Consider the following 144,179-nt stretch of genomic DNA (forward strand, 5'->3'; position numbering starts at 1 on the left):
CATCTGATCGGCAACAGCTTCATGTTTCAGCATGACAATGACCCCAAACACAATGCCACTGCAGTAAAAGCAGACCCGGATTGGAAAATAGACAACAGTCAAGGATAGGCCTCCCCAGAGCTCGTACCTCAACATTTTTGAAGCGGTGTGAGATCATCCTGACATAGAACAGGGCAAAATGCACCCAACATCCAAAGAAGAGCTTTGAATGTCCTTCAAGAAGCCTGGAGAACTATTCCTGAAGATGACTTAAAGAAATACGAGTAAGCTTGCTTAAGAGAGTTCAGGCTGTGTTAAAGAATAAAGGCAGTCCATACCAAATATTTCAAGCTCATCAGAATTGTGCCTTAGATATTGTATTTCCATGTATGTTTACATATATTTATATGAACTACTGAAATTTCTAAGCACTATATAAAGACATGAAGAGTGGCTTAAGACTTTTGCAAAGGTCTGTAAATAATAAATCAACATTTAAATTATCCTGCATCTTGCTGGTTTTCTGATATGCATCACTGCATGAGTTAGTGATGAAATACAAGTCACTAGACTACAGTTCAACAGTCATACACTTTGAGATTCCCCTGCGTTTCTCAATTTTCATTTTGAAGGATTGTTTTCAAAACACCTGCATCCTGACATTCACCTGCTGTTCAAACTGTCTGTTTGTGAGGGGCAGCCAATCAGAAAAAAACGGTATATCTGTAATAAGTTAAAACAGTTTATTGCAGAAAGAAAATGAACTGTAAGTTATGCTGTAACTCTAGTGGAGTCCACCAATAAAAAAAGCTGTAAAAGAGCAGAATAGCGCTCCTTTTGTATGTAACCTGGTAGTGTATCTTACTGGGATATAATTTAGCCTTTGTGATTTGCTCTTTTGTGTGAAAATTCAATAGTCTTTCTAACAGGAAACGATGCCACACATGTAAAGATGGACTTTAACCTGACACGCCATTACGCCAACTACAACTGAACAAAAATAATAATCAGAATTGTTCCTTTTATGTTGCTTCTAAAGATTTTTTCACGTGTCTCAGCACTAAATATATTACAGTAGTTAGCAACGCTTTGGTGTTTTTCCTTTTTTGGACATTGTATTTTGGGACAATAGCACACCTCTACAGCACACACTTCTTTATGCTTTAAGTACTCTGTTTTGGGGAAGTACACTTAATCGTATGCCCTTTCCAGTATAAACACATAACATACTCAAAACCTGCTTAGCATTACAATGTCGTATTGATTGGGGACTCAGCTTCAGCGTGCCTGACTCCTGTGGTTACTTGACATCTAAATGCAGTATTTTTGTCAGGTAATTTAAATAATCGGTGGAAACTGGTGGAATTTTTTTGCTAAACCTTAACTGACATACAAAATAAAACTTGACTTAAAGACACATCTAAATATCAGTGTAAAGATCTCTGGGAAACTGACTAAATCTGATGCATCCACTCTGATGTCACAATAAAGCTGCACACCTGCAGCGATTTTACACTGAATTGTAAAGGTTTTGCCATGTTTTCTGAAATTTCCTCCTGATTGTCCCAGGACTGGTGAGACTGAACAGACTCTTTGTTTAAGTCAGTCTGGTGCCAGACCACGGGTTACTGATTTTGATCCTCAGATAAAACAAAAGGCTCGAGCTAGCATGACTAGCACTTGGCTGTGATGCTCGACGAGCAGGCCGGCTCTCTGCTGCAGCTTTATGTAGTCTCCTCACTAAAAGCTTCACCCAGTTACTGGTCTCCAGACAGTTACGGGCTTACCTCTGCTCTTTGGACTTGGCTACTGCCTCATTGTCTACTGGCTTATGAAATTTTGAGTACTCAGCAGAGTGAACGGACAGTAACACACAGGGAGAATGAGTGTGCGCATCTATGGGAGCAAAGGAAATGAAGCACTCAGGAACCACTCAGTCAACCCATAGTCTGAGAGCAATCACAAGTGGGTGGTATGAGAGGAAAATTGTGTTTGAGGAATGAAGGACAAAGTTGCCAGAGAGTGTGTGTCTAACTGTGCATGTGTGTGTGCTCGGACGTATGTGTGTGTAAAGGAAGTACGCCACCTTGTGGACCAGGAGTGACAGGAACCTCCTGCTATTGTCTATCTGTGAGACAGAAAATGAAAGCACAGGTAGTCAAATGTTGATTTGTCCTTATATAATGTACTGTATTAAACATAGGCAATTTGCTGGTGAGGGATCAGGGGTGGATTTCCATTCTTTGGTCTACATATCTTTGTCTCAGGCTGCTTAAACAACAGCTAAACCTAAACTAAAATTACTTTAGCACTGCAATGCTATACTGCAAACAAGGCTAAAATAAGAATTCAGCTTGCACTGAAAATAAAGACGACACTGTCTGGGGACCAAATACACTTCGATCCATGAGAGAAAAGAAATGAAAACAGGACAGCAGTCGATCAGCAAAGCAAACTGTTTTCTTACTCTGACACGTAGGAAAATACTGTAGCGACCATCTTATTTATTCATTTTACTGGTGATGGCATGTCGCGCTGTTGCATTTTAAGATTTATGTTAAATGTTGAAGCGGTACATGTGGACAAATGGCGCTACAGTAAATAAAGATTTGACATGTTAAAATAGCATTTAACCTTTTTCATAGTGCTTGACTGTGTGCACGAAAGGCCAGTCACACAGGCCTAGAGACCGCTCCATGACCATGTGGCAACTGCTGGCTGTGAGGGAAAAATCTCCATTTTTCAACTGGTTGGTGACTGGTTCCTGGAGGTTGCTGGCTGTTGTTAAAACTGCACTCACAGGCCTAGAGGCCTAGAGACCAGTCAGTGACCCTCCTGGCAGCCATTGTCGCTAGATGAAATCAGACACAAAGAAGATGTTGCACCAAAAAAACCTTTTGGAATAGCTTTGGTCTCTAGCAGATTGATGAAGTTACCTGTAGGTTGCATGTTTGTATGTGAACACTCACAAACTACTCTTGGAGTTATAGTGAAACTATGAAAACCGGAAACAGAGATAGTTTGCTTTCAAAGTAAAAGTTGTGCCTTTTGAGGAGTGTTGGGTGCTGAGCTGAGGCACAACTTTTACTTGAAAGGTAAACCTTTTCAGTCTCTTTTGCACTTTTCACAGCTTGACTAAAGCTCGGAAAGTAGTTTGCAAGTTTTTGCAGAGAAGTTGGCGTCTTCCATGCAAACTACAGGTAACTGTGGTAACCTTACAGTGACCAAAACATTTACAAGGAGGTTTTAGGTGCAGCACCTTTTTTGCAAGTGATTTCACACAGTGACAGCCACCTACCTCCAGGAACCATTCACCAACCTTTTAGGGAATCTACAGTTTTTCTCTAGTGACCAGTGGCTATGTCACGTCCAATATAGTGGATAACTCTTGAGCTGCGTCGACATGACGTTCTGCGAGAAAACTGAGATACCTGAACTATTTTCATTTTTAAAAACTGGTTTTGTATCATTCAGTATTAATGGAGCCCTCGCAGATGTGCACGTTACTCATGCCATGTGCACCAATGCTGCTTCCATACCATCATGTTGATATCTGCTTGATCATTTTTTAATCTCTTTTTTTAAGGTATTCTAGTCTTAACCGTCATTTATGACTGTATTCACAAATTGTGCTTTAGAGGTGTTCCTGAGCCTCTGCAGTGATTTCACATGTAGAATAATGGTGCTACCTGAGGGGCTGAAGATAACGGTCATTCAGTATGGATTTTAAGGCTTATCCTTTGCTTGCATGGACCACTCCTGAATCCTTGAATGATATAATGTACTGTAAATAATTAAATAATTTGCCATTTTACATCCAGAAACTTTGCACTTTAAATACATGCCCACACATGCTTTCACAGAGTGTTGTCCCTCAATTATCTTTACATGTGAAAGAGTCAGCCTGCCTAGGACACTCTTTTTAAAACCAATTATGTTACTGAATTGCTTCTAATCAAGCTAATTAGTTGAGATGGCATCACACACATTTTTCAGTCTTTTTGTTTTCCCCTTAGAACTTTTTACTTACATTTTACTCAACATCGGATAACATTTTGGTGAATTCATTAGCAGACTGTTACCCGATGAGGCTTTGCAAAACACACAAATAACCTTTAAATGTGCAGCTAGAACACACTAACTGCGGGATGATTTCTTGAAGGATACCCATGAGCTTTTCAAGGTTAGCATGCCTATAAATCCATAACGCCCTCCCTTTAAGAGTTAATGAGAATCACAGTAAGAGTACAAAGATAGTGAAGGGACTATTCCTGCAAAAAACATAATCATACTTTACAGTCACATCCTTGAAGATAATGAACCTTTCATGTAATCTGCCTTATCTTAAATTATACTAAGAAAAAAGGATTAGAAAAAAGTTCGATAGAGATCCAACGTGACTCATTTTCTCTGTCCATTTTAGCCTGCATGTAAGCTTGAAGGGGGAAAGAATATCCTTGGGTTTGTCACTACAATACCTAAAAAACAGATGTATTTAAATTTTATATACAGACAAAAAGGACCTCTGGCTAAAAAGGGGCCTGCTGTTTGATGTAATTTAAATAAACTACTTTTACAGGATTACTTTTGTCATAGTAGCCATAAAGGCAGATGATAGTTTAATATTTAAAACAGGCTTTAAACAGTTGTTTCTAGAATTATTTTTTTTTTTTTACAACCTAATATAATTAAATATAAGAATTATGCAAGTGGCATTAGTATAAACTTTTAAGGGAACAATACATATTTTTGGAAATGTATGTAATTAAGGTAAACAGTTCAAACACTCTCGTGCAGGAATCTCATTTGTTGCAACTTATGCTAATTAGCATGCCAAAGCTAGCTCTAATACAATCCGAGTGTGGCTGGCAACGCTTTAAAAACGGTTCTTCCTTGGCTTAAGAGTTTTATAGCCTACATTAGTTCGTTTGTATTAAACTATATGAGACTTGCTGTGCAAAAGAAGCACATTAACAATATAAGTTACACAAAGTTAACATGGTGACGTAGCCAACCTGAGTACAGAGGTTCAAATCATGATGTTACTTTCAAGTACAGTTGGAAAAAACAAATATGAAGCGCTGAAAAATGCCAACTCCAAAGAATTAAATAACCCCAAGAATTAAATGAGCGGAGGGATGGCTGAACTCTAACTTATTATGAAATGTACAGCATTCTTATTAAGCAGCATGTAGTTATTATGTTAGGCAGCTGTTTTATTTTTCGTCCGAATGTACCTGAATGCAGCACCACAAATTCTTGACCGTAGTTTTTCCACAGGTTCGTAAGCTCGGGAGGAGACCCTCACAGCAGGCTACACAATGCGAAGGATGGCGGAGGAGATACAACCTGCCAAGGAGCAGAGGTGAGTTGTTTTTGTTTATTTCTTCCTTCTTCATGTTGGACATGCTACTTGTTTTTTCTTGTTCTTGTTTTGTTTCTTCTCAGCGTCAACGCTGTTCGTTTGTGTGACAACAAACACAACTTTGTTCTCTTCGTGTGAATCCGCATTAGTGTATTCACAGGTAGATTTAACAAATAGACCCATCCACACCAAACCTATAGGAAAACGGTGTCATGTTAATATACAGGCCACCCGCTTGCTGGCAAACATCCAAAGTGAATGTTTTTCGAGTCCGAATCTTCCTGTTAATTCTGGCTGATGTGTGACTTCCTATACAAAACTTTATTGTAAAAAAATACTTAAAAAAAAAAATCTTATCTTAGGGTGACCAAACGTTTTGCACTTGTTGACTTGTAAAACCCTATATGACTTTTTTTTTATTTTATTTCACCATTCATTAACACAGAGAAGGCATCGTTAAAATATGTTAAAGTTTTCTTTAAGCAAACAATATTATTAAAGTTCTTCATGACTGGGCCAAGTGTCCTCTTTTTCGAAATCTAAATATGGTCACCCTATCTTATCTGCGTCTGCCTTTGTCCTCCAAATATTAAAATCGGGCTGATTCAGAATGCATTAAGTGACAATGGGATTTCCCAAATTCATTGGCACATTTTGTTAAAGATATTTGACCATAAGGGACCCAAAATACACAGAACAAAGACATGTTTGGGCTTCTTTCTGGACATTGATTGCATGTTGTTGTCAAGTGCTGCATACCGGCAGCACTGATAACAAAAATATCATATAGCCAAAGGTCAGTTTATAGTTTGGTTTGCACATGCTTTATGTGTCCTGCGTGCCTGTTTTTGTGTATCCTTTCTGTCTGAGTCACAGCTCCTGGATATCAAGTTGGCTTCCCTCCTGGTGTCCCACCTCTCCTTCTCAGCTGAAAGATGCCGAGGAAAAAATCCTCAAGAGTGAGTGTGTCTGATGGAGCTGTTTCCAATCTGTATTTTATGTGTTTCATAAAGTCAGAGTTAAAACAGTTTCTCTATCCCTCCCCTATAATCTTTTCTGTCTGCCGCAGCTGTGAAGCGGCCTTTCTCCAGGCAGCACATTCGGATATCGAGCGGCAACTACCTGTGGACCTTAGCTTTCTCCACTCAGCAGCAGCAGTCAGCAGCCCTGTGTGTCCCACAGCCCCCAACCCAGCCCACCACTCCTTTGGTTTTGTTGCATGGCTTTGGAGGTGGTGTCGCCCTCTGGGCTCTCAACCTGGATTCTCTCTCCAGCAGCGGACCGGTGTACGCTCTAGACCTGCTGGGCTTTGGCAGGAGCAGCCGTCCCCAGTTCAGCACTGACCCCAGGGAGGCCGAGGATCAGTTTGTGGCAGCCCTGGAGGAGTGGAGGGAGAAGGTGGGGCTTCAGGAGATGGTGCTGCTGGGACACAACCTCGGAGGATACCTGTCTGCGGCCTACACACTGAAATACCCACACAGGTGCTTTTTGTGTGTTTGTGTGCGTGCATGTGCTTGCGTGTGTGCGGGTGAGAGGACACAGTGCCAGGTGGTTTTCTAGTTTAGCCATCTCTCATTTTTTTTGCACCACTTGCCAGATAAACAAGCCCATATATAAAAAAAGAAGTAAATGTGTGCAGTTTTAATTGAAATTCTACATTTTAGTTTGTACATTTGATCAGGTAACTGCATGTGTGTGTATGCAGGGTGAAGCATCTGCTGCTGGTGGAGCCGTGGGGATTCCCAGCACGCCCAGAGAACCCCAACCACAACTCCATCCCAATGTGGATCAGAGCAATTGGTGCCGTCATGAGCCCCTTCAACCCTCTGGCTGGTCTCAGACTGGCTGGACCTCTAGGTTAGCACACACAAACACACATTTGTACCTGAACAAACACATATTTGTTTCTCTTACGCATCTGTGTATTTGGAAAGTTTTTAACTTCTAAGTGACATATATTTATCAGCAGCAATGGGGTTGGCTTAAAATGTCCCAGTTATCTAATCCATGCCATACCACTGGTCTTTCATCGTTTCAAAATTAATCCCCCAGGAAAGAAAATCATTCCTATAAAAACAATATGCTTTTAAAAAATACAATAAGTATTTTAAATACTTCCATCCACCATCCACTTCCATCTTTATGCTTACATGAGCTCGGGTAATATTGGTAGAAGGCTACGGAGGTATTGCCAGATGTTCTTCTTGCCAGCAGTGTTTTCCAATTCTCGCAGGGAATTCTGAGACAGTTCCAGGCCAGATGAGATGTATAGTCTTAACTTTTGAGTTCTGGGTCTATCCAAGTATCTTCTGGCTGGGAACGCCCCGAAAACCTCCAAAGGAATTTGCGCAGGAGGCATCGTAATTTAAATACACATATACCTTCCTTCCTAACATCTCAGGTACGCCGCTATGAGCACAAGAAGCCCCACCCACCTGCTGTTATATATTGTTAAATATTCTGTCTGTGTGGGGCAGCCAATCAGAAGATAATTGGGCTAAAGAGAGAGGATCTAAAACTGCTTATTGATGAACTCGGATCAAAATGACATAAATATGGATTACTTTGAACCGTGAATAACGCAGTAATTACTCTGGAAGAGTCAAAGAACAACAAATATGAGGATAAAATTGGCAATAACTCCACCATAAATGCCTTTAATTAATTCTATGGCAACCCCCCCCCCTGCTCCTTCTGAGCCGGGGGAGCGGTATAGCACCGAACATCAAACGTCTGCTTAAGGTGTCTTTGTTCTATTCAAAGGTCTGAACTGTAACTAAATCTCCTTCTTTTTTTGTGCGTCTCTTTTAGGCCCGATGCTCGTCCAGACCATCAGGTCAGACTTCAAGCAGAAATACTCCTCTGTGTTCAGTGACTACACTGTGTGTGACTACATCTATCATCTAAATGCCCAGACTCCGAGGTGACGAACATTTTAAACTATCCATACACAAATATGTCCATTCTCAGAAGATCTTAGGAGCTTGTGCATTTTTCTTTTTTTAAATTTTTTCATTTCAGTGGCGAGACGGCCTTTAAGAACATGACCATTCCCTACGGCTGGGCTAAGAGGCCCATGCTAGACAGGATCGGCCAGATCCGGGCTGAAATTCCCATTTCTTTCATTTATGGATCCCGATCCAGTATTGACAGCCACTCTGGATATGCATTCAAGAAAACCAGGCCAGATGTGGAAATCCGAGTAGGTTCTCTATTTTACATTTTGCACCTTCAACTTTGTCAGTACAAGGTTCAAAAGACATTTTAAGCAAGATTTTAAGCATTTTTAGTGCATAAATCTGCCTGTATGTATGTCAAGTTACTTTTATTTGCCTTGTGGAACGGTGGCACCTTTATCTCAAAACTGTTTCACCTCCACTGTGTGTGGGCTTGTCAGGTGATCAGAGGAGCGGGCCATTATGTTTTCGCAGACCAGCCAGAGGACTTCAACCAGACGGTGCTTCAGATTCTCGCCAGGATGGAGGAGAAATGGAAAGGGGAAGGAGCAGAGCAGTGAGAAAACACACAGGAGAGCCAGAGAAGTGTTTTACTGTAAGACTCTTCATCAGTGCTGGATTGAGGATTCATCATTCCACGGTCTAATACTCCATAAGGCCCAGGGTCTGAAGTCAGACGGTGCCACAGGTTTATTTATCCTGCCTCGAGCATATACAGTTTTGTAAATAATTGTGAAATGCAGCCAGTGTTGCATTTGTTGCTAAATGTTTTTGAGATTGTGGGAAGAGGAGCTGGGTCTAACATTTTTCCTAGAACCTGTTGGGAAACTCTTATCTATAAAAATGAAGAAATGTCATCTCAAGAGAATTAGTTGTTTTCTGTATGGGTCTAGACAAAGTAAACAGACTGTTCCTTTTCTGACCCCTCACCCGCTCTGTGAGAGATATGAGGGAGAAGTAAGTGGGGCAAAGGGCTGGATGGGATTTTTAGGAAACCTTTTCACTTCTAAGAAGAGCCTCTATGACTGTGTGGAAAGTGGCCAGCAGATGGCAGTACAGTAACAGCCTGCGTGCACCAGCGCGCCTCTGTTTTGCACACTCGTGCCAGCGAATCCCACACAAAGTAGCCTCACATGCATATTGAGTTGAGTGACCTACTCAGGAGACCTGGACAGTGATGCTCTAAGAGCAGTACGGCACTCGGCTTGCTGCTAAGTCACAACTGCAGTGACAGAATAGGGTCAGAGATGTGTGCTGGACTAAAAATAGGACTTCTGTTCAAAGACGCATCAGCATGAGGGAAACATGTTACTGTGAGACATTAATTTTGTGAATGTGTGAGTGTGCAAAAATACTATTATCTGTCCTTTTGTTTGCTCTTTTTCCAGTCGTATTGTACACTCCATTAAATCCATTTTTAACCTTGTTTATTGTATAACTCAGTAAATTGGAGAAATTGAAGCTTCATCTTCTTTTGTAAATTTCCACAATAAAATAAACACGACACAATTCAAAACACACACATCAGCCGCAACATTAAAACCACTGACAGGCGCAGTGAACAACACTGATTATTTCAGTTTGCCTAGAAACCTTAGGTCCTGGCATATATTTGAATGTTACATGCACAGCCTGCCAAAACACTGCTGCAGACACAGCTATGGCAAAGAGATATTCTCCCCAGCAGGAAAATACACCCTGCTGCACCTTATGCACTGAGAAACAGCACAAAGTAAAATAAAATTGCACTGAGCTAAATTTATGGATTTTATTTATCAACTCGCCTTATATTGAAACATACAGATCCTACAGTGTAAGTGAAACAACCCCAATGATCCAACAATTTAAAATGAACAAGAGCTTGGCAACAGTGGGGAGGAAGAGTTCCATTTTAAGATGGGAGAAGGGAAGAGGAGAAGGAAAAAAAGAGCACAGCGATCAGAAAAAAATAAAAATTATGAGAGAGAAAAGTCATCATTTTGACAGGCAGACGATGGGATACCATATAAATGCACCGAAAGTGGAGTTCAAGTGCTTAGTGCATCATGGGAAGTCCCCAGGAAGCCTCAGTCTATAGCAGCCTGATTAATCATTCAGTTCAGTTCAGTTTTATTTATATAGCACCAAGTCACAACACCAGTCACTTCAGGCTGCTTTATATTGTAAGGTAAAGACCCTACAATAACACAGAGAAAGCCCACATAATGAGATGACCCTATGAGCAAGCACTTGGCAACAGTGGGAAAGAAAAACTCCCTTTTAACAGGAAGTAACCTGCAGCAGAACCAGGCTCAAGGAGGAGCAGCCATCTGCCACCACCGGTTATTATCAGATAATATGGTTCTGTGAGGTCTTTAAGATATGATGATGTCTGGTTATTCAAGACTTTTTATGGAAGGAGAAAGTCCTTGTTAGGACTCCTCACTCTTCAGGGAGGTTTTGGGACGACCTGATAACAAGGAAGTACACACATCGAATTTAGAAGCAAGAAATGCATTGACTAGTTTTCCGCATCACCCTGAGACAGAACGCTGCTAATTTGGGTGATATTTATCAGATGGAAAAGGCAGGTTCATAAAGGCTTGTTTAACACTGAAATTAAAGTACAAAGAATCAAGATGTCCCCCAAACTCCACAGATCTTATTAAGCATAAGCGAGGTTGTGCAAAGATGATTCATGGAGGCGCCATCTACCACCCCACAGAGGTCTGGTGTCAGGGTTGTTTTGGTGACCCTGTATCTCTGATTAGAAGCTAAATATAAAGTATAGCCTGAGTTTTGTTTACAAGAAAACTTTAATGCTGTAGCGGCATGCTGAAGGTGAAAGTTGGCACTGAAGGTTGCACTTCACTAAACCGAGCAGGAGATTATTTGAATGTTATTTCTGAGCTTTGAGCGCCGTGGCCTTTACCGATGTAACCCCTCTGTTAGCTCTGCCCGTCTCCATCATTACTAAGACATCAACCCGGCCCACCCGAACTGTCTCCTGGCAACAGGGTAGCCACGGAGACGGAGTCATTTAGATTGTGGACCTGCAGGAAGCGATGCTGTGGTTGGACGGAGTGATTATGGGTTGTTTGTTTTTCTTGAAGACGTCGGTTGGCTCATCATCAAAGAAGCGAGGACCGTTCAGCAAGGGCTCCACGTGCACTGCTTTTTTTGAGGACACACACACACACACACACACACACACACACACACACACACAGACCACTGTCCTCACTTGCTTAATAGACCTGGAGGCTTACTCATCGTGTCTCTGTCTCTCTCTGTCACCCACTCAGTCACATGGACATGAAATCATTTCATTACAAAAAAGGGAAACAAGTGAGAGAAGTGACAGGAGCTTTCATACTGGGTTTGGATATAATTGAAAGCCTGAGGGCCTGAAATAACTGCACATAAAAGGTGTGCGCCTACAGAAGCGCACACTGTGGCTCTGCTGCCGCCAGCCATCGGCTCTCGGTGTCGCTTTAATCAGCAGAAACACACACAGGCTGGAGCTGCCAAAGCATCAGGAAAATTGGTGTCTCATTTATTTACAAGACTGCAGTAATGTTGCATATTATTCGGACTATTTCCGGGTCACACAGCTGTAAGTTTGCTCAATGCTAGAACACTTTTCTGCCTACATTTCTTCTTTTATGTGGAGTTAATCCATCAGACAGTTTTCCAGGATGATTTTTTTAAAGTCCAAAACATCTGCTTAGCTAAATGCATCCATCACCACTTTGACAGACAATTAAGTTAATTTTTCATGTGGCAATCAAACAATGTAATTAGATGCATGCATCATTCACAGGCAGCTCCACTCCCCTCCGAACAATCCCAACAATAATAGTTTGCCCATCGGTGACTGATGATATTTACAGTCCGGGCGTTTATTTTTAGCCACAGAAGTAGCAGCCAGACAGACATTTGCACAACAGAAAAGATTGTGTGGAGTGAAATCAGTGTAGAATAAAAAAAAGTAATATCTTCCTTTCTTTCTATCTGTCTGTCTATCTAGGGAGTTGAAATATCAAAGATCTGAAGGGTGCTCTGATTTTTTTCCCAGAACTCCATAATGTTCTCAGCCTTTATGCAGCGAGAGCACTTCACAGCACATCGCGGCTCTCACGTTACACGGAAAGCGCCAGAGCTTAATGATCTCAGCACTTAAATTCTGACTGAGCGCTTCAGGAAAGACTAACAGAGCCAGAGCCCCGAGTTTGCCATCTGGTTGGTTGTTCTCTGCACGCGTGTGGCACAAAAGCTGGTGATGTGATGGCTTCTCTTCATCTCGCAGAAGGACTGAATGGAATCCAAAGAGGCATTAAAACTTTTTATATTAAGGATCATCAGCAGTGACATCACTGGGACTGCTGCTGAAGTAGCAGTGCTACTGATTCATAAAATCCTGTAGAGGTGGTAATTTATCTCTCTTCACTGAAACTATTGATCCTGCAGAACTAAATTTGGACTCGGAGCTACTTCCTGTCACCAAGCAGATTTCCACGCTCGTCCCAGCTGCTGGTTTACTTTGATTTTAAAGCACAGCTAAGCTTTCTTTACCCACATATATATATGCATAATTTGTGGTTATTATCATATATTAAATAATAATACTAAATTAAACATTGATTATTTATAACCCCATGTCAAAGCTGCAAACCTGTGTATGTTTATTTGGATCACTCTGCTTCTCTGTAACAGATTAAGGAGAGGGACATGATCACAATACACCCCTGACCTAACCTGCCACCCCCATGTGTGCAGATTGGTGGAGCAACAGTGGTACTCGTTTTAGGCCACTCCCCTGGTAAATAACAGCAAATCACATACTGCAGAGTCGCTTTCTTGGGTACATCTTGCTACAGTTAACAGGTTGGACTCTCCTTTTGGCTCAAGAACAGATTCAACAAGGTGCAGGAAACATTCATTAGATATTTAGGTCCATGTTGAAATGCTAGCATCAGGTCAAAGGTATGTGTCTAAGGATTGAGATCTGGTGACAGTGGAGGCCTTTAAGTACAGTGAACTCACTGTCATGTTCAGGAAACCAGTTTCAGATGATCTGAGCTTTCAGACATGGTGTGTTATCCTGCTGGAAACAGCCATTAGAACATGGTCAGCCACAATACTTGGGTAGGCTGTGGTTTATAAATGATGCTTAGCTGATACTAAAGGGCCCACAGTGTACCAAGAAAATATCCCCCACACCATTACACCACCATTAATAGCCTGAACCTTTGATGTGGGGTGGGATGGCTTTATGATTTCAAGTGATTTACTTCAAATGCTGACCCTACTTTCTAAATGTGGCAGCAGAACTTGAGACGCATCAGACCAGTCAGCGCTTTTCCAATCTTCTGGTGCCCAATTTTGGTGAACCAGTGGCCTCAGATTCCTGTTCTTAGCTGACAGGAGAGGAAGGCTGCACACCTTGAAGTTATTTGAGTTACTGCTGCTTTCCAATCAGCTTGAAGCAGTCTGCCCATTCTCCTCACCTCATTTTCACTGCTGCTCACTGGATATTTTCTGCAGTAGATCAGCAGTTTTTGAAATACTCAGACTGACCCGTATGGCATCAACAGCAAAACTATGTTCAAAGTCATCTTTTTTCACATTCTGATGTTCAGTTTGATGTTTAGCAATGACAATGTCAGTTTTATTTATATACATTTCATTAAACTCAATGCGTTTAACACAGAAGATAAAAACCTACGCTTGTTTAGAGTGTCTTTAGGCAGTGAAAAGAGCAAAATAAAACTTTGAAAAGTAGTAAAATAGAAGTTAACATAAACACTCATACTATTGAGTGTAGGCCTGTGAGATCAAAACTGGTTATTGAGTCATCTTGACCATGTCTACATGTCTAAATTGCTGGCATGCTGACACTGGCTTTAGATATTAGGTGAATTAAATATTTGCACTTATGACTGGTTGAACAGGTGTGGCTAACACAGTGGGAAGTAAGTGTATATACATTTTAAAATGCCCTTCACTTGCATAAGGGGACTGATTATGCCCAATTCCAGTTTCATATTTTTATACTTGATACCTATCCTGATACCTGGTTCAAACAAGCTTTCTTCTGATTGGCAGTTGGTGGGTGGGGCCTCTGTGAGATCAGCCTTTGCTTGTCACATCCACTTCCAAAGCAGCAATGGTCAAAATGCAGAACTTGAGGCTTTAAATGAGTCCACAGCCAACAGGTAACCCTGAGCAGCTACAGCCATCTTTTATACACAGTCTATAAATTTGCTTCCAAACATCATACCTAAAAATAAAGTGTTATATTTTTTAAAAATAGCTTGATTCTTAGCACAAGCTGCACTCTCTGGTGCACATGAGACATTATATATCTGTTTTATGCGCAGCTTAGTTCTCACCATGACTAATAAATTGGCCTGGGTTTGTAAAATGAGTGGAGTCCTACTTTAAAACTAAACAATGAGTGTTTATCATTCCTCTGAAGGTTCTTTATACCATGTGTGAAAACAGACCACAGGCTACTATTGTTAATTATGTTCAGACACAAAGGGCTTTCTTGCCAGAATTTCTGCCTTCGGGTTGAGAATTCTCTGTGGGTTTGGGTAACATCCAACAGGCTTTTGTCATAGTTAAGATCAATTAAAACAGCTTTCATAACCAACAGGATGTGGCTCAAGAGGAGGTCTGCCAGCCCCCCTGATGTCCTTGCAAACAGTAACATCTGCATTGTGAGCCCAACTCTGAGCGTCTTTGGACTACTCTTCCAACACTTAGAGCCTCATCTCTGCTTCCAATGTAGCTTCCCCCACATACATTTCCTGGATTTTCCCCTGATCCTGTTAGCGCCTCTATTTCTTGCTCATAAAATTTGAGTTTCACAGGTTTATTTGTTGTTAAATTGCGAGAATGCCCGTGGCACCTTCTGTGTAATATCTGTGATAGGTTTTCTTTTTCAGTAGCGTTTTCCTCCCGTTTCCCCTTTTCCATGCTGTCACGGCTAATGAAATTTGCCTTTAATTGATTCAGATTGAATTTTCCCCTCTCGCTCTCCCTCCTGCCTGTCCTGCCTGGCAGTCCTTGAATTTGCATGGTTGACATGAGCAAACAAAACTGCTAAACTATGAATACGCTTATCAAATGAACACACACAAACACGTTTACATGGTTAGTTTTGTGACGACTGTAACTGTATAAGACTATAAAATTGTGTAATGTAAGACATTCTCTAACCCCAACCTTTGGCTTAACTCTAACCTAAACCTCACTGCTCAGTGCTGCAGAAAACTGAAACTGGTCCCCACAAAGATAGCTGAGGAAGTATACACACACACACGTATACACAGACACAAACACATCACTCTCAATGTCAGATAAAAAAAGATGGCAAAACAGCATGTGTGTACTCAGAGATTAACTGCTTATATGTGTGTGTGTGTGTGCGTGTGTGTGTGTGTGTGTGTGTGTGTGTGTGTGTGTGTGCTGCTGGTTGGGAATAGTCACAAAGAAATTAAGTTTTAAAATAACAGAGGAGTGCAGTGTCTCAGCAGGCTGCACTTAGCCTAAGAGGTGTCCGTCTGGCTCACAGAAATTGTGTGCTGCGTTGTGCGTCTGTGCATGTGTGTGTACTGAGGGACTTTGTTTCTTGCAGCAGTTTTATCAGCCGCTCTGCTGACAGCTCGGTGGCAGGAGTTCAGCCTCACCATTCAGCTCCTCTGACAGTCAGATTAAATGTTGCGCTGACAGATACAGCTTTCAGTCTGCAGCTTAAGCCGCACAGAGACCGTACATCGTAAACACACGGCCATACCCAAACCCAACAACTCGTTTAGTAATCAATTGATGGTGTTAATGACTTACGGCTTCTTTTTTTTAACTGTTGTGTTTTGTTGTTGCTTTGACTCAAGACTTTACACACTTAGTTCCAGACTTTCAGCTTTAATTCAACATGTCTAACAAAACATTTACATTGTGATGGACATACTGTTCGCATGTGAAATGATGGTAAAAAGCCATAAAATAAAAAATCAACTTCAAGTAACATGTCTGGTCCCGCTGTCATGAAATAAAACAGGAACAAGCCTCCACTTGCTGTGAAACTGCTCTTTGGTGAATTGTCCAATTATTTTGAGCCTCTGAAAATGGAGACTGTGTACAATAACTGTAAATCCTTAAATTGTTAATGCAAAAATATTTGTAAAACCTCCTTAATTATAGCTGAAAGTGTGCATTTCAGACACTTCTTGAGTGTTCACATGTGCAGAAAGCTAACAAGAGAGTGTAGAAACAAACATATGAAGGTGGGAATGAGCTGTTGGCTGTGTCAGCTTGTGTGATGTATTACACCACTCAAACTACAGTTCATGTTAGAAGTTCAATGATGCATTTTTAATACTAATGAAACAATAAGCTGGAAGCGCCTCCATGTATTGCACCCCAGATGTGGAAGCAGTTATAACACCCCAGCAGTTATAGACCCACATCTGATGGTTATAAAGTCAATAATTACTCCCTTTTAGCTCTGTATTATTGAGAAATATCCATCTCTTTAGTAGCTGCATGCTCCACTAAGTTAACACTGTTCACAAGCTGGTGGCTAACTGAGTTTGACTGCTGTTTAGTGCTGGGCAGATAAAGTACAGTTGGCGCTTAGAGTGCTTGCTGCAGCCAAGAAATGACACTGTGAGCAGTAAAAGAAATGTGCTACAAAAAAAGAGGGGGATGTGTATATTCTGGCAATGCTATTCATCATTAGGAGCAGGCCCTTTCAGTCTTTTTTCCATTCTACATGTTTAGCATTTCAGCTTCAAGGATGGGGAATACTCTCATTACAAAGAGTCACAGTAAAGGTTATCACTAGATAATCTGTCTGCTGCTGTTAGTGTAGATAGTCCCTCTCTGCAAGTCAGCCTGGCTGATTCCCGATATACTCTTGAAAAACTCATTCAAGTTTGGCCTCTACATCATGATTATCATATTCTAGATGTTTAGTGATTTCAGTATATTAAAACAAACTAGTGAAGGAACTAACAGTGTTTGAATGTACAGAAAGACATTGAGAGAAATCAGATGGCAGTGATGTCTCTCGCTGCTGTGAGAACGATGTGGGTAGATGATAGGATCTGAATCCAGCACGTGCCTCGGTGCACACGTGACATCCTCACTCTGGCACACTCTCCTCGCCGATCCATTCACTCTTTAAAAAAACACCCATATGACATTTTTGTCACCTGCTCATTTGCGTGTGTGTTATCCTGCATGGCTGCTGTGGCAGCTTGTTCGTGTGTCGCTGTTGCTGTGCTTGGCATCACTGCGTGTATGAGTGTCTGTGTGTGTCTGAGCCTGTGGGTCGCACGGGTTCACGCATCGACCCAAAAGCTCATCTGGTCTGATCTGATTTCCTCACAGCTGGCTGATGTGGAACAGTAGCCCAGATGTTGCAGAGATTACAACTCCCTGCTGTGTTTGTGGAGGGGTTGTGACCGTTCAGGAAAATAAACACAATGGGACAATTTTTAGCGCACACAGGCCCACTCTGATGAATCAAGCCTCTGCCACAGAGATTATCCCTGTTCTTTCTGTTTCTAGATATCGGATAACAAGCAAAAAACATGTCGCATCAATTGTGCACGTCCTATGGTGTGGCACTTTAGGCTATATCACCTACCTAGGAGAAATTATGTGTGAAAAGTGGAACACGTGCTAAAACTGAACGATTAAACCACAGTCGACTTGGTTTGGCAGCTTTGGAGGCAAAAGTCATAAAAATAAGTAATACGTGAAGCAAGAGTCTCAGATGTTGTGCCATTCTTTTGAATGGTTTGCACAGCGCTGGCCAAACAATGGATTCACCATTCATTTTTATCCCATCTTTTGACCTTAATTAGCAAACAACATGTCTGCATAGTAGTTATTTAATACCTACTGTATTGTAAAAGATGAGCATGAAGCCAAAATGGAAGTGTCTAAAATATTAATTCTTCTGATGACCAGCAGGGGTCACCCATTCTTATAAAAAAAAAAGAAGAAGCAACGCTGTACAGAAGCATGAACTGTATCTAAAAGATGGAGATCATTCATTGGCTTTTTCAGTCTGCATTTTTGAAGCATCAATCTTAGCATTTTGGCTGGGTGCATGGTTATTTCTGGGACCCAGAAATGACCATATTTGGACAAGAGGGTGGCCGAGATAAGTTATCAACTAGGGCTAGTGAGCTTTGCTAACGAGCAAAAAATTTATAAAAAAAATGCAAGAATTTGACTGACTGAAACCCAGACTTCCTGGACCACCTATACTACAAAGCTAGCCATGTAATTTGTCAGATAATTTCATTTAAAATGCCCCATGGCAGAGAGATCCAAGTGAGTGACTGAAATAAAACAAATAAATAAAATTTCATATTCAATCCATGTAACTTTATGCCTCATCAGTAGCCAAGCCTTTATACCAGGCAGTAAACATAAGCTTTTAAGTTTTATTTGGTAATTTTTAACACGGGTTGTCTCCCTTTTGGAGTGAGACTCAAGTGGTCATTAGAAGAACTGCAGTTTTGCCACAACCTTGTTGGCTTCATCGTTCAGCATTGGAGGCTGATGCTTGTACAGAGGCCAAGTGGAAAATTTCCCTATTGTTTGCATGATTTATTGCACGTATACACACTTTGCTCAGGACTTTGTCAAATCTTTGTTTCAAGTCCTGCTTCACACAAGTGTTTATTTTTACTCGCCCACTGAGAGTATATTTGATAGGGATCACACTTGAGAAAATGCAGGAGGCTAGATATACAATGGATGAGTAGTATTCTTTTAATATTTAAAATTAAAGCCGGATAGTCAGCCTGAAAGAGTCTGCAGAGTCATTTGGAGGGCACAAGAAATCTCCACAGAGAGCCCTGTGTTCACTCTGTGATGAGAAAATGTCTGCCACATGGACCCAAGTGGATCCTCACATATATCATGTGAAAAAAACAATGTTTCACAGGACTTTATGCAGTCTGCTGAAAAACTAAGTCCGTCCATACTAGCCAGGTGCTGCTAATCAAATTTACTTGATTAACAGATCATCAGCAAGTGTGAGCATAATTATAAAAGCAGAGGTTTTAGCAGTTTGCAGGTCTGGAGAATTCAGGTGTATTAACACAATGCCACAGTCTTCCCAGGAGTGGATGCCCCAGCAAATTCACCCCAAGATCACACAGTGCAATGCTCAGAGGCAACAAACCCAAGAGCTACATCTCAGAGTCTGCAGGCTTCAGTTAGCATGTTAAATGTTAAAGTTGATGAGAATAAAATTAGAAAAAGACTGAAAATCATGGCTTGTTTGGCTGTGCATAGGCAACTTATTTTAAAAACTTTACTTCAGAAACTATATTCAACCATACTTGCTGAATCAGGTTTATAGTAACTGCCATTAGGCAATAAAGACATATCTATTAGACCTCATTAACCAAGGGGTGACATCACCATGGCTATTATCTATACAACCTGTGCTTTAAACCTCTGATACACTGATGGCAAAAGAGAAAACATTTACAACACTGGAGAAACAGACATGAGACTCCATTCACATCATTTTATTTTAATAGATCTCTATCATATACATACAGTACAATATGCTCAAGACAGATCTTATGGCACATATATTATTGTTGTACATTTTGCAGTCGCTGGTATTGCTGTGAGGTTACAGTAAAGTGACCATTTGAATCTGTTACTTAGGTAGATACAACAGGTGGCTTGACCTCAGTGGGTTAAGAGTAAGGTTGCTACAGCAAAAACACATGCACTGTCAAGTTATATATTCCGCTAGGGGTGGGTCACACATCCAGTTACACAGGCTGACACTTTAAGGGGCGGTGGTGTTGTTTTCCATTTAAACCCCTCGATTGTTGTTGTTGTCTTGGAATACGCTACAACAGTGGCTACTGTGATCCTGGACAACTACGGGATGAACATGGTTTGGGTTTGGCCCAGTATTACATTTTTTTCCCTTCCACCGGACATAAAAACAGGGCCACTTCACTTTAAAGAGCTGCCATTGCGCGTTTAATAATTTGATTATGTGGAGATGTTTGATCTCTTTAAACAGCTTTATAGCTCTGGGTTCGACCAAAACCCTGGATATCCAGTAGGAATGACGAATAATGGTGCGTTAGGATCTAGTATTCAGGTTTCTACCGCAATACAACGTTACCGTTAATACTACAGGTACAGAGTACTGCTAGGTATATTCACATATGTACAAACTCTGCCGTTCACTTGCAGAGACTTGACGAGCGAGTGTGCATTTCCTTTTCTGTAGAGCATGTTCGAGATAGAAAAATAAAACAGTGATAAGACTACAAAATATTGTGTGCCACCGTCATCATTTTCACCCTGTATTGGTCCTTGTTTCAGTGAAAACACTTAACTCTTTCAGTCAAAGCATTAAAAAAAAAAGATAAAATGTCCAAAATATAATTTAAAAATTATATTAAAAAACAGCATCAAAACACAACAAAAAGATGATATGTAACATGATACTTTAAAAAAATCTACAGCTTTCCCTTTCATCGGCTTACCAGAGTGCTGACGGTGTGAACGTTGTGCACATGCGGTATTTAAGAGTGTAAAAGTGTGAGCACCTTCGGTACCATCATTTAAACACACCTGCCGGTTAGGACGTCCCCCCCTTCCGTGTTTTGTTGAATCTGCTGAAAGTGCTTCACATACTTGGCATTGCACCCAGTGTCCTCCGTGGAGACTTATTGTCTCTAAATGTGCAATTTTTGGCATTTGGACCTTCTCCCAGTTATTCACCACTGCGTGTCAAAACAAAAGGGAAGAAATAGAAATGCAAAAACAATGCGCATTCATGTGGTGACATCACTGAAATGAAAGCAGAATAATAATGGTCGCAGGAATATGAGCGGAGGAGCGTGGAGGTGTGCTCTAGATGACCTGGCAGCAGCTGTGTGGGGTTGGCGTGCAGAGCAGACCCTCCTTGGGGCTCCGGTGAATGTTGACGGACAGAGTCTTGTCACTCAGAGGCATTTGCAGCACACGGTTCTTCATGTTCCTGTGGTTTTCCCGGGCCAGGTCCAGCTCTCCCAGCCTCAATCGGCCCGAGCAGGGTCCCTCCAGCAGCGGGTCTGCCAGTGCGTCTCCCAGCGGGGGCTGGTGGTACAGGTTGCCCCTGGGCGAGGGGCCACCCAGGAGCGAGACCTTATCTAAACTACCAGTGGATCCGCCCATGCACATTCTCCACATGGGACGGTCCTGGGCATCCCCACCAGCACTGCCGGCACTGCCAGCAGCAACACCTCCGCCACCTCCCCCTCCTCCCCCCGTCAAGTTGTGGAACTGAGAGCTTAGGCACAGGCTCATCAGCTTTAGGCTTTCCACCAGACCGCTGGCAGCCTTGGCTGTGCCTTTACCTTGGCCTGACCCTGATCCAGGACTGGCACAGTTGGAAGGACTGTCCTGTCCTGCCCCCGTTTTCTCTCCATCCTCTTTCCTCCCTCCTCTCTCAACCCCATGTTCATCTAGACTTGCTGTGTCAGGTTTATAGTGACTTTCTGTATCATCATCGCTAGTCTCTGAGCTAGGAGTGAACGTGGCAACTGGTGCCAATGCACCAACAGTTTTAGGTGAGGACATGAGTGTTGAAGGTGAAGGTATCCTAGAGTTCAGATTGAGGCTGAGGCTGGGTTTGGGCGGGCCAAGTCCCTGCAACTCCCTGCTGTCTTCCTCTTCCTCCTCATCCTCCTTATCTTCCTCGTGGATCTGGTTGAGAATTGGAGCACTCATACGAGATGTCAGCCGATTACCGGACAAGGATGACGATGAGGAGGAAGCTTTGCAACGAAGCACCACTTGAGAAGGCAGTGTACAGGGGGGCAAACATTTGTCTTCTGACCCATCTTCTTCCTCATCCTCTTCCACGCTGAAAAGGCTGGGACTACGAGGTTTTCCAGGACCCACTGAAGAAAGTGAGCCCAACCTAAGGGGGTTGGAGTGGGGCTTTGCCAGAGGTCTGAGCCCCCTCTCCTGGTTTTGTTGTGGCGCCTGCTGCTGCTGGCTGGATGCTGGAGTGTGATTTTCCTGCCGCTGGCTGACATCTAGCAGAGCTGTTTTAGGCCTGGGGCCTTTGTGGAGGCTCTCAGCACTACGGGCAGGGGACTGCGGCCCTCCAGGGTGGGAGATAGCTGGACCCCCTAAACCATCGCTGACATCCTGGTGAACATCCACTCTGGTGGGCCAAGACTGCCTGCAAATGGCCAAATACAATGTTGAGAAATAATAAATTACATACGATTCTTAAGTTATTTAAATGTTAGCAAAAAATGACATTTACTTTTTTTCAAGAGACAAAAAACCTGATAAATAAATGGAGTAAATACCTAGCTGTAATCAGCCAGAAAGGTTAGCATAAAAACTTATAGCAGCTAGCCTCGTTCTGTATAAAGCTAAAAATATAAAGCTAAATAAAACACTGAAGTTTACTAATAAACCCCTTTTATACCATATATAAGATATAAGAAGTACACAACTATATCTAAAGCTACCAATTTATCAAAAGTTAGCAATTTTTTATATTTATAATCTCCAAGCAAAGCTATCTGCTAACTGACTCCAGGCTCTGTGCATTAATCTATACTAAAACCATGTAAATGTAAAAAAGTGATACCATGTATAAAATGTTGATCTTCAGGTGTTTGTTAATGACTCTCTTCCACCTCGTCTTACTGACTATTTTACGTATTTTGACAGTTTACACCAAGCTAAGCTAACTAGCTGCTAGCTATGGTTCATTGATTTGTTCTGAGACTCAAAGAAAATTTCCCAAAATACTGAATTATTTATTTCTCTAACAGTAACAGCCACATTATTTTCTCCATTTATCCTACATTAGAATAAGAGTGGTAAATGACCATACTGTTAATATTTAATTCTGTTTGAGTGGTTGAATTTAAGTTCAGTGCTATATTGCTAGGAATTTATGAGAGATGGTTGAAGGCACTTTAGGAAATATGATGCTCCTCTCCAACTCTGACTGGCCTTAAAATTGTAATGCAAGACAATAGAGCTAAATATGTTGAATCCACAAAACAAGCAGTGAAATTATTCTTTATTCTACTTTTTTCTTCTAATCTCATTTACTTAATATTTTCATACAATTATATACAATTTATATTGTATATAAATTGTATATAATTGTATAAATAAACCTCTTTATTTTAGAGGTTTAGTGTAACTTCATAGTTAAATCTTCAATGTTAGATTCAGTCTCTCAGAAGAGAAAATAAAAAGACGCTGCTTTTGTTCTGTTGCAGGATATTTCTGGTAGCACATCCCTCACAGTGTTGCTGATCTGCAGCCTCTCTTCTATTCTCAGTGTGTCCTTCAATCCCTGCTGAAAAAAAAGGGCTCCGTCTGTCCATCCTCTGTCAGACTTGTTTTGCGTAAACTGACAGTACGCAGCACTGCAGAGGCAGCATTCTGTCTGTCTCAGGAAATGTTTGTGTATGTGCGCTGGGGTGTGTGTGTACCTGAATTGGGCCTTGCTGGGGCTGGGTGATCGTGTCTGGCTGTGTTGCTCCTTCTCTTGTCTCTCCCTCAGCATCCTCTCGGCCAGCAGGAAGTAGGTAGCTGTGATGTGATTGTACTGGTTAGACTCCAGAGCCCTGTGACGGAGGAGACAGAAATCAAATTGAGGTCCAAAATGCACAAAAGTATGCACGCGCACACGCATATATGGACACACAGATCAGCGCCCACCCCACCCGTGAGTGGAAAAAGGGAAGTGACGGGAGTGGAGATTTAATTTGACAGCTCAGGATTGACTGCCAGCTGCTTGTTAATGCCAATTAAACTGCTGAAGACACTCAATTACACTTCAGTGGGACGAGTGAACCATGACGAATTTTCGGAGATTACACAAGATAGAACAGCTTTGCATTGATTTTTGCGTATGTGTGATTGTATGAGAGAGGGACACATACTCAGTTATGGTGTCTCTGTCTGCGATGCCCCCCAGCACCATGCGTTGGATGATGGAGCCATGCTCCTCCTCCGACAAGCTGCGATGGGACACCAGAGGAGTAGACAGCTTTGTGGCCGGGGAGGGGTCGACACCTTGAAGCCACTGATGGCTCTCGATCTGCTCTAGGGTCGCTCTCTTCTTGGGGTCTCTCTGCAGCATGTGGCCTATAAGACTGGAGGGAATCACAGTGGAGGTAAGTACTCCTGACACACCAGAGAAACATCTGGCTGTTGATGTAGGAATGCTTAAAAGGCAGAAACTGGTGTTATAAATGAACTAAGAATGGATGGTAATTGAAAATTTCAATTTATTACAGTTGCAGGGTTTTGTCCAAACCTGGCCATGTTACCGAACAGACTTACAGATGGGAAAGAAACACATGAAGGGATGTTGATAAAAACAGAACTAAGGTATCTCATTTGTCTGGTTCTTTATTCTTTTTAAAACTACTTATTGTTTTTATATGTGTAAAATAGCTCATAGCAACAGTAGGCTAATAATCTTTATCAGCTAACCCAACAGCTAATCTCCTGGCACAAGTTCAAGCCTCCAGGCCTGTAATACAAGTAGGTGTACAGTATGCAGCGCTTCCAACAAACTGTGCACGCTGTACACCTACACGCGAGTGGAACAGGGTGTTGCCTATTCAGCTGCTAGCCACACAGCTAACTAACGAGCCAGGATTATGAAGCGATGCGTTTTCTCTTGCAAATTATCAATGCACCTAATCTAGAGCTTTGATTAGAAGTTAGCACTTATAATATCTGACTGCATGTGTTTCTCCTCCAAACAATAGCAGTACTGGCACTGAAAGAACCCTGTTTGTGTCTGCATACAAGCTTTGTTTGTTTTTTGCACTCTGGCTCAGCAAGATATACTAAATCCAGTGGCTAAATCACCCAAACAAATAGGTAGAAGTGCTGTTTTATCAGGTCCACGTCGGCAATAGATTTGGATGAGGGTTCAAATAAACGTCACACGAACTGGGCTACGTGCCAATATTTAGTGTGCTTTGTGAAAGTCAACCTGACCCAATGAAGCCATGTTCACTAACAGTATGTGTCTGCAAAGCTTCAGCCGTTCAAAATGTATTCTGCAACTATTTCGCCCAGCTCTGCTTTGACTCATCGTTAAACCCTCACAATGTTAAAAATAGAAGTCCAATTTTAAAGAGTGCATTAGATACACTTAACGCAGCACTGCATCTCTGGTGGAGCAGCTGACTGCAGCACTGAGTGAAAGCAAGACAACGAAGGGAGACCGCACCTCTCTCTTTGCTCTCTTTTCTTCACACATCTACAAACATGAAATATGCAGCACCTGCAGAGTACTCTGTCCATCTTTGCGGCTATGTGCGTGCGCTTGTTACTTACTCTCTGCATGCATGGGAGATGTGCGGCGGCACCGTGTATTTGCAGTCCATGATCATAGTGAGCGTTTCGCTGTCATTAGCCTCCTGAAAGGGGGGCTGACCACAGACCAGCATGAAGAGGATCACGCCCAGACTCCAGATATCTGCAGAGACAGAGAGAGAATGTGGTCTGTTTATACTGAACGAGTCATTATGGTCAGAAAAAAAACGGTGGTTTTTGTAAAAAGGCCAGAAAATAAAGATGACTGTTCAACAAAGTGAAGCCCGTATGTTCTGTCTGCTTAGTGACCCAGATAAAGAAGAAAAAAAAAACCCCCAAAAAACAAGAGCTGTCTCTTCCCCAAGTTCAAATGAAGCATGAATCATATTCGATCAGAGCCATTTCCATGAATGTGTGCCAGCTTAGGACACATCTGTCTAACCGAGGATGAAGCTCAGTGCTGCTGCCTGCCGCCAGCGTCATGCTCACACTTACGCTGGTGCACGCGCTTCCACACAAACGCGCCGTCCAGGGAAAGTGGGTTAACGTGTTCATCCCTCAAAGCTTCATACAAATGCTAATTTTATGGAACGCTTCTCTTGGTCTGATTCAAAAGAGCAACTTTATTGCTCAGGGCTTCCACTGCTGCTTGGGTCAGCAGGATGGTCCACTGACACACATTCTGCTGTCATATACAGACTGCGAGCAGAGGCTGTGACATAAAAACAAGCAGGCTCGGTCTTAGTCACGGTTTTGACCCCTTTTCAGCAAATTTCATAGTAAGCTTTGTCTGCTCTTAAGATTGACTTAAGTAAAAAACACAAAATCCAGGTCTAATTTAGTACCTGTATCATTTCTTAACCATAAAATGATTTAATCAAACATCCATAAAAATGCATTTGACCATTAAACTAGCGGTGTGCGACACTGGAAATTTTGACATTAATCCGATACCAACTAAATACAGGGCCGGTATTGTCAACACCAAAACTGATACTGATATTTTTAACTGATAAAGTCAGCTTATGTAGGTGAGACCATTGTGTCATGATTAGATGAATCATCATCAATTTGCAATTTTACTGAGGTTTTTACTTTCCACAATAATTAGTTTAAACAACAAAACACACATTTCTGCTTTTCATGCATTTTGAAACTGTTTTTTTGGACCTGAAATGTAAATGTGCTGTCTTTAAAGCACTTCAGGTCGACATGTGTTGTTTAAATGTGCAGTCGGTTGTAAGTAAAATAGATGTGACAGTCAACACAAAAAGGCATCTTCTCATTTCCAAAAAACAAATGTATTAGTTAAGCCAAATACTGAACTTGGAGGATAGAAATAAAGTGTCGATTCTATAGCACAAGTGTCAATCTGATATCAATACAACCAATGGTATCGATACTATCAATATTTGGATCGATCTGCCCACATCTACATTAAACCCCACAAACATGTTCCATTTTACTTTGAAAAAAGTCACATTATGGAAGCTAATGACATGCTAGTTAGCATCTGTTTTTCAAACTGAAATAAAAATATTTTATGCCATTAGCAACTGTGGAACAAGCTGCAAGCTGTTCGCTCCTTTTAGATTACTTTTTAGACTTTCCTGAGATATAAATCTGGGACCTTGTCAGCTATGAGATACTCCTTGTTCATTAGCTAGTTCATTGTGTTTGTTACCTAGCTAGGTGCTAACTTTCACTATTAGTGTTTAGGCAATGCATCAGTGTTTAGAAGAGTGGTGACCTAAGGAACTTGGAAAGAAAGCAGCTAGGCTTCTTTAAGTTTTGAAGACGTTTCTCTGCTCAGCCAAGAGACCTCTTCGGTTCTAAAACCTAAAGATGGAGAGTCCCAGATATTTAAACCCTAGCGGAGGTCGAGGATGCCAATGTTCACATTTTTGACCGAGAAGACAAATGGTTTGAAGGAGGAGTAAAGGAGGCTATTTATGCACTGTGAACAACCATCATTGATCAGTGGGCATGGCTTACAACACCCACTGTCTCCCACCTACAGTGGAGTCTTAAAATTCCTTCTCAGGTGCCTCAACCCCCACTCACATCTTGCATTAGGTGATCTCAATAGACCACGTAACAGGGTGAGGCAAGGTCTCACAGTGGTTTCACCCGAAACCTTTGGTGGTAAAGACCCACACCTTTTTTCACACCTTGGCTAATGTGATGGCGCACATGACTAATAGCGGGACAACCACCACCTAAGGGACAGCCCCCACTAGGGTTTTAATACCTGGGACTCTCCACCATTTGGTTTTAGAACTGAAGAAGCTTCTTGGACAAAACCTAAAGAAGTCCATATGCTTTCTTCCAAAGTTCCTTAGACTATCATGACCTGCATGACTGAGAACTTAGACCAGAGTGGTGATGATAAATGTAATAAAACCAGCTTCTACAGTACACAGTCATTTTGTGAGTTCCTCTGTGATAACCTTGGGATGCAGTTGCCTACTAGGCTAGGCTAACTCACATCACTGATCAGGACAATTTGGCCATGTATAAATGTTTGTCTCTGTGCCTTTTAAAGCATTTTTTAATAATATTTGCCATATAATATGACTTGCTGTGAAGCCAATTATATAGGGGGTAGCTAGGTCCTAAACTAGCACTCAATCCTCGCGCCCAAATATGCCAATTTCTATCAAAAAGAAAAAAAAGAAAAAGCGATCCTTAAAAAAATAAAAATTAAAAAAATTAAAATGGGAGTGCAAAAGCAATGGGTGATGTCGCTATAGCTATGTCCATCTTTTATATACAGTCCATGGTTTTCTCAAAAGAACAGCACATGCTACAGCATGCTACAGTTACTATCTGAACAAAACCTGTGCTCTTCTAAGTGCTCTTCTTGGAAGTTTGAGAAGGCCCAAAAAAAGGTAAACAGATTGGAAGTGGGTTTACAGTGTTCGGGACCCCTGGTGATATGTCTTCATATCACTCCAGTTTGCCAGGATACACAGGAGATTTCAATCTGGTGGAGTAAATGTGGCAGTTTACTGTGGGTGGTGAGGATTTATTGCTTTGAGGCAGTGAAGGAGTGCTTCATACTGCTGATGGAGGGAGCAAATGCTGCTGCAGTCCCCACTGCCACCTTACCCCCAACCAACGTATCCTAGCAACCGCGACCCTGCTCCCTCATTACTTGCGTCAGCGGTCGGCCAAACTTCCTTCCTCGATAACTTTATTTATAAACCAGATGGCTCACACATCTCTGGATAACACTGTTCGCGTCAGCGCACATCAGCATCTCTCTCGCTAACAACGCCGACTCTTTATTGGTGACAGCTGGCAGTGTAAACATCCTTTTTGCTGCCCTGAACACCATTTTAACAATGATAACCAACAGGATAACCAGTCCCTTGTGCCTTCACCCCGTTAACCCTGAACACTGAGTGGGCCAACTCAAGCATCCTGTCCTACTCATCTTTATACAACATCTTTTTCTAAATCAATCAATCAATCAATAAACATTTCCATTTGTGTATGGTCATTATGCATAGATATGCTTTGAAGTATGCATGTACCCAGAATAATCACTATTAGGTAAGTTATTTCTTTTTTAGGTGCAGCTTGTGCTTCATGAAGAGGAAGAGGAAATCTATATTTAACTTTCCATTTACTGAAGACAAAAAGGAGGGAGCCCACACACCTAAGAATATTTACAGAGAGGACTCATTTGTCCACCAAAATCATTTAATTTTAAGTTTTTCATAGAAGAATACAGTTTCACACACATATGTGGGTCTCAATTTTCCTTTTAATTTCACTTCTAGTCTGCCATGACCTGTTCATTTTTCAATCAGAGGCTGAAATCGCTACACTGAGTGACAAAAACAAGTATTTTAAATACCGAGTGATTGTTAGTTACATTTATAAAGCAGTAAGGTTTGATGGGCATTTTCACTATGTTCTGATATTTCATTGAGTGACAAGCAACAATAAACAGCATACTAACCTCTAATGAAAAACTGTGAGAGCTGAGAGATGAAGTTAAATTTGAAGCAATGTGACACCATTTATAAATAATTATAGTTTTTGTGTGGTTTGCTTGAAGCTTGGAGTGTTTGCCTCCTGCAAATTGGCTCCTTCTGCACAATCTGCAGGACTGACTCACGTTTAATCTCAAATTATTTTCAGCACTTCCTGAAAAAAAACAAAAACCAATGCCAAGCAGGCCCGACGTGAGAAAGCCAGGCGAGGACAGCTTCTTATCTCTGCAACAAACTGGGCTGACTGCCACGTGGCAAGTCACCGGAAAAGCTCAGTTGCCCTACAGACTCTCAGCAGGTACCCTGGCAGCAGTGTAATCCCAGCCCAGGTTACCTCAAAGACCTGAACGTCAGGACTGCTGGCCTCCATTTAGCCTGTTCGCCCATCAGACTGCACTGCTGATACAATCACACAATATTACATCCCGGCTGGGTGGATAATCCCTGCAATCAAAACATCATCATCTCAGCTGAATGAGCAATAGTGCACAGGCAGTATGCACGGTCCAGAGAACAGACACACACACGCCGCAAAATGTCCACTAACAAGTGCTCAGACAGGCCCCACGCATTCAGCAACTCACACATCATCCATACGAAAACACACACGCGCAGTCAAATAAGACTATTATTGCTTTCAAAATATGGAGAAGAAAATAGCCACTGCAAATCCACTCAGTCAGAAAAACAGAAAATGCTTTTCTCCTGCTCCTGACGGAGCGGCCTCTGGGTAGACAGAGGGACTCCTGATGCCTTTTTCTCGCTCTGTCAGTTTCCCTCTTGTTTCCCTTTCTTTCTCTTGCCCTCTTTTTCCTCAATCTACACAATTATGTTTGATTTCTTTTCCGTTACAATATAATTCAATATCTTAACGGCGCCTCAGCAGCAAGAACTGGGAGCACTATTGACGGGAGAGACGATGGGGGGGAGTGGTGGTGGTGACGCTGATGGTGAGGTGAGTGCGCGCTCCAATTACAGAAGAAGAGAGTGCTGAGAAACCAATTTCAGCCCGATCTGATATCAGATTTTGTTATTCACAGAGAGGCAAATGAAAGCAAACTGCAGACAGAAATAAACTGCAGGTGCAGGACTGCAGGCCTGTGGATCATCTCATTTCCAGGGTTCAAGGTATGCTATCACGCTCTGAACTTTGAACAGCTCCTCTCCTTCTATCAGTTGCCTGATAATACCGGCAGTGTGCCAAGCAGGTCTACAGGTTCCTTCCAAACCATCGAAGGTCATATAGCTTGGTCAGAGCGATCACAGCTGAGACAGTGATTGAATGTGAAAGGATTAGCTAGCCAGAGAGGATGTACCAACTTCTACTGCTTGATACAACACTGCACTAACAACTCAGGCGGTGTCCTGTTTTAGTAAAGCTAAAGCTGTAGGAACTAAAATAAATCACCACAGATGTACCCCAGCAGCTACTCTCTGTCACTTCTTCAGACTTACCCACAGCAGGAGCGTCGTATTCATCCCCCAGCAGTATTTCAGGCGCTGAGTAGGCCAGCGAACCGCAGGAGGTGTTTAGTTTTTTCCCAGGCTGAAACCGGTTGCTGAACCCGAAGTCGGTGAGCTTCACGACACCCTGCTTCTCGAAGAACACCACGTTTTCGGGCTTCAGGTCTCTGTGCACCACATGTAGCCGGTGGCAGTAGGAGATGGCGTGGACGATTTGGGCAAAGTAACACTTGGCCACCTTGAAGAGGAGAGACAAATGTAAAAAAATAAAATAAAAAATGCTCCAAGAGGCAGAAAACAAACAGCAAAGTAAAAAGAAGTTAGCAAGAGTTAGCTTGAGAAAAGTTTGGAATAGATAAACAGTCAGGATCTGCAGAATTAGAGCGGGAAAATTTGACTCGTACTTGAATATTTAACTCCAGCACAATACTAATGTTAGTGTGGAGTTGAAAAACTTGTTCCTGTTTTTCTGAAGTGGCCAGAAAGCGCATGTAGCTAGCTAGCTTAGCAAGAAGACTTGAATAGCTAATCAACGATCGCAGAAACATGGGAAAACACAGTGTTTTTCCACTTTTGTTTTCTGATTAAACAGAAAATACAACTATTATGCAGTTAGTGAGTTTTAGAGGTGCTTGTATGAGAAATTTTTATTTCCCTTAGGCACGACCCCATCTCCTCTTAAACAGGTAAGAAAATGTGAATGAAACTTTGAACAGCCAGTGTCAAACATACAGTGATTATTAACAACTATATCTTTTTATAAAAGATTTATTACAAATTTGATTTTCATAATCATCATCTTTCTTTCACATGTCACATTGAACATATGTTGTCTGTATGCAATGTTGTGATGAACAAAATTTGCATCTGCAAAGGAATTTTGTTCAACTCGCCGCTAAATATGGAATAAAGACTCCTTTTGCCCTCCTTTAGTTACAGTGTTATTGCTTTCAGCATCACTGTTGCTTACTTATCTCTAGAATTTATTAACTTCCAAGCATCTGCATACATAATGCTTCTGGCTACCTTTGAACTATTCTTCACTATATTTCCTCACAACTTCATACTAGCTAGAAATAAACCAAACCAATGCAACCAAATTCTGCTCTTTTAAAAAAATGATTCCCTTCCCATATCCAGACAAACTAAATTAATGCGTTAAGGTTCTTTCTAGTGTTTTATCTGGAGGCAAAACCCAAGGTCAAATACAGAAATAAAGAAGTAACTCAAGGTTTGCTAGACTAAGCGAAAGACACCTCTGCATGTTCATTAGCCCCACTAACCTCCTCGCTGAGGCCTCCTTCATGTTTCATGATGCAGTCATACATGTCTCCTCCGTCACCCAGCTCCAAGATGAGGTAGAGCTTGGTGGCCGTGTCGATGACCTCGTAGAGGCGTACCACGTTGGGGTGCTGCACCATCTTCATGCATCGCACCTCCTGAAAAAGGTGACCCCGTGCGACCGGGTCCAGCTTGGTCTTATCGATCACCTTCACTGCAACCTGAAAGACAGAAGTTAGAACTGATAAGAATCATAGCAGCGCTGGTAACGTCAGCAGCTGTTGATGCATCTGCACAGAAACAGCCAGACTGTGTTATCTTGATGCTTAGTAGAGATAGTATAGTTGTTCTGATGTCCATCAAGCAAACTACTAGAAATGTTTAGTCTTATCAGTCTTTGTTCCCAGTCACCCTTCTGTGGTATGCCTGCTTCTAAGAACAAGGGTGACGTCTTTAAAAGTATTTTGAAACTTGTTTTTTCAAAGTGAAGAAATCGTTGAACTTGCATGTACAGACTTGGACGAGCATACCTTTTCTCCAGTGAATACATGGCGGGCCAGTTTGACCACAGCAAAGTGTCCACGACCCAGCGTCTTGTCCAGGTCGTACAGCCCTGCAATCTTCCCATCATGATGGCGCTTCAGCCCCGCCATGGCTGTTGGCGGATGGGGAGGTCGGAGCTGCCTTCTGTCACCTGCCGGTCTTCAGCTGTCAGTCCTCCATCTCCTCCTGATTAGGCTGAACGTACGTGAGGTTGGTGGTGGTTGGTGGTGGTGTTTGAGCTAATTCTGGGCTAACTGTTGATCTGAGGTAGGTTTTGATAGCAAGATCCTCAACTGGTTGTGGCAAATATTTAGAGTTTTGAGTGCTCCACTCAGTTCAGTCCCACTTCGTTATGATCTGACGATGAGAACGGTAAAAACAGTAAGAGATACAAGGAACCAAAACACAACCACTCATGATAATAGTCACTTACTCTGCTAAACAATGGATCACGAACCTGTCTGATGAACTAATATTTGCTCACCATTGCTGCTCATTTTTTGGCATTAATCAAACCAAGTCCACAGTGACATAATAATAATAGCTCTAATTGCAGAGAGTAAGCCAAGAGTCTAAAGTCCAGTTGTTATGTGAGGTTATCTTTAACAGGGCTTGGAGAAAACTTGAAGAGTCATGGTTTGTCATGGTCAACGTCTCATTGTGCAAAAAAAAACAACCAAAGCATAACTAAAACCAATATCATTAGTTTTGCAGGTATTTGTTCATAAACTAGTGTTGGATAAATTATAACTCTGAACTAAGAGTAACATCAGGGAACAGCAAGCAGAGACCATGAGTGTTCGACAGCCCATCCTATCCAAAGCTCTATACTCTATCATAAAGTAGACTATGCGATCTACATGGTGTCTGCCAGACTGACATATTTAAGGTATAATTGAACAGCAAAATTAACTACAATTATAATATCAATGATTTGAAAAAGTCTCTTTATTTGCTATGAAATAAAAAAGATGAAAAATGAAAACAGAAAGTAGCAATAAAACAAGGACAACCCAACACAAAACATTAGAAAATATACTAACAAGTTTATATTCAGAGAGGATATTTGGAGATTGAATTTTGATCTCACATTTGTATTTCACATACATTTATTTAGTGTAACGGCCGAGGCCAACAGACTAACACTAGACCTACTGTCTCAGTTTTTCCTTTTACATATCTTAAGAAATGGAGCCAATAAAGCCAATAAGGAAGTGCCTTAAAGTGGCATCCTATTTAATAACCACCAGGGGGAAAACCCAGTGGTTGCAAAAAGACTTCTGTTCTCACATGAAAACTCCCTGAGCCCTGACTTCTGTAAACACTTTCCTGATTAGTTTAGGGTCTCATTTAAATTCAAATGATCATTCAAAGGATCTCATTTTGGTTTTTATTGAGCAACCCCAATGAGAGACTGGACTACAGTAAGTCCATTTTGTAAATCATGGTTACTGTGAGGGTCACAACGGAGGATTATACGCATATGTTCACTGGCTAAGGTCTCAGCTAGTGAGAGCTGGGTTTCCCGGTCAGATCTTCCAATCCCTAAATTAAAAAACCCAACACGGCTACAGTAAAAATGCTTATTTTCAGACTTTAAAACAGGACTTTAATGGGTTACCTCAGGGTAGCTGTGTCCATCTGTTATACTGTTTATATCCACAATTCTTCTTTTTTATTTTTTAAATTTGCAATCAAATTAAAGTCCTCACATATGATAACCTGAAACCACCAAATATTTTTTTTTACAATTTACAAACTTCATTAAATATTAAAACACCTTCCACGTCATTTTCCGTCACTCTAACAAGCCACTCAATTTTTTCTCCTGATTCACATTAGCTCAGGAATGATACTGTACAGGCTACATTTTGATTCTCTATCTGTCACATTTTGCCCGCCCAAGATGACAAACTAAACTATTTCATCTCAGATTCCGACACGCTTACGTCAGACGCCCCTGCCCCGATCGCCACAAGTTACTCTTGTCATGCAGTGTGTTGCTTCACAGCCCTGGGTTACGAAACAATGCCTGCAGGGGAGGCATGCCATTCCGCTTCCAAGAACCTGCATACCAGGAGCATGGCGACGACACAAAACACACAATTTGCAGGCCAAGAACATTCCTGCGTACTGATCCTCGCCTAGGTGTGTCCAACTCACCTGAATTTAAAAGACAACACAGATCCAAACAGGTGTTGTCAGGGGACACACCTATCAACTAAATACAGTAAGAAAATAAAAATAAAAGCCCCTCTAACCTCGTAGCAGTCTGCGGTTGCTTAAATCAGACTACGAAAGCCTAAAACACTCTGTGTGCTTTTTGGGAGAAATGTACCTGTGAGAAAAGAGTGAGTCATTTTTCTTATAATAGGAGGCTGACATCTTCATCTCTCTGATTTTTCTTTCACTCACACACAGAGACGCAAAGTAATATCAACAGAGCTGAACTCTTTGCCTCTTTGACAATGACAACATGTAGGTGTTAATGTTTCAAGACACTGAAGAAAAGAAAGGAGACACACAAACACACAGTGCTCTCAAGAGCGCACACACTCGTCTGATGATAGGGCAAGTTAGGTGAGGTCAATGTGCGTTGCTGTGTGCTGATAAGTAAACCTGGGCATTGACATTAGCCCATCTAAATCTAGACCTGATATTTATCTCAGCAGACTGAGACCAGTCTAACACCTGGTGATGGAAACAACAACAAGGTACAAAAATGCACTTTTGGTGAAACAAAGTTTGCTCTCTTTTTTTTAATTTTGTTTGTTTTTTTAACAACAAAGCCAGCCATCCCTCTGGTCTCTGTGACATGTGAACATACTGTACAACTCTATACCAGTCATGCATGCAAAGAGATTGGTTGTGTAACCGGTCCAAGGTGATGGTGGAGTATTGAATTACAAGGTTTGCGCGCGTGTGTGTGCTTGCGTGCACAAAAGTACACATACGCAGATTATGAGGCCAAGGACCTGTTATAATTGCTGCTCCACACTCTCAGCCTGTAAGACTCAAGATAAACTGGAAGAGGGTGTGGGGTCATCAAATCTATGGTTAGTAAAATCTGTTTCCTGGTACATTTGATTATAGTATAGACCAATAGGCTAAATATAAGCACCATTGTTCACATGCAAACTCTTTGATAGTAAAGAGTTCCTGCTTCAGGGTCAAAGGCACGCAATTTAACCTCCAACGCAGCTCTGATAACTCCCTGACCCTGATGCTATACTTTATCTGCATTTATTTTCGTTTTTATGCTCCTGCTGTGCCAGTAAATGACAGTGATTTTATAACAAACTAATACAGAAATAACAGGAACAAAAGAGTGCTTTGTTACACTGAAAACTGCCTGCACAACCTCCAGCAATCCCTCATGCATATAAGAAGTACACTATAACACCATGAGCCTCCTTCAGCTCTGTAACCCGCACTTCCATGTCTCCTCTGTATGTTATTGAAGGTGTATAATAAAGTTCCATCCCTGTAAACTAGCTGCCCTATACCACGGAAGCACTTTAGGCGCCCCTCACACCGGATTCATCAATCTCAGCGGTTTTCTGTGTTAAAGCTGTTAGATGACCACCCTGCCTTCTATCTCTCACATTTTTATTTATTTTTTTCCTACACCCGCATAGGTGCTACTGCCCATATGGGACCAGCCAACTGTCAACATGCCTGCTGGCTGCATCCACAACAACATGACAGTGCGGAGAAGAGCAGCCTGCGCAAACAGCGCACATATGAGAGCCGAGCGGACACGGGCAGCATGCTAAAATGATGCCCGAAAGATGCGCAGTGAGGGGAAAAGTGCCCCCCAGCTCAAACCCAAAGGAGGCCCCAGCTGACTTAACACACCTTTACTACACAAGACCCCCCTCCTCAAAACACCACCAGCATTGCATGCATGCACGCAACTACAGCAGTCCTACTCACCACAGAGGAATCTGAAGCAGCGTCCATTCTGGCACATTTACACCTGCGGGAGCGCGCGGGGCTCCGGACGGTGAGCCGCAGGGTTTTAACGAGGCCGCAGTTCAGTGGAAATCCCGGTACCGAAGACAGCACACCGGCCACGGATCATTCCAGCGAGTCCCCGTGTTAATGTGTCACACTGTCAACTCAGGATCTCTCTCTCTCCCTCTCCCTCTCGAGCTTTCAACTGCGTGAAGTAAACACAGAGGGCAGGCCGACCGAGGGCGTGTGGCTTTCAAAATAAAAGAGTAAAGGAACTAGTGTGGGAAATGTGCGAAAATAGATAAACAAATAATACAGAATTTAAAAAATATATTAAAAAACTGCGGGAAAATAATAATCGCTCGGATACATGATTCCTAACTATTAAAATGTATTTAAAATACATTTAATAGTTTCATTAGTTCATTCACTGACTCTCCTCAGAGATTAATGTGTTTTTTAATCCCGTCTCTCACCCTGCCTGAGTCTGGTTCTGCCTGAGGTTTCTTCCTGTTAAACGCAAGTTTTGTTTATTCCCGTTGTCCCTTCCCAAGTCCTTTCTACAAGGGGGTCGTTTGATTTTGGGGGTTTCTCACTATTATTGTACCTTACAGTATAAAATACCTTGAGGTGGCTGTTGTTGTGATTTGGCGCCAAATAAGTCAATCTGATTTGAATTGAACTTTCTGGATTTGGCACAATTTTGGGCTCGAGTGTTTGCAGGCTTTTCTCGTTAATTATTATTTCTTTAGTGTAAATTTTTTTTTAGATCTTACAAAGTTTGATAATATTTTGAGGAAGAAATCTGTGTCAGGGCAACTAAACTAGCACATTCACAGGGACAAGTCAGCAAACATGCATAATCCTTTTGCATTATAGATATGTGACATATACTAAAATGGATGACACCAAAAAATATTTTTTTCTTTTAAATTTCACAAAGTATTAAAGAAAAAAAATGCCATTAACAGAAATCTTTCTTTTTTTATTGTCTCCCTTCAGATGTTGAAAATTGCCTCCGATTTTTGCTGTTCTAATGGAAATAAAGAGGAAGCCTGACGTAAAATGGAGCTTTACTTTGCTTATATTTTGAAAGGCATCAGAGAGCGTTTCCGGTCTTGTTACGGGTAAATGACGGCTCCATGATCACTGCGTATTGGTACCATTCATCTCTGACGTCAGAGCTACGCTCAGAGAAAAGCGTGTTTATCGGGCCCACGATAACAACACTAAATATACTTTATCTCATTTCTTATTAACTGACCTGTGCTCCTGCTCTGCAGCCCGGCATTAGTCATTTAACGCTCTCAGCATGAAATATAGCCCGGGATGTTTAATGCGGCTCGGCCCCAAAACAGAACAAAGGCTCGTTATCATCGTTATTTGTGTTTTAATTATACTATAAAAACCAGAGCAGCTGTGAATCGGACCTGAGAGCCCGCAGGCCTCCTTCAGTCCTCGGGCTCATGATGCTGGCATTATCTCCGTGTCCCTGCTCTGTGCACCCAACCAGCTGGGAGACGTTCAAGCGCGCTGTTATGTAATATTTACAAGCTCCTCTCTGAGGTTTGAAGAGGAACCTGTTTGGCTGATGACAGCATCTCCCAACATGGTGGCTTATTTCAGCCAGGACTGGGGAGCTCTATAACAAAGCTCTTTAAAAAGAAAAGTAGAGAACCTGTTTTAAAGAACTGGTGCAAAGCTGCTCTGTGCTTTACCACATAATTACCATACAAAACATCTCACAGCTAATAGCGTCATTAAAAAAATGATTTACTGAGCAGAATGACGCACGTCAGCTTTGAATTTAGCGGCTCAGATTTAAACATCTGAAAAACTATCACTTGTTTTCCTTTTAAGTAAATATAGAGACAAAGAGGATATGCTCCACTATATCAGCCAAGATTAACCAAGACTGCCATCTAGTGGGCAAAAGACAAAATGGTTCTTGGCGCTCGGTTTTTATGTTTGTTTGTTTTTGCCTGTTACTCACACTCTTACTACCAACGATCACTTTAGTAAGTAAGTAAACTTTATTTATTAAGCGCTTTTCACAGATAGACAATCACAAAGCGCTGTACATAAATATTAAAATAAACAATAAAATCAATAGACAATGTACACAATATAAAAGATCAAATGTAAATAATGTAAAAAATATAAAATATGAAGAGATCAACAAAAGGCTTGTTTAAACAGAAAAGTTTTTAACTGTTTTTTAAAACAATCCACAGAGTCAAGCAAACGTATAAGATGGGAGTGATGTGAACACGCTTGGTAGAACGAGTTAATAGTCTGGCTGCTGCGTTTTGTATTGCCTGGAGGCGAGAGAGAGATGATTTATCCAAGCTAGTAAACAGGAAATTACAATAATCTAAGCGTGATGACAGAAATGCATGAATTAGTTTTTGCAGTTCAGCTGAGGAAACCATATGTCGCTTTAGCGACATGTTGAGGCTAAATTAGGACGCACAAAGTAATTAAAAACTGAATTATTTATGTTAAATGATTAGCTGACTGTCAGTTGTCATATTAAGTGTAGTTGGATAGGTTAACCTTGATCCCAGGTATAATAGATAGCCTATAAGTAAGACATTATATACAGATTAAAGTACAGTGGGTAGAAGTGACCTTTTGTACATTTATAACTCTTATAGTGACTACACCAGTGTCACTGGAACGTACATATTTATAATACATCGACAGGGATTGTGATGGGTTCGTTATGAAGAGTTATTACACAACTTTGAGTATCAAACACTTCATTTCCTGCTTCATTTTTATGCACCACTGTGTATTATATGTATCTTTCTGCATCAGCTTCATGTAAAACAAACGTAGGCATTGCTCACAGGTCAACATATATTTGACTGTAACAGTTATACTCCTGCACATTCTGCATTTGGCTCGTGTTATCAGTGTTGTGACTGACTCCTGCCTGGTTACAGACACAAGCTGAGATATTATAGTTCTTTGATCTTTAAAAAAAATCTTTTTATTTTGAATTCTTAAGTTTACAGTTTGGTTGTTCATTTCAGTTTTTTCAGCATTACTGTATAGGAGGCCATATGCCCAGATGAAAGATTTAATTTAAGGTGGTCAGCACAGATATTAGAATAAAAAAAAAAAAACGAACTTTATGCAAGCAGCCAACTCAGCGTTGTAGACATCCAGTCTCAAAGCTTCAAATGAGCTGTGATTGCAAATTTTACCCAATACTTTAAGAATATTTACTCTATTACTTTGCTCCATGTTTTAACATCAGTTACTTTTCTGAGTTCACAGAATCAGATCAGTTTTCAAAAGGTTAGTTCTTACTTCTACTTTGGTTTGCCAATTTTTTCCCCACATCTGGTTTTAGTTATCTAGAAATAACCTTGTTCACAAGTCAAGCGTCACAAAATGATAGTTTTGTTTTACTTTTTGGTGTACTGTTCAGGAGGGTTTCAGACAGATTTCCGTTCATGTTCCTCATGTGAACAATGTTTTGGAGGCTTTAGGGATAATGTCCTGATATCAAAATTTGGGTTTGGGTATTTCTATGTACCAGCAGCTCAGGTTTAAAGGTCTAAAGCAATTTCAAACTGATGATAAAAGAAGAGAAGACAACAGGAGAACAATTGAACAGGAAGTTTATTTTGCAGAAACTGTTCACTTCTTTGCGGCCTCCTTTTGCAGCTTCTTCACCTCATGCTTGATTATCTTGTTCCTCTGCAAAGAAAAGAATAAATAACAGATTGCATTAAAAAATATTCAGTGACTGCTGGAGGATAAACACAACTGACCTGCACACTGCTTAATGGCACAATCACTAACTAAATCACTATCTACTAACCTCAGAAGCTCTAACCATGTGTGTATATAGTGACAGTGCAGCCTCACAGAGCATGTTTGACAGGCAGGAAATATCTGAGAGCTGAGGGTTCCCGTGTTTGAACCTCAGGAATAATCTGAAGCCACTCTGCTTGCTTACTTGGCTCACATATTTGAGTGATTTTGTGTTTTTGCCACACTTACCATTCTCTTGGCCTTCATCACCTTGTAGCGGTCGAAGTCAGACATCTTGGCCTTCTGCAAAGAAATCCAAGAGGCAAGGGTCAGAGAGCGCCCGGGGGTGGTTTGCTTTTTTGTGCGACTGACATCAAGTTCTGAATAGATTCAGTCATAAAAGAATGTAGAGGGATAAAGAGTGGCTAAAATCCATTCAGCTGTGGCAGAGGGCCAAACAGGTGAAAGTAAAACACTGAATCTCTATCACAACAACTTTGACCAGACTCGAAACCTTTCCCATCACAGGCACCGGGGTCTAAGAAAGTAAGGGAAGATGCTTTCCACCACCCTTCTCAGACTCACCGAAACATCCTTGATCTGAGACTTCATGAACTTTGGGTAAGGTGTGAATATTCTGCACGCCACATTTTATTCATCGCGCTGTCGATTATTTTAAGCATTTGAAGTAATTCCAATCTGCACTGCAGATACTTTGTGTCCTAGTAATGAACCCATTTTATATATGTCACCATGTTTGTAGTCTTCTGCATTACTGTGACCGACTAGACTAGAACAATCTGTTACACAGTCACGCAAAAATGAAGTGTACACAGCAATTTTTTTTTTTACTTTTGTTTGCTAATGACAGAGAAGACAGACAGATCTGACCTTAACCTCTGAGGTGCACACTAAGTGAGCTACAAGGTATCACAACAATTGCTCTTAAACCCTCAGAGGCATTTGTGTAATCTTATGTCTTCAGACGTGAACCTTTTGGAAACAGTTCTGTACAGCGGCAAGTACCACCCAAAATACTGTGATAGTTTTTCTTTGTATATTGTATGTGGTATAGTTTCATTTGACTGAAAAAAAGCTGTGTATGAAACTGGTGCTGGCAGACTGGTCTATGTGAACTATGTGGTAACCAGTTCAGTATTTTCTACAGCTATTGATAAGGTGGTGAGCTTCCACCACCAACTGAAGTCATTACCACTGCAAACATCAGAACAGACGAGTACAACAAACAACTGGAATCATATTGCAAAAAGCAGCATCTTAGACCACACTGGTCATACGTTTAATGAGATTATGGCTTCACCATCAATAAATCACAAATAATGAAATCACATCTATCAACCCAGCAGACAGACGTGAGATGTTTAATGATGGGTTTTTACATCCACGTCCTCCTTTTTTTTTCCCTCCAAAACTATTTTGGATTTGACAATGAAAATAATATTAAAGATTATTTAATTCAGTGCTCAAGTGTGCCCCTTTCTCCCATAACACTAATTTAAAAACTTTAGGAAGTGAAACATGGCCTTACCTTCTGTCTCGCCTCAATCTTCTTGGCCCAGCTGCTCTCCGACCACTTCTCGTTGACTTGGGCCTTCTCCCAGGCTTTCCTCACAAACTTCTGGCGAGCACTGTGGACCACCACAAATGGTAAGTACTGATAACATGGGTGATTCATTGCTGTTTTACATTATATACACCTAAAGCAGCACCAAAACACAGTCAGATTCTTGCTCCCATCGGCGCTCTACAGCCCTGTTCATAGCTGGAATATCCATTACTAAATATGATCACTAATCACCTGAACAGAGGCCTGATCAAACACCAGCGTATGACCAATCCCAAACAGACAGGAGCATCGTAGTTTAAAAATGAACACCAAACTATATTATTAGAAAAATATAAAAGATATTAAACACGTAATACAAGCTATAAAGTCAAAGCAGCTGTTCTGTGTATAAGTAGTATCGAAGCTAAGTCAACTTGATTTATAAAGCCTACCAACTACTGACAACTTTTAGTGCTGAACACAGGACTAAAGTCTTTGAAACAAATAAGACAAAAAACAAAAAAAACAATTTAATAAGCCGCTCTAAGAATCTGTAGACTTTCAACAGTCTCTAAAAACCACTCAAATTCTCCAGCATAAATAACCATGGTGATGCACACTGTTAGAAACAACCACAGTCATAACTTCAGGTTAAACCTGACGTTTCTTCACTAAGCCCCTTGTCCTGGTCTTTACAGTAACAGTCTGAACCTGCATCTACTGCCACCACTTTTTAGGCATGTGCTATCAGTAAGAAGACTTTCACAAGTGTGTTCGTTTTAACAGCTATCTTAACTTTAAAAAGAATCAAAGATTCTGGCAGCACAGATCTTACCAGTGTCCACACTCACCTGTGGGGAATTTTGATGACATAGTCTGTGAGGTGCATGCACTTGAAGGGCATGGACTGCCTCCTCACCCCTGTGCAGGGACCATCAACAAGAGCCTAGAAACCACAAAAGACAGTTCACATCAACAAGTCAAATGTAGGGGCCCACACTGACCCACCAGCTATAATCCAGAGCACTCACTCTGTTTTGGTCAATGACATCCACGATGGCCACCAGCTTGCCAGCATGGGGTCCGAACGAGACGTAGGCCACACGGCCGATCTCAACGAAGCGCTTGAACACCTGGAGCAGAAAAAGAGAGCAGAGCACTGCTCATCAGAGTGCCGAGAGGCTGAGGAGGAAGCTGGGCAACTTTCGTTTAGTTAAATAGGTGCTTTACAAGCTTTGTTAAATAAATATAACGTTAAAAGCAAAACATACGAAAACCTTTATATATGGGACATTTAAGGAGACTGTGTGACTACCCGGCGATACATTGTACCAATTAGCTAACGTCAGCTAGCCGCTGTTTCTGCTAACTACGGTAGGCACCGAACACAACTGTGCGTTTAACAGAGTTTTTCTAAGTCACCTAAAATCACACTACGCCCAACCAGCGAGACTTATGTTATCCGAATTAAGTCTATGAACTGAGCGTGCTTCCCCTCTCAGCTCTCGGGCCCACTCAGCCTGATAGACCACGTTGTGTTGCGGGGAACTGCCGACATCTTACAAATACCTCATTTAAAACGCAAAACTGACACAGTACTGTACAAAAACTTCATAGATGTGTGTATTAGTGCATTAAAACTACACACGGCCCCAGTTTTTTCCACAGCAATGACATATTTACATTAAAAAAAAGATATTAAATCGCTGACACTCTCATGGCGAACTCACCATGATGGCAGTCCAGGAGCAGAAAGGACGTTAGAGCTTCCGCCTGGCGCACATACGGCTTCCGGTTCCTTCTGGCACATGCGCAGTCTTTTTTTCTTTTTTTTTCTTTATTAATGCAGACGATGGAGTCACCTGGAAGTGACAGAGAAACTTTCATGCGTTTTCCGAAATGCAGACATAGACTAAAATGTTATAAAAAGCGTAACAGAAGAGCATCAGATTAAGGAGCTTCATCCCTTTGAAGAATATCGGAATTGTTCCGGTGTTGGCCTTACCCGCGTATCATTCTCCTACTTAGATAGAATAGAATAGAACAGAATAGAATAGAATAAAAATAAACCTTTATTGTCATTGTACATGTACAACCAAATGTTGGGTGCTCCACACCACCTCTGCCGGATTCAAATATAAATACTAGGCGCAGGAATAAATAGCACACAGGAGAAATTTATTCAAAACAAAACAAAAAAATATACATAAATACAAAATCAATAGAAAGGCACACATTAAGCAACAAGTTGTAAAGTATTTGGAAGTAGTGCAAAGAAAACATCTGGTTTGAATGGAGTCCGTGTGTGAGTGACCTGTGTGATAGGGGTTACTCAGACCATGGCTCAGATTAGTGAAGTGGGCGGACAGGAGTGGGGTGTGGGGGGAATAGTGTTTATTGACATCTGCCTATGGACCACCATGACACACACCTGTCCTAGATATCAGAGGCAGCTCTACTGTGTTGGCATGGGGTGGCATGTGCCACCCCTAGTGCCACTCTACTTTGTTATATGACAGTGGTGTTTATTAAAATAAGCTAGCATTAACACACTGATTTTGACATTTTTTTGGTAAATTTAAACATGTAACAATTTTATTATTTATAATAAAAGGAGTGTGAAACGTAAGGTAGTTGTATTTCTAACTGATCCCCTTCATGTTGTGTGCCATTCTTGGCCTGTAGATGGATAAAGTCCTATTTAATAAAATGTTTAGAGTTAAAAATAAAAGAAGAGCATGTTTACTTTGTGACTGACAAGACACTATTATATGAGTGAACCTCTCCAAACTCTTTTAATTCATTAAACCCCCGTTCTTGAAAAGCAGGAAACTGAGGCCAACTCATAATGACATGAGTAGAGAAAACAGTTTTTTTTAAGGCAATGAGTTTCCTTTTTTTTTTTTTAAGTTCAGGGAATTAGATTTTACTTTTTTTATGCCGTGACCTGCATAATTTCTCTCTACTACATTAATGTATTTGTGAAGTAAAAATTATTAAGAAATGGTTTTACTCTCGCTTTTAACATATGCCTAAGAAATGCCACAATAACATAATCCAGTAATGGAGCTATTTAAATGATATAATTTACATCCAACATTTTTCTGGTCAGGTACTGAAAACCCAGCTGGGTAATCTGCAGTTACCCAGCTGGGTTTTCCTTTTCTCACTTGAAAAACTTGATTGTGAAAGATTAAATTTCTTTTGTCCACAGAAGCTTTAACTTTGGCTGAAGTAATAAATTACAAATAAATAAACCAAATTATTTGGGACTCTATTTCACATATGCATGAGCAACCATTAATGAAAATTTAAAGTTATGTTTTATCTAAATAACTATTTTTATAATGCAGCCATTTATGCTGATATTTTTTTCTATGTTGGAGCAGTACAACTCTATTCCCAAATAGGCCTCTGAGGATCTGAGCACTTGGAAAGCATCGTGCAAACTTCCTCTTAATTATAAAACACAGATCTGAGGATGTTGGCAGACATTTGTGGTTCCAATCAGCTTTGTGGCGTGAAGATGCTCCTTTTATTAATATTCTTAAGTCCTGAAGAATACTCATGAACACTAAAATCCTGCTATCTGGAAACGTCTATGTGGACTCTTACAAAACAAAGATGTGGAGCATTGTTATTGTTATTGGGAACTTTTTTTTTTATTTACCTTTTTCAGTTACTGTTGTTGATATGTTAGCTGTAAGAAGATTCTCTTAAAAATAATAATGCCAATATGTCCTGTTAACAACACCATGCCCTCCCATGTTTTAAATGCACTTTAGAACAGTGTGCAGCAACAGTGCACTAGACGGAGGGAGGTATGGGGTCTTCACACACCCCTGTTCTCTGTTAGTCATCGGGGCGGGGCAGGCCCCTTCTGTGGGCCCTGGGCCTGGGGCTCGGTCCACTCTGGCACAGTTGACTTCCGGCAGAGCCCGCGAGCACTCACTGCAGCCCTCTCTTCTGCTCCATGGCTGCTGGATGACCCCTTGTCCGGGGCTCTCGTCAGCTCTTCCCAGGAGGGCGGCACAGTTGCCCCTCTGATGGTCTGATTGTAGTGAGCAGAACTGGTGCAAACTTTACAATGTTGTTGAGGAGAGTTTCTTGTGGATATTTCTCTCAGATTTTTGTCAGGATGGTCTGGACTGTGTCATCTCTGATGGAGCGGGAGAAGACGGCCTTTTCTCCATTGCTGTGAGAGTTTTGAAGACTCGATCCAAAGTGGTCTTTGTGACACTGGTAGAGAGTATGCTCAGACTCTGAGAGGACATGTTCAAGAGGGCGCGAGGAGGAAACTCCCAGAAGCCCTGCAAGACATGTGGAACACTTATCACCACTTCCTGTTTGGTGAACAGTTTGGAGGATTGTGCTTCTTGCTTCTTCTCTTTAAGGCAGGGGCAGGGAACTCTAGGCCTCGAGAGCCGGTGTCCTGCAGGTTTTAGATGTGTCCTTGATCCAACACAGCTGATTTAAATGGCTAAATTAGCTCCTCAACATGTCTTGAAGTTCTCCAGAGGCCTGGTAATGACCTAATCATTTGAGTCAGGTGTGGTGACCCCAGGGTGAGATCGAAAACCTGCAGGACACCGGCTCTCGAGGACTAACATTCACTAACCCTGCTTTAAGGGGTTCAATATAACTTCTGACCATGCTGAAGAGTTTAGGTGTTCTGTAGAATAAAATTATATGAATGATCTTTTAAACATATCTAAAGCATCACAGAAATATTACTGCTCTTCAGGTGTCTTTTTACTCTTTTTGCTCACTATAATTACTGTACTTCTAATATCTGAAAATTACGCTAAAGCTTCAAAGTCTATGTAGGAAATTTGATTTGATTGATTGATAATTTATTTCAACATGTGAACAATATACAGGTACATTTAGAAAAGAAAATAAGAGAGAAAAAAAAAACTTGACTGAACATTGAACATGAAAACCATGAAGTATGCACTCCAAGGTTCACGTCGGGGCCCATGGAGTTAGGAGTAAATTAGTTTCAGTCACTGTCTGCGGCAAATAAAAATGTACCACCAGAACTAATAAATATTTCCATAATTAACAAATATCTAGACATTCAGTGTTACCTAAAGGCAGTAACTGACAAGTTATTCAGCACAGTATTTACATGATCATATATTACCACAAGAGGTTAGTAAAAGCATGAAAAGGTACAGAATTAGTTCCCAGAACAAATTTAGAAATTCCTTGCCTGAAAAAAACAGTACTCAGTACTGACTCTAAATCCTGGGTACTGCGTCAGGAGCTAGAGTGAGAAGGGAACAAAAGATTAAAAAATGAAAACAACTAGTCATCACTTAAAACATGAAGCTCCCCAATTTGAACTCACAACCACTCTGCCGTGACCCGAAGTCGAACCAGGGTTGTTGCGGCCACAACGCAGAGTACTAACCACTATACGATCATGGCTGCATAGCAACCTGTCACCTGTACACTACAACACGAAAACACGTTTGGCTTTTAGTTGCACTTGCAGTCTGTATTGTGCTTTTTTCCTTCATATAGATCCCCAATCTGTGTCAAAGATGCGCACATTTACGCACGTGGCACAGTAACAGTATCTGCATTAACACAGGGATGTCTCGTGGTCTGACCGTAAATACATTTTGGTGTTCTTCTGCACATCGTACGGGTCAGCTGTTACACGCAGATTCCAGTTTTTACGGTGAAATAAGAAAAAAAAAGCAAGATGCAGACTGTAACTGGCAGTGAAAAGCACAACATGTTTGTAGTTCCAATGTTGATATGACCTAAACGTGTCAAACTTAAAACGTACGGTCCTGATAAGTGGGTTTAAAATGGACTCGTGTGGATTGGAGGTGATTGACTACATGGACGTTCAGCCTGTACCTGACCAGCTGTGATCGTATAGTGGTTAGTACTCTGCGTTGTAACCGCAGCAACCCCGGTTCGAATCCGGGTCACGGCATTCAGGTGAAGCTTTTAAAGCACCTGTCTGAAATCTGCGGGAGAGTTGAGAAAAAACAAAACAATACATGACGTTTGATATAATAATAAAAACAGGTTAATTTAAGAAGTCAACTTGTAACCAGTGATCAGTGGGTAACACAAAGGAACCGCATGCTGTGCACTATTTACTTTATTTTGTCATTTCTACAACGGCTTACTGAGTTAGGGAAAAGCAGCACAAGAGTTCAGAAATTAATGATAAAAAAACTGCTTCCATAAAGTCTAAGGCATAAAGGCTTTGACTTATTGATATTATTCATCAACGCTGGATCAAGGATATTTTTACATCATGTGTTCCTACAAAAACGTGGCACTACAAACCAAACATTTTCTTATATTTTATACTACATTTTTTATTTGAATTAATACCTATTTTACTTTATTATATTTATTTTATTTGAGAAAATGTGACATAACTTGATACAAATAGCTGTTTTTAAACATCATTTTGAATTTTTAAAAATACTTTAACCCTTTTATTTTTGTGGCTGTGTTATGTCTTTGTTGGAAATCTTCTGTTTAATCACATTTGTTTAAATTCAGTGTCTTTTACTGTTACATGTCATCCATACTCTGATGGATTTTGCACCCTTTCAACAACTTTGTGAATAAAAACGTACAGGCACAAAGTCTGGTCAAAGTGTTCGTCCTTAACACGGTGCTGATCTCAGCAACCAGAAAGTCTTATCTGAAGCTGCTGTTTCGTCATTAAATCTCAGGATCACACTGTGTTTTTTCCCAAGCTGGCAATGGTTCGTGTTAAATAAAGAATCAAAGAAATCCTGACTGTGTGTCATTTCCTCGAGCGAGTTGTTCAAAGATTCAAAGATTCAGAGTGTTTATTGTCATGTATACAGAAGAAATAGCATTTCTCTGTGCAATGAAATTCTTCCTTTCCTGTCCATACGCAAATGCCAAGTTAGGTAAGGGTTAAAGGAACAAGATAAAAATAAGGATAAAAATAAGACAAAATATGAAGATAAATAAAGATAAAAATAAGAATAAAAATAATGACAGATAAAAAAAAGTACAGAAACAAGTGTAGACAAGTGAGGTATGCAGGTGCCAATGTAGATGGATGTATAAAGGAGCTTAATGTGCAAAATGAACTTAGTGTGTCCTGATGTGCAAATTGCAGTTGAGTTACGTCAGCTGTTCAGGAGTCTGATAGCAGTGGGGCTGAAGGAGTTGTTGAGTTGGGAGGTTCTGGCTTTCACACTTCTAAACCTTCGTCTCGAGGGCAGAAGTGTGAACAGTCCATGTTGAGGGTGTGTGGGGTCTTTGTGGGTGGAGGCAGCTCTCCTCTGGACTCTGCGATGGTAGATGCTCTGCAGAGAGGGCAGCGGAGTCCTGATGATCTTCTGCGCAGTTGTTATCACTCTCTGCAGGCGTTTGCGATCCATAGCAGTAGTTCTGCCGTACCATGCAGTGATGCGGCTGGTCAATGGGCTCTCCACAGTGCAGCTGTAGAAGCTGCTGAGGATCTTGGCCGACATACCAAATTTCCTCAGCCTCCTCAGGAAATACAGCTGCTGCTGAGCCTTCTTGACCAGCTGTGTGGTGTTCAGTGTCCAAGTGAGGTCCTCACTGATGTGAACGCCCAGGTGCCAAAAGCTGCTCACCCTCTCCACTTCACTCTCCTGGATAAACAGCGGCTGGCGAGGCCTCTTCTTCTTGTTCATGTCCACTATCATCTCCTTTCTGTTTGCTCATACTCATATTCAAAATCTGACATGTTTTTCTCAAAAACTTAAATGCTTGTGATGCTCCTGCAGAATAACAATATATTTACTGAAGCACTTTTTAGGTTTCTGTAAATCTTGTGAATGTGATAACTCAAGAAAGAAGTAATTATGATTTTTCTCAACCTCAAGGTAAAAGTCAGAGGTCAAGTTTTCTGTAAATGTTCTTATACGATAACTGAAGAACGGGGCAATGTATACCTTTTAAACTGATACCTTTATCAAACATAAAACAACCTAATTTATAATTACATATACCTAACTAATAGGGTTGCCAACTCCCAGCAAAAAAAGAAAAGAAGAAAAATAGGGAACCACTCCCGTACCCTCTACCTCAAGCTACTTAATTGACAAAACCGATTTTAATTTAATGCACGTATAAAACAAATGACAGAAGTCGATTATTTTTCTCAAGTAATTAAATAGATTTAACATCTTTCTTCAACAGAACTGCAGACTGGACAGATGGTACCTTCCCAAAGGAAAGAATACTATAACTTACTAGGGTATATACTAGACTCAGGGGCGATTTTAGCCCATTTTTGGGGGTGCTGAAGCACCCCCAAAATGAATCAAAGCACCCCCAAAGATTTCTTACTTTTTTGACAATATTTGCTGTTTGTGTGACACACTACTAAAACTATAAAAAGCATACAGTAATGTACTTGTTTGAGACGTAACATTTTAACAACAAAAGTATAGATAACCCCCCCCCCCCAAAATGGTTTGTTCCAGCTCGCCTCTCCCCTACTCTGGCCCTAGCACTCTTGCTGCCAGAGCGATGGTGGCTGAGACGCAGCGGAGCGGAGGTGTAAGCGCCTGGCTTAAAACAGGACATGTTAGCTGCATTTAACCTTCAGTTACTCTTTATATAGTTAGGCAGGAGTCAGGCCATGTTTCTTTTTAGCTGACAAACATTACACCAGGTAACCTGCAGTGTTGAAAGCGTGTTTTCCGACTATGTTTGCTACCCTACAATCCGTCCTGCTCTGTAGTAAAATCAGCGACATTTGACCGTCCTGTTGCTCCCATTGAAAGCCTGTTTAAAAGCTAAAAGTTAAAATTGTCCGTAGCCTACTGTTGTTACCACTGTCCTGTTTGAAATGGATACTAACTAGCTAACTGACTGAATGCCCATTAACCTTATAACTTCTGTTGTGTGTGTGTGTGTGTGTGTGTGTGTGTGTGTGCTTGCTTGTGTACAGAGAGACAGCCAGGTTCATAATGGATATAGGGAAGTTTTTTTCAAAAAAAGGAGCCACATTCAGGTAAAAGTGTAAAATCAAATGATCCGTCAATCAAGAATAATGTTGGATCAGTGTTTCAATGTTTATATCTTTTGTTAGATGTTTAAAATGTTTTAAGCTAGTTTCAAAGATTCTGTACTGCAGCTTTAAATGTTTTCCAAAAGCACACATACACTTATCAGTCTTTCTCAAACTTTTTACAGTGTGTAGCACCTAATAAAAATGTCAAGCTCTCCTAAGTACCACTATGAAAGCATGAAAGTCATAAATCTTACAACACAAAATTATTATTATTAAATTAGTAAAATTAGTATCTTCAGTAAAGATTTTTTCATACATTGTAAACATTCTACCACAGGCAAAGTTGCCTCCATTTTTATAGTTTTTATTAATATTTTGTAATAATTTATTTGTAATAATTTATTCTGTTTTGGGAGTGTTTTTTTATGTATCTGCATTATATTATACATACACATTAAAAGTGAATCTCTGTCCAAAAAATGCACTCAGTTTACTTTTTACTCACTATGAGCATCATTCATTATTCTCCCCCAGTAATTAAGGTTAGGATATGTATTTTTTCTATTCCAATCCATTCTTCTTTGGCAGCATTTAAATAACCTCGATCAGATTTGATGGTTTTGTTACAGACTTTTCAAAAAAGTGTTTTGCTTTTCTTTCACAAATGTGGAGATTAAATTGTGTTAAAATGTACAAAACAGTGATGTCATGTTTTGTGACGAGGACCCAGGCACAGACAGACGTGATGAATTTAAGAATCTTATGATTTAATAAAGAAATTTGCAGACTTGCACAGAGATGGTAAAATTATGATGACTGATAACGGAGACGAAGACAACAGACGATGAGGACAGGGAGGAACAGGGGTTTAAATGCACCAAAGTGACAGTCAGAGAGAACTCGAGACAACATTTAAGGATGCAGGGACTGACAGAGACAGGTTTATCTGCTCAGCACCCCCAAAGCTCTGATCCTAGAATCGCCCCTGACTAGACTTAATATTTACTGAATACAATAATGGATTTCTATACATTTTACATCAGATGAAAACTTTGGTTGTAAGATTCAGATAATTATTTATTAAAAGCTAGACGTTTAAATGAGAATAAGAAAGTATTTCTCTGTGCCTCCCTTTCCCTGTTAATGCCCTACCTGCCCCCTGGCAAAACTTTGCTAGACCCGCCCCTGCACAGTTACCAGCTGTCAGCTACATAGAAAAAGGATCCTGGTGTTATTTGTCTCTCAGAAACAGTTCATAACTTCCCTTCAACTCATTCATGTCACCTAAAAGGTAAACCTGTTTCTCCATCACCTGTTCAGCTCTGATGATTCAGTAAGGACATCTCCTGGTTTCATCTTCATGTTTTATTCTCACCAGATAACCAAACCGACATCATGACCAGCAGCTTTTACAGTGGTGGCTCCAGCAAACATCAGCTGATACTAGAAAGTAATATTAAATAAATTCTAACAACAGCTGATCCACCTTAAACATGGTGCTGTTGTTTAGCGCGACCTCCGCTGGTTTCCTCTTTCTGGCGCAGAGAGAAAAGCTGATCAGCTGATCATTGATCAGTTTCATGATTGAATTAGCAACTTTCTAGCTGAAGAGGAACGGGACAAATCGCGTTCCTGTGGTCACATTATTTTAAATCTTTTCTAGGGGTACCATCATTTTTGTCCAGGCCTGTTTCATGCATTTATTTTTTAAATAATTCAGTTGAAGCATGGTTGAAAAGCAATGTCTGACTTTCATTGGTTAACATTCATAGAATTTTTATTTATTATTACTTTTGTCAGATTAAAGTTATCTCTGTGACCATTGTGAGTTTTTCTTTCATTGACCGAAGGGTACCAACAATTTTGTCCACGTCTGTATATACAAGTGTTAGAGCAACATGTTTTTCAGGGAAGGCCTTGTTTGTTACAGTGTACTAAACAATTTTGTCCATGTCTGTACCTTTCAGCATTGCTGAGGCCTTTCCAGAGCAAGCTGCCAGTTCCATAGACACTAATGCACCATCATACCATCAGAGATGCAGACTCTTGATAATAAGTTGGAGTTTCCTATTCAGTCTGGAGGACACAGTATCTATGTTCTCCTAAGCTGCTAGGACTTTTATACAAGTACCATCTATTTTATAAAAAAGTATATATTTCTTAATGGAAAAATAGAGTTCGTAATTAGCAAAACATCACAACACAAAACTCAATTTACTATCTTTTTGAGATTTTTTAAAAAAATGTGAATTGCAATATCATCTTCCTCTGCTGCTTCTGTCTACTGAGGAGATGAGAATCTGCCAAAGAACAGGATGGACTTGGTCTCATTGTGTCTGATGAAGAAGAGGAAGGGGTGATCTGCTCTGAAATGTGTGTCCGGTATATAAGCACAACCGGTGACGACGATATATGTCACTGCAGCGGCCTCTGTGCCCTCCTCGTTCACCTCCACAAAGGCCTTGTGGGCCACCGTAGACAGGAAGAGCCCCCTTTCACCGTTCATGCCAGACAGATCAGCCCTTCCTGCACAGAACACGTCCTTCATACCCAGTTTAGCCAGAGGATCATTCAGCTCGTAGTTTTCCTCCAGTTTGAACTTTGGCAGGTGAACGACAACTTCTGAATAGGTGCTCATGTTTTTCCTGTCGGTCCATTCATTCAGCCTCTCCTGTGTTAGCTCCTTCTCCAGCTGGAACACAGTTAATATATTTTGTCATATTTCCTTTGCTCATATTTAAATTCATTTTATACATGAAGTAAGGAGCTGTCTGTTTAATTCTTAAATGATCAAATTTAATTAAGTAAACTAAAGTGAAGCAGAAGAGTTTTTGTTACAGGAACTTGTTTCTAGGCTGTGTACCTTCAGCAGAGAGTCTGAGCCGTCTGAGGACTCCTTAGGCAGCAGAATGAACATGCTGAGCTCCTCACCCACATAGGGCAGCTCCAGGATCTGCAAATCATGGTCAGGAATGTAGTTGTAGGGAAGCTTATTCCTCTGGTACATCATCTGGACTGGTACGGTCTCATTCTGACACACACGAAATCCAGGTGACCAGATCATGTTACTATAAAGCTTCTGATGGTGATTATCTTAAACCTTTTAAACTGTTTCCTGTATTCAGACTTTTTGTCCTGATTTTGTAACCTTCAGTTAAATTTCTACCTGTTTGACTTTAAAGGGCATCTCTTCGGTGTTTGCCTCATCAAATCTGTTCCTCCAGTTGCCCTTGAAGTAGATAGCATTGACCAGAGCCAGTCTGGTATCTTTGTTGACTGTTCCTGGCTTCAGAAGGTCTTTTATCTTATCTGACAGGAAATACAGAAACACAACAATATTCCATTATAATCCACAGAGGATGCTAAAATGATTCCCTGCTGTTCAGGCTGTGGAAGATGCAAATTCTCACTTTCTGTTTGCTGCTTGACCCAGCTGTTGATCTCTGCTCTGCACGCCTCTGGAGCTGCAACGAAGTCCACAGCCTTCAGGTCTGCCTGGTAGTACTTCTGTGTGGCTTCAAGGAAGTCCTGCAGAGAGCAGACGTCTGTTTATTAATCCAGTCTTTGTAATGAAGAACTTTATGAAGCGAGTAATTGATGTGGACACTCACTGGGAGGAAGTGGGCAGTGTTTTCTCCATAAAGACGGTTGGCTAGTTTCAGGATGTAGGATGCAGATGGTGAGTTGATGTCAGCGTTCAGTTTCTGGAAGTCTGCATGGACGCCTTCACCTGAGCTGAATGAGAGGGCCTGTGTGGCATTGAAGGGGTTCAGTGTTTTGGCCACATAGAAAATTGAGCTTTTCAAACACATTTAACGAAAGTCCAAAAGTTGAATTTTGTGCAGTTTGTCTGTAAACAGCACTCTTCTAGAAAAAAAGTTCAGATTTTGTCTTTAAAAAGATAAAAACAAAAGAAAAGATATGATTCCTTTTTATATGGAAAAACACAGACAGCCACATCTGACAAGACATTTTGTGGAAACAGTTCAGATCGACTGCTTACAGAAGTGTAGAGCTGCCACCCATGCAAAAGAAAAATAGAGCTATATCACATTATAATGTGAAAACTTTATTGTTCTAACAATATACTTTTCACGTTTGAACAACATAATATCACGTCATTACAATATAAATATTATTTTTTTACGAACGTGATAATTATATTGTTTGAACAAAAGATTTTTCACGTTATAACATATGTTTCATTTTTCGAACATGATACATGTTTGCATAGCTGGACTGGCCATCAGGCATACCGGGCATTTGCCCGGTGGGCCGATGGTGATTTTTCGTTTTTATGGGCCGATGGGTTTTTTTTTTTCGTTTTTTTCCCGTAACGGTATAAACACTGAAAGGTGGTGTATTGGCCAGATGAAGGGAGATGTGTAAAAAATAACTCAATTGTTTGGTGGTGGCTATTGCGGAGCTTCCACAGATTCAGTAACTAGCAAGTGGTGGAGGCCAGCAGATGCAACACGCTGGCAGGTGGATGACGGAAAGGCAGGAGGAGCAGAGACCCGAGGCGGTGAACTGAACTTCAGGTAAGAAGTTATGACCTGCAGTCTATCTGGGTCAGATATAAACCAAGTTTAGGTGGAGTTTATTTTCGTTATGCTGACTTTTTACAGTCAGTTACAATAACTGGTACTGCGTGCTAGCTAGCATGACGGAGTTTATATACTGCTGGGCGGGTACTATGATTTTATTGATGCTGAACTTGTTTTATCTTATTTATAAGGTTAGTTATTAGAGTTTCCAACCATCCCGTAAAAAACGGAATGGTCTCGTATTCAGAGAAAATATTGCGCGTTTCGTATTGAGGTGAAAAGGAACACAGTTTGTCCCGGACTTCAGCTAGAATGGAAAACGACACAAAGCTGGAGTTATTCTGTCGTTACCCTGCACAGCTGCCTCTTCTCCTCTCATTCTCTCCCCCTCCATCTCCTGTTTCTACTTCAATCATGAAACTGATCAATGATCAGCTGATCGGCTTTTCTCTCTTGTTTGTTTATCGCCCACTTTGCGCCAGAAAGAGGAAACCATGTCACGTTAAACAACAGCAGCACGTTTAAGCTTGATCAGCTGTTGTTAGAATTTATTTAATATTACTTTCTAGTATCAGCTGATGTTTGCTGGAGCCACAGCTGTGAAAGCTGCTGGTCATGATATCGGTTTGGATATGTGGTGAGTGGGAAACATGAAGATGAAACCAGGAGATGTCCTTACTGAATCATCAGAGCTGAACAGGTGATGGAGAAACAGGTTTACCTTTTAGGTGACATGAATGAGTTGAAGGGAAGTTATGAACTGTTTCTGAGAGACAAATAACACCAGGATCCTTTTTTTATGTAGCTGACAGCTGGTAACTGTGCAGGGGCGGGTCTAGCAAAGTTTTGCCAGGGGCCCAGGTAGGGCATTAACAGGGAAAGGGGGGCACAAAGAAATACTTTTCTTTCTTATTCTCATTTAAACGTCTCGCTTTTAACAAATAATTATCTGAATCTTACAACAAACGTTTTCATCTGCTGTAAAATGTATAGAAATCCATTGTTGTACATAGTAATTTTTTTTTAGGGTCCCATCATAATTTCTTCAGAAGTAGCTAAGTACTGTATATGATGCCACTATTTTCCCACATTTTCTAGATTCTGTACCAGTACTGTGTGTAAAATGCCATCAAAAAGTCAATGAAGTTTTATTCTTTCTCACCTCTTTCTGTCTCCTTTCACTTTTTAAAGGTTGCCATGTTAGAAAAAATATTTTGCCCTGCCATGCTGTTTATTGATGTGGCAAATTAATGGTTTATGAAAATATATCTAAATCTGTCATCAGTAATCAGTAATGATCATGTCTCACCTCTAGTCTTCTCTGTCTTAATTTCAGGTTTTCACCACGTGTTGTAGATAGTTCAGGAGGTTAACTCGACCAAGCAGTCTACTTTCGGGTACTGTTTAGAATACCAGAATAGGGAGGATGGTGTAGGTTTAAGTTTATTAGATTGATACATATATACCAACAAGACAGTGTACATCACTGTGACAACAGCGTTTGTTTTCATTCAAAGGCTTTATGGTTTTTCCTATAATACCTGGTGGGCCGGTCTCTAGTCAAAATGCCTGGGCTGATTTTTTGTCCCAGTCCAGCCCTGCATGTTTGCCTTAAAACAGTGAAGTAGATGACAGTGCAGGTCAGTGTTCGAGAGAATTAGTTAAGTTCTATTTTATGCTTTGATTGAGGCATGGGGAGATTTTGTTATAACGTGATAGTTATGCATATTATAATAATGTGATATTATGTTGTTCAAACGTGAAAAGTATATTGTACTTACATGATGGTATATTGTTAGAACAATGAAGTTTTGACGTTATAATGTGATATGGCTCGATTTTTCTTTTGCCTGGGTGGCAGCTCAACGCTTCCGTAACTGCTTTTAAAACGCAACGAGGGCTTGAAGTTGCACAGGCATCATGCTGGCTGATCAACTGATGGTGGTGCAGGTAACAAGTAACAGTGAGCTGACCTGAGCCATCTGAGCTGCAGTGTCTCCTTTAGCTCCCAGGTAGACCATGGCCAGGGCTGAGATGATGCTCAGTGGAGAGACAAAGATGTTCCCAGCAGGGTTTGTCTGGCTCAGAGTGCAGAACAGCTCCAAGGCAAATGCATTGTTTGAGCTGCTGACGACGGACATGGCTGATCATGTTTTCCTGTAACATGCAAACAACCGTTTAAACTGCTACAGCATTACATACAGGAAACACAACAAGAGACTTTAGATTAAAGCATCGAGAAAAAGTGACTTTTTTAGGAGAGCGCATACAGCTGCGGAGCTGCCCCACCCACTGAAGCTAAGACACCGGACACGTTGCAGCCCGTTTCAGAAACTTGTCAACAGCGACTTTCTGCTCGCTTATATGAGAGTACAAGCTACTTTATTCACAAGAAGACATTATTCAAAAGTGATACACACATAAAACGCTTTACTTGCTGTGTGCGAAAAGTCAAAGCAAGACGCGAAGACAAAGGAAAGTAAAACTATACACACAAAAAACCGAGGACAAATCCAGAGGACTACCTGATTTACACGGAGCAAAGGACTACGTGGCGATATGAGTCTAACTGCAGTTTTTGCTGGGTGTAAATAAGGTTCGTGGAATGAAGAAGGGCGGTCCTACAGAAGAGGATTAGGGCCACTGGGGGAAAAATTTGTTCTTCCACTCTTGCATGCAGCTAAGAATAAACCCTGAATGGGACTTTGGAGACCAAATCATTAAATCGTTCGACCTCTGCTGTTGACTTTTTTTGTTTTTGTTTTGTTTCTCCATGATGGGAATTCTTGATCTTCAGGATGAGTTTATTTTCCAAGCAATTAATATGTTAAATGTAAAAACATAGAAACAAAAACAAACAAACAACAAGACTAAAATAATCTTTTTATCTTTATTTGTAATGGGAAGCATGTTGAAGTGATGTTAAAACAAGTCTTTAACTTTAATTATTAAGAGATGAAAATGTTATATATTCAAAATTGAATAATCTAATAACTGTAAAACAGCCAAAAATTCCCCTTTCCACGAAAGAACAGCAGCACACACAGCTGCATACAGTGTAGGAGTGATGGAGTTTTTAAAGTGTCAGCAGATGGCGATAGAGGGCTTGTGCAGTAGTGGTTTTTGATATGATATGGGCGGTTGCCCAGGGCGGCATCGTGGTGAGGGCGGCATTACGGGCATCGGCAAAGAAAAAAAAGGTGAGTGTTATTAACCCTCTGGGGTCCACGGACACGCTGCACCTCCAAATCACATGACTGATTTAAGCTCACATAACAACAAGCTGCAGCCACGCTGAGTCTTTCAGCCCGTGTTGAAAGTTCGGACTTCAAAGTATACACCGGTTTTTAAATTTTAATTACAGGCCAGTAAATCCAGAGTTATGATAAAATACACACACACACACACACACACATATATATATATGTATATATATATATATATATATGTATATGTATATATATATATATGTATATGTATATGTATATATATATGTATATGTATATGTATATATATATATATGTATATATATATGTATATATATATATATATGTATATATATATATATATATGTATATGTATATATATATATATATGTATATGTATATATATGTATATTATATATATATATATATATATATATATATACATATGTATCTATATAAAAGCCATGCACTTTTTCTACATACTGTCATCACGTTTTTGTTTTTTTTTTTGTTTGTTTTTTTAAGCATTTTCTAAGACAGCTCGGAAACAGTAAAGAAAGGGGAAATAAAGCCACCTCTTTCCTATCGGTGGAAAAATGTACCAAGTCGACCAATTTAAAAAAAAAAAACGTCAACACGTGAGATTTGGTTGTTTAGGAAGAGGGGAAAGTTTTGGGAGTGTTGTAGACTTGCTTTTCAGGAGCCGCTACTGACAAAACAGCAAATAGCCTAGCCTACAGCCAGATTAACTTTTGACACACATCTGCACCTGGCTCTATTGCCACATTTGAATTCGTTTCATGCACAATACATCTGGAACTTTCAGTGTTTTCCGTTCTTTCAAAAAAACCCCCCCAAAAAACCCCCTTCAACTACATGACATGCAATTGTGTATTTTTTGTCACCTTATCATACACTTGAATTTTTACAAATCCCCACTCCTTTTGTGTATATCATTTCACAGCAAAAAGAAAATACCTATTTCACAAATATATGACAATACATTAATATTTGATCAGTGTTCTCACAACACATTCTGTCAGCATAGTCAGCATTTATATGTATATCCTCATTCTGGCATATGTTTTCAAAGACCTTTCCCACCTATGCCATGCCTGTGGTGAGAGAAGTTCAGGTGCAGAAACCGATGAGTGTGTAAAATAACCAAATCAATACCAGAGCCTGAAGCACTCTGAATGGGTTACTTCAATATCACTGGGTGACATGTCAGTGTGATGCACCAACAGAAAAATTATAGTTGAGGTAACCTGTGTGCCTCTGCACTTTAAAGACACTGAAGCAACTAAGGGACGAATGGAAACATCGAGTGATCCATAGACTTTTGCACAGAAATCTGCAGTATCTGCACATTTAAACATGTTTAGTTGCTTCACTCAACAGCCTGACTTTAGATGCATGACTGTGACAATCTAATTTTTCTTACAGATTGACTGCACCTTCTGCGGAAGGTGGTACCACACAGTGTGCGTGGACTTCCCCTATACCAGGGGTCGGCTCCGGGTGGTTTGGGAAAATAAATTAGAACTATTTAGCTGAAGTGTATTTTATTTGTGTTTAGTTCTTTTTTTAACTTGTAGTTCTACATTGGAAGATTATTGTGATTTTGAAATATAAAAATAAAATTATCTTATTATTTTTTCATCGCTCAAAATAAGAGTCACACTCGCGGAAGCCGGTATACTCGCGGAAACGCCGTGCATTTATCGAGACATTCAACCCCAGGTAGGTCAATTGTGGATCTTCGGATCCACATTATGTCGGCAGCTGTTCTCCACCGTGAACTATGTTTAAAAACAAACACCGCTCACGCCTCACAGATGACAGCTTACAGTCCTGCGTAAAGATAAAAGCCCCGATTTGGACCATAAGTCTTATTGTAAACATATCACGACAGACCCGAGATGTTTCCATGAACATGCTTTTCAGCATCTCTTTATTGACCACTTTTCACAAACGGTTGCTGTACGCATACAGCCGGCTGTAGCTTTTCACCTCACAGCCCGACAACACAACAGCAGAGAGAGCACAGACTTTAAGGTGGCGAGGCGTTATCGCGGGTGCCGCTCAGGTGCGTCCGCCTCCCGTGCTGCGGCGCTGCAGACCATGCCCCGCCACACACATTAACCAGGTAAAATACATATTTAGGCAGAATTTTGCAAATATCTATTTTCCATCTTTCAGCAGCATAGTGCTTTTTTTCCAGTTACTTTTTAAAAGTAAGTTCAAGGCTCCAAAAGCCCAAAGGCGATATAAAGGTGGCGGCTCACAACAGTTGTTGTTTGCTACATGGATCATTTTAGTTCAGCTGGGTGTCTTTCCTTTTGTTATATTTCTTTAAGAGTTCAAAATGTGTTAATTACATAAATAAAATTTAATTTTCTCTGTAGCACTTCGTGGATTTCATAAGCAACACACCTTAGTTGCTCTGTGGATTCTTTTAAAAAGCAGTTAAAAACTTTTCTGTTCAAACAAGCCTTTTGTTGGTCTACGTATTTTATATTCTTTACATTATTTACATTTGATCTTTTACATTGTGTATAATGTCTATTGATTGTATTGTTTATTTTAATATTTGTGTACAGCGCTTTGTGACTGCCTGTCTGTGAAAAGTGCTTAATAAATAAACTTTACTTACTTACTTTAGTTGTTCACACAAAGCATAAAGGTAAAAAAAACCAAACAATATATACAGTGTTATCTTCATTTTAGATTTCAAAAAGTATTTGCGGCTCCCAGTGTTTTCTTTTGCGTGGAAACCGGGTCCAAGTGGCTCTTTGGATGTTAAAGGTTGCAGACCCCTGTCTCAGAACAATAAGAGTTCAGCCAGGTACTACGGAGTCTCCATGTCCACCAAAGGCTCTAACCCAGGGAAAATTGTGATTGGTGCCTCCTGTCTTAGCAAATGGCATGAATATGTATCCGGTGCAGTGATGACCTATTATCCAGTAATGGTCAGGAAAACTTACTTTGATGGAACCATTGAGGTTCCTGGGAATATCAGATGTGAGACGTTTAACATCAAGAATGGAGGACAATTACCTCCTTGCAGATCATGTCACAATTTGTTTGGCTTGAACACAGAAGACACCAAAGACTGGCCTTATGGTAACTGTGCTGAAGCTGAGAGCCTGAGCAACTTGCTTACATATGAGGAAGAAGTTAAAAATGAAACATGTGCAAGAACACTCAGCTGAAAACAGGCAGAGAGCTGAGGAAGAAGTTCGTAGGGATCTTATGAATGTGCTGCAAACAATTCAGTTTAACAACTGGACAGGTGAATTTTACAACCCAGAATCAGAGTGAGATATCATGAAATCTTCTGCATAAGGTGACCTGATACATCTACTTTGATATGATTCTGATTAATAAAAGAGTGTTGATTTGCTGTAATCACAGACACACACATTAGCACACTCAAACTGTTTATTCGCCAGCTATGTGTAATGTGCTAGTTATATTTTATGAAAGTGATAGTTACAATAAATGTCAGCATGTTAGCATGAAGTATGCAAAAGACTAAAAAAAGGTGTGTTTATCGTGTTTGTATCATCGTATCATATGATGCAGTCTATTAAAACAATTTAACTTCATCTAGGAAAATTTGGGATTGTGTGTTGGTGAGAATATGAACTATTATCAGACAGCATTGGTGGGAGGAATTAAACACTTATAATGGTTTATACCCAATATACACAGTATCCTGTCTCTCATTCATATTTTACATTCATCAGCTCCTCTAAGTATTTCTTCTGTCTGCTCAGAACACTCCCATCACTTGTTAGTACATTTAGATTTCTGCTCTTGATCAGCTGAACCTGTTCCACATCCTTTACAGTTTGATTTCTTTGTCCAGCCAGTGCCCAGCCAAAAGTTATTTTCTTATTCCTTTGTGTTCAGTCCCACATAAAACTCACTATAATTCTTTTTGTCTATGGATTTTGGAAAGAAAGGCGTCTGGAGTTTTTATGTAAAACATCAAGAAACCTAAAGAAGTCAGGGTGTCGTTCTTTCCAAGCTGGTGTTCATTTTTTCTTACAAGTAAAGAAGGTAGAACAGTCCTGCCTAATCTCATTTTTATAAATAATGTAAGAATACAACATCAATCTAATGTATATTTACAATGTGAAAAGGCGTGGTCAAGCATGGTTAATATGGTTCACAGCCCTAAAAGTATGGGCTGTTTACAGTGTAAGATGGGAAGGTTAAACGGTGAACTGTTTTTGTTTTTAATGAAGATACTGCTCTTTTTACTCTAAGATTTTTAAACCACCTATACAGGAACATATCCAATTCTGTCTCATCTCTATTTTTAAACTTTCATCAAAGATTTTTGTCAATATGTGGCTTACACATATTCCTAACAAGCAAAACATCCTGTGTTTGGTCCAGAGGAGAGACACAAATCCTTTGCATAAGGAAGGGTGTATTTTGCATTGACAATAACATCAAACACTGTGCAAATAAGAAACAAACAAATTTTTGCACAAACTTTTTCCTATGACCCAGAGCCTGTCTCAACTTCCTTTCTTCACCTTTTCCCTATCTATCGCTGCCTTCTAGAATCCCTAACATCTTTAACATACCTAATATCTGATATTGCCTTTTTCCTTTGTCTTCAGCCAACACTAGTTTCTATCAGCATCCTGTTGGCCAACAGCACCGTAGACAGTTGTTGTTGTTGACCTCAGCCCTGACCGATCCAGTATTCAAATCTAATTCTTCATGATCGTCATGTTTGATTTGGCAAATAATTTACCTGCCTCTCCTCTCTGGGCACATTCTCTACAGCTTCATCCAACTTACTCCAGAATCTTTGTGGTTAGATCGAGCAAATTAGTTTAGGTTTCTTGCTGTGTCCTGAGGATTTTCATGGAAAGTATTCAAATGTGTATTTGTAAATGCTTCCCACTGTAATTCCTTTTTTTGTACTTTGTCATTTTCCTCCTGGCAAAATAATTAATATATGCGAGGACATCTTAGTTCACATAACATCAGTGATAGAGACATCCTTCCTATGCAGCTTTAAGTTTATGCCATGGCCAGTTGTTTAAAAACAAACAAACAAAAAAAGCCTTTGAACTATTTCATATTAGAATTTAAATTTAAGTGACAATTGAACTTACAGTTCCCTAAAGTGTGTGTGTGTGTGTGTGTGTGTGTGTGTGTATAATGTGGCTCTAAGTTACTCTTTGGCTTGCTATATTTCTCTCCCTTTGCACAGAAATTAAGTGGGTTGCATCACAAGGTCGTTATATATTAATATGAGGTAGGCTGATTATGTTAAAAAAAGACAGACATTCTGTTCTTCTGCTTTTATATACTGAAGTATATTACCTAAATGTCACCTATGATGCCTATTTATAAATTGAAATAAAATCAAACCAGCTGTTTGAGTTTTGTTGAAGTTCCTTTCTTTTCTTTCATTCCAGCTACATTACATGATTTACATGTTTTTTTTTTAATATATCCCAGTTTGTTCTGTGTATGCTCTGCCTGAACCAAGTTATTTACTTATTTGCCACATATGCACATAGTCTCTCCTGTGTATCACAAGATATGAAGTGTAGATTTGGTTGGGACCCAAATACAAGAATGCAAAGAGGCAGATTTGTTTTTTTAAACTGTCCTAAAAGAAGGGAAAAAGTGTATAACCCATGGGCGGAAAAGAAAAAGACCAGAATCCTAGCCATTAAGTTGGAATAAGCTGAGGCAAAACAAGCAGACAGAGAACACAGTATTACAAGACAAGGAAATGATACAAACTGAGGCTTTAAAAACATTCACGAGATAATCAGGGAGAGTGGAAACATACAGTAACAAATCACAGATGAAAGTAATTATGACAAAGGAAGCAGGACTGACAAGAAAGCACAAAAGACAGTTGATTACAATCTTGAACACAGAGATAAGAGATTTTACAAGAAGATAAAAAGTGGTACAGAGGAGGTGAGAATAAACATCCAAGCAGCGATCGTGAGCAACAGCTGACAGCAGCTAGCGGGGCAGATCTGATGCTATGCTCTTCGGTAACTGTCACCCCCACAATGGCCAGGATAAATAAATAAATGCTCACAGTATGCTTCTTAAGATAGATATGATTCAAATCTGGGCCCCTTAAACTGGTGCTGATATAACTGTTGTTTCTGAGACTTGGCTATCCAAATCTATACTGGATAAAAACGTGGCAAATGACAGATTTTACATTTACTGCTCAGACCATCCCAGAAAAGGTGGTGGTGTTGTAATTTATGTGAAGGTCTGCCTTGCTGCTCAAGTCCCACTGTACAGGAGTCCAGGACTGACATGTTTAGCCGCATGTTCTCCTTAAATTGCTGTCTGTCTGAGTGGTGTCCAAAAAACGATGTGTGCTTCATAGATAATTGTCAAACCTTCTGGAGGAAACCTGGTCTTGTTAGGAGAGACGGCATCCATCCCACTTTGGATGGAGCAGCTCTCATTTCTAGAAATATGGACAAATTTATTAAACCCCCCAAAATATGACTATCCAGAGTTGGGACCAGGAAGCAGAGCTGCAGTCTTACACGCCTCTCTGCAGCTTCTCTCCTCCTGTTGCCCCCCCAAAACCCCATTTCCATTGAGACTGTGTCAGGTCCCAAACAGACAAAACAACAAACTAAAAACCAGCAATAAACAACTTAAACATAAAAAAAAAAAAAAAATCACAAAGAAAGAACAATACAGTATCCACATCTGAACCAAAGAGTAAAACAGTACACTAATAAGCGATCAACAAATCGATTTATTCTGCCTTACAGAAACCTGGTTGCAGCAGGATGATTATGTTAGTTTAAATAAACCAACACCCCCAAGTCATTCTAACTACCAGAAATCTCAAAGCACAGGCCGAGGGGGCGGTGTGGCAGCAATTTTTCACACCAGCCTATTAATCAACGAAAGACCAAGACAGACTTTTAATTCATTTGAAAGCCTGATGCTTAACCTTGTCCACTCAGCTGTAAAACTCAGAAACCAGTCTTACTTGTTATCATCTATCGTCCACCTGGGCCTTACACAGAGTTTCTCTCTGATTTCTCAGACTTTTTATCCGATTTAGTGCTCAGCTCACATAAAATAATTATTGTGGGTGATTTTAACATCCATGTAAATGCTAAAAATGACAGCCTCAACATGGCATTTAATCTGTTATTAGACTCAATTGGCTTCTCTCAAAATGTAAAAGAACCCACCCACCACTTTAATCACACTCTAGATCTCATTTTAACATATGGCATAGAAACTGAACATGTAACAGTGTTTCCTGAAAACCCTCTCCTGTCTGATCATTTCCTGATAACATTTACATTTACAATAATTGATTACACAGCAGTGGAGAGTAGACTTTATCACAGTAGATGTCTTTCTGAAAGTGCTGTAACTAAGTTTAAGAATATAATCCACCCACTGTTATCATCTTCAATGCCCTGTACCAACATAGAGCAGAGCAGCTATCTGAACGCTACTCCAACAGAGGTCGATTATCTTGTTAATAATTTTACCTCCTCACTACGTATGACTCTGGATACTGTAGCTCCGGTGAAAACTAAGGCCTCAAAAGTACCTGACTCCGTGGTATAATTCTCAAACACGTAGCCTAAAGCAGATTACTCGTAAGCTGGAGAGGAAATGGCGTGTCACAAATTTAGAGGATCATCATTTAGCCTGGAGAAATAGTTTGCTGCTTTATAAGAAAGCCCTCCGCAAAGCCAGGCTTACTATTCATCACTGATTGAAGAAAATAAGAACAACCCCAGGTTTCTCTTCAGCACTGTAGCCAGGCTGACAAAAAGTCAGAGCTCTACTGAGCCAACAATCCCTTTAACGTGAACTGGTAATGACTTCATGAACTTCTTCACAAATAAAATTTTTATCATTAGAGAAAAAAAATTACCAATAATCATCCCACAGATGTAATATTATCTACAGCTACTCTCAGTACCATCGATATTCATTTAGACTCTTTTTCTCCAATTGATCTTTCTGAGTTAACTTCAATAATTAATTCCTCCAAACCATCAACATGTCTTTTAGACCCCATTCCTACAAAACTGCTCAAAGAAGTCCTGCCAATAATTAATGCTTCAATCCTAAATACGATCAACCTATCTCTAATAATCGGCTATGTACCACAGGCCTTCACACTGGCTGTAGTTAAACCTTTACTTAAAAAGCCATCCCTAGACCCAGCTGTCTTAGCTAATTATAGGCCAATCTCCAACCTTCCTTTCATATCAAACATCCTTGAAAGAGTAGTTGTCAAACAGCTAACAGATCATCTGCAGAGGAATGGCTTATTTGAAGAGTTTCAGTCAGGTTTCAGAGCTCATCACAGCACAGAAACAGCTTTAGTGAAGGTTACAAATGATCTTCTTATGGCCTCTGACAGTGGACTCATCTCTGTGCTTGTCCTGCTAGACCTTAGTGCAGCGTTCGATACTGTTGACCATAATATTCTATTAGCACGATTAGAACATGCTGTAGGTATTACAGGTACTGCACTGCAGTGGTTTGTATCATATCTATCTAATATACTCCAATTTGTGCATGTAAATGGAGAGTCCTCTTCACACACTAAGGTTAATTATGGTGTTCCACAGGGTTCAGTGCTAGGACCAATTCTGTTTACATTATACGAATTTTCTTTGTTTCTTTTATTCAGATGCGGCGGGCCTGACCAAGTAGGTCGGGACCGAGGAACACGTTCCCCATCACACTCTCGAGCAAAATGTCCAGGTTGCTGACAACGTCTGTTGGAGCTTAGATAGTCCAGGCCAATATTTTACTTAGTTACATCATGCCATATTTAAGTATTTGTCATGATCTTTAAGTTTGTATTATAATCTTGATCATTTTATGTTATAATGTAATATGCTGTGCTCCATAAATTAATCCTGCTTTGGTAGTCTGTTGTTGTTGTAAAGTGTTGATAGGTGTCGTAAAGGGGGTGTGGGTAAAAGGTTAGGTAAGCAAGCAGGACGTGGAGCAACAGTTTTCTGACCGTCGCCGTTTTAATGTTATTTTTTGTTGTAACATAAAGGGAATGTAAACGGAGCTCCCACCACAGGCATTTGTTTTGTACCTTTCGGTTTGTATGGAGAATAAATGTTTTTGCCCCTTTTTTCTTCGCCTCGTTTTTGCTACCGGAAGGCATCCAAGCGATCTAACAAGAGCACGAGTCAGAAACTTTACGTCCTGCAGAAGCGGCAAAGAAGGACCGAAGGTTGCCGCTATATTAGTCAGAAAACTGCTCCGAAAGTGAGAGGATTACGTACACGTCACCAGCGCACGGAGTTAATCGCCCCGCAGCGCGGCAAGGGAAAACGGGAAAAAGTGCTTTACCTTGGAGGACGTGAAAGAGGATGCCGCTTCAGTCTTCCCGTGTTTCCCGGATCCTTTCGGCAGTAAGAAAACCCCGCATCTGAAAAGTAAGAGGCTGTGCCTGCTTTACGGTTCGTGAAAATTCCTGTATGGTTAAGTCGTACATGGCCTGTGTAAAGGATTAATTGCGTTGAAAGGTTTGTGGCAGCGCAATTAATATGGAGCAGCAGGAAAAGAGAGTTTCCAAGCCAACCTTTAAAGCACAAGAGGAAAAGCTTCAGCATCTCAAAGTGACAAGGAAAACCAAGTTGGGTTATCTTACTAGAAAGATAAAAGAGATTGAGGAGCTTATGGAAGATGACGGCAATTTTGAGGAAGTGTCTGTTAAATTAGCCACTGACTTCTCAAAAATGTATATTGAGTTTTGTGAAAACAACGATGCAGTTAAAAATCACTTGACTGAGTCAGAACTTCTTCATGATCAGACACAGTGGTATGAGTCAAAGGCTAGCCATTTGAGAAGTTTTGCGGAGAAAGTCGAGAGATGGTTAAAAAGAGTGGAAATGCAAGCAGATGAAGCAAGAATGGTTGATGCTGAAGTTGAGCCTGCAGACAGTGCTTCAGCGATATCGTCCAGACGCAGTAAAGCACATCGAAGCAGTCGAACCTCTTCTGCTGTGTCTTCGTCCACATATTCTGCCAGGCTAAAGATTGAGGCAGAGAGAGCTGCTCTGGTAGCGCGTGCTGAGGCATTAAAGCAAAAGATGGAGATTGATAGACAAGAAGCTGTTCTTAAGGCAAAAAGGGAGGAATGGGTGTTGCAAACAGCTATTGCTGCAGCTAGTGCAAGCTTGAGGTGCTGACTGTGAAGGAGCCAGCCCATAACACTTCTGCTGACTTGGTCAACGAAATGGCTGGCCGCCAAAGAGCACCGCGCCAAAATATTGGGGCCAGTTTTGGTTTGGTTCAGCTGGAACATGGAGATGTTGGTCGAGAATGTGAGTCAGAGGTAATGCAGGGCTCAGAAAGGAGTAGCAGGCTTCCTCATCCATTGAATAAGAAGGATAATAGCCAGTCTATTACTAGTCACGGCAGGATGGTTGATGTTAAAGACTTGTTGAATGTCATGAAGCGACAAAACGAGATTACAGAGCTCCTAGTAAAACAACAGAAAGCATCCACTCTCCCTCCTTTGGATGTTCCAGTATTCAGTGGGGATCCACTGGAGTTTGGGTTTTTTATGAAAGCATTCGAGCATGGGATTGAGGAAAGGACAGACAGCAATAGAGATAGGTTGCGCTTCCTGGAGCAGTTCACCCAAGGGAGACCCAAGGTTCTTGTTCGTAGCTGTTCGCACATGCATCCTGACAGGGGCTACGCTGAAGCCAAGAGGCTTCTGCGCAAGCATTTTGGGGATGAATATACTATTGCCTCAGCCTACATTGAAAGAGCTCTAAAATGGCCTGTAATCAAGCCAGAGGATGGTGATGAACTGACGGAGTTTGCTATGTTCCTCACTAGTTGCTGTAACACAGTAGACAGCATGGAGTACATTGAGGAGATGGATAGCCCTACTAATATGAGAACAGTCATCTCCAAGCTTCCTTTTAAATTAAGGGAAAGGTGGAGGGGTTTCGCCTGTGACATTCAAGAACGTACAGCAATGAGAGCTAGATTCGCTGATCTGGTCAGTTTTGTGGAGAAGCAGGCAAAGATCGCTTCTCACCCATTGTTTGGTAACATTCAGGACACCACTTTGTCAAGAGACAAGGGCAAAGCAAAGGTATGCAAAGAGAATGCTCTGAAATTCAAGGAGAGGGAAAGCATCTTTGCTACTAATACGGCACCTGTGTCAAACAGTGCGGAGCAGACAAAGAGGGAAAGGGAAAATGTAGGCTCTACAGGTGGAAGACATTGTCTTTTCTGTCATAAGGGAGGACATAACCTCAGTACCTGCAGACTCCTCAAGCAAAAGCCTCACAGAGAAAGGCTTGATTTCCTCAAATCAAAGAGCTTGTGTTTTGGTTGCCTGTCACAGGGGCATCTGAGCAAAGGCTGCCAGCAAAGACACACGTGTGAGACTTGTTCTCAGAAACATCCCACCATTCTGCATAAGGAGCAGTACTCTTCTCCTGATAGTGATGGTAAAAGTATCAGAGAACCAGCAGCAAGTTTTTCTCCAGCAGCAGGCAGTGAAACATGCGGTTGTACAGGGGCTGGCGAGGCAGTCTGTGCGCTTTCAATTGTGCCTGTGAAGGTCAGATGTTCAAGGAGCAACACAACAGTTGAATCATACGCGTTCTTAGACCCAGGAAGCACTGGAACCTTTTGTACAAACGAGTTGATAAGGGATTTACACGTCACAGGAAAAAGGTCCAACATTCTGCTCCGCACCATGGGAAAGGAAGCGACAATCAGTACTCATGTCGTTAAGGGTCTCGAGGTCAGTGGTTTGGATGAGGACAACTTTTTGAAGATTCCCCAGGTTTTCACACAGGCAGAGATTCCAGTAACAAAGGAGAACATTCCACAACAAAGCGATGTGGACAGATGGCCTTATTTGAAGGAGGTTCAGCTCAAGCAGATTGATGGAAAAATTGGTATGTTAATAGGGACGAATGTACCAAAGGCGCTTGAGCCCTGGAAGGTTATCAACAGTGAGGGCAACGGCCCATATGCTGTAAAAACTACACTAGGCTGGACGATTAATGGACCTCTGCTAAGAGAAGAGGGTATTGCTCAAGGAGCTGTTGAGTGGCCACCGGTGATGGTGAACAGGATATCGGTGACAAAGCTAGAGGAGCTCTCGCAGCAGCAAATGAAATATGACTTCCCTGAGCATGAGTTGTCAGAGAAAATGGAAATGTCAGCCAGAGACAGACAATTTATGGAGTCTGTGTCACTGTCAGTGAAGCAGGTTCACGGTCACTACACCATTGGCCTTCCTTTAAAGAGCAAGGGGGCTGCATTTCCAAACAACCGTGTTGTGGCGGTACAAAGAGCAGAAGGCCTGAAACGGAGGCTATTAAGAGACAGTGAGTTTCATCAAGAGTACACAAAGTTCATGACAGAGACACTGGAAAGGGGCTATGCCGAAGAAGTTCCCGTGGCAGAAACTTCTAAAAGTGGTAGCAGAATATGGTATCTCCCACATCATGGGGTCTACCACCCAACCAAGCACAAGTTGAGAGTGGTATTTGACTGTGCATCCACGTATCAAGGCATGTCACTGAACTCACAGCTGTTGCAGGGGCCAGACTTAACCAATTCCCTCATAGGTGTTTTGATGAGGTTCAGGCAGGAGCCAGTTGCCTTCATGTCTGATATTGAAGGCATGTTTCATCAAGTCAGGGTTCCCGCTGAAGATGCCGATTTGTTGAGATTCTTGTGGTGGCCATAGGGAGATCTTGGTAAAGGCCTCAAGGAATACAGAATGGTAGTTCACTTGTTCGGTGCAACTTCTTCACCAAGCTGTGCATGCTACGCGCTGCAAAGGTGCGCTGAGGACAATCAGGTGAGGTTCAACCATATTGCAGCGAACACTGTTCTAAGGAACTTTTATGTGGATGATTGCCTGAAATCTGTTGGCACTGAAGAGCAGGCGATCTCACTGATTCGGGACCTTAGGGCTTTGTGCGCTGCAGGAGGTTTCAAGCTCACTAAGTGGATTTCCAACAGCAGAGTGGTGCTTGCGTCTATACCTGAGGAGGACAGGGCCAAAGAAGTCAAGGAGCTCGATCTCGAAAAGGACTGCCTCCCTATTGAAAGAGCTTTAGGGGTTCAGTGGTGCGTGGAGTCTGACACGCTGAAATTCAGAGTTCTGGTTGAGAGCAAACCACTCACAAGGAGAGGACTGCTTTCAATGGTAAGCACTATATATGACCCACTTGGGATTTTATCCCCTCTGATCTTGCCAGTGAAGCACATCCTGCAAGAGCTAAGCAGAACAAAACATGCATGGGATGATATCATGCCAGAAGCTCTGTCTCTGCAGTGGCAACAATGGGTCGGCAGTTTGCACCACTTAGCTAGGTTTGAGGTAGACAGATGTGTGAGACCAGTCAACCTTGGCAAGATCACTTCAGCTCGACTTCATCACTTTGCCGACGCAAGTGAAAAGGGGTATGGCATAGCCACGTACCTGGTTTCAAAAAACAATCTGAACCAGCCACATAGTGCTTTCATTATTGGTAAAGCCAGGATTACACCATTGAAGCCAGTTACCATACCACGACTCAAGCTTACTGCTGCAGTGGTGGCAGCAAAGATGGACAGGATGGTAAGAGCCGAATTGGAGTTGGAGTTGGAGGAGTCTGTTTTTTGGACGGACAGCACGTCGGTGATTAAGTACCTCAAGAATGAAACAGCAAGGTTTCGTACGTTTGTTGCCAATCGAGTTGCTGCCATTAAGGATAGATCAGCTGTCTCTCAGTGGAGATATGTGAACACCTCGGCCAATCCTGCAGACTTTGCTTCCAGAAGGCTCAGTGTTGGTGCCTTTCTCAAGGCAAAGACATGGCTCACGGGTCCAGATTTCATTATGAAACCAGAAATGGAGTGGCCAGAAATGCCAGACCGTGTATGCCAGCCAATCTGTAATGACCCAGAAGTCAAAGAAGCATCAGCATATGCTCTTATGGTTGAAGAAGCTGCAGATGCCACCTCTCAGCTCATTCATCATTACTCAAGCTGGCGTCGGGTTAAAAGAGCCGTTGCATGGGTCCTGAGATTAAAAGGTGTGCTGAAGCTTCTCGCTCAAAAGAGGAAGGATTTAAAAGCGAATCTCTATGATGGAAAGTTGGAGGTAGGAAGTCGAAGGTTGGAGCAGGAGAAGCAAATGACACACTTCAAAGCTAACCTTCCCATCTTGCCACTTTCTGTGAGTGACATGGCTGAGGCAGAAGTGGAGATCGTGCGCTTCAGTCAAGGGCAGCGGTTTGGCGAAGAGATTGCCAAGCTGCAACAAGGAAAGACAGTGTCAAAGGATAGCCCTCTTTGTCAGTTGTCGCCAGTTGTACAGGATGGCATTCTGAGAGTGGGTGGCAGATCTAGCATGCAAGAGGAGTTAAAACACCCTGCAATCTTGGCTAAGGATCAGCATATAGCCACTCTCATTCTCAGATCTACACATGAGGATCTTGGACATTGTGGCAGGAATCATGTCCTATCAAAGGTACGACAGAAGTACTGGATACTAAGATCCCATGCTGCTGTCCGGAAGATTTTGTCCTGGTGCGTCGCCTGCAGACGGCATCATGGGAAAGCGGCAAGTCAGATCATGGCAGATCTTACTACTGAAAGGCTCACGCCCGATGAGCCACCGTTCACGAGTGTCGGTGTGGACTATTTTGGTCCCTTCGAAGTCAAAAGGGGTAGGTCCATGATCAAAAGGTATGGCGTAGTTTTTACCTGCTTGACAGTGAGGGCTGTGCATATTGAGCTGGCTAATTCGTTGGACACGGACTCTTGTATTCATGCATTGCGGAGGTTCATTGCTAGGAGGGGACAGGTTCAGTTGATGCGTTCTGACAATGGAACAAACTTCGTAAGTGCAGAGAGGGAGCTGCGGGAAGCAGTGCGTGCTTTGGATAATGCAAAGATTCAAGAAGCCTTGTTGGTTAAAGGCATCACATGGATATTCAACCCCCCAGCTGCCTCGCATTTTGGAGGAGTTTGGGAGCGGCAGATACGGTCAATACGCAAAGTGCTCAGCTCCGTTGTGGAGCAGCAGATCCTTGATGAGGAGGGTCTGCACACACTGCTGTGTGAGGTAGAGGCGATTATCAATAGCCGCCCTATCTCAAGAGTCTCTACCGATCCGAATGACCTGGAGGCCTTGACGCCAAACCATTTGCTTTTGATGAAAGCCAAAACTCCGCTACCTCCCGGAGTATTCAGCAGGAGCGACATGTACTCGAGGCGTAGATGGCGTCAAGTCCAGTACTTGGCAGATTTGTTTTGGAGACGGTGGATTAAGGAGTATCTGCCGGACTTGCAAAAGAGACAAAAGTGGGCACTTCCACAAAAAAATATCAGTCAAGGTGATATTGTCCTCATCGTGGATGATTCCGCTCCAAGAAATTCATGACTAATGGGTCGAGTGATTCAGACGTTTGAGGATGCCAAAGGTCGGGTTCGTCAAGCCAAGGTGAAAACCAGCAAAAACATTCTCCTACGACCTGTGGCGAAGCTTTGTGTACTGCTAGAGTGTGATATGTAGCGCCCCTTCTACATATTACTCAAGAGACAGCGGTAAAGGCTGGTCTCCTACGGTGAGTCATGTGCTTGAACCTCTGACTCCATTCCCTAATCTCCCCAACGTACACACATACACGCATCCGTGAAGATATGTTCCAGCTTAAGAAGAGTTCCTGCTGTAACAAGGCAAAACGAAGTTTCTGTTGGAATAAGGACATTAATGTGCCATATGGGCAGTTCAAGTGCTGTGTATATTTGTCTTTTCGTTATCTGGAAAGTTTGATTTGTTGTTCTGAACAATATATAAATGTATGTATAAGAGTAATTGTTTTGTGGCCCACAAGAACAATTAGGGGCCAGGATGTTGGAGCTTAGATAGTCCAGGCCAATATTTTACTTAGTTACATCATGCCATATTTAAGTATTTGTCATGATCTTTAAGTTTGTATTATAATCTTGATCATTTTATGTTATAATGTAATATGCTGTGCTCCATAAATTAATCCTGCTTTGTTAGTCTGTTGTTGTTGTAAAGTGTTGATAGGTGTCGTAAAGGGGGTGTGGGTAAAAGGTTAGGTAAGCAAGCAGGACGTGGAGCAACAGTTTTCTGACCGTCGCCGTTTTAATGTTATTTTTTGTTGTAACATAAAGGGAATGTAAACGGAGCTCCCACCACAGGCATTTGTTTTGTACCTTTCGGTTTGTATGGAGAATAAATGTTTTTGCCCCTTTTTTCTTCGCCTCGTTTTTGCTACCGGAAGGCATCCAAGCGATCTAACAAGAGCACGAGTCAGAAACTTTACATCCTGCAGAAGCGGCAAAGAAGGACCGAAGGTTGCCGCTATAACGTCTGCATATAATGGAATCGCTCCGTCCTGAATGAATCGTTCGATGTGGGCCCTGAAATCGAGCAATGCTCTGACTGAGCTGAATAAATTGCTCCTGCTGGCGCTTTAACAATTCCTTCATCTTACTCATCTCAGACAGACGGATGGGCTGGGCTATTCCCGAAGGACCGCTATGGACCCCATACTGCAAGCCATAGACAGAAGGGACAGAATTGGTTCTGTGCCTAACGCCACTAGGCAACCCCTCACGTTCCCACCTAATAGCTCCCCCTAATCTCCAGCAATGTCAGAGTTGGCTGCCTCCTTACTAGTTGCTTTAACTCACGCCGCAATGTATTGTCTAAGACCTGTTCAACAAATTGATCTCTTAATAAAACGTCAGCATTGGGCATGCCATTAGGGGGACTCAATTTAACTTTTTCCATAAGACCCAACAGAGCAAGGGAAAACTTATGCAGTGTCTCAGCTTCTTGCTGCTTTCTAGAGAAGAAAGCTCCCTGCAATGCTACATAGGAGTCTGAGCAATCATAAAGTTCTTGCAATATAGTGATTATCTTAGCTGGATCAGACCTTTCTGCACTAGAGCGATATTTGAGCTCCTCACGTGCTTCCCCTTCCAGGTGGTCAAATAGGAAAAATGCTTTATCAGCCACAGACAAATGACGTGCCCTAGCACAAGCTTCTATTTCCTCCAACCATTCATTCAACCCTATACCTGATTTTCCTCTAAACATAGGGCATTTTCTGTCAAGGGGCACAAAAACTAGTCTCTCTGCTACAGAGACACAAGCAGTTTTAGTCAACAGATGATGCAGTAGAAGTAGAAGGTGTAGCACTAGTACCTGACCCAACAGCCCTCTCCTGACGCAGCCTCTCATTGTCTGCTTTTAGCTGCGCAATCAAGTCCCTGAGTTCCTTTAACTCTTCCTCCATCTCTGTAACACAGCTGTGGAATCCCACACCGAATTAGCTTCTGCTTTGCCTTTATCCTGTACAAAACAAAACAAAAAACAGTTTATGTTACACCAGATAATAATAAAAACAAAGGAACACACGTCTTTGTTTTTAAAGAGTATATCTTGTCGACAAACGCCAAGTTTGTGGCAGCACAAGGTGGGAATTAGTGATGCGCGAATCATGAACGAATCGTTCAATACTCGAGAATCACTTTACTGACTCGTGAATCATGATTCACAAGCCCAACTGACTCACTGACTCATCCCTGTTGCTGTTAGCAAACTAATTTCATTAGTAGAAATATATCTATAGCTTATAATTAAAATTGTGTGGAAAAAAAACAACAGCCAGTTTCTTTACAAAAAACATTTCTGCTCTGAACTGGAAGAAAAAACCCTGAGTAGAAGCTCACATCAAGACAATAGCTCCTCAGTTCACAGTAGCATCGCTCAGCTAACATGCTAACAGCACATTTGAGTTACTCACCCCCTCCTACCTGTGCTGAATCGTAGCGTAAGTGGGTGATCTCTGTAACACGAACACCGCAATCAACACAAGTATTGCCAATTGGGGCTGAGGCAACAACGACATGTACACAATTCCTACCTGCAACACCGGGGGAAGTCAGGTGACCGAAAGGAGATAACAGGTACACAATTCATGGGTGCTCAGATGGCCGCTCCTATTTATACTAGCGCCCCCTAATGCGCCTGACTGAAAGTGGGATGAACCGAAACATAATATTCATCCTGCCACACATGCTTCCCCTGGGCAGTATCATTAGAAGACACAGTATACATTTTCACTGCTATGCAGATGACACCCAGGTCTATCCATGAAGCACACACACCAACACACACCAATTAGTTAAACTGCAGGAATGTCTTAAAGACATGAAGACCTGGATGGCCGCTAACTTTCTGCTTCTTAATTCAGATAAAACTGAGGTTATTTTACTCGGCCCTGAAAATCTTAGAAATATGGTATCTAACCAGATTCTTACTCTGGATGGCATTACCTTGGCCCAAGTGTCTTCTGCTTCTTTTTGAGACTTGCTGCAATTTAGTCTACTTAGTGATTGATGACGAGGGTCCATTATTAGCTCTCAGAGACCCTGAAGCTTGAAGTTTATTACCTTAAAAGGCAAGTGATATAGAAAAGAGAAGTTATATGTCTGTTTATAGTTATTAAGATGTACATGATGTACCCTTGTCTGTAAACAATGTATTTTTGACCTGTATTTGACGTGTACGTGGGGGCGTGATCCTCTATGCTATAAAACCAGAACCCAGTGTATTTTTGTCAGAGAAAAACAGGCCATATGCTGATGGTTGTTCTCCTGTGTTAATAAACTCATCGTTTGATTGCATTTTTCAGGAGCCTCCGTCGTTTGTTGTCTGGTCTGCAGTTGATCGATCTCGCTTCACTCACTATGTGTTAATAGACCTCTCTGCATTGAATCATATCTGTTATTAATCTCTGTCTCTCTTCCACAGCATGTCTTTATCCTGTTTTCCTTCTCTCACCCCAACCGGTTGCAGCAGATGGCCGCCCCTCCCTGAGCCTGGTTCTGCCGGAGGTTTCTTCCTGTTAAAAGGGAGTTTTTCCTTCCCTGTCGCCAAAGTGCTTGCTCATAGGGGGTCATATGATTGTTGGGTTTTGTCTGTCTTAATTAATAAAAACAAAAAACAACCTCCGCCCCCCCCCCCCCCCCCCACACACACACACACACAAAACAATATATTTAATAATATACAATCTTATAATAGGTTGGGAGTATGCTTGTGGAGTGAGGTACCTGCCTCCACGTGATATGTATTTAACCAGTGGAAAGGTACATTTATATATTAGTGATGGGATTTCCGGCTCTTTTTAGAGAACCGGCTCTTTCGGCTCGGCTCACTAAAAAGAGCCGCCTCTTTCGGCTCCCAACCGGCTCTTGAGGTTGTTTTGTTGCTTTAATTAATTTATTATTAACAACAATATAAAATTATGCACAAAAGGAATTACTAATGTAAAAAAAAAAGTGGTTTTATTTATATTTGTTTATATATAAATATATGCAGTGGCCACTAGAGACAAAGCACCTACAAACTCCAAAACACATTGCTAGCGTTAACTGAACTTCCAAAACAGAGCTACCTAGATCACTTAAATTACACAATTGAAAGCATATGTGTATTGTTTGTGTATTTATACACAAGCACTCATATATATTCAAATAATTAAAAAAAAATGTTCATTTACCTGTTACTACCACACACCAAATCTGGTCGTTGGTACTTGCTGGCTTGTGTAGCCACTAGGTAACAAAAGCTCAACACTGCGGCAAGCATTCTGGAGCACTTCTGTTGTGTTTTGTACGTGTTTTGGAGTTTTTACGTGCTTCTGAGCTTTTATGTGCTTCTGAGTTTTTACGTGTTTTGGAGTTTGTGCGTGCTTTGGAGTTTGTACATGCTATGGAGTTTTTACGTGTTTTGGAGTTTGTACGTGCTTCAGGGTTCGTACGTGTTTTGAAGTTTGTACGTGCTTTGTCTCTAGGGGCCACCGTAAATATACTTTTATTTATTCACTCCACATAAAATGTAATAAATAAATCATATTGTGGCGAGCTCATGAAATGGAGGAGACAGAGGTTTCCTTTGGTCTTGCTCTCGGCGAGGCTAGCCAGGGAGCACAGCCGTTTATTAGCTTTTTGAGGAGGAACACTGGCGCGAGCCCTCTGTTCAGCGCGGCAACACACAACAACACAGGGCGCCCTCTGACCCCGGAAGGCCACCTCGTCGCAGCGAGAGGGCGTCACCTGTCACCATGGTAACATACACAAACATAACTGTAAACAGAACTACAAAACAGAACATAAATGTCTATAACATCCCCGACAGCCCTGGGCCGCTACATAGCCCCCACCTAAGGGGTCAGTCGTCCCCGACAACCCCATTACCCAACACAAAGTCCTGCAAATGTCCATGTGTCTTCCTTCGGCGCGCAGGCCGATCTCGACCCGCAGGGGAAGAGTCACTTGGATGAGAACCTGGGGTGCCACCAGCATCCCCTGCCCTGGCGGCTGCGGGAGCGGGCGGGCAGTACGGTGAGAGCCTCACCTGGTGCAACACCGCCACGCGTCCTGGCCCTGGCATGCGGATCCGGTACACCACTTCTGTTAGCCGCCCCACGACCTCCGCCGGCCCTTTCCAGTGACCGCACAGCCTGGGGGACACCCCTCTCTTGCGAACCGGGCAGTACACCCAAACCTTGTCGCCAGGCACGAAAGCTCCCCCTCCGCACCTGGTGTCGCAGGCTCTTTTCTGTCGTACTCCGGCACTGACCTGAGCCTGGCGCTGCTCCCTCAGCCTCCTGTAGCAGTCTCTGGCCACCAACACGCGCCGGTTCTCTGCCTCAGGGACGGGGAAAGGGCCTAGGATGTCTCCTCCCGCTCTCTCCATCGGGGCCCCCACCCGACGCTGCTGTAGGGGGGCAGTGAAGCATTGAGTGGAGCCCTTCCGTGCCGTACAGGTGTCACAGCAGTGCATATGACGTTCCACATCCCGTCGACAGCCAGGCCAGTAGAACCGTCCCCTGAGACGGCGGAGAGTTTTAGCATTTCCATAGTGGCTGGCCCCCACCAAGCCGTGGACGAGCTCGAGCACCTGTGACCGCAGCGTCCGAGGCACCAACAGCTGCAGGAGATCTCTGCCCTGCCCGGGGACCCGCCATCTCCTGTACAGGAGGCCGTCGTGGGTCTCCAGGTTGTTGTACTGGGAGTAGTAGGCCTTCACTTCGGGCCCCTGTCCTGACACCCCTGTCCAGCCTGGGCGTCGTGCTGCCTCCAGCCAGGCCCCCACCTGAACCAACGTCGCATCAGCCTCCTGCTCCTGCTTCAGCTGCTGCGGGGTCAACGAGAGCCATCCTCCTCCGCCGGCTGTGGCCCGAGCAGTAGCCACGCTCCGTGCCTCCTGGGCCCGCTCTCCCGGCCGTTTCGAGAGAGGCAGCTGGCGTGGGCGCAGACAGATGGGTTGAGCAGAGCCGGTGTTGGTGGTGTGCTGAACCAGCCGAGTCTGCCTGCAGTCTCTGGTTACCTGCTTTTGGCCGCACTGGAGGGCCAGAGTCTCTGTGCCAAGAGTGATAGCCAGCTTCGCGGTGTCAACGCAGGCCCCCCAGCGGGTCAGCAGATCAAGGCCGATGATGCACTGTTCTTGGATGTCAGCAAGCCAGAAGTCGTGCACCAGCTCCAGATCCTTCACTCGGATCCGCAACGGTTTCTTCCCCAGCATGTCAGTTCTCTCCCCCGTCACTGTCATCAGCTGGGTGTCGGTGGGTGACCAACCCATCACAAGCGGCCCAGATGTTCCAGGAAACACACCAGGTCGTATTAGGGAAATGGTGGACCCCGTGTCCACCAGGGCTTGGCAGGGCTGGTCCCCAACACAGCAGCTCAGGTAAAGTCCCTTGAGGTGCCCGACAAGGCCCGCCACCGTGCATCGTTCTGCTCTGGCCTTCGGGGCGGGCGCCAGGCAGTCGCGTGCCACGTGGCCAGGCTCATCGCACCGATAGCAGCGGCCGGTCGGTCGACAGGGACGCCTCCAGGGCACCGAGGGCTGCAGCTGGCATGCCTCCAGGACCTCCACCTCCCTGTCGTAGTCTGCGGCTCTGGTTTGAGGGTAGTTTGTGGGGGCACCTGCTGGTTAGGTGGTGAGGTGAGCACCAGCTCGGCCCTTTCAGCCTCGAGGAGCGCCTCACGGAGAGTTTGAGGCATGGCCAGGCGGACATGTTGGCGCAGTCGCTCTGGAAAAAGTCCTCGCAGGAAAGCATGCAGGCTAAGCTCCTCACGGGCTGCTGCTGGGAACTCTGGGTAGCCACGACGAGCATACAGCAACACATCCGCTGCAAAAGTGCCCAGGCTCTCCCCCAGCCTACGGCTCCGGTTGGTCAGCTGCTCCCTGCTCTGCTCAGTGGAGTGCCGCTGCCCAAATCGCCTGTCGAGTGCTATGGTGAGGGCCTGGAGCTCATGCTGCTCTGACGGGGCTAGGTCATGGAGTACCTGCAGTGCATCTCCTTCCAATGCTAGCGCTAGCTGTGTAGCAGCCTCTTCGTGGCTCCAGCCATTATATCTCGCGGCTAGCAACAATGATCACGCGTACTTGTGAGAGGTAGGGCTCTAGCGGGGTTAGCCCGTTATATTTCGGTACCTTAGCTGGCGTTGCAGGCGTCACTGCTCGCTGTCGGGGGCCCGATGTGTCGGCCGACGGAGGCAGCCCATCAAGCATTGCCCTAGCGTCGGTCGCGGCGGCGGCGCTAGCGCCATCGGGACCCGTCGGGGCACTTACATGGCCGCTAGCTTCCTCTCTCTTCAATCGCCAGCTTCCCAAGCAGCGAATACTCTCCTCGACGGCTTGCTCCAGCCTCTGAGTGTCTCTCTCCATTCCGGCGAGGGTGAGCTATCCCACTTCTGACACCAATGTGGCGAGCTCATGAAACGGAGGAGACAGAGGTTTCGTTTGGTCTTGCTCTCGGCGAGGCTAGCCAGGGAGCACAGCCGTTTATTAGCTTTTTGAGGAGGAACACTGGCGCGAGCCCTCTGCTCAGCGCGGCAACACACAACAACACAGGGCGCCCTCTGACCCCGGAAGGCCACCTCGTCGCAGCGAGAGGGCGTCACCTGTCACCATGGTAACATACACAAACATAACTGTAAACAGAACTACAAAACAGAACATAAATGTCTATAACATCCCCGACAGCCCTGGGCCGCTACAATATAATACAAAAACCAACTATTCACATTTCAACTTTTAACTATTTAAATTTTCAGCTTTTTCCTTTTAAACAAATTTAAAATGAAACAACACAAAACACTGCAAACCACAACACAATTAAATATAAATTAAAATATGAAAACAAAAAGAAGATGCACATTCTCTGTCATATGGGCCTGCATGATTAAACTTTCTGAATACTTTATCATCTGCAACTGAAAATAGTTGTGGATGATTACTATACCTTTCTAATGTGACGCTGTTGTCCCTGGCTCTCTTTCTCTGTCTCTCCCTCCTGCTCTGTTCCTGTGCTACTGCGAGTGTAACTAGTGGTGGGCGGATCGATCCAAATATCGATAGTATCGATCCCAAGTCGGCATCGGTACCGGATCGATACTAGCCTGGTGAGATCGATTCTTTACTTTGAGTTCTGCTTGTTTGCTATGCTGTGCTTTCGGCAAAAACGAAACAACCAGGTCGCTGGACTCGCCACTCCTGTGTCAGCGGAGAGCAGGCACACTTTGCTCCCTCTCCCCCATTCTTATGTTTTGGTGTTGCGCTGACACGTCACGTGACTTAGACACTTTGGGGGTTGTTAAGTTGTTTACATATTAATTATATATATTTTTGTTTTTGTTGTTGAGAATTTTAATTGTAATTTTTGTATTATAGTTTATCAACAGTATTTGTTTTCATTTGTTTACTGGTTTGCGTGCACTTAAGATTAAAAAAAAGAAAAAGGATCGCCACCACGGCAGACCCGATGGCATTGTCATGCTTCGCAGCATCATTTATTCTTACAATAATCACACGGTTGCTGTAACAATACATTCAACGGCTGCAGCTCTCCGGCTGGCAGCCGTACACATCACCACCACCAAACCTGCAGCGGCATCGCATGACAGGCCCTGCCACATACCCCCTCCCCCGCTTCACCCCACCCCGCGAGCAGGCGAGGGAATCGGCCCGGACCATCGGCGCCACATGCCCCAGCCCAGCGACGGGGAAGTGTCCACTCTTGCGGTTGCCCGCGCCTCCAGCGGAAGCCCCGGAGCTGGCCTGATGGCCACCTATATGGCAAGCAGCGGCGGCGCAGCAGGCGTGGAAGTGAGCTGGGGCTCACAGGCAGCTGGGCAGACGGCCGGCACGCAGGACCATGTAGCCTGTGTGCAGAAGCGGACAGCATGCTGCCCTCAGGCGTGGCAGGACCCCGCGCACCTCGACCTCCGTCTCCAGCTTGGCTGGTCCCGCTGGCGCGCCAGCCTCTGGCTCACCCCGAGCCGCGCGCTGTCCACACGGTTGCTGTAACAGTAGCCTACATTCAACGGCTGCAGTCCTCCTGCTGCCAGCTGTACACATCAACACCAAAAAAAACAACAGCACAAGCATCGCACAGGTTTTAAGCCGGCGAGGCATCATTGTAGATGAGGGGAAGGTGAGTCCATCTCACGTCCAGCGGCATCGCAGACCACGAGCCGCCACAATAATAAAACATTTTTTATTTAATTATAAATAAATTAGTTCTCCTAATTATGTTCTGGGTTTTAACTAATTAATAATACCAAAGGAAACATCACAAAAAACACTTAAGGTCATGAAAATTAATTGCGATTTAGCAATTCAATGAGGCATCCACCTTATTTTTTGAAAAGTATCGTATCGGTATTGGTATCGGCGATACTGGCCCGTATTTACTTGGTATCGGATCGATACCAAAATATGCAGTATCACACACCACTAAGTGTAACTACCGCCCCTCCTCCCTCTTCCCAGCGCAAGCACAAGGCTCGCATGCGGAGTGAAGCGGAAAAAAAGTGCGAGAGAGAGGGTGAGAGAAAGAAAAAAATCCCCCACGGCTCGCGATAAGGAGCCGGCTCGCGTCGTTCACGTCAAAGATCCGGCTCTAAGAACCGTTTCGTTCGCGACCGACACATCACTATTATATATAATATAAAACAACTATCACAGTATAAAGTATATCTTATGTACATTTTAGACATGCGCGCTGAATTGCTTATGACCTTTTTTTAGGAATAGGTAGAACTGCTCTCTTCCTTGCTGGCTCCATGACTCGCTATATCTCGCACACTGGTTCGCTCTCTCCCACACAAAATCACCACCAAAACACAGCACAAATCCCACCAATGATTGAAAGCATTGAATCAGGTACTGAAGCAGTGATGTGCAGAATGAAGCTTCTAACAACAATGATCACGTGACTCCGTTCAGATGAACCTAGCCTCAGCACAGTGTTTCTGAAGCAGTGTGTTGATTTTTTTGACATATGCTTGAGCTTCAAATGCACTACTGAAGATGGATGGCATCAAAGGAGCATGTCTAATGACCTATAAAAAATACACACACACACACAAACTTGCAGTAATCATTTATGTCCAAACTTTCAACCATAACATTTTTATGCTAATTGGAAAAGGTTCTCAGTTCTGGCTCACCCCATGGCTGTGTGCTCAGCTCACTGTACTACACACTGATGGCTTATGACTGCAGACTGCACACTACAACAAACAGTCGGTCTTAAAGGTGCACCCTGTTTATGTATCTTCAGTAAACCATACAGATTTGATGTAGACTCCCCTGAGTATAGCCTGTGGTATGACGTCTGGTCAATAGCATTGTCTTGTTCTAACTGCTTCAGACAGTCTATCACCCTCTTCTTGTAACCACTCCCTGGGTCTCGTTTCAGGGACTCATCAGTATTTTTGTCACTGAGCAGAGACAAAATTTTTCTCATGATAGTCTTTCTGGTGTAGCAAAACTGTGCGCCTACCCTTGTTGTCATTACTGAGTGGTGTGAGTGCCTTCTTCTCCTCTATGCTGATGTTGGGTGCTGGTGGCTTTGCATTGCTGAGACAGGCTGAAACTTTCATCCGTAGTTGCTCTGTTTCCACGTCTGCAATATTGTTGTTTCGAATTGCTGTTTCTGTGGCTGTGATCAGTTCCACTAGCAGGATTTGTCTCGGCTTCACAGGAAAATTCAACCCTTTAGCGAGGATGTTTTTCTCTGTTTCGGTGATATTATACCCCGATTCTTTTGTCCCCATGATAGAACAGAGAAAACCGACTCATAGTGTGTTAAAATATTGATATTTCTTTTTATTCAATCATCTTCCGGAAGAGAGAGACCCATGCACAGCTCAAACGCCAGTTGCAAGAGCTCTAACATTAGAATCATAAACTGTGCCTCATATAGGTTTTATTTTGGTACTTTACACGTCACACAGTCTCAAACATTGCTTATATGGAAAGTTCCTCATTTCTGTGTCTTATCTATTAATATGGCTGTGCACTAAAACTTCCTGTTTTTCAGTCTGGCTGAGCACTTAGTTTGTGAGTTAAAAGTGGCCTTGCTCTACAAGCCTTCATTATTAAAGTACATAAAACAATCTAATGAGCAGATACACATTAAAAAATAATTCTTTTTCCTAACAGTGAGCTGTCTGCAACCGTCTCTTTTCTGGCCGCTGAGGACACTCTGTATTTTGCTGTGGTTTCCAACATACAACAAGTAAGTCAAACTTCCTTTGTTGTCTAGTCTTAGACTTCTCGTGTTGTGCTAGATGAGCCTTCTCGGTGAAGTCAAACACCTTTTTAAGAGCAATCTCATCTAGAAGCATTGTAAGTCTCTGTTGGATCTGCTCCTCTTCAGATTTTAGCACATCAATGGTAAAATTTGTTTGCCTCACCCATTCATTAAGCAGCTGGTGCTGTGCCTACTGGAGGATTTGCAGACTTTTAGGCATAATCCTGTTTTGTTGTCATCTGAGGCTGAATCTCAGGTGGTTCCTGTAATCAGCCATCTTACATACTGTTTGCGCATACTGACGTACAAGCTTTAGGCAGTCCTTGCCAAAGTGGATTAAAATGTCTTGATGCATCCTCAGTCATCCAGGTAAGTGAATCCCCAAAATGGCCACTCCACAAAAGTTGATTCTGTTCATCTATACCAGGGGTCGGCAACCTGCGGCTCCGGAGCCGCATGCGGCTCTTTAGTCCTTATACTGCGGCTCCGCTGTTAGGAGTTGGGTTTTGGTTATGTGGTGTTTTTGTCTGTATGTGTTTTTGGTGCCTCCCTTTTTGTATAGGTAGGCGGGGCAGTGAGTCACTGAACCTGGCACACCTGTTACTCATCAGATGCTTTCTTCAGAAGTGTTCTTTAGGAGCTACCTGACAGAAGACTAGTGTCGGAGTATTGGCATTTTTGGAGAGCTGAAATTCTGCCCCTGCCTGTTGGAGCCCTTGGATTACTTTTTGGTGACTGTAAGGAGTTTTGTTTCCTCCCTAGGATTTTGCCTCGACTGTTTTGTCTCGCCTGGAGGTTCTGGGCTTTAAACAGTGCCAAGTAAGCTCTCCAACTCTCTGTAAAGTTTTAAGCTTTTCTCGGTTAACAGGCAAGACCCTCCTAATTCTCGTCCCTCTCCTTTTTTAGATCGAGTGCACTACCTATGTGTGTTTTCGTCACCAGCACGTCCTGGCTCCGCGTCCCCATTCATACACCGTTGTATATATGTTGTCCTTGTAAATACCTCCCCCCCTCACTGTAAATAAACTGTCTTCACTGCAACTCTGCCTCCGTGCGTTCTGCTTCCTGGGTCCATCTGCATTTGTCATAACAGAATACTCCGACCAACACATTTATGGACCCAGCAGAACATACGGACGCCGCTACCGGCGATTTGCTTTCAAAACACGAGGAGTCACTGTCCAGGTTGGCTAAACAGTTTCAGCAATCTGAACAGTGGGCGGGTCGTGTTAACGACACCTTGACCGCCATTCAGGCGACACTCGCTCGATTAGCTCCCCCGGCTGCCTCCAGCGAGCCATCCTCTCCTCCCATTCCACCCAGTCAGCCACCTGTGGGTGCGGTTCGCGATCCTGCTCCCCCGGCTTTGTCTCCGTTCTCAGGAGAGCTGGGTCGGTGTGGAGGGTTTTTGATCCAGGTCTCCCTTTTGTTTCGACGTTTCCCTCAGGCATTTTCGGATGATGCCTCTAAAATATCTTTTGTTATAGGCTCTCTCCAGGATCGTGCTCTGAGTTGGGCCGAATCGTACCTCGCTCTCCATCCACTCGAGACAATTTCCTATGCCCAATTTATTCGTGATCTTAAGGCCGTTTTTCACCATCCCCTGCGCGCCGACGAAGCCGCGCGGCAGCTGTCTGGGCTGCGGCAGGGCAGTCAGTCGGTGGCCGAATTCTCCATCAATTTCCGCGTTAAAGCCGCTGAGACAGGTTGGGCTGATAATGCGCTGCGCGGAGCATTTATTAATTGCTTAACTGAACGCATGAAGGATGAGCTTGCTACTCGCGATGAACCTGACGATTTTGAAGCTCTGGTGGACCTGGCTATTCGCATCGATAATCGGCTGCGCGAAAGAGAAAGGGAGAAAGACAGGGGGGGTTGAACCCATGGTAATCAGGGAGGGAATGTGCCCGTGCGCACTGAGTTTCCAGCTTCACATCCTTCTCACTGTCCGGCTCATGCTGACTTGCCTCCCGCTGACAATCTAGAGGAGCCCATGCAGTTGGGTCGCGCTAAACTTACCCCGGTCGAGCGTCGTAGGAGGTTTGAGGGACGGCTATGCCTGTATTGTGGCCGTTCGGGCCATTTTGTCGCCTCTTGTCCGGCTTTGTCAAAAGGCAGTGCCTATCAGTAACTCTGGGGGTACTGATGGGTGACGTTTCCTCTCCTTCCCAGGCCCCTCGCATGCTACTCCCTGCTGTCATTCACGTGCCCGCCATGTCTCACTCCACTCATGCGCTTTTAGATTCCGGTGCAGAACAAAATCTGATTGATCGTGACCTTGTGCGCCTTCTCGGCATTCATTTGTGTCCGCTAGACGTTCCCGTGTCTGTCACTGCCCTTAATGGGCAATCGCTTCCTTCAGTCACTCACCAGACTGAGCCCCTGTCATTGATCCTTTCTGGAAATCACCACGAGCGCCTCCGATTTTTTGTTTTTTCCTCTCCCGAGTCGCCTGTTGTTCTCGGTTTCCCTTGGTTTGAGCGCCATAACCCGCACATTAACTGGGCAGCCCGCCGTGTGGAGAGTTGGAGTAGCCACTGCTTGTTGCACTGTTTGCGCTCAGCTTTGCCGTCTCTGCCAGCCACTGCTACTGAGCCGGCGGCGGAGGTTATTGATCTCTCTGCTGTTCCTAAGGAGTATCACGACCTGAAGCTCGTTTTTAGTAAACAGCATGCTGGCTCCCTGCCTCCTCATCGCCCTTATGACTGTGCGATTGAACTGCTACCAGGGGCTCCGTTACCTTCCCGTCGGCTGTATAACATCAACCCTTCGGAAAGGGCGGCCTTGGAGAAGTACATCTCGGAGTCGCTGGAGGCAGGTTTAATTCGTCCTTCCTCTTCGCCTCTGGCGGCCGGTTTTTTTTTCATTGGGAAAAAAGACGGGTCGCTCAGGCCCTGCATTGACTATCAGGGTCTCAATGACATTACTGTGAGAAACAAGTATCCCCTGCCTTTGATTTCCTCTGCTTTTGAAACCCTTCAGGAGGCCACCGTGTTTACGAAGCTGGACCTACGGAGTGCTTATCATTTGGTGCGCATTCGGCGGGGCGATGAATGGAAGACTGCTTTCAACACTCCGCGAGGACATTATGAGTACTTGGTAATGCCTTTTGGTCTGACTAATGCGCCTGCAGTGTTTCAGAGTCTTATTATTGACGTGTTGCGGGACTTTTTGAATGGTTTTGTGTTTGTCTATCTCGATGACATTCTTATTTTTTCCCGATCGGTGGAGGAGCATGTCGGTCATGTCCGCGCAGTGTTGCAGCGGCTGCTGGAAAATAGACCTTTTGTTAAAGCTGAAAAGTGTGACTTTCATGCGGACTCAATTTCTTTTCTGGGCTATGTGGTAAATGGTAAATGGTAAATGGCCTGTATTTATATAGCGCTTTTACTAGTCCCTAAGGACCCCAAAGCGCTTTACATATCCAGTCATTCACCCATCCACGCACACATTCACACACTGGTGATGGCAAGCTACGTTGTAGCCACAGCTGCCCTGGGGCGCACTGACAGAGGCGAGGCTGCCGGACACTGGCGCCACCGGGCCCTCTGACCACCACCAGTAGGCAACGGGTGAAGTGTCTTGCCCAAGGACACAACGACCGAGACTGTCCAAGCCGGGGCTCGAACCGGCAACCTTCCGATTACAAGACGAACTCCCAACTCTTGAGCCACAATCGCCCGTGTTGGAGAAGGGGCAGATCAGGCCGGATCCCCGCAAGGTTCAAGTTATTGCTGAGTGGCCGACCCCTGCGTCGCGCAAGGATTTGCAGAAGTTCCTTGGCTTTGCTAATTTTTATCGGCGGTTCGTCAAGAACTATAGTCGTGTCGTGCTCCCTCTCACTAGCCTTACCTCCGCGGCGCGGGTTTTTGTGTGGTCGCCCGAGGCTGAACGTTCGTTTTCTGCACTGAAGGAACTGTTCTGCTCCGCGCCTGTCCTCGTTCACCCTGATGTCTCCCGACAGTTTGTGGTGGAGGTCGACGTGTCTGATGCGGGGGCGGGGGCAGTGTTGTCTCAGCGCTCGCCTGACGATGGGCGCCTTCATCCATGCGCGTTTTTTTCGCGTAAGTTTAGCCCTGCGGAGAGGAATTATGATGTTGGTAATCGTGAGCTGTTGGCGATTAAGTTGGCTCTGGAGGAGTGGCGCCACTGGTTGGAGGGGGCTGAACATCCGTTTTTGGTTTTGACAGACCATAAGAACCTCTCCTACATTCGGTGCGCTAAGCGGCTTAATCCCAGACCAGGTGGCAGTTGTTTTTTGGCCGGTTCAATTTTACCATCTCTTTCCGACCCGGCTCTCGTAACACCATGGCTGACGCTTTGTCTCGCTTGTTTTCTTCTGGCTCTGTGGCCGCTGACGCTCCTACCATTTTGCCTGGTTCCTGTGTGTTGGGGGCTGTCACGTGGGAGACTGAGTCCCAGATTCGTCGTGCCCAACGTCGCGACCCTGACCCGGGTTTGGGCCCGCCCGGCAAGTTGTATGTTCCATCCTCTGTGCGTGCGCGCGTCCTGCACTGGCTCCACACGGCCCGTTTTGCCTGTCACCCTGGCGTTCGGCGTATGGTTTCTCTTTTGCGGCGCTCCTTTTGGTGGCCCTCTCTACAGACTGATGCCCGTGATTATGTGCTCGCTTGTGAGGCCTGTGCGCGCAATAAGAGCCGCCACCAGGCCTCTCCCGGGCAGTTGCATCCGCTGCCCGTCCCAGGGCGGCCCTGGTCACACATTGCCGTGGATTTTGTTACCGGTCTGCCGCGTTCCGCCTCTCACTCAGTTGTTTTGACTATTGTGGATAGGTTCTCCAAAGCTGCGCATTTTGTGCCCTTGCCTAAGCTCCCCTAGGCCCTGGAGACCGCCCGTTTGCTTGTTGATCATGTTTTTCGGTTGCACGGGATCCCCCAGGACATTGTGTCGGATCGGGGGCCCCAGTTTGTTTCCCGTGTGTGGAAGGCGTTTTGTTCTGCTCTGGGGGTGGGGGCGAGCCTTTCTTCTGGCTATCATCCTCAATCTAATGGTCAGACTGAAAGGGCTAACCAACAGCTGGAAGCTTCCCTTCGCTGTGCCGTCTCATCTGATCCTGCTTCTTGGAGTTCCCACCTCTCCTGGATTGAATACGCCTACAACTTGCTCACCTCGGCAGCCACCGGATTTTCGCCTTTTGAGATTTGTCTTGGATATCAACCGCCGCTGTTTCCATCTCAAGAGGGGGAGATTGCCGTTCCTGCGGTGCGGGATCACTTGCAGCGCAGTAGGAGGATTTGGCGTGAGGCCAGGGCGGCGCTTCTCCGAACTACAACACGGACTTGCCGCACCGCCGATCGGAGGAGGACACTGGCACCCCAATATGCTGTAGGACAGCGGGTGTGGTTGTCCTCTGCGAACATTCCGCTCAAGTCCATGTCCAGGAAATTGGCCCCTCGCTTTTTGGGTCCCTTCGCCGTTCAGCGCATCATCAATCCTGTGTCAGTGCGGCTGCAGCTGCCTGCATCGATGAAGGTTCATCCCACGTTCCACGTCTCCCAGCTTAAACCGGTGTCCAGTAGCCCGCTGTGCCCACCTCCCGGACCCCCTCCGCCCGCCAGGGTGGTGGATGATGCTCCTGCTTATTCGGTTCGCCAACTGTTGGACGTGCGTCGTCGGGGTCGCGGCTACCAGTTCTTAGTTGACTGGGAGGGGTACGGCCCGGAGGAACGGGCCTGGATCCCTGGCTCTCTTGTTTTGGACCCTGGTCTTATAGCAGACTTTTATAGGAGACATCCTGACAAGCCTGGTGGGCCGCCGGGAGGCGTCCCTTGAAGGGGGGGTACTGTTAGGAGTTGGGTTTTGGTTATGTGGTGTTTTTGTCTGTATGTGTTTTTGGTGCCTCCCTTTTTGTATAGGTAGGCGGGGCAGTGAGTCACTGAACCTGGCACACCTGTTACTCATCAGATGCTTTCTTCAGAAGTGTTCTTTAGGAGCTACCTGACAGAAGACTAGTGTCGGAGTATTGGCATTTTTGGAGAGCTGAAATTCTGCCCCTGCCTGTTGGAGCCCTTGGATTACTTTTTGGTGACTGTAAGGAGTTTTGTTTCCTCCCTAGGATTTTGCCTCGACTGTTTTGTCTCGCCTGGAGGTTCTGGGCTTTAAACAGTGCCAAGTAAGCTCTCCAACTCTCTGTAAAGTTTTAAGCTTTTCTCGGTTAACAGGCAAGACCCTCCTAATTCTCGTCCCTCTCCTTTTTTAGATCGAGTGCACTACCTATGTGTGTTTTCGTCACCAGCACGTCCTGGCTCCGCGTCCCCATTCATACACCGTTGTATATATGTTGTCCTTGTAAATACCTCCCCCCCTCACTGTAAATAAACTGTCTTCACTGCAACTCTGCCTCCGTGCGTTCTGCTTCCTGGGTCCATCTGCATTTGTCATAACATCCGCGTGGTTTGGGAAAATAAATTACAAGTACTTACCTGAAGTGTATTTTTTGTATTAGTTCTTTTTAAACTTGTAGTTCTAAATTGAAAGATTATTGTGATATTGAAATATAAAAATAAAATTATATTTTATTATTTTTCGTCGCTCAAAATAAGTGTCACACTCGCGGAAGCCCGTATACCCGCCGAAATGCCGTGCATTTACCGAGACTTTCAACCCCAGGTAGGCCAATTATGGATCTTCGGATCCACATTATGTCAGCAGCTCCACTGCAAACTATGTTAAAAACAAACACTGCTCACGCCTCACAGATGACAGCTTACAATCCTGCGTAAAGATGAAAATGACTTCACTGTGCGCAGAGGTTCAGGAGCAGAAGTTCCATTGTAAACATATCACGGCAGACCCGACGATGTTTTCATGAGCATGCTTTTTGGCATCTCTTTATTGACCACTTTTCACACACAGCTACTGTACGCATACAGTCGGCTGTAGCTTTTCAGCTCATAGCCCGACAACACAACAGCAAAGAGAGCACAGACTTTAAGGCGGCGAGGCGTGATTGCGGGTGCAGCTCAGGTGCGTACGCCTCCCATGCAGCGGCACTGCAGACCAAGCCCCGCCACACACATTTACCATGTAAAATAAATATAAGTAAATAAATAAATATTTATGCAGAATTTTGCAAACATTTATTTTTCAATTTTTTAGTAGCATAGTGCTTTTTTCCAATTATTTTTCAAAATTCAGGTCAAGGCTCTGCTATGCTCCAAAAGCCCAAAGGCGATATAATGGTTGTAGTACACAACAGTTGTTGTTTGCTACATGGATCATTTTAGTTCAGCTGGGTGTCTTTCCTTTTTGTTACATTTCTTTAAAAGTTCAAAATGTGTTCATTACATAAAGAAAATGTAATTTTCTCTGTAGCACTTAATGGATTTCATAAGCAACACACCTTAGTTGTTTACACAAAGCTTAAAGGTAAAAAAAAACAATATATATAGTGTTATCTTCATTTTAGATGTCAAAAAGTATTTGCGGCTCCCAGTGTTTTCTTTTGCGTGGAAACCGGGTCCAAATGGCTCTTTGGGTGTTAAAGGTTGCTGACCCCTGATCTAGATGTAGCGTTTTCAGTGGGAGAAACGTTTTGTCACTCATTCAAGTGACTTCTTCAGTCTCAGCTGACTGATCACAGTTGACGTTTCTTTCACTGTTTTCTGCATTACACAAACCAAAGGTCTCCATCACAGTGTTCATGAAATGCTGGGTTTATCCATCTTCTGGGCGGGCCTACAGTGGAGCTCTGAAGATTTCACTTTGAGGGAGCTGCTGGTGAAGATCATGAGTCCTCTTTGATCCAATGGGCTTCCATCTTCCTGATGTTTTTGAAATGATGCCTCTCTCAGTGGGTCAACAGAACATCTGGCACAGGACGGCTCTGATGAAAGAAGTTTCTCAAAACCTCCTGACCCAGGGAACCGAGCTTGGTCATGATGGTCTCCCTCACTAGTTTTCCCCCAGGGTGGATGTAGCCGCTGATAATAATGTGGACTCTATTATTAAATGAAAAGGACCAATGACACTTCTATGAAACCTGCTGTTACTGTTTATATTTAAAGTTTCCATGTTACCAGACTGTAAAGCACCCTGTGAGTGTTATCAATCTAAAATGGTATAAACCTTCAGTTTTATATCATCCTCACTCTTATGTTAAAAATCAGCAGGTCAACATTACATTCTGATATTAAAAGTAACTCTGGGCCTCTGTGGAGTGAACAGCTGATCTCATCACTGTCTAAAAATGGACAACAAAAACTAAGGAGTGTTAAATCATTCAAAAATACAGACTATAAGAGTAACAGGTGTGTAGCATCGCTAACTAGTGAGCAACAAGCTGCTAACACAGTGCATATGCTAATGGCTACTCTAGAAAACAAATTAATAGAGTGACTTTAGATTTTGTAGAACAAAAGATGTTAAGCTGTGTGTCTTTTTCATGAGTGATGTGGTTGTATTTACCTTAATTTAACGAGTTGTCAGTCGCGGTAAACCCACCAGTAGATAAAAATAAATAAAGTTTGGCTTAATTTTTCCACAATCGGAGGAAGTGCAGCCAGGTCGTCCATCTTTTCTACAGTCATTGGGTGTACAACACACAGGAATATTACGTTATTATGTGCACGTTGGTAAGTTGTCTTGTGGCAACTGACGAATTGAAACAAATAAGCCGACTGTGTGTGCAACAGCATGACAAACATACCTGTCCTTTTATTAACTGTACAAGTAGTGGTGGTGATAGCTGCTAGCTAACTGCTTAAGGGTGTCATGGATCTGTAGCTCTGTCTACCGTTTTAGGGAACATATTTCATTTTAAAGTAAGTTACAGGGCTTTTTCCTGCCTTTCTGGAGGACTTATGTTTCACTGAAAACTAATGTGCATATCTACATAATTATGGATTATTATATTTACAATATTAAAAACATACACTGTATTTTAAAGAAAATATAATGAACAGATAATATTAGAATTAGTTTTCAAATATGACAACATACTGAAAATTTTCAGCAGCAAAGTTATTGTATCTCTACAGTTTCAACATTTAATAAGCTTTCTGCCTTGCATAGAGTGGCTAGTCAAATAAATTGAATCATCACAAATACATTATTTTATATTTATTAATAAATATCTTTTATTCTTATTGCTTTATTATTATAGTGCTAGGAATACATAATAAGGCAAGGACTTAAAGAAGAAATGAAAGAACATTCAGCATTATCTCCCATTTAATACATATACATTTTCAAAGTAGTTTGTTTTATAGATATTATGATTTGTCAGTGCTGCTACAGAAACAAAGTGCACATTTTTTTGTTTCCATTAACACACATTTGGGAATTTTTCAAATCGACAGTGCGCCTCATAATCCGGTGCGCCTTATGTATGAATTCTGGTTGTGGCCACTGACCTCGAATGGATTTTATGTGGTACACGGTGCTCAAAAATCTGTCAAAAAATGCTTTAGTACGACTTTGGTAAGCTACGAAGCTGCCCTGCTTGAAGGCTTGCTACCGAAGTCAGGAGCTGGGTCCAAAATCTCGGTCCAAAACTCTGTCGGCTTCAGGTCCCAAAGTCAAACGAACACTGCGGCATCACTGAGAGTTAAAAACTGTCAAATTTCTTTCATCTTTAATAAAACCATCAGGGTTGCTGCTTTACCAGGTATAACAATTAAGTTTAATATTCAGGCATCCATGAAAACAGAATTTATTAAATTTAACAGAGTTAGAAGTTATCAGGAAGTTAGCTTGCTAGTTTCCACCTAAACATGATATACCATATCCATATACTGATTTATGACAGGTGAAGTCATAAAAAATTAGGTCAGCCATATATGACAAATAAAATTATTACTTTCATAAAGCTGGGCTCATAACTGGGTTATAATTAATAATCTTGTGATCATAAAATATGACGATAAAAATAGGATGTCAAGTGTGAAAAAAGTGACTTTCACTGCCCCCTGCCAAAATGTATTTCTTGGATACATTTTGGCAGGGGGCAGGTGAAGACTGACCTGGCCAAAGTCCAGGCTGTAAAGGAATGGCTCATTTCCACATCACATAAGCACCTCCAACGATGTCTCTGAGTATGCCAATTTTTACCACCAGCCAGAATTACAGTCAGGTAGCAGCACCACTCATCACCTTCAACTTCCCCAAAACACCATTTTCCTGGACGCCTGAGGCTGTGAGGGCATTCATTAAGATAAAAAAAAAATCTGTTCACCTCTGCACCCATTCTGATTCTTCAATGTACAATGTAATTAATGTACTTGTAATTTCTGAAAAATCACTGTAAAGCTTGAAAGTTTATTTGGGAAATTTGGACATGAAAACCATGAAGTATGCGCTCTGAGGTTCACGTCGGGGCCCATGCAGTCAGGAGTAAATTTGTTTCAGTCACTGTCTGTGACTGAAACTCAATTTACCACCAGAACTAACAAATATTTCCACAATTAACAAATTTCCTGTTGTGTGAAGACTGCAGTAAGACATCTGCAGGATGTTTCATGTGCTCACTATGGGGCGCCGTTTGTAAAGTGAAACATGCTGAAATTAATGGCAACATTTTTCCACATTTAGCTCAAAACGAGTCCTTTTTTTTTACAACATTTAGTAAAATATTTGTAACTTTTCATATTTAAAACACAATTTTAAATGTTAAATCTAAATGTTAAATATTAAATCTAAATGTTAAATGTTAAATCTAAATGTTAAATATTAAATCTAAATATTATATTTAAATCTAAATCTAAATGTTAAATTTCTAATATTATATTTAAATCTAAATGTTAAATCTATATTTAAATCTAAATCTAAACGTTAAATTGAAATATTATATTTAAATCTAAATGTTAAATCTAAATGTTAAATCTAAATGTTACAGAAAACTAAATATTTAGGCTAACATGTGAATTTATTGTACGTATCAACGGAAATACCAAAATAAAAGCTTTCCGAAAACCTCCGGTGCATAAGTGTGCCGGCAGTGGTCAGACACGTTCTCACTCCCTAAGCGTAATATTTTACGCTAGGTGACAAATTGTCAACATTTTATGCTTTCGGGTACCCAACACGTTCCTCTCTTTTTTTTTCTTTTCTTTTCCTTTTTTTTATCTTAGTGCTGACCCGTTTCTTTGAGCTGAGGGATGAACTTAAAGTTTTCTTCAGTAACCCTTTGAGCTGTCTAAATATTTGCATGATGAAGAGTACCTTACGTGCCTGGCTTATCTGTGTGATATATTTTCTCGTCTGAACGAGCTCAATCTCGGATTACAAGGCGTTTCTGCAACTATATTCAATGTTCAAGATAAAGTTGAGGCCATGATCAAGAAGTTAAACCTTTGGAAGAACTGCATGGATGCAAACAACACTGAAGTCTTTCCCGTGCTGCATGATTTTCTGTGCTCAAATGATCTCACACTATCAAAAAGTGTAAAGCGCGAATGTAACGTGCACCTTGAGGAGCTGGCGGTGCAGTTACGCCGATACTTCCCAGAGACTGACGGCTCAAATGATTGGATACGTCACCTGTTCACCACCGTGCCTACTTCGTTATCACCGTCTGACCAGGAGAGCCTAATTGAGATGGATCTCTAAAAGTTGAACACACTCAAAAGACCCTTGCGGATTTCTGGATAGGACTGCGCACTGAACAGCCCACACTGACTAAGCGCGCTGTCAAGACTCTGATGCCTTTCGCCACCACATACTTATGCGAAAGGGGATTTTCTGCTTTAACAAACATGAAAACAAAATACAGAGCAAGACTTTGTGTGGAAAATGATTTAAGACTCAGCCTTTCCCAAATTGAGCCAAACATTGAAGAGCTGTGTGCCTCTGCTCAAGCACATCCATCACATTAAATAAAGTTCTGCTTAATGAAAGTTCATATCTGGTCTTTATGCTCTCGACAAAACGGTGAATTCTAATAAATCTTTTGATACACTGCTAATATTAAGTAGTAAAGTTCGTTATTAAAATTGTCATTACTAAAATATATTAATAAATTCATTTGGTGGTGAGAAATAATCGACTGTACAGTATTTATTTGTATGCATATGGTATTGCAATGTATTTTTTGACACTAATTAAGAGTCGTTCGTAGCAGGGGGTATGCGGCTGAGGGTGACATGTCTCAATGGGTACGTGGCTGGAAAAAGTTTGGGAAGCACTGGTCTAGATTATCCTTACTCCTGACATAGGCTTGTGTCTGCTATGCTGTACCTCCTTTTTTTTTTTTTTTTTTCTTTTCTGCCTGTCCCGTTTGGATCTTTAGCTATCAGAATTGTTGTCTTAAGGCCAAGAAAGATGCCAAGCGGATTTACTTTACCAAGTGGATCATCATGGCCTCACCATATTGGTCCATTTGTACCCAACACGTTCCTAAATGATGGCATCGGAAAAAGGAGAGCACATGAGAACCTTTTGGACTCAATCTACGCATGTTTGTTCATTTTCTTAAAATCGCTTTGGAAAACACTATTTTACGTCATTTAACTGCTAGTTTTAAGGTTAGGAATAAGGTTATGGTTAGGGATAAGGTTAGGTTTAGGGCTGGAACACATGGCTGGAACGTCTATTACCGCGGGACCGTCATTCCACTGGAATTCAGCCATAACCCGGCGCGCACCATAAGAACGCGGAAGGTCACCTTTCGCTTTCCTCAGGAACACCGCCGGACGTGACAAAACATCGGTATGCTACGCACCGGGAGTGAGAACGGGCTGTGTCTGCTCTCCCCTGATGGTCACTTCTCAACGCCATAAGCGGCTTCACTTCTTGCCTACCAGCACGTCCAGAGAAATGAGAAAGCAACTGCTGCGTGACAGTGACCTAACTTTGAGCAAACCAATTGAAATGTGCCAGATATTCGACCAGACTGATCCCACATACAAAAGCTCTAGCAGCTCCAAAACAAATGGCAGCAAAAGTGGATACCTTGCATCACACAATAATGATGTTGCAGCTTCAAGGCAGGGATGACTCCGGGAGTTGCTTTCTCACTGCATGTGCTTTATTTCACAATCAGATAAATGACAAAAACATACAGCAGCTCCTCTTCAACTCCTAGCCCCATTGCTGCGGTGGAAAAAGAACGACTCCAAACCCCCTTCAAGGAACATACCTACACAAGAGTTTTCCTGACACACCCATGAGGCGCTCAATGCCATCTTGTAAATATGAGTGCTCTGGCAGAATAACAGTTCAAATGAAAAATACACCAGAACAAATAAGCAAAAAAAGTGTGGGGTACCTTTGAACCAATGAACAGAGTATAACAATTTATACTTTTTAACATAACCCGACCCCGTCAATATCTGTATCTCTCACACTCTCCCCCACTCGAGAAATGTCGTCCCGACATAAATGTACCTTTCAACAATACATAGAGAACAATAGAATGGCATGGACTATTTACCAGGTTACATTACCTCATTTTTTTTTTTAAAAGTTACCCAAACTACCGTGCACTGTAGATGTGTATACTCCTGCTATAATCAGTATAGCTTTTTTTTTTTTAGTCCAACATTCAATCTATCAAATTACCATGCTATTTGTACTCTCCTGTAAGGGCATTAACGTTGTCGACATCTCATCTGAACACTAAGCATCTTCCCTTTACTCATACACATGTTCGGCCTGCAATCCATGTGTCACAATATTTCAGTCAACATAGGCACATTTGTTACCATCTGAAATAGGGGTACAAAGTGTAAACATTATATCTTCCTCTTTTACCAAGGTCGCCAGTAACCTTGAATATTTACACATTTGGTGGCCACTATTCTTTCTTCAAGACTTGGTTGTCCAAGTTTACTATAGGTCAAAGTCTGTGGTCTCCTCCTTTCTCTCGTTGGGTATGGACTTGGCTGGTCTGTTTCCAAAGCCTCTTCGACATCAGAGCTGCTGTCCACCTCCCCTGCACCCACAATAGCCACATCCTTTGGTTCCATATTATCCATCTTCTCCTCATCAGTTTGAATAGGGTCCCCCTGGCCATCTTCCGACATGTGGGGAAACTCATTTTCCTCACCTCCGTCCCTTCGTGGCATAAACTCTGCCGCTGTGGGGTCCAGTGTAGGTGAACACTGAGGCACAGGATAAGGCCAGGTGAAAACCGCATCAGAAAACTCATCTGTGTCCTCCTCCTCCTCCTCACTCCCCACTTGTGTCTGAGTCATGCATGTTTGTTTCCGTTTGTTATAATGTCTTTTCCTTGTTTTAGTACTAGTTACAGTCGCCTCCTTATCTGCTTGGAGTGGAAGGAAATCGCAAGGCAACAACATATTCCTGTGCAAAATCCTTGTCCTGCCTTTACCATTCTCTGGCTCTAACTCGAACACAGGACTGTCCTCCCCCTTTTGTCTTTTAATGATGTAGATGTTGTCTTCCCAATAGGAGCGGATTTTACCTGGCCCACCCCTCTCCACAACATTTCTAACAAGGACACGACTCCCTATTTGAAGTGATGGACCATGCACACTTTTGTTGTACTGCTTTTTACCTCGGTCAGCCGACTTAGCTGCATTTTTGGAGGCAACCGTGTAAGCCTCAGCCATTCTCCTTCTCCATCTGTCAGCATAGTCCTGGTAGGAGCCTGAACTGTCCTCCTGCTCAATGCCAAAGAGAAGGTCGACCGGTAACCGTGGTGACCTACCAAACATTAGGAGAAAAGGAGGGTAGCCAGTGGCCTCATTAACAGTACAATTGTAGGCATGTACCACTTTATGGAGGTGGCTTTTCCAGTCTCTTTTCTGTTCCTCTGTTAGTGTTCTTAACATCGAGAGCAAGGTCCTGTTGAATCTTTCGGTCTGCCCATTTCCTTGTGGGTGATAAGGAGTAGTGTGTGACCCTTTAACACCAGCCAGTTCCTTTAAATGGTGCAATAGTCTATTCTCAAACTCTCGGCCCAAATCATGGTGTAATTTTTCTGGAAAACCAAACCTGAGACAATAGTCATTGAATAGTTTTTCTGCTACAGTCTTTGCTGACTTATTTGTAGTTGCGTAGGCCTGAGCGAAGCGGGTGTAGTGGTCCATAACTACAAGTATGTATTCACACCCCCCCTTGCATTGCTCTAGGTGCAAAAAGTCAACTGAAACCAACTGAAATGGGTGAGTGGTCTCTATGCTCAACATAGGTGCCCGTGCCTGCCTGTTTGGCTTCCTCTGTTTGAGACACTCACAAACATTACTGACAAAGTGTTCAATGTCTCTTTGCATCTTGGGCCAAAAGAAACGATCCCTAATTAAATTTAGGGTCCTTTCTGATCCCAAGTGACCCATCTGTTTGTGTAGTTCATTGAGCACTAGTGGGTGGTAAACTGAGGGGAGAACTAGTTGATTTTTGTGTCGAGTCTCTCTGAACATAGTTCCATCCTCTTTGATTTTTAGTTTGCTCCACTCTCTAGCCAATGCTTTAAACTCAGTGCTCTCAGTCTTAATTTCCTGTGTGGTGGGCCTTTTGTTTTGCATTACAGACTCATACATTTTACCTATCACGGGGTCTTGCTGCTGTGCTGCACAGATTTCCTCTCTCGGTATTGGCTGAATCATGTCCAACAGTTCCTCTGCTCGTGTTTGATGCTGAAGGGTGTGGAAGGAGACAGCGTTAAACATCAGAGCTTCTGTTTGCTGCACTAATACGCCCTGCTGTGAGGCTGCAACCACGTCCTGGCTAACCGTTTGTGTACAGCAGTTCATATAGTCCTCAAAATCGAGGGGCATCCTGGATAAAAAATCTGCATCTGCATTTGTTTTTCCTGGCCTGTATTTTATCGTAAAGTTGAAATCTGCGAGCTCAGCCACCCAACGCTGACCTGATGCATTCAACTTTGCTGTCGTTAACACATAGGTGAGTGGATTATTATCTGTATAAACCACAAAAGATGGCGCATGCAGCAAATAATCTCTGAAGCGCTCACAGACAGCCCATTTGAGAGCTAAAAACTCTAGTTTGCCCGCATGCATATGGTAATTTTTTTCTGGCGGCGTTAACGTTCTAGATCCATAAGCTATAACCCTTAACTTGCCATTACTGCGCTGGTAGAGCACTGCTCCTAACCCTGCTTGGGAAGCATCAGTATGAAGCACAAATGGTTGGTTTAGGTCAGGGTAGCCTAGGATCGGAGGACTGGCCAGTTTATTGACTAAGTAAGACAAAACCTGATGGTGTGACTCTGTCCATTTCACAGGGGCTGATGAAGGCAACTGTCCTTTAGCCTGTTTGTTTTTCTCCTTCCTTCTCTTGTTCTGTGTTTTTAAGTCTTGTGGGCTACTTTTAGCATTTGTTTGGACTGCTAGCAGTTCATACAAAGGTTTGGCAATACATGAAAAGTCCTGTATATAGGCTCTATAATAAGATAGGAAGCCCAAAATCTGTCTCACTTCCCCCACTGTACTAGGGTGTTTCTCTTTAAGTGACATCACGGAGGCAACCTCTGCTGGATCCATACTATGGCCATCTTTTGACACCACTCTACCCAAAAACCTGACCTTAGGCTTGAACAGTTCACATTTCTTAGCAGTAAGTTTGACCCCATGTTTCTGATACCTTTGTAGCACGGCTCTTACATGCTCAACATGGTCCTCAAAAGATTTACTGTGGACCAAATTGTCATCAAGGTACGGTAGACAGATATCATCACGCAGGCCCCAAAGACACTCCTCCATGCTCCTCTGAAACTCTGCTGGGGCGGAGCTGAGTCCAAATGGGATTCTAACCCACTGGTATAAACCCCAGGGGGTGATGAATGCAGTGAGTGGCTGACTGTCTTCGTCTAGGAATCCTTGATGATAAGCCTTTCCCTGGTCTAGTACTGTAAACCAGGAGCTACCAGTAAGGCTGTCCAACATGTCCTGTATCCTAGGAATAGGATGTCTGTCAGGCACCGATTTGCGATTAAGTTCTCGATAATCCACACAAAGTCTGAGGTCACCGGACTTTTTCCTAACACAGACTATCGGTGACGAATAAGGCGACTTGGATTTTGTGACCCACCCCCTATTGATCAAGTCCTGCAGGTAAGCTTTTACTTCCTGATGCAGAGGTTTAGGCACACTATTGTAAGTCTTTTGAACTGGTGTTTGGTCGTTGAGAGTGATGTGCATCCGAAGGCTAGGAATGCAGCCTACATCACTCTCATCTTTTGCAAAAGCCTTACATTCCTCCCTGAGCATCATCCTCACCGCCGACTGTTGCCCACTCGTTAGATGGTCTAGAGCTACAGGAGGATCCCAAACACCACTTGTCTCACCTGTGGGGGCTAATGGGACTTCAATACCTGCATCGTCTGCTGTTTTAGTTGTTGGAGTTTCTACAGGTTTTAGGGCAGCTGGGTATATTGCTTTTACGCCCTCAATGTGCCCCAGGACAACACGCGGATCTACAGTAATACTATGGCATGTGGTGTTTGTGACAGATACTGGGACCATGGCTGAGTTGCCCCTTTTTACTTTAAACAGTACTTCCTGCAAATGAAGCCCCTCAGGCAGGCTGGGGTTAAGAACAGGACAAAATAACATTACAGTGTCCTCATCAGCCTGTATGCGTGTGCGACAGCGAATGGTAGTAGCTTCACTAGGGCCTAAAACAACTTTACTCCACCCTGTCTTAACTTGGATCTCTTCCGCGGCTGTTCGATGTGTCTCTATCAACTGGATAAAAGTCTTAGCAGATCCGGTGTCAATACCAAAAGCACTACTCACAATGTTTGCAGCACAGTCACTGTTTTTAACGCCCTGTTGTTTAAGTTGCTCGTTGATGACTTCCTCTATCACATTATATCCAATAATAGGATCCTGAGCCACATTTGGGTCACTAGAGACCAATACAGGCACTAGGAGGCTAGAGCTGGCTGTCTCCACCCCAGTCAGTCTAAACTCCACAGGGATCCACCCCATAAATGGTATCTCTGTCTGATTAGCTGCAAGCCCATTTAATGGTTCTGATCCTAAGAGTTCATCTATCCCCCTGATAGTGGTGTGAGGTAAGTGCTCAACTCTCCAGCTCTCATTTATTACTGTAGCCTGTGCACCTGTGTCCCACAATGCAGTGACTGGTACATTATCAAAAGTGCATCTCACCATTTTCCGCCTACCAATCAGTTTCACTAGTTTTTGTCCTTGCTTATCTGATAGGAGGTCAGAATATCCCATGTATGACAACCACCCCCTTTTCTCTCTTTCACTCAAATGTTGTTCAACTAGCCTCACCGCTTTACATACATGTTTGTGATGGTGCCAGTGTTGTCCCTGACAGGCTTTAGAACAGTAACTGACAGATGAGCAGCCTGCACACCTCTGGAGTGGGGTGCTGACCGACTCTCTCTGGTGGCAGCAACCACAGCGGCGGGACTCCTGATGTGGTGGTGGGGTCACTGCTGGTCCCGTGGCAGTGGCCCTCTGGCGTTTCCCTGCAGCTGAAGTGGAGCTCAGCATCCTCTGGAGATGTGGCCGGGCTGGCCACACTTAAAGCAGTGGGTGCAGTTGTCTCCCTCTCCGTTGCTCTGGCAGGTCCTGCAGCCTTTCTTCCTCCGGGTGTCCGCGGCAGCATCTGATGTCCTCTTTGTAGTCTGCGACTTGCCAGCGTTCAGGGAGGCAAGAACCATCTGCCTCACCTCTGCAACCTCGTTCCTCAGCTCTTTCACCAAGTCATGCATTTCGGGTGGAGGATGATTTTTCTTGTCTTCCTTCGTGGCGGGTATCTGTGAAGTGCTGCGTGGTTCCTCTCTAGTATGTAGCTCATTGATTCTTGGTGGTTTTGTATTGTTCCTCTTTAACTTGTTCAGTCTTTCTGTCTCGAGATTTGCAGCTTCATTTAGTTTCTCAATCAGCATTTCATCAGTCACATCTGGGTTGTCAAGAAGGGCTTTTATCTGGAACTTTATGTTGTCATTTTGCAGCCCAGTACCCACTGATCTCAAAAACTTCCTTTTTACCAGGTCCCGACTGTAGTGTTCTGCTTCTTTGTCCTTGGATGCGTACAGGAGGCGATCTTTAAGCTCAGTGGCTCTGAATAAAAAGTCTTGAGCTGACTCTTTTGGATCTTGAGAAATATTTATCAGTTTTTGGTACAAATCAGATGTGTCATCTTCTCTGTAATGTCCTTTCAGTATTGTCTTCAACTGTGTGAGTGTCAAATCAGTCTTTATTTCAAGCATATCACGCAGTTTGAGACCCGGATTGATAGCTCTTATCACTGCTTCAATAACTTCTGACTCACTGTGGCCTTTGCGGAGTCCATTTTCCATCTGATGCAGCAGGTTGGTATAGGACAGCCGATCGCGCTGCCCTCCCTCTCCTATTTGGCCACAGATGCGAAACTCCCTGCGAATAGTCACCTCCGGTACTTTAGAAGACGGCAGGTTCTGGCCGAGGCTCGGGGCAACGTCTGCCATCTTGAGTTTCTGCCCTATCGCTCTAATTTCTTCCTGCAGCTCGTCATACTTGTCTCTTTCGTCTGAAGGGCGGGAAAAATCACTTTCGGCCGCATTGTCTTTAGCTTTATATTCGCCCAAAAACGATAAGAGTTCTTTCACAAACTGTACAGCATCGTCTTGTGTATAACTGTTTTCCACCTCATCTAGTTTATTTTCTATAACTTTCATTAGGTGGCGTCTGGAAGTGTCTTCTGTGGGCTCATCTAGCGGTGTAGCAAAGCCTTTCACATTATAACCCACTTCTATGAGCTGATCACGACTTAGCTGGCAGAGTGTGGCGGTGATCTTATCTCGTAGGGCTTCTACCTCCATTGTGGGTACTCACAAGCTTGTCTTTAGTCCGTCAGATTTCAGGTCCGATGCTTGGAGAAAGGTTTTTCTTCAGCGGTGCGGTAGCGCTAACGTTAGCCGCTAATGGCGCTAACCCGGCCTCTGCTTCACTCAGACGCTGGAAGTTCTTCAAACCTTCCTCCTGGCTGGCTCGCCATGATATGTTGCAGCTTCAAGGCAGGGATGACTCCGGGAGTTGCTTTCTCACTGCATGTGCTTTATTTCACAATCAGATAAATGACAAAAACATACAGCAGCTCCTCTTCAACTCCTAGCCCCATTGCTGCGGTGGAAAAAGAACGACTCCAAACCCCCTTCAAGGAACATACCTACACAAGAGTTTTCCTGACACACCCATGAGGCGCTCAATGCCATCTTGTAAATATGAGTGCTCTGGCAGAATAACAGTTCAAATGAAAAATACACCAGAACAAATAAGCAAAAAAAGTGTGGGGTACCTTTGAACCAATGAACAGAGTATAACAATTTATACTTTTTAACATAACCCGACCCCGTCAATATCTGTATCTCTCACAATGAAAAAACATCTACACAAATTCAAGACGAAGACAGGCAATGAGCGGCGTGCAACATAACCAGAACAGAGTCCCGCTCACACAATAACTAACTGCAACAACTGTGGGGGCAGCCACGAGGCGAAAAGAGACAAATGTCCAGCATATGGCCAGCAATTAGACAACAAATGCCTAACTCCACTGTCTTTTTTGTCCTGGATGCGAAATGCTCCTTTTGGCAGATAACGCTTGACGACAAATCATCCATGCTCACGACTTTCAGCTCTCTGTTTGGCAAATTCGGCTCTCTCAGAATGCTGTATGGAACAAACTCAGCCAGCGAGGTGTTCCAGCGTGCAATGGAGCAGATCTTTGCTGGATACCCCTGTGCTGTCATCGTCGACGACATAATCATTGGCGGAAGAGATATGAAAGAGCATGAACAGAATCTCATAAAGGTACTCGACCGTGCGAGGGAAGTCAAGCTGAGACTCAACCCCCTAAAGCAGCGGTCCCCAACCTTTTTTGCGCAATGGACCGGTTTATGCCCGACAATATTTTCACGGACCGGCGTTTAAGGTGTCGCGGATAAATACAACAAAATAAAACTAGTACCGGTACCGAAAAAAAGAAGATTTATTCATAACACACGTGGAAAGACCCAGGAAAACAGAGTTAACGATAAAAACGATAACAAAATAACACTGAAAACCGATAAAAACCCTGAAAACCATACATTTCACACCTGAGCCTCAACTCACGCGGCCCGGTACCAAATGACTCACGGACCGGTACCGGTCCGAGGCCCGGGGGTTGGGGACCGCTGCCCTAAAGTGCAAATTTCGACTCAAAGAAGTCTGTTATGTTGGACATGTCTTCACAAGCAAGGGCTTAAAGCCTGATACATCAAAGACCAAAGCACACCTGAAAATGTCACAGCTCTCCAATGCTTCTTAGGGATGATTAATTAGCTAGGAAAGTTCATTCCTAATTTCAGCGAGCTCTCAGCCCCACTTCGGGAGCTAACGTGCAAAGACATTCAGTGGTGCTGGCTAAAGCAGCATCAAGATGCATTTGATGGTTTAAAACCAAGCCTAACCAGGCCTTCCACTCTCAGCTACTATGACGTCCAGAAATCCTTCATGCTTACGTGTGATGCCTCGCAGTATGGACTCGGGGCTGCATGCCTCCAGGAAGGCGCCCCGATCGCCTACTCCTCTTGTACTCTGACGCAGACTGAGATGTGCTATGCGCAGATCACGAAGGAACTTCTTGCAGTTGTATTCTCATGTTCCAAGTTCAACGATTACATCTATGGAAAGCAAATCCAAACTGAAACTGATCATCAGCCGTTGGTCACTATCCTAAACAAGCCCATACACTCAGCTCCAGCCAGACTGCAGCGCATGATGCTCAGACTGCAGAAGTACAACTTTCAGATGGTGTACAAAAAAGGCTCGCAGATGTACCTCGCCGACACTTTGTCCCGTGCTCCCACAACCTCGACAGATCAGCACAGTGATGAAACAGCAGACTACGAGATCATGTCGATCCAACAAATCTCTTCTTCTAGGCTGACCGAACTGAGGGAACACACTGCCTCCAATCCAGAGCTACAGAAACTGAGCACTAATGAGAGGCTGGCCTTGCAGACAAACTCAGCTGCCCACAGAAATTTGTCAGTACTACCCATATCGAGATGAACTCACCCTTGAAGATGGCATTGTCATGAAAGGCCCAAAGACAGTGATCTCAAAGTCTTTGCAAAAGGATTATATCGCCATCCTCCACAGAGGGCACCCAGGCACAGAAGCTACTAAACACAGGGCTCATGGTATCGTGTTTTTGGCTGACAATGACTGAAGATATAGAGCAAGAAACAACTGTGTGTCTGGTGTGCAACAGCATCAGGCCACATCAACAAAAAGAGCCACTCAAGCTACATCCAGTGCCGGACTTACCTTGGTCAACCGTCGCCACTGACATCTTTGAGTGGAATGGGCAACATCACCTGGTTGTAGTTGACTCTTACTCAGGTTGGTTCAAGGTAGACTTGCTTCGTGACCTAACTGCCAACACCGTCATTACGAAGCTCAAAAGACACTTTTCCGTCCATGGCTGGCCGCACAAAGTAATATCAGACAATGGCACCCAGTTCACTAGCCAACGCTTCGCAGACTTTGCTTTGGCCTTGGACTTTGTTCATGTGACAAGTAGCCCAGAATATCCGCAGGCCAATGGACTGGTTGAACGTGTAGTTCGCAGTGCAAAGCAGTTGATGGAAAGGTCAAAGAGAGATGGAACAGATGTCTTCCTCAACTTACGCAATCTCCGCAATGTTCCACGAGATCAAACACTAGGTTCTCCAGCTGAAAGGCTGATGTCAAGACAGACACGCACTATCCTACCTGTGTGTAAACGTCTGCTCATTCCCAGCACCAAAAGCAACAGAGCTGTTAAAACAAACCCAGTTCATAAGCACCATGCACAAAAGAAATACTATGGCAAGACCAGCAGACCCCATGTCCCCTCATGCCAGGTGAGGTTGTGAGGATGCAAATGCGTCATGGACATGACTCCTTAGGGACTATCAAGGAAGGCGGAGAATACAGGCGGAACCGCAGGCATGTCCTCCCAGTCCCTGAACCACCACCACTACACGGAGATTCCCAAGATGATTCCATCGTGGCCCAACCACCAACCGCAAGTTCCCCACAGCACATCCAAAGACCTGTGCAACACACTGAGGAACAAACATGTAGCCTCACACAAGACTTGGCACAGGACCCTGTCCAGTCCCCCTGTCGTCTGGCAAGTAATTACATGATCTTGAGAGTTTGCAAGCTAAACCCCAAGTATGAACACCAGGGCATAAGAGATGGACTGTAACATGAAAAAAAAAGAAAGAAAAAATTAATGGACACTACATGTGACGTGATGTTGACAAGGTTAAATGTTTACTATGTTCTTACCAATGACACAGTTCCAGGTGTGAAGTGAATCGTTAATGTCCAGGCTAGAATGTTATGGATTAGTATATGTTGTTAATGCATTATGCTAAAGATGTTGTTAGTCATTTATACAGTCCTAAGCTAAAGAAAGGGAATGTAGAACATTTGACTAGTATTGTTCATTAATGCTGGTTTCATATACCTGCTCCAAGTGAGAAAGGTCTAATGCTGGATCCGCCCCCGGGAGTCGAGCTGCTTGCATGTAATGTCTGCTCAGTTACATAGGAAAAAAAGCTTGCAAGAAATCACGAATCCAGCATCATTACTGAACATCAAACACAACCATTCTGCCATGACCCGGATTCAAACCAGGGTTGCTGCAGCCACAACGCAGAGTACTAACCACTATATGATCACGGCTGCACAGCAACCCATCGTCTGCATAATACATCATCAAAACACGTCTGGCTTTTCGTTGCACTTACAATCTTTATTGTGCTTTTTTCCTTTATGTAGATCTCAAAAATCTGTGTCAACGATGCGCACATTTATGCACAGTAACAGTATCTGCATTAACACAGGGACGTCTCGTGGTCTGACGGTAAATACATTTTGGTGTTCTTCTGCACACCGTACAGGTCAGCTGTTACACGCAGATACCGGGTTTTACGGTGGATTAAGAAAAGTGCAACATCCAGACTGTAATTGGCAGTGAAAAGCACAACATGTTTGTAGTTCCAATGTTGATACAACCTAAACGTGTGAATCTTAAAATGTACAGTCCTACTTAGTGGGTTTCAAATAGTGATGTGCGATACCACTGATTTCCTTTCCGATCCGATACCAAGTAATATTCAGGGTGGTATCGACGATACTGATCCGATACCCAGTAGCGGTTTTAGATACGGGCGACACGGGCGGTTGCCCGGGCGGCATCACGGGCATCGGCAAAAAAAAAAAAAAATGCTCGTACTCATGCTCCCCCGACGTCAGCCAGCGCATATTGGGAATGCCATAGGCAGCGATCGGTTTTCTATCGCCCATTTGCTGGGAGTAAAGGCGCCCTCCGTTTGCGAGGTGCGCCTGCTGCTTGCGGCACAGGGAGGAGAGGGCGGGCGGCGGGGGATTCTCTGGCTGGCTGGAGCAGCATCTAATAACCAACTCGCAAAATAAAACAAAATAAAAACAAAACAACAAACACGAAAACACCAGACATTATGATACAGACTTATAATTTGCACCGATGTTTTTTCAAAATTCTATACGCGAAAAGTGAGCGCAAGAGCCCTCGGTGCACCTGCTCGCTGCTGAAGTCAAAGTAAACTTTATTGTCATCTCCGCTACATACAGTCCAGTATATAGAGGGACGAGACGACGAGGCTCCAGTTACAGCAGTGCAAGTAAACAAACAATAAATATAAGAAGAGTAAGAAAATGAATATACACTTTAGGACTCGGGTAAAGGGATCAATAACAATTTAAAATTTACAGTTTGATGATTTAAAGTCTCAAGGGGAGGGGGGTCGGCTGCTTCCAAATAGAGCACATTTCATTTATAATGTTGTAAATCCAAGCCCATTATGGATTCATGATTTGAATCCTGGGTTGTGTGAAATCTCAGAAATGCACCTTAGACAAAGTGAATCTGTGAACTAAGGTGTAGGTCTGTTAGGTAATGTTGTGGTGATCCTCGGGTTGAGGATGGGTGTTCATACTGGAGTGCAAAATTAAAACCAATGGAAGATGGACAGGAAAAGTTCAAAGCCATCAGGTGCTCAGTTTAGAAAAAATAGAAAAGAAGAGGAGGAGAAACGAGCAAAAGATACAGGTAAGCAGATGTGTCATTGGATAATGGCAGGTCATCCTGAAACAATCAGAATCAGAATACTTTATTAATCCCTAAGGAAATTATGTTTATTGTTTATTTGTTTATTTATAAGGAACCCCATTAGCTTCCACAACAGTGGTTGCTAGTCTTCCTGGGGCCCAAACCATCAAATACCATCAAATAAAATGTTACACAATGAAGTGGATGCAAAATATCCACATAATTTCGCTCTTACATCCACAGTAAGGTTTTACAATTCTGAAAATATAAGCATGTAAAGATATATATATAAAAAAATATATATAAAAAACACTCAAACAAAATACACAATTTCCATTACAAGTGACATTACCCTCTTACAATATTTACAAATAAATTAAAAACTGCCTAAATAGGCTTTTAGGTGATTTTTAAAATTATGAATAGAAGCCAATTCTCTAATTGCATAAGGCAACTTATTCCACTGAAAAGATGCTCTAAATATAACAGAGTTTTTCAAAAAGTTACTTTTAACTCGAGGAGTTACTAAATTGTGGTTAGTTGAGAATCGTGAAGCATGATTATGTATTTCATCTGGATACTGCAACTGAGCATAAAAAAAGTGTGGTGTGTTTACCAGTATTGCTTTCTTTAAAAATACAAGTAAGCCATAGTATAACTTAGCTTGTACAGAAAGCCAAGAAAGTTTATCGTGCATTTTATCAATATTTGTATAATATGAACACCTTAACACTAATCTGGCCGCCCTATTTTGGACTAACTGAAGTCTGTTCAGATCTGTCTTATTAGCTGCTGACCAAATGATTGAGCAGTACTCTAGATGAGATAATACTAGTGCATTAATGACATCTTTCATAATTGAAGAAGTAATATAAAAGGAGCATTTCCTAGCTATAGCTATGCCCTGTCCCATTTTCTTAATAACAGAGTTGATGTGCTGAGACCATGAAAGGTGGTGGTTTATGGTAACACCAAGTAATTTAATCTGGGTGACCTGTTCTAATACCGATCCAGCTATGGAAAGATTTAGTTGTGGGCTGTTGACTAAGCGTACTCTACTTCCTATTAACATGGATTTGGATTTAGACACGTTTAAAATCATGTTGTTTTTACTTATCCAGTCAAACACGTTCAGCAAATCTTGTTGTAATACGCTTGTCAATTCAGAGTAGCTACTTGCTGAATAAAACATGGTGGAGTCATCAGCATACATTACAAGATGAAATTTATCCAGGACGTACGGCAAATCATTCGTGAAGACTGAATAGAGAAGTGGACCGAGGCAGCTGCCTTGGGGTAGACCACAGTTCATTTCACAGCCCTCAGAGAAATAACCATTATAATAAACCTTTTGCCTTCTTCCAGACAAATAACTTTCCATCCAGCACAAAGCAGCTGGTGAAAATCCTTAACATTTTAGTTTATCTATCAAAAGATCATGATTTATCAAATCAAATGCAGCACTGAAATCCAAAATACCACCCCGGCCAAATTCCCATATCTAGATATTTATACCAGTTATCTGTCATGTGAATGAGAGCTGAACTGGTGGAATAACCAGGTTTGTAAGCATGTTGAAACTGAGTGGGTTACAGTTGCTCCAAGAAGAAATGGTAAAAATAGCAACAGTAACAGACTAAACTCCAAACAATACCTTATGTTACAGATTTTAATATTAATTAGTCATTGTCAATTGTTGATTTGTCCTGTTCTCATTGTATGACGAATTATGATGGCTGTTTGGTAGCCGTTTGCACTATGCATACTCTGTCTCTCTTCATATGTGTGTGTGTGTACAACATTTTTATGTTAATGTACAATCCTTAATATGTTTTGTGTGTGTGGGGGGGGGGTGCCAGAGGGAGTGTTCGCCCAGGGCGCCAAACAGGCTAGGACCACCACTGCCGATACCGATACTTTACACAAAAACTTATTTTATTTATTGTATCTCAAATTATAGCGTCATAATGATTACAGGACATCAGACTACTTGTTCTTATCACTTAATAATGCAGAGTTCCTCATACAGAAATAAAAAAACTGAAGTTGTGCGCTATTTGAACACCTTGCCTGCCTGCAGCACTAAAGGACTCCGTGAGAGACGTCTGTCTCGCCCTAGCAGCACCTGTCCCTGTCCTCATCTTCAGTTCGCCTCAACATACGGTCGTCATATTCTGTGATATGATTTACTCTGAGGTGTTTGACAAGATTAGTGATTTTGCCACAACCATACATCCCAACCCTCCCGATTTTTCCGGGAGAATCCCGAATTTCAGTGCCCCTCCAGAAAATCTCCTGGAGCCACCATTCTCCCGAATTTCTCCCGATTTTCCACCCTGTCGCGAAATCGATCAATGTAGAGCAGTGAAACAAACCACGGAGGCCCCAGAAAAGTGCAATCAAACGGTGAGTTTATTAATACAGAACAAAATTACAGCATGAGTCTTTTCTATCTCTCTGCTAAAATACATGTGGAGAACACTTTTAAAGCATTGGGGTATCCGCCCCCCCATGGCGTCAAATACAGGTCAAAAATACATTATGTGCAGTCATTGTTTTGCAGACAATGGTACATCTTGTACATTTTTAATAGCAAGACACAGACATATAACTTCTCTTTTCCATAACACCTTCCATGCACAATCATAGTCTTAAGCCTTCAGAGTATCTGAGGGCTGGTTATCTCCTCCAGTCATCTGGTACCAGGTCGCTAAAAGGGCAGCCAGTTACAAAGAGGTCAAAGACACTTGCCTTTTAAGGTAACCAACTTCAAGCTACAGGGTCTCTAAGAGCTAAAAATGGACACTCGTCATTAATCACTAAGTAGACTAAATTGCAGCAAGTCTCAAGAAGGAGCAGAAGATACTTGGGCCTTCGCTCAGGCCTGCTACTAGATTAATTTGTGTATTGTAAGCATGCATGCAATTAACCTTTTATGTTCTCATCTTCCCTCAACATGTATCACCTGGACACTCTCACCAGTGAAGTTTACAACCCTCTTGGATGGAACATCAACTCTAAACAAGCACAGATATGCAATGTGTATAAAATAAACTACCTGTGAATAGAATGAATGTGATGACAAACATATTCAATGCAATATGAACCCTGTAAGAAATATTACTAATCAAATAATGCTGTAAAACATGTTATTAATGCAATTATAATAATGCAGGTTATATAGCAACAATAAAAGAATTTCTGAATCTCCACAACCCTGACAACAAAATTGAAAAACCATATCGCAGAATTCATAGCGCGGCCAGCAAATTCCAGTCTCCAACAATGACGGCAGCGACTTAGTTTTAATATTACTCTTATTTCTCTTTCTGGGTCACAAAAAAACTTTTAACATATTTTCAGGTGAGAATGTAGCTGTGTACACTTCAAATATCTGAGCCGATCTACACATCGTTTTCAAACCCCCGCGGTTTTTCACTACTCGGGTTAAACATGATATATAAGTCACTTTGATAACTTAAAAATTGTATTGTTTGGCTTTTCAGTGTTTTATTTGTTCGTGAGTAAATCGGTTTGGCTGAGATTAAAGTTATTAGATTAGATTAAATTAAATTTAACTTTATTAATTCCTCGGGAGGGTTCCTCCGGGGTTTTCACACAGCTGAATAAACGTCAAACAGGAAACTGATTAAACAGAAGTGTGAGACGGTCGAGAGTTTACGTCAGCGTCCGGTTATATTTTAGATAGCAAGGAGCAGACAGCAGAGTTTCACTCCACGGCGGGAGCTCATGACGTACTACCCGGCTTTCTTTAGACCGCGAAGGCCGGGTCCTCAGGTGGAAGCAGCCTCTGAATTTGGACACCCCCGCTGTTTCCAGGCTGGCCAATAATAACGGTGACATTTAATGTATTTTATCCGATAAATAAACACTGAAAATGTATTTACTCCCCCCCCCCAACAGCCCTTTTGAATATCTCCCTAATTCTGAGGTCTCAAGGTTGGCAAGTATGGCCACAACACCTCACTCTTGGAGCACTTTTTTGCCACATGTATCGCAAACCACGTCTCAGCTGTTTGTGGAGGTAAAATACGTCTGCACATGACTCCAATTACGCTCAGCCATTGTTGTGAGTGCGCGCGCCAGCGGCTGCGAGACATTTACACAGCCGTATTTCGCACATAACTATGAAAGGCGGAAGAGGAAGTAGTTCCTTTGAATGTAGATAATCCGAATGTTATAGTTTCTTTCCACTGTGTTCCTGTTAATGATAAACTACAAATTTACCCTAAATTACTAAAATATCGATATTTTAATGTGAGAATCGATTCTAGAACATAAATGACTGGTATCGGAGGAATCGATATTTCAGGATCGATCCGCACATCACTAGTTTCAAATGGACTCCTGTGGATTGGAGGTGATTGACTACATGGCCGTTCACCCCGCAGTTGACCAGCCTTGATCGTATACTGGTTACTACTCTGCGTTGTGGCCGCAGCAACCCCGGTTCGAATCCGGGTCACGGCATTGAAGTAAAACGTTTAAAGCAAATACAGCAGATAAAGTGGAACAAGAATGAGGGTGAAATGGCTGTTCTCCTGTCTGAAATCCGCACGAGAGATGAGACTTGGGGTGTGTCCGAATTCAAGGGAAGGATGCTTCGATGCCATATTTGGAGGCAATGATGTCACAGTGACGCAACGAATTGGTGAAAGTCACCCCCTTGCAGGCCCGAAGACATGGGTTAACTTTAAAAAATACAAAGTACGTATGTGTGTTATCAAGAAGATAATTCTTAAGAACACACGTTAATAAATGTACAATTACTAAGAGTTTTTGTGTTGTTTTTATTTGTCTACTGTCATTTTTGATTTCCTCTGCCTTTAGGATTGCAAGTATGCAGGGTCAGGAGAGGGGGTCAGTGCTACTTGGGCCTGGTTTGCCCTCATGGATGAGGTAATAGGACAGATACCTTCCATTAGGCCTCCTGTCCTAATTTCCTCTCTCCCTGAGGACACTCCAGGGCCAAGCACAGCAGTGGGTGACCAAAACGAAAGCGATGAGGAAGTGAGTCAGCTACCCACAACAGGGAAAAAGAGGAAAAGAGACAGGAATGATGAGCTGCTAGACCTCATCAGACCTCATATGAGGTAGCAAAGAGAGGCTGAGGAGAGGAAAGCGCAGGACAGCAGGGAGAGGATGGACAGACTGTTTTCACTTCTTGAAAGATCAGTTCCAAAATGAGTTATGCATTAAGACATTTATTTAATTGAATATATTTGTTATATGTGTTGTGTGTTAGTTTAAAGGTTTTATGTTATTAATAAATCGATTAAGGGCTCTGTTGGCTCTTAGGTGACGGTTTCCTCGTGGCTGCGTGCAGCGGGGCTAGGGGAGGGTCTGTGCTGACGGACGTGGGTTACTGACCTGGTAGCCTGGCTGCCCCGGGGTGGGTCCGGGACGGGCGTGGGATTGTGGGGGTGCTCCGTCTCCGGGCTGGGGCCCTGGCTGGGCCTCGGGGGCTTGGGTCCTGGTTGGTGTGTTGCCGGGGTTGTGGGCGGGTGGGTGTATGGGGGCCCAGCCTTGGCGCAGGGTGCCGCCGGTGCATTGAGCCACCTGGGGGGCTCTTCGACTGGTGGGGGAGGTTGTTACATCTTGCAGGAGCTCTCCTCTCTTCAGGAACTCACTCTGCAGGAGGGGGAGATACAGGAGAGGTGGAGGAAGATCTCAGCCTGGGCGTCTATTGTCTCGTGTAGTCTGGAAGATGAGTGGATGACGGGGTGGGTCCAGTTTTCTCTGTGGTGGGGTCGGGTGGGCTGTCCCGGGCTCTGTGGGGCCAGGCGGCGCTGCTGTACTGGGCCCTGGTCTGGATGGGCCTGGGCCCCCTTTCCCTGGCGGGTTGCAGAGTATGGGGGTGCCTACTGGGGTCAGCGGGGAGCTGGCCCCAGGGAGGGGTCACTTGCCCCTCCCTTCCTTCCCTCCCCATCTCTAGCTGCCTCCCTCTTCCCGCTCCACCACAATCACCCACACATGCAGGGCCTTGGGGTAAAGGTGTGTCACCAGGGTGCAGGGGAGGCATCCCCCCCCCCGTCCCTCTGTCCCCTTCTGGCTGCCTGTGCCTCAATTTTATCTCACAACTTAGACATTCACATTACTCACACTCTCATAACACATACATAGAGGATCTTGGGGGTGGGCACGCTACACGGACTCCAAATTACCATCAGGGTGTACACCTAACCCCTTGCGTCGTTGCCCACCTCTCAATTTTAAATACACGTAGACATTGAGGGCTATCAGGAGGGGCTATGCGCTTACCTGCTGCTCTCTGGCAGGTAGCTCCATGCCCTCCTGGGTTTTAAATGCACCCTAGAACACACATGCATCAACACTACATATGAGCGGGTGGAGGGAGGTTTGGAGTCTTCCCACACCCCCGTTCTCTGCGGTCCGCTGGAGCGGGGGGGCTAGGAGGAGGAGTTGGCCGTCCGACTGGGGTCTGGAATGTGGGGCCTCCCTGCTGCTGCAGAGTCAGGGCGGTCTGCATCTCCCCACCGCAGGGAAAAGGGTAACACCACCTGGGTCTGGGTGCAGTTTCCCCCTCCAGGGGCAAGGGTACCTAGACCCGGGGCTTAGAGTACGCTTGGGGAGTGTGATTGTGTGTACAGTGTCTCTTTATGTCTGTCTCCACGTTGGGTGAGTGTTGAGTAATTGCATATGAGAGCATGAGGGTGGGGATGTTTGTATCTGTGTGTGCCTGTATGTCTGTGTCCATATCTCAGGTCGGGTATCAGACGCCACCTCTCTGGGGACATCTCAGGCCCTCCAAGGTATGGAGGCCTATCTCCCCCCACCACTTCCCCTGCCAGTGGCAGACGCCCTCAGACATCGGTGCGTTGGTGGGTCTTTGTGTCCAGGGATGGGCGTCCAGGTACACACCGGCTCACTCCTTGGTGGCTGCTTATCGGGGCCTGGAACCTGGGGCTCGCTCGGGCCACTTCGGGGTTGGGGTGCCCTCGGCCTCTCGGCCTGGGGCTCCGTCACTCTGGTGCAGCTGGCTGCCGGCGGAGCTGAGTGACCCCTCATCTGGGACTCTCCTCAGCTCTTTCTGGGACAGTGGCGCGGCTGCCCCTCTGTTGGTCTTCCTTGGTCTCTTGTGTTCTGAGGGCCTCTGGATGTCTGGAGTTTTGATCTCCTCCATACCTGCTTCATACCCTGGTGGACGGGGCTGTGGCTCCCCACACCCTCTAACAGATCATTACATGTAGGAACCTTTTAAAAACAAGCGCGTTCATGCTCACAGGTGTACACTTTCTTGGCTGCTACCTCAAAGCACATGGTGCGCTGTCGATCTTGTGTACTGCACAATAACATTTAATATTTAGTATCTACTGTTATCTACTACTAGCTAGTTTATTGTAATGGTGTTGTATTTATTATGTTGCTCTTTTTGTTTGTTTTCTCTTCTGTTTTGTTTTTTCTCCATACAGGTGATCCAGGTGTTTTGTTTGTTTTTATTTCTTTCTTCCCCACTTTCTCACCATCTCTTCTCCCCTCTATTTTCCTTTCTCTCCCTCTCTTTCTTTCATTCTTTCTCCCTTTCTCCATGTCTGTCCCGTCTGTAACAACCGAAAATAAAATAAAATAAATACATAATTATAATAACAATAAATAATAAATAATAAATGACCGTAGAAATTCCCAAAAAAGAAACAAGACATAACTTGGAAATCGAAAGTTACACATAAAAACAAAATTAAAACTTGAAAAATAGGAAATATACAAATTAAATTAAAACAAACAATAACGTTAAACTAATAAGACAATAAAAGGATAATACAATAAAAATAAAGAAAAAGAAAATGAATAGATAATAAATGACCGTAAAAATTCCCAAAAAAGAAACAAGACATAATTTGGAAATCAAAAGTTACACATAAAAACAAAATTAAAATTTGAAAAACAGGAAATATACAAATTAAATTAAAACAAACAATAACGTTAAACTAATGAGACAATAAAAGGATAATACAATAAAAAAAGAAAAAGAAAACGTAATAATAACAATAAATAATAAAAGATTGAAAATGAATAGATAATAAATGACCGTAAAAATTCCAAAAAAAGAAACAAGACATAACTTGGAAATCAAAAGTTACACATAAAAACAAAATTAAAATTTGAAAAACAGGAAATATACAAATTAAATTAAAACAAACAATAACGTTAAACTAATGAGACAATAAAAGGATAATACAATAAAAAAAGAAAAAGAAAACATAATAATAACAATAAATAATAAAAGATTGAAAATGAATAGATAATAAATGACCGTAAAAATTCCAAAAAAAGAAACAAGACATAACTTGGAAATCAAAAGTTACACATAAAAACAAAATTAAAATTTGAAAAATAGGAAATATACAAATTAAATTAAAACAAACAATAACGTTAAACTAATAAGACAATAAAAGGATAATACAATAAAAATAAAGAAAAAGAAAATGAATAGATAATAAATGACCGTAAAAATTCCCAAAAAAGAAACAAGACATAATTTGGAAATCAAAAGTTACACATAAAAACAAAATTAAAATTTGAAAAATAGGAAATATACAAATTACATTAAAACAAACAATAACGTTAAACTAATGAGACAATAAAAGGATAATACAATAAAAATAAAGAAAATGAATAGATAATAAATGACCATAAAAATTCCCAAAAACGAAACAAGACATAACTTGGAAATCAAAAGTTACACATAAAAACAAAATTAAAATTTGAAAAATAGGAAATATACAAATTAAATTAAAACAAACAATAACGTTAAACTAATGAGACAATAAAAGGATAATACAATAAAAATAAAGAAAAAGAAAAAGAAAATGAATAGATAATAAATGACAATTAATAAATGACCGTAAAAATTCCAAAAAAAGAAACAAGACATAACTTGGAAATCAAAAGTTACACATAAAAACAAAATTAAAACTTGAAAAATAGGAAATATACAAATTAAATTAAAACAAAAATAACGTTAAACTAATGAGACAATAAAAGGATAATACAATAAAAATAAAGAAAAAGAAAACGTAATAATAACAATGAATAATAAAAGATTGAAAATGAATAGATAATAAATGACCGTAAAAATTCCAAAAAAAGAAACAAGACATAACTTGGAAATCAAAAGTTACACATAAAAACAAAATTAAAATTTGAAAAATAGGAAATATACAAATTAAATTAAAACAAACAATAACGTTAAACTAATGAGACAATAAAAGGATAACTGGTGATGAGATCAAAGCGGGAGCCTTTGGAGTCGATGTTGCATGCTTTACAGAATTTTCTCACCACTCAAACCTGACAGTAATTAGGGAAAACTGTAAATGGAACAACCCCAGAAATTTATGTCACATATTCTGAAAAATTCAAAGCAATGTTACCTTTTGTTTGGCGAGTTCATCCAACAGATGGTCTTCTGTGACACTGCTAAGCTTTGCTTCATGTGAAGAGCTTGTTCCTACTTTTTGAAACTCTGTGTTAAGCACAATGTCACTTGTTCGAGTTTCACTCCCGATCCATGGTGCCCAGTGCGTGTAACTTGGTGGAACTGAAAATGGATTCTTCACGCCGCCTACAGAAAATGGCATGTTTTTAATTACAATCTAAATTACTTTAAAACACTGAATGACTTTCAATAAGTTTTTGCCATCACTCACTTGGAAAAAACCCACGGCTTATCATTTCCAGGTGAATAGAGTGCCAAAAACCTTCAATGTCATGTTCACCATTGAAGTCTTCCGGGGCTTTGAGGTCACTCACTATAATAAATTGACTCATAAGAACATGCACATAATGTACACAATGAACTATAAACACAAATGTACATTAAACTTACCTGCTAACTTGAACACCCCTTTTCTGTGTAAGTCCATAACTACCACAGGGAGGTGAAACCCACAGTTTATGCAGGAGTACATGTATTCTGCGTCAGTCAAAGCCTCAAAATGGCAATAAGCATGAAAAATGGTATCCCTAGAAGGAAACTTCACTCTTCTTAAGCCCTCCAATGAGTCAATGACCCTTGAAGCGGATACATGGTTCTGTAATATGACAATAGGGTGAAGAAGACTGTGATTACACAGATATTTAAATTTGGGCACCAACATACCATAATGACACAAACACATTTTTAAAGCAATCTTCAGATGAGTATATTTTATTTTTGCGATCCTCACCTGCAGATTTTCTCTCAAAAAAAGGCAGAGTTCAAGAGACAAAACAACGTGGTTGTCAAAGTTGTGAAGCCCATCTGTCCACTCCTGGTATCTGTAGACCATGTGGCACTGAGGACACGATCTATGGTGTGTTGAAACATCTGTTAAAGACAAATCACATTAATGTCAAAACATTAGTATAGGAACAATTATAACTAATTATTTCACACTGATATTTAATCTTATTCATTAAAACTTACTCTCAATCACTCCTATCATGCTGACAATCCTCGCTTTATTGGTAATTACAACAGCCTCATCAAGTTTTGGGTGCTCTGGGCACACCTGGCACAACGTTTCACATGGAAAGAGCTGTTTCTGATGATCCATTTTCTGTGAGATGACATTTTCTGGAAGAAATCCAGGAATTTTTTTTCTCTTTAAAAATATAGCGTATACTCCTTTCGACGGCAGCATTGTCCTCAAAGGAAGAACTCTCCTGAGTCATCTGTGATGGGGTGCCTGATGATATTGATTGATTTGAAGATGTCTCTCTGTGTCTGGAAGGAATGCCATTTAGCTATGTTTTTATGAGATATTCGTGGCTTTGCACAAGCACAATGCCAGGTGTTCCTCAGAGCATTGTAAGTCACAAATATTCTGCCAAGACGGCAGAAACTGTGTATTTCCGGCTCAAATACAGACAAACAGATCTGTGTTGAGGATCCACAAAAATCCACCCTCACACAAAGTGGAGCATGTGCCATCTGGGCAACTTACTGTCTCTTTATGCATGTAGCAGCTTTGGCCTCTCCAAAAAATTTAAGGTCCACCATTTCCATCACGATGTGCTCTTGAAGAAAAACCTCCTTTACAGTTTCTCGGCAGTAATCTAGTGAGCGAAGGTGCTCACATAAACTGAAGCCTACACTGTTAAAAAAAACATATTAAAAAAACGGTAATATTCCGGCAGCTGGGGCGCCAAAATACGACCGTAAAATAACAGAAAATAACTCCCTCATAAAAATACGGTTATTTCCAGTAATGAAAATACAATTAGTTGCACTAATTTGACATGGGATCTCGCCTTTTTCAAGTGCCTCTAAACATTAAATTAGGAACATGGTAATGTGATTAAACAATGAAATCATCTATAAATAGGAAAAAAAAAAACATCTTAAAAAAACGGTAATATTCCGGCAGCTGGGGCGCCAAAATATGACCAGAAAATAACAGAAAATAACTGTCCCATAAAAATACGGTTATTTTCGGTAATGAAAATAGAGTTTGTTGCGCTAATTTTACATGGGATTCTGCCTTGTCCAAGTGCTGTTAGACATTAAACTAGGAACATTTTAATGTGATCACACAATGAAATTACCTACAAACAAGGTCAATGAATGTGGCAATATGAATAATAATGCTTAAATCCACAGAAATATACAGTTAACAGTTGGGTTAAATAACATTATTTGATGTAAAAAAAAAAAAGTTGTATATTCAATCATATTTGATGTAATACTACATTATACAGCACAAAATAATTTGATTTATCTGTCAAAACATGTCAAAAAACCAGATATTGGCTCCAAAACTACAATTCACTGTCAATACTACATAATATCACATGTAAATTTAGATTTTAAGTGTAATTTAACATAAATTTCCTGAATATTTACTGGACTTTCAGTTTGAATTAAGTGTGCTCCCTGTAAGATTGTGGGTTTTATCTGTCACACCCAAAGAACCCTTATTAAACAAAACCCCTGATCATAATTACATCAAGATTATGTTAGGATGCCTGGGTCGTTGACCCAGGGTTTTGAATTTATTATACTATTTATCATTTCTAATCTTGGGTTTCTTTGTTAGAGTTCTCTTTTATGGTTTATGTCTCTGTGCATCCTTAGTTGCTGTCTCCCCTGTCTGCGATATCTCCGTGTCCAGTCAGTGTCTGTGTCTGTCCTGGTGCCACGTCTCTGTTCCCTCTGTTGCAGTGCCTGCGTGTGAGTCTGTGTCTTTAGTTCAGTCTGTGTTATGTTTCCTGTTTTATTTTGAAGGTCCATGTCTGATGTTAATGTATCTTGTTTCGCTTCCCCTTGTCTCGTTAGGCCTGATTTGCCCCAGCTGTGTTTCCCTCCTGTTACCCATTCCCTGATTGCTCCCTCTGTGTATTTAAGCCCTGTGTTTCTCTGTGTCCGTGTCATGATTTACCGTTTTATATGCTGTGTGTTCTGTCTGCTTGCCTGAGTTTATTTGGAGTCTTTGTTTTGTTAGTTTTTTTGAGTTCAGCATTAAAACAAACAGTAATTGTCACTGAACTCAATTTGATTTACAGGCATTTTTAACATGTGTGAACATAATGCTAACTTTGAACAATATTACATGGACATTTATTTGATAGCAATAAAGTAAATAACAATAACAATTAAACAAGAATATTTCAAATACACAGTATGTAAAGATGAAAAAACAATATTTACAGTTGTTCACACAGGATTAACCTGAATGACCTGTTCCTGGACCGTTTCTTTAACAACTGTAATAGATTACAGGAAGTCTCTGGCAGTGTTGCTGAATCTGACATGGATGGAGTGCTGCAATTGAGACCTGTGATTTGTCTTTTCTGGTCGCCGAGTGGAGAATCACACACGGTGGTCTGCCAAGAGAGCTTTAGGATGCTTCCTCCTACTGTCCACTGCATCATCCATCCACAGGTTTTGCAGGGCTGGCTCAGTAGACGGCTGCCACACCACTAAGATGTTTTCAGAAATATGCAAGCAGGAGATGGTGGATGCTATATTACTACTGTCAGTGCGCCCCAGGGTGGCTGTGGCTACAATGTAGCTTGCCATCACCGGTGTGTGAATGGGTGGATGACTGGATGTGTAAAGCGCTTTGAGGTCCTTAGGGACTAGTAAAGCGCTATACAAATACAGGCCATTTACCATTTTTATTTAGTACAGTACTTGTAACTCTGTGGCAGACAACAGTTTGATAAAGTGCCATGTAAAAAAACAAACAAACAAAAGATTAGATTCTATAAGTTTCAAAGATATTTAGTTTATATATTTTATATAATACAGTACATGTGTAAGAATGACTGGTGTTGTGCCAAAAAATGATCATCTGCCAAAAACTGATTTCTGGTTTTTGCCCTGAACTGATTGCTTGTATTTAAACTGCTATAAATAACTTGTTGGTCTATAATTTGTGAAACATATGTTAAATGTATCCCTCATTAACGATATCAAGTCACCTTGAGCCACCAGCAACATTCCTGTAACAAGGTAGAAGCTGCAATCAGTTTTTGGCAGTGACTTTTATATATCCTTTATTTATCAAGTTAAAAAAAAATCTTATTGACATTAGAAAATTATTTTTAAGAGTAAATCTGGCTAAGAGGACAGTAGACAATGCAACAAATATATCAATTGTACCTACATTATGACCAGAGTTACAAAGATACTTGAAAAACAGGTAATTATTATATATATATATAGAAAAACCCTTTGCAAAGCATGTTCACCGAAGTTTTGGCTCTTGGCGAAGGCGGTCACACTTTTCTCCTCTCCTCCTCTCCTCCTCTCCCTTATCTTCCCTGCTTAGCCTCTTATGTCCTTGTCTAGTCTCGTGTTTTTATGTATTACTTTTCCCTGAAACACTCTCTCACAGTCTGTTCTCTAAAACCTAAAAGAGGAATTATGGATTTGATCAACTGGTCCCTGAATGCAATTGACACCCTTTTCTCAACGAGAAGTCTGGGCTCGGGTGAGCCTGAGTGTCCTGGAGGTACTTTCCCTGCCGGATACACGATGGACGGGTGGCAGAACTGGAGGGTCGTGTGCCTGGCGGGACTGTCGATGGAAGACGCTGAAGATATCTACCTATTCGGAACCATGATAACAGGGTTCTTGCTGATCGGAGCTGGCTTGGCCCTGGCTTATCAAAGAATTAAGAAAGCGGAATCGGCTGGTCAAACCCCCACAAGGCTGCCCGCTGGGATTATAACGATGGGACGAGGCGTGAGTTCTCAAAATGGGCTCATTGAGTGCAGCACGGATAAGATCTTGGAGAAGCTTGCGACTGCCGTGAACACTCAGAATAAGACCTCTGAGCGCAAATTGGATTACATCTTGGAGAAGCTCACTCAGAATAACACCTCTGAGCGCAAATTGGATCACATCTTGGAGAAGCTCACTGCGGTCGTGAGTTCTCAGAATCTGCTCTTTGAGCATAAGAATGACAACATCACGGAGTGTAAATTTGATAACATCATGGAGAAGCTCACGGCTCTCCAACGGGAGATTGAGAGACCAGTGTCGGACTGTTAGAACAGCTTTGAAATTCTCATGAGTTGTTTGCACTAAAGTAAAAATCACCATCACTTCATGCGGCTATCCCTTCGGCGCCAGCTGTGGTCTCAAGGCTGGAGCTGAACAAAAACACCCTGATAACAGACTGTGCTTAGACTGTTTCTTCCCATTCTATGCAAGGCCACCTGGGTTGGCTGGAAGACTATTTACTTAGCCTGGCAGGGCGAAGGACACTGTCTCAGCTGAACTCTGGACACACACACACACATACACATACACTGATACGCACTCATCCCTCCTCCCTTTCCAAACGCCTTCAATGCTTGTCCCATCCCGGAGAACACGGCGGGTCTGGGCCCAGCGCTGGAAAAATAGCTGCAGGGCAGGATGGCTGCTGTGTTTGCTTCGGATTACTCCTCACCCCCTACCCAACCCTGTTGCTTGTCACGTGTTTCATAATGTTGTGATGTGGACATTTATGTGCTCTCTGTGCAGAGGAGTTTTTTTGTTTTCTGTTCTCATGCTGTCCTCCCATAGGAGCCCAGCATGAGTAGAGGTCTTTTTTCCCCTCCTTGACTTTCCCATTGTATTGTACATTTCAGTGTTTTTTCCGTAATACTACCGGTCTCCAACCTGTCTCCCCATGTGATGTCTGTGTTGTGTATGTAAGGTCGGGGGGGGGGTTCCATTTCACTGCAGGGCAACTTGCATGTGACAAATAAAGTTTTCTTGAATCTTGAAGTCTATTTACCAACATACATAAAGATATTACACATATTACACACGGAAACATTGGAAATCAGTTTTGGCAGACGAACACTTTTTTGGCACAATACCGGCAATATTTCAGTTATCCGTGTAATTAGCTAAGTAATTCCTAAATGCGTGTAGATTAAAGGAAATTATTTTACCTGGATATGATTGTCTCTAATGAGCCTAAGGTACAAAACATGCGGGCGACGACGATAAGGCTTTTCTAGCTCCTCGAGAATTAGAAATGTACAAGAAACAGAGCGACATTTCTGGGTCCATTTTAAAGTTTTCGCGCTGTGGCGCTAGCGACCGGAAAAACACGCAAGTAAGGGCGGACTTGAAGGCTAGAAGGCTTTCCACAGCCCATCTGTTATGTTGTATACTCATTGTTTGTTCAATAAAGTTTCTATGGAGAAATAAAAGGGGGCTGTCCACAGCTGCTCACTTCCTAACTACCCGTCTGTCTAAGGACACTACCTACGTCACGTAGGTAGTGTCCTTATGAGCATCCTTCCCCTGAATTCGGACACAGCATATGTTTGTGATCAGCAATGAAGGAGTACAGGCGCTACCTTAAAGCCTAGTGTAAAAGCGCAAGTAAATTTATGCGGCATATAAGATACGGCTGGCTTCACTTCGCTTACAAATGACGGCTCAGATAACACGACCGATCATTGTGCTATTGCTTTGCGTGGACGGGTGATATTTACAAAGACTATGGAAAATACAAAAACCTGTGATAATAGAAAAACGAAAGATACATAACTATTAAATTAATTTCGATTCATATATGTATATATAATCACACATACACTGCTCAGTGCGCTCTGGTGCAGCTGCTTATTTCTAAGGTGGTGCGCAGTGGGCTACATCTCGGTACAGGTCACGCTGTGCAGCTAGTTAAAGGGCATATGCGTTACTTTCCCTTCTTCATAGTGAAATAAAGGAATGAAGCACAATTAAGTCCAAGGCTTTACAGAATGTGAAAGAGAAGAGAAAGAAGAAAGCTATGCTTTATGACATGAGTTGTCAATAAGTATATGATGAAGTCTGCCAAGGCTTTGGGTTGGGACTTTCTCCAGTTATAGCAATTAAAAAAACAACGTATATGTAGTCGATAATTTTGAACATCTTGTTCTATATCTGTAAATACACTCATGACGGTAGGCTAACTGGGAGTGGCTCCAGTAAAAAAAAACCAACACAAACGGTGTTTGTATCATTTTCCAGGAGGACAGCCAAGCACACAGTTCTGCTGTTGTGGTAAATATCTACTTTTATTTATTTGATAAACCTGAGTAAACAATCACTTTGATCACATTGCGAAGTTTTTTGCTTTCAGATTTCAATTAGCTATTTGAAACAACAATAATGACGATCTGGTTTGTGTGTCCTCTATAACTTTGCAAATACTTTGTGATGAAGATCAATTGAGACCAAACACACATTTTTAACTATTTAAAGGGTGAAATTTGTAAGGGGGGAGAGGGTAAGAGCTGAGCCCTGATATGTTGGTGGAACAGAGCAGGACTTACCTGAACTAAATTTATCTTTTCTGAACAGTGCACACGAGCGACTTTAGTTTTACTTCTTTATGGTATCAGGTATGTTACAAACCAATTTAAAGGGGCGCTCATAATGTAACTATTAATTAATTAATGTGTGAGAATAATGTCTGAATGTTATTATATATGAACCGCAGTTCAAAAGATTTATTAGCTGAGACGGATTGAAGCGACAAGAGATTTAAACAAAACTGCGAGCAGTGACACTGGGAAGTCAGTGAATACCTGGAAAATGAGACGGCGGTTGTTTCTGAGTGAGGATGAAATCACCTGATGACGTTTGCTGTTGAAAGCAGAGAAAAACTAGAGAAAAGACGGGTGTCAGGGCTGAATATTTCAGCCTGTTTTATGTTTCTCATTGAGTCAGATGTCGTTACTACTGAAATCATTTAATGAATTTACAGTGCAGTTCGGTGTAATTCACCGAGCAGTTTCTGTCTTTCTCCCCTACCCTAACCTTTCCATAAATGACATATATAAATACATATACATATACATTCTCTAGCATTTCATGAACTGTGTCAAATATATCGTTATATTGATCAAGGCAGCAATAGCTATGTGTCATGGTCCGGGTGAGTGTTAGTGTTTTTCCACAGTCAACACTTAAGCCTTAAGCTTACGCTGACGACAACTCTCCGCCAGAACTTCTGCTAATCATCTTTAGATTCACGGAATATCCAGCCTTCATTACCGAGCTCTCTGCCCGCTCGCAGATATTCGTTACAGCCGAACCATCTCCGCTCCTCCGCATTCACGCACTCCACCTGTATGCCTCCCCTTGTTGCCTGCTCACACAGTAAGCCTCTCGGATTGGAAATACAGCTACTCACCTGGACCTCCTCGGAAAATACCCCCTCCTTCCGCGTGCCTCTTCCTGCAAAGCAATATCTCTGATCACCCCTCCCAGCAACTTTTCCTTGTTTGTTAAATGGTAGTGAGCAAGGGTTTTGTTTGTTTATGCACTTATTTCAGATTCGTGTTGGCTGCTCATGTCAAAATTACAGTGTAAGAAACACATGTTGTTGTTTTTATTTACTTTTATAAACACACACCGTTTGTTTTTGTTATTTAAATCGTAAAATGCGAGATTGAACCAAAAAGGCAGAAGCTACGCTTTGACTTTTTTTGCTCTTTGTTTCACAATATGCACAACAGAAATTATGGTTACAAGTTGCAAACACAAAAATATAAAAGAGACCATTTATGAAATTTAGATTGTACTAAAATGTTTTAAAATGTATTTTATATATACTTATAATCTATACATATATATTTTTAAAATAATGTGCGCAAAAGATTAAAATATAAACTTCTTCAAAGGATGAATTGGCCTCAAATATGAAAGTAAACCCATGTAAAACTTGTAAAACATGAACTTCAGGCTTTAGTGTTACATCTAAATTGTCAGGATTCCTGGGTGTTGACCCTGTGTTTTGTTTAGTTTCCATGTATGTTTCCTGTTTTATTGTGTTAGCTTTGTGTCTGTGTGCAATATGTTCAATTCTACTTTCCATGTCTCATTATTTTGGTCCTGTAACTATATTCACACCTGTGCCTCACTCTGTTCCGGGCGGCTCGGACACTGCCATCTCCTACACCCATTCCAGTTCCAGGCAAACATGTGCTCCACTAGGCCCTTAGTGCCCATATGAGCTTGGTTGTAAGACCTTTGGTCAAGCGTAATTGGGTGCACGTATAGTGTAAACAAAAAATTCCTTTGAGCCTACCCACGTTCACCAAGCAATAATCCACTGTGATTTTCTCTTTCAAACTGAGCATATAGTGATGAGTTAAGTAAAATCCGGGAATCATGAGTGGCACCTTTCCAATGTGCAACAAAGCACGTTGAAAACTGTAAGTGGGGAGTGCATACATCTTGGAAATTAATGGAAAACCAGTTCTTGTGATTCCTGTATACCTCACATCTTGTTGATAAATAATAATAATAATAATATTATTATTATTATTATTATTATTATTATTATTATTATGTAAGATGGTTTTAAAATATTTTACTTTGATGTTCTGTTGACCATTTGCAGTTCCCAACTTTAAACTCTGTTGCCTTGATTGTTGATTGCTGTTTTTTGTGAGTTTGTGTTTCGATTGGAGATGTGAAACCAATGTATCACAGCCACATTAATGCAAACAGCAGGAAAGTAATTAACTGCATTTGATCAGTGTGTGTGTGTATGTGTGTGTATGAGAGAGAGGCAGAAAAGCTTTAAAAATGGTATATTATTCCACGGTGGTCTTAGTAAACCAATACAGTTTTGAAATATTTATCCACCACTACTTTTATGATCTAAATTAATTTTTTTAGGTGACAGAAAATCAGAATGGCTACATCTGTGATGTCTTACAGGTAAGAAGCAGTTTTCTGATATTTACAGTGTACACACCTGGATTTGTCAGATTAAACTTCAGCTCTGTTTATGTTTCCAGCTGTAAGGTTTTGTTTTTGTTTTTTTTGTTTTTGTTTGGCAATACTTGGCATTAGGCTCCATACAGTGAGGATGACTGACTGGGGCTACAGGACCACTAGAGAAACAATGACAATGGATTGGAAAAACTGTTCCTTTAAACTTTATTACAATCATAATCTTTTGTGTATTTCAGTTTGAAACATAACCTTCCTGTTGTGTCTGATGTCCCACCTGCCAAAAGAGAAAAAAGTACAGTACAATCATCTCTGTCTCATGTAAAAAGAAAATTGAAATAATTATTTTCCATCCTTAAAGAAACTGCATGTGTTTGCCATATGTTGCAGGTGTGGACAACTCCCCAGCAGGTGTTTCACAGATTGTATCTGCAAATAAAGGTGAGTGTTTCCCCTTAAAGAAGCCGGCTGGTGCCACATTCAGGAACGCAGAGCTTAAGGACACCATTTACAAAGATAATTTTCCTGTGGTGAACGGCTGGGGGAAATTCTACCTTCCAAAGGCTGTAACCATGCAGGTTATTGGTGTGGTCGAGGGCATCTTATGCCCATGTGAGCAGCTCGTTCTGATGACCTGTGAGGACCAAAAGGTCTATGCCTATGATGAAGAGAAGCTGCATCTGGTGGCTTCAACCAAGAAGCAACTACGTGATGAGGGAATGGAGTATCCAGCATCTACGACCTATTACAGGGGAGAGGCCTTTAAAGACATGGTGAGAAGTTACATTTGTTTGCTGGACTTGATCATTTTTATTAATGAAAATCTGTAAGCACTGACAGTGATTTTATGTTATTGTCTGTTTTGTGTAGCCTAGAAAGCATCGAACAGACAAGAACATTAGCCCTTTCGGGAGAAGTTGGACAAAGAGTACAAGAAGCTGCTAGCAGCAATGAAACCTGCCATCCTGGAAAATCTGAAGCACAGCAGAAAGCAGATGATTCAAAGTTGATCATGTAGCTTGCCTCTCTGCAGCTTCCTCCTCCTGTTATTCCCCCAAAACCCCATCTCCTTAGAGACTCTGCCAGCTCCCAAACAGACAAAAAACAAGCTAAAAACCATCCCCCCCGACTTAAACATAAAAATCACAAAGAAAGAACAATACAGTAGCCACATCTGCACCAAAGAGTAAAACAGTGAAATGTGGATTATTAAACATTAGGTCTCTCTCTTCCAAGTCTCTGTTAGTACATGACTTAATAATAATTGATCAACAAATTGATTTACCCTGTCTTACAGAAACCTGGTTACAGCATGATGGTTATGTTAGTTTAATAATAATAATAATAATGGATTGCATTTATGTAGTGCTTTTCGAGACCCTCAAAGCGCATTCCACTATTCATTCACACACTGGTGGAGGCAAGCTACAGTTGTAGCCACAGCTGCCCTGGGGCAGACTGACAGAAGCGAGGCTGCCATATCGCCCCTGCAGCTTATCTCCTCCCGTTATACCCCCAAAACCCCATCCCCTTAGAACCCTACTGGTGTTGGCCCCTCTGGGGCCAACTGGCACAGTCTACCGCCTACTGGCGTTGGCCCCTATGGCCAACACCAGTGGGCGGTAGGTGAAGTGTCTTGCCCAAGGACACAACGACAAAGACAGACAGAGCCCTCTGGGGCCAACTGGCACAGTCTACCGCCTACTGGCGTTGGCCCCTATGGCCAACACCAGTGGGCGGTAGGTGAAGTGTCTTGCCCAAGGACACAACGACAAAGACAGACAGAGCAGGGGATCAAACCGGTAACCTTCCGGTTACAAGATGAGCTGACCTGGACCACGGTCGGTTTAAATGAATCAACACAACAGAGTCATACTAACTAACAAACATAAAGGAGGTCAGGTTTGAGGCAACTTTTGTAGTGGTTTGGCGCTATATAAATAAAATGGAATTGAATTGAATAGATGTGTTTCTGTTAGAGGAGTGAATTTGTGGCATAGCTGTGACAGTGACCTGGATGGCCACTAATTTTCTGCATCTAAATTCTGATAAAACTGAGGTTGTTGTATTTGGACATGAAAATCTTAGAAACATGTTATTTAACCAGATTCTTACTCTGGATGGCATTACCTTGGCCTCCAGTAATGCTGTGAGGAACCTTGGAGTCATTTTTGACCAAGACATGTCCTTCAACGCACATATTAAACAAATATGTAAGAATGCTTTCTTCCATTTGCGCAACATCTCTAAAATTAGAAATATCCTGTCTCAGAGTGATGTTGAAAAACTAGCTCACGCATTTATTACTTCTAGGCTGGACTACTGTAATTCATTATTATCAGGATGTCCTAAAAACTGCCTGAAAAGCCTTCAGTTAATCCAAAATGCTGCAGCAAGAGTCCTGACAGGGACTAGAAAGAGAGAGCAGATTTCTCCTGTATTGGCTTCCCTTCATTGGCTCCCTGTTAAATCCAGAATTGAATTCAAAATCCTGCTCCTCACATACAAGGTCTTAAATAATCAGGCCCCATCTTATCTTAATGACCTTGTAGTACCATATCACCCTATTAGAGCACTTCGCTCTCGCACTGCAGGCCTACTTGTTGTTCCTAGGGTATTTAAAAGTAGGAATGGGAGGGAGAGCCTTCAGTTTTCAGGCCCCTCTTCTGTGGAACCAGCTTCCAGTTTGGATTCGGGAGACAGACACTATCTCTACTTTCAAGATTAGGCTTAAAACTCTCCTTTTTGCTAAAGCATATAGTTAGGGCTGGACCAGGTGACCCTGAATCCTCCCTTAGTTATGCTGCAATAGGTGTAGACTGCTGGGGGATTCCCATGACGCATTGAATATTTCTTCTTCAGTCGCCTTTCTTACCTACTATGTGTTAATAGACCTCTCTGCATTGAATCATACTTGTTATTAAACTCTGTCTCTCTTTTACAGCATGTCTTTTATCCTGTTTTCCTTCTCTCACCCCAACCAGTCACAGCAGGTTTCTTTCTGTTAAAAGGGAGTTTTTCTTTCCCTGTCACCAAAGTGCTTGCTCATAGGGGGTCATTTTCTCTTATCTATTATTGTACGATCTGCCCCTGCTGCTGATAGTGCCGGAAGAGATAGTAATAAAATGCAAAGATTGGTGACAGCACTTGGAATCATAAGGCAAAATATTTTAAAGAGCTGTGGGAAATAAACTAGGGTCTGCCTGTGAATCACTCTTTGCCTCTCTTCCTCATCTCAGCTATCACTCTCCAGTTGTTGCCCATCTGAGAACAAAGCACAATATGCTATTGCATTAATCTATTATTTATTTATCCACACTTAACAACTCTTGAACCTAATCCATAATAAATAATAATAGTAAAATGTTATAGAACCAAAACATTGCAATTGTGTTAATTGTTGTTTTTGTACTTGAATACCTCTGCATTGCATTGTATTATCACCTGTGCTCTTTTTAATCCAGCTGGTGAGGGGTCCACTGCCTCATACAGCTCCTTTTGTCACTGTTTCCTCCTCATGCCCTTATAGGGCATATCTGGATAATGTTATATCATGAGTAACAATTAAAAAAAAAATCTATACACATAAAACATGCACCCCCACGCACGCACACACATACAGTGACATTTTACAACTTCTCCAGAATACTGTATATGTTATGGCCACAAGTTTGCATCATGGTGCTGATCCAGAATCCTTCCCTTATTGTTTATTCCTACTGCTATGAGAATAAAGTAATGAGAATTAGAAAAAAAAGTAATAAATATAAAATAATATATTTAAGATGATTCAATTAGTTTCACTATTAACTCTGTGCAAGGCACACAGCTTAATAAATGTTTAAACTGTAGAGATACAATAATTTTGCTGCTGTATCCGCATCAAAGCAATCAGCATTTTGTCATATTTGAAATATAAATCTAATATAATCTTTTGTATTTTCTTTAAAACTACTTTTTAAATTGGGTCTGGAGTTATTTAGGTGACAGGAAGCAGTTTGTGAAATTAAATGGTGGTTGCTCCTTATGTATGGACATTGCTTGTGGTGTACCCCAAGGGTCAGTTTTGGGTCCAAAATTCTTCAACTTATACATTAATGACATCTGTAAAGTGTCCAAAGTATTAAAAATGGTACTCTTTGCTTACAATACAAACATTTTTGTTCTAGTGATGATCTGCAGAATTTATTGGAGGATATGACTAATGAAATAAGTAAAGTGAAGTTCTGGCTGGATAAAAACAAATTGTCATTAAATTTGAATAAATCTAAACTTATGTTATTTGGAAATAGTAGTTTAAATACAAATGCTAAAATTTAAATAAATGGTGTTGATATTGAAAGACTGAGTGAAAATAAATTTCTGGGGGTAAGAATAGATGAAAAACTTAACTGGAGAGCTCATTTAAGATATATTCATTCCAAAGTATCACGAAGCATTGGAATACTAAAAAAGGCAAAGCAGGTATTAGACAGAACATCACTTCATACTCTCTACTGTTCACTGGTTTCACCATACTTAAGCTATTGTGCAGAGGTCTGGGGCAACAACTATAAAACCACGTTACATTCAACTTTTACTCTTCAAAAAAAAAAAAAAAAGCAGTTCGCATCATCCACAATGCAGCTTATAGGGAACATACAAACCACAGCAATGCAGCAATGCACAGACCCCATACACCCCTGACACACTCTTCACACTGCTGCCTTCTGGCAAGAGGTAGCGGAGCATTCGGGTCCTCACTGCCAGACTGCGAAATTGTTTCTTCCCCCGAAGCTGCCAGACTCCTGAACACTTAGTGACTGGACTGACACACACATACCTTCATACTAGGGGTGCAACGGATCACGGTTTATCCGAAATCCGAACCGATCCCACTCCACGGTTCGGTACGCACGTGATCCGAAGATTCGAAAAAGAAAAAAAAGTATGTGTATGGTGCGCGTCGTCAGTCTGTCAAGCGGTAGCGCTAGCGGTCCAAGTAGCGGAGCAGAGGAGTTTGCGGCATTTAAGCAGCCCTTTGCTGCCCAGTCCGACCGCTAAAGCTAAAAGCTAATGGGGTGTTTAGCTGCAGACGGGAGGCCGTCGTCTGTTGTGCAAAACAAGGTTTAAACTGTGATGAACGTGCTTGAGCCACGCTATGATATCTCGTTGCGCGTCCACTTCAGTGACAAGATCGTTCCAAGCATGTATGAGCAGGAGAAGTTTAAAGTTATGGCTGAACTGTCCCAGGCATCTTCTGTTGCTCCAACTACAAATGGGTGGAGCTCCAGGGCAACGGAAAGCCACGTGACCGTGACCGCCCGTTATATCACAGCGGAGAGGTAGATACAAAGCCCTGCACTGCCCTATAGATTACATTAGATTAGATGAAACTTTATTTATTTCTCGGGTGGGTTCCTCCGGGAAATTCAGTTTCCAGTAGCACAGCACCAGTTTGGTACGGAAGCTGCTCTGCCAGCAGCCGTAAATCACTACAGAGGGTGGTGAAGGCAGCAGAGCACATCACTGGCACGAGGCTTCCTGCCATTCAGGACATTTATCTCCAGCGATGCCTCCGTAAAGCACACAGCATCATCAAGGACCACAGCCACCCAGCACATCAGCTGTTCTCCTTGTTACCATCTGGCAGACGTTACAGGAGTCTGTCTGCTCGGACTACAAGACTTAAAAACAGTTTCTACCATCAAGCCATACGACACCTCAACCACAACACTTAAACACACACAACACAGGACTCAGAAGCTACCCTGCAGCTTCACAAGTACTCTGATTAATCTGCACTGGTCACTTCACTTTATTGTTATTGTAATTTATATTTAAAAAGTGCAATACTGTAAATTTCTGCTGCTCATTCCTGTGCAATATCCCATCTGCCCTCCCGTCATATTTCTTTTCAAGATTTTCTTATTTAATCACTAGTGTACATATATTTATATTTATAGATACATATATATTTAGTCATCTTTTCTCTTTTACCATGTCTCTCTAATATTTTGTTCTTTACTATTTTCTATTTGTTATTTTATTTATTATATTATATTTTATTATATTTTTCCTACTGTATCATGCTGCTGAGAGACCGCTGCTCGTCAAACACATTTCATTGCGATGTTGACCCTGTGCTAACTTGCATATGACAAATAAAACTGAAAACTGAAAACTGAGCACCCACAGAAGTTGCAGAATGTGAGCAGAAATATACAATGTTTACACATATATAAATACAGAGTATACAAAAGGGATAAATAGAATAAATAGGAATAAGGATACAAGGGAACGGCACATTTCAAGTATTGTGAGTCTATTGCACCGTTGGATATTAACAAAAACTATTGCACAGTGAAAAGGCACTACAGCTTACTTGTTCCCCCTCCTCTGTCCCCGTTTCCCCTCCAGCGAGTAGTTAAACAGTTTGATGGCATGTGGGACAAAGGACTTTTTAAGTCTGCTGGTCCTTGACTTTGGGAGAAGCAACCTGTCACTGAACAGACTCCTCTGGTTGTTTATGGCCATGTGCAGATGATGCAGAGGCTGCCCAGCATGGTCCATAATGTCCATATTGCACCTTAATTTGTTTTTATATAGGTGCGTGGAATGAGTCTTCAGTTGAATGTTTTTTAATAGGCAAAAAATACTTAAATAAGTAAACGGCGAGTAGAATTTTTGTCTTTTTTTTCTATTTTTGCTGATCCGAAAATTGATCCGATCCGTGACTTTAAAACCGTGATCCGATCCGAACCGTGAGATTTTTGATCCGTTGCACCCCTACTTCATACATTAAGTTACTTTTTGGACAATACTCAGTCTTTTGCACAATCCACTGTCATTGTTTCACTTTTCTATTGCACTGTTGTATCTGCACTGTGTTGTGTCTGCATCATTATCTTCTTTCTGGTGTTGAACTGTTTTTGGTTTTGTTTATTTACAATTTTGCACCCTTGCACTTTATGTAATCCTGTGTTGATTGTCTATCATATGTTATATGCAGCACGATGGTCTTGGAAGAACATTGTCTTTACTGTGTATTGTACCACTGGACATGGTTGAAATGACAATAAAGCCACTTGACTTGATTTAAAAGTAACACTGTATTTCAGGAAAGCAACATACCAACCGTAAAATATAGTGGTGGTAGTGTGATGGTCTGGGGCTGGAAGACTTGTTGTGGTAAATGGAACCATGAATTCTGCTGTTTACCAAAGTATCCTGAAGGAGAATGTCTCGCCATCTGTTTGCGACCTTAAGCTTAAGACCACTTGGGTTCTACAGCAGGACAATGATTCAAAACACACCAGCATGTCCACCTCTGACTTAATTTAAAAATAAATAAAACCAGGCTTCACAAGGTGCTGTACACATACCTATAACATAAACAAAAAACAAAATCAAACATGTCAAAAAAAGTCAAATTGAGTCAACCCCTTAAAGCCAAAGGCTTTAGCAAAAAAAATGTATTTTAAGATGAGTTTTAAGCTCAGAAAGAGAAGAGGCCTGCCTAAACTGCAAGGGCAGATCATTAAACAACTTTGGAGCAGCTATAGCAAAAGCACGTTCACCTCTATATTTATACCTAGTTTTTGGTACCTTAAGGAGCTGCTGATTGGTGGGTGTATATGGATGTAGTAGCTCAGAGAAGTAGGAGGGTGCAAGGCCATTATGAGATTTAAAAACAGACAAAAGAACTTTAGAAAGGATCCTAAATGTACAGAAAGCCAGTGGAGTGAAATTAAAATGGGGAGCTCACGGGCACGTCACTGCAACCCCCCCCGGCTTCTGCTCCGCGGCTGCTGAATGACCCCTCATCTGGGACTCTCCTCATCTCTTTCTGGGATAGTGACGCGGCTGCCCCTCTGTTGGTCTTCCTTGGTCTCTTGTGTTCTGGGGCCTCTGGATGTCTGGAGTTTTGATCTCCTCCATACCTGCTTCATGCCCTGGAGGACGGGGCAGTGGCCCCCACACCCTCTAGCAGATCATTACATGAAGGAACCTTTTAAAAACAAGCGCGTTCATGCTCACAGGTGTACACACAGGTGATCACACACAAACTACACCCTTTTTGGCTCTTACCTCAAAGCACACTGTGCGCTGTCGATCTTACGTGCTGCACAATAATGTCTAACATTTAGTATTTACTGTCATATTCCCATAGATCATTGTGATGTTGTTTATTACCCTCGTTTTCTTCTGCTTGCTTTCTCTTTCTTTCTCAACAGGTGAACCAGATGATCAATATATGTATTTTTTTTGTCTGCTTATTTTGTTGGTTTTTGGTTTTTTGCCCTTTTTCCCCGTCCCTCTTCCCCGCTGTTTTTCTTTCCCTCTTTCTTTCTCCCCTTTCTTTCCCCCAGTTAAGTCTGTCCCGTATTCAGCAAGTGAAAATAAAATAAACAATAAAAGGTGAATCAAATGGACCATTACGGCAAGGCTGGGATGGTCAATTTGGTAAAGTAAATCCGTTGGGCATCTTTCTTCGCCTTTAGACAATAATTCTGATGGCAAAAGAACCAAACGGGACAGGTTAACAAAAAAAAAAAAAAAAAAAAAAAAAAAAAAAAGAAATTAAAATGGGGGTAATGTGCTCAGACTTTTTTGTTTCAGTTTATAGACGTGCTGCAGCATTTTGCACAACCTGCAGATCCCTAATAGATGCATCACTAACCCCACAATAAAGTGAGTTACAATAATCCAGCCTAGCCATAACAAAGGCATGGATTACCGTCTCAAAAAGCTGCTTTGATAAGATAGGCTTTGTTTTGGCTAACTGGCTCAAATAAAAAAAAAGCTAGCTCTCACAACAGCTCTGACTTGGCTTTCAAGTTTAAGATCTGCCGCCATTTTAACTCCCAGATTAGTGATGATTGATTTAACATACTGTGCCAAGGACCTAGATCAATAGTAGTGGTCTCAGAAATGCCACCAAATGTCATGGTCCATGGGAGCACAACTGCTCCCATGGACCGGCTGGATGGCTCTCCCGCTACGCCCTTGGGCAGTGCCACCAGCGTCACACCTGAACTCCATCTACAGGGAATCATGGGAGAACTACTTCAGGCCGCACGGTCTGCTATTCCACGCCAATCCGTTCAGTCACTTTTAGTGGTAACTAAGTCTTGCCTGTGCTCTGTTCTCTTTTTGGTTTGGCTCATGTTTAACTCTGCTCCCTTGTGCCCAGGTCTCCTTCCTGTCCGCTGGAGTTATTACCTGCCTGTCCTCCTGCCTGCCCTGCACGCTGGATAACCGGAAGGTTGCTGGTTAGATCCCCCTGCTCTCTCTGTCCTGGCCGTTGTGTCCTTGGGCAAGACACTTTACCCTACCGCCTACTGGTGTTGGCCAGAGATGGCGCGATATGGCAGCCTCGCTTCTGTCAGTCTGCCCCAGGGCAGCTGTGGCTGCAACTGTAGCTTGCCTCCACCAGCGTTTGAATGTGAGAGTGAATGAATAGTAGAATTGTAAAGCGCTTTGGGTGCCTAGAAAAGCACTATATAAATGCAATTCATTATTATTACAACTCCCCTTTGCTTTAGCTCTCTGATTCTCCCACTGACATGAGGGTTTATAATGTTTTCCATGTTTTCCAGATGAAGCCTGTTTGCCTTTGTGTGTCTGCATTTGGGCCCTCTACTCTCTACACCACATGGTCTGTCAGTAACTAGAAATAACCTTTACCCACTGATGTTTTTCCCCCTCCGATCGGTCTGCTTCCAACAGTAAGCATGCATCATCATTGTCCTGTTTTGTCCTCACGTCCCTGGTTTCCCGCAGTTAAGTAATTGTTTGTTCTTCTGTTGCAGTTTTCCCACGGTCCCGATCACGGTTTCTCTTGGCACTCATCTCCATTATTGCTCCCGGTTCCTCTGGCCTGAGTTATACTTTCACTTTCTTAGTTTGCTCTTGTCTCCTAGCAAGAGAAATAAACTTTGTACATAGTTTGTTGCAAAGTTGTGTTGAGTCTGTTTTGGTTCCAGTCTTCATGAGAACCTTGGTTCATGACACCAAAAACCATCACTTATGTCTTCTGTTCATTAAAATGTAAAAATTTCAAAGCCATCTAGGCCCTTATTTCATCAAGACATCTGAGCAGAAGGTCTACTGAGTTCCATTTATGTTTTTTAAGAGGTAAATAAATCTGTGAGTCATCTGCATAACAATGAGAAGAAATCCAATGTTTCCCGAAAATACCCATATGGAAAAGATATATATAAATCTAAAGTTTGTATCTGTCTTGTGTGAAACTTGTATGAAAAGCAAACAAGAGTGAAAACAGATATAAGATCCCTTGAAAAATTATATAAATGAAACTTGTATGTTTTGGATACTTACTAAAACAATATATGAAAGTGGCCACTTTTATGAGTAAATCATATAAGCCTTATATGATTCACTATATGAAGTAGGCCAAGTCTGATGCAAGTTTTTTATAAGTTTTTTCTATTTCTTCTCCATACGGGTAGAGCCAAAGGGTAGCAAATATAGAGAGAAAAGACGGGGCCTAAAACTGAACCCTGTAGGACCCCACATTGGAAAGAAGCAGCAGAGGATACAAACTCACCAAGTTTCACAGAGAAAGTTCACTCTGAACTCTGAAGATCTGAACTACTGCAGTGCAGTATTCCTGACACCCATCAACTGCTCTAAATGAGAAATTAAAAGGTTATTATCCACTGTATCAAAGGCAGCAGTTAAATCTAAAAGCACAATAACAACACAGTCACCTGAATTAGTTGCTAAAAATACTGATTAAAAACTCTTAAAAGCGCAGTTGTAAAGCTACTATGTAAAGCTTTAAAACCAGATTGAAAAACCTCTAAAATACCATGTTCTTCTAAAAAGGACATAAATTGCTTGTAAACTACCTTTTCAAGAATTTTTGAGATAAAAGGCAGTTTGGAAATAAACCTATAATTTAGAGTAATATGAGGATCAAGAGCAGGTTTCTTGAGTTGGAGCTCCAAAGATTCCTAGGCTTCACAAACTTCTATCAGTTGTTCATCAGTGACTTTAGCAGTGGTAACCCCTCTCACTCAACTAACATCCCCCAAAGTGTCTTTTCTTTGGTCTCCCTCTGCTCAACAGGCAGTGGAGTGTGGGTGTGGGTGGAGTACACCCACAATTCCAATATGCCAGCGGCCACTGGAGTTTCTACATTTGGGATGTCCCTGGTATACCAATCTTCTCTTCTGTCCATCACGGAGGGAGAACTGGCCGTACCCTCCATGCTGCATCACATGCGCCACTGCCGTCATGCATGGTGGACCACACGAGTACCCCTTCTCAAGACAGTGGAACAGTCTTGAGAAGGGGTGTTCAGGCTCCTGTCTACCGAGTCAGTAAGAAGGTTTGTCTCTCCTCCAAATACATTCCTTTATGAACTGAATATAAAAACCTAACACACCAGTTGGCTCCTTTGAAATTCAGTCCATTATCAATCCTGTTAGTGTTCATTTGAACCTGCCTTGCAACATGAGGGTTTATAATGTTTTCCATGTTTCCCAGATGAAGTCTGTTTGCCTTTGTGTGTCTGCATTTGGGCCCTCTACTCTCTACACCACATGGTCTGTCAGTAACTAGAAATAACCTTACTCAGTGGTGAGCTGAAATGTTCTATTTTAAATCTGACATCTTTTTTTATACTTTTAATGTATATTATAATGCTTCTAATTACATAGAAACACATACAGTTTTTTCTTTGCACCCATAGGTACCACTTTAACCAACTCCTTTTAGCTCAGAGGGCTGAGGGTCTGATAAACTTATGTTACAGCAAGGCATAAAACCTGTCTGTCCATTCATTCACAGTCCACATGAATCGCTACTCTGCTTTTAGTATTGGTCAAAATTCAGTCAATCAGTTCACTCAAATGCCTGATTAGTCTTTGCCCATGTTGTGTTCAAGTTAAAGATCAAGGTCACATTTGTAGTTTTTAACTACAAATGAATTACTAGCCTAATGATGCTCTGGTTTCTTTGTTTTTGCACAAGTGCGAGGACTTGTAGCAGCATGTCAGGACATCCTAACAAACAAACTGTCTGTTACACAAGAGAAAAAACATCCCCAGCTGGTTTAGCAACTTGTGTGCGTGTGTGTGTTGTTTCCACTTGTCACATCATTCATATGAACAATGAATTCTTATTTGATGATCTGATGAACAGAAACCAAAACTGATTAAACCAGTATTGCCTGTCAAACATGTTTTTACTATGAAGAGGTTTCTGTTGTTTTCATCCAGTTTTACTTTTTTGTTAAATGGTAGAGAACAAGGGTTTACTTGATATACACTTATTTCAGATTCATGTTGACTGCTTGTGTCAAAACTATAGGGTAAGAAACGCATTTTTTAAATGGAAAACAAGAGTTGGAGTTTGATTTTGTGATTTGAGTCATCACATGCAAGAAGAACAGAAGCTACACTTTAGCTTTTTTTCTTGCTTTTTTCTTTTTCTTTTTTAAAAAAGCTAATTAATCACTACTTATTTTTAAAAATGAGCAACTTACACATTTGTGTGTCTTTGTTCATTTGTTTACCCCGCCATGCACTGCACAGTGATACACCCGGTAATGTGACACTATCACGTCAAAGAATATAGGTAGGAGGGAATAGTTTGACTAAAGTGGAAGGGTTTACTTTACAGTTTCATTTACTGTGCATTTACAATGGTGAGTTGCTGGTTTTAAGTATTCTTTTTTCATTCATATTTTTAACAATTGTCTTCATATGTAATTTCTGCATTGCTTTTTGTGTGTCGTTACTGAAATATGTAATTTTGTAATGTGTTTTATTTCTCATTACTTTAGACTGCTCGAGAGAATGACAGGTGAATTATCTATTAACTTTCTTAACAGTTTATCAGTGCAATATGCTTTTTTAGTATAAAACAAATGAACTGTTGTTAATTATTTTAGAACACAACACGAAGAAACAGAAGAACATTTCTTCAAGTCGAACGCTGTAAAAATGACTTGTGAAATGTCGAACCTGAGCAGAGAGATTCAAGAAGACACTAGTGCACTGATTGATGAGGTATTTTATCTGATGGTGACATAATGTACTGTCAGGATGTTTAGAACACACTGTTTTTATACCGGATGGAAAATTCTTTCTCTTTGTGAGCATCTGTTTTCTGGGAAAAATCTTGGAAGATTTTTCTCCAGAGGACATCATAGCTGACGAGGAGATGTTGGAAAACTTAAAAACATACTATCCCAGGCCTTTTCGATGCTATCAGGCTCATCTTCCCAGGCGGAGTCCGTTCTCCTGTGTGCTTGACATGGTAAGAAAATATTACTGCTACTTTCATTCTGTAATGATACATTTTCACTCAAAATTCATTTATAAAATTGTCATTATTATTTATTGTCATTATTATTCAGCTCCAAACAGAAGGTTTACACAGACTACGAGCCAGGCCATTTATTTAGACTTTGTAAAAGTCTAAATATTTAGACTTTGTAAAAGTCCCAAAACAAAGCTAAAGGATCGAGTATTGATCTTACATTCTTCTGGACAAAATAACAACTCCTTTGCCATTTAAGGAAGAGGGTTTAGCTAACAACTCTGGAAAAATTGGAGAGCTGTTTATACTGAGAAGTGGGAAACTCCTGGAATCAGCAGGTACAAGGTCAAAACGCACTGTACGAATGGGCCAAAAAATCACACCTTAACAATGCATGTGACTAGTTTCTCCATACTGGAGGTGTCTTGAAACTGTTGTAACCAACAAAGGCTTTTGTACAAAGTATTAAATAAATTTCAGTAAGCATGTTCAATACTTTTTCCCTGTGTCATTTATCATTATTAACATAATTTATGGACATCTATACTTTGGTTTCTTTGCATGTGTGATTTAGATGGGTTGTTACCAACCTCTGGTGAGAATTACAATACTACAATATGTAGCCGATTTGATGACCTTAAATTAAGTTTGCAAATAGACTAACATTTGAATTTGTTTGTTATATTTAATCAAAACTCTCAGACCCACTGAGGCTACAGCAGAAAATATAAAACCTAAAACTGTATTTTAAACATTAATTTAATCAAGCATTTATAACTCGATCATCGTTTTAATGACAGGGTTGTGTTACACAGCCTGCATTTTTGCTAGTTTTCTTTCCTGCCTTCAAATAAAGTAAGCTTTATTAATATAAATTTTGTAACTCTTTTTCTGGTCTTAGTGACCAAAGCATTTAAAATGCCAACTAATCAATTTCCTCTCACACTGTTTCTTTTTAAGACCAGTTTTGCCATAGCAAATCATTTCAGCTTGAAGTTGAAACTTGTGGGTATG

At 42.1% G+C, this 144,179-nt stretch overlaps 5 protein-coding genes, 2 long non-coding RNA genes and 1 other non-coding gene across 8 annotated transcripts; 4 read left to right on the plus strand and 4 right to left on the minus strand.

Moving 5' to 3' along the window:
* The first annotated feature begins 5,217 nt into the window (after positions 1 to 5,217).
* abhd5b (abhydrolase domain containing 5, lysophosphatidic acid acyltransferase b) lies at positions 5,218 to 9,727 on the plus strand. Its single transcript, XM_003458509.5, has 7 exons — positions 5,218 to 5,344; positions 6,221 to 6,303; positions 6,414 to 6,825; positions 7,050 to 7,201; positions 8,156 to 8,267; positions 8,366 to 8,546; positions 8,742 to 9,727. The coding sequence occupies exons 1-7, from the start codon at positions 5,301 to 5,303 to the stop codon at positions 8,859 to 8,861; spliced, it is 1,104 nt and encodes a 367-aa protein (XP_003458557.2). The 5' UTR covers positions 5,218 to 5,300; the 3' UTR covers positions 8,862 to 9,727.
* Positions 9,728 to 19,834: 10,107 nt separating this feature from the next.
* On the minus strand, positions 19,835 to 37,208 carry LOC100709297 (SNF-related serine/threonine-protein kinase). The gene is made up of 8 exons (XM_005463573.4): positions 36,879 to 37,208; positions 32,930 to 33,299; positions 32,402 to 32,620; positions 31,110 to 31,356; positions 25,672 to 25,813; positions 24,258 to 24,470; positions 23,805 to 23,939; positions 19,835 to 22,522 (listed from the first exon to the last, which is right to left on the minus strand). The coding sequence occupies exons 2-8, from the start codon at positions 33,050 to 33,052 to the stop codon at positions 21,205 to 21,207; spliced, it is 2,397 nt and encodes a 798-aa protein (XP_005463630.1). The 5' UTR covers positions 33,053 to 33,299; positions 36,879 to 37,208; the 3' UTR covers positions 19,835 to 21,204.
* Positions 35,481 to 36,967, plus strand: LOC112843508 (uncharacterized). Its single transcript, XR_003215894.1, has 2 exons — positions 35,481 to 35,998; positions 36,581 to 36,967. It is a non-coding gene; the product is annotated as an uncharacterized LOC112843508 (long non-coding RNA).
* Positions 37,209 to 40,514: 3,306 nt separating the features above from the next.
* rpl14 (ribosomal protein L14) lies at positions 40,515 to 44,076 on the minus strand. The gene is made up of 6 exons (XM_003458497.3): positions 43,965 to 44,076; positions 43,266 to 43,367; positions 43,086 to 43,180; positions 42,217 to 42,316; positions 40,917 to 40,970; positions 40,515 to 40,610 (listed from the first exon to the last, which is right to left on the minus strand). Exons 1-6 carry the CDS (start codon positions 43,965 to 43,967, stop codon positions 40,551 to 40,553), a joined length of 414 nt encoding a protein of 137 aa, XP_003458545.1. The 5' UTR covers positions 43,968 to 44,076; the 3' UTR covers positions 40,515 to 40,550.
* A 4,039-nt stretch (positions 44,077 to 48,115) lies between these two features.
* trnay-gua (transfer RNA tyrosine (anticodon GUA)) lies at positions 48,116 to 48,187 on the plus strand. Its single transcript has one exon. It is a non-coding gene; the product is annotated as a tRNA-Tyr (tRNA).
* Positions 48,188 to 53,501: 5,314 nt separating this feature from the next.
* LOC100708135 (leukocyte elastase inhibitor-like) lies at positions 53,502 to 57,941 on the minus strand. The gene is made up of 6 exons (XM_019350441.2): positions 57,759 to 57,941; positions 54,850 to 54,987; positions 54,649 to 54,766; positions 54,405 to 54,547; positions 54,102 to 54,269; positions 53,502 to 53,930 (listed from the first exon to the last, which is right to left on the minus strand). Exons 1-6 carry the CDS (start codon positions 57,924 to 57,926, stop codon positions 53,520 to 53,522), a joined length of 1,146 nt encoding a protein of 381 aa, XP_019205986.1. The 5' UTR covers positions 57,927 to 57,941; the 3' UTR covers positions 53,502 to 53,519.
* Positions 57,942 to 115,291: 57,350 nt separating this feature from the next.
* LOC109196471 (uncharacterized) lies at positions 115,292 to 121,597 on the minus strand. The gene is made up of 6 exons (XM_025902178.1): positions 121,134 to 121,597; positions 120,895 to 121,034; positions 120,555 to 120,759; positions 120,376 to 120,477; positions 120,100 to 120,290; positions 115,292 to 115,369 (listed from the first exon to the last, which is right to left on the minus strand). The coding sequence occupies exons 1-6, from the start codon at positions 121,348 to 121,350 to the stop codon at positions 115,292 to 115,294; spliced, it is 933 nt and encodes a 310-aa protein (XP_025757963.1). The 5' UTR covers positions 121,351 to 121,597.
* Positions 121,598 to 142,340: 20,743 nt separating this feature from the next.
* On the plus strand, positions 142,341 to 143,942 carry LOC109196477 (uncharacterized). Its single transcript, XR_002057925.1, has 3 exons — positions 142,341 to 142,548; positions 142,687 to 142,706; positions 142,795 to 143,942. It is a non-coding gene; the product is annotated as an uncharacterized LOC109196477 (long non-coding RNA).
* The last annotated feature ends 237 nt before the right edge of the window (positions 143,943 to 144,179 follow it).

Source organism: Oreochromis niloticus, linkage group LG22, assembly GCF_001858045.2.
Source record: "Oreochromis niloticus isolate F11D_XX linkage group LG22, O_niloticus_UMD_NMBU, whole genome shotgun sequence".
Lineage (NCBI taxonomy): Eukaryota > Metazoa > Chordata > Actinopteri > Cichliformes > Cichlidae > Oreochromis > Oreochromis niloticus.

What these genes read in the sequence shown, in the direction of transcription:
- abhd5b (XM_003458509.5), top strand. Translation starts at nt 5,301, where the DNA reads ATGCGAAGGATGGCGGAGGAGATACAACCTGCCAAGGAGCAGAG. An exon ending in CTAAATGCCCAGACTCCGAG is followed by an intron (nt 8,268 to 8,365) that starts GTGACGAACATT and finishes TTTTCATTTCAG; the next exon opens with TGGCGAGACGGCCTTTAAGA. An exon ending in GGCCAGATGTGGAAATCCGA is followed by an intron (nt 8,547 to 8,741) that starts GTAGGTTCTCTA and finishes TGGGCTTGTCAG; the next exon opens with GTGATCAGAGGAGCGGGCCA.
- LOC100709297 (XM_005463573.4), bottom strand. Translation starts at nt 33,052, where the DNA reads ATGGCGGGGCTGAAGCGCCATCATGATGGGAAGATTGCAGGGCTGTAC. An exon ending in AAGGAGGCCTCAGCGAGGAG is followed by an intron (nt 31,357 to 32,401) that starts GTTAGTGGGGCT and finishes CTCCTCTTCAAG; the next exon opens with GTGGCCAAGTGTTACTTTGC. An exon ending in CCCAGCAAGGCCCAATTCAG is followed by an intron (nt 22,523 to 23,804) that starts GTACACACACAC and finishes GGCCATTTGCAG; the next exon opens with GCAGTCTTGGCCCACCAGAG.
- rpl14 (XM_003458497.3), bottom strand. An exon ending in ATGTCATTGACCAAAACAGA is followed by an intron (nt 43,181 to 43,265) that starts GTGAGTGCTCTG and finishes TGTGGTTTCTAG; the next exon opens with GCTCTTGTTGATGGTCCCTG. An exon ending in GTCATCAAAATTCCCCACAG is followed by an intron (nt 42,317 to 43,085) that starts GTGAGTGTGGAC and finishes GGTGGTCCACAG; the next exon opens with TGCTCGCCAGAAGTTTGTGA.
- LOC100708135 (XM_019350441.2), bottom strand. Translation starts at nt 57,926, where the DNA reads ATGTCCGTCGTCAGCAGCTCAAACAATGCATTTGCCTTGGAGCTGTTC. An exon ending in ACACTGCCCACTTCCTCCCA is followed by an intron (nt 54,767 to 54,849) that starts GTGAGTGTCCAC and finishes TGCTCTCTGCAG; the next exon opens with GACTTCCTTGAAGCCACACA. An exon ending in TGCCCTTTAAAGTCAAACAG is followed by an intron (nt 54,270 to 54,404) that starts GTAGAAATTTAA and finishes CGTGTGTGTCAG; the next exon opens with AATGAGACCGTACCAGTCCA.
- LOC109196471 (XM_025902178.1), bottom strand. Translation starts at nt 121,350, where the DNA reads ATGCTGCCGTCGAAAGGAGTATACGCTATATTTTTAAAGAGAAAAAAA. An exon ending in TTTTGAGAGAAAATCTGCAG is followed by an intron (nt 120,760 to 120,894) that starts GTGAGGATCGCA and finishes GTCATATTACAG; the next exon opens with AACCATGTATCCGCTTCAAG. An exon ending in ATGAACTCGCCAAACAAAAG is followed by an intron (nt 115,370 to 120,099) that starts GTAACATTGCTT and finishes CGGGCCTGCAAG; the next exon opens with GGGGTGACTTTCACCAATTC.